At 33.4% G+C, this 142,646-nt stretch overlaps 15 protein-coding genes and 2 long non-coding RNA genes across 25 annotated transcripts in view; 9 read left to right on the forward strand and 8 right to left on the reverse strand.

Moving 5' to 3' along the window:
- The first annotated feature begins 4,328 nt into the window (after positions 1-4,328).
- LOC123899322 lies at positions 4,329-15,131 on the forward strand. Of its 3 annotated transcripts, XR_006805564.1 has the most exons (8): positions 4,375-4,817; positions 4,982-5,141; positions 5,757-5,885; positions 8,321-9,019; positions 10,097-10,201; positions 10,336-10,491; positions 12,767-12,983; positions 14,575-15,116. It is a non-coding gene; the product is annotated as an uncharacterized LOC123899322 (long non-coding RNA). The 3 variants fall into 3 exon arrangements; XR_006805565.1 differs by having other exon boundaries at positions 4,329-4,817; positions 8,321-8,591; positions 8,915-10,491; positions 14,575-15,131; XR_006805563.1 differs by having other exon boundaries at positions 4,373-4,817; positions 10,097-10,491; positions 14,575-15,118.
- A 5,406-nt stretch (positions 15,132-20,537) lies between these two features.
- Positions 20,538-21,373, forward strand: LOC123898911 (kunitz type trypsin inhibitor 106-like). The gene has a single exon (XM_045949948.1). It carries the CDS (start codon positions 20,608-20,610, stop codon positions 21,229-21,231), a length of 624 nt encoding a protein of 207 aa, XP_045805904.1. The 5' UTR covers positions 20,538-20,607; the 3' UTR covers positions 21,232-21,373.
- Positions 21,374-22,791: 1,418 nt separating this feature from the next.
- Positions 22,792-29,956, forward strand: LOC123897792 (protein kinase and PP2C-like domain-containing protein). Its single transcript, XM_045948575.1, has 12 exons — positions 22,792-23,119; positions 23,204-23,321; positions 24,021-24,187; positions 24,844-24,911; positions 25,014-25,237; positions 25,930-25,981; positions 26,313-26,844; positions 27,805-27,874; positions 27,967-28,186; positions 28,308-28,412; positions 29,222-29,317; positions 29,546-29,956. Exons 1-12 carry the CDS (start codon positions 23,005-23,007, stop codon positions 29,738-29,740), a joined length of 1,962 nt encoding a protein of 653 aa, XP_045804531.1. The 5' UTR covers positions 22,792-23,004; the 3' UTR covers positions 29,741-29,956.
- Positions 29,957-30,288: 332 nt separating this feature from the next.
- On the reverse strand, positions 30,289-32,434 carry LOC123898792 ((+)-neomenthol dehydrogenase-like). The gene is made up of 5 exons (XM_045949803.1): positions 32,201-32,434; positions 31,846-32,095; positions 31,298-31,357; positions 30,991-31,170; positions 30,289-30,842 (listed from the first exon to the last, which is right to left on the reverse strand). Exons 1-5 carry the CDS (start codon positions 32,218-32,220, stop codon positions 30,465-30,467), a joined length of 888 nt encoding a protein of 295 aa, XP_045805759.1. The 5' UTR covers positions 32,221-32,434; the 3' UTR covers positions 30,289-30,464.
- A 2,383-nt stretch (positions 32,435-34,817) lies between these two features.
- Positions 34,818-35,601, forward strand: LOC123897267 (kunitz type trypsin inhibitor 104-like). The gene has a single exon (XM_045947836.1). The coding sequence runs from the start codon at positions 34,879-34,881 to the stop codon at positions 35,485-35,487; it is 609 nt and encodes a 202-aa protein (XP_045803792.1). The 5' UTR covers positions 34,818-34,878; the 3' UTR covers positions 35,488-35,601.
- A 1,711-nt stretch (positions 35,602-37,312) lies between these two features.
- On the reverse strand, positions 37,313-43,413 carry LOC123897266 (mitogen-activated protein kinase 19). Its single transcript, XM_045947835.1, has 10 exons — positions 43,075-43,413; positions 42,095-42,503; positions 41,834-41,961; positions 41,686-41,745; positions 40,540-40,689; positions 40,252-40,407; positions 39,645-39,856; positions 39,413-39,514; positions 39,102-39,262; positions 37,313-37,907 (listed from the first exon to the last, which is right to left on the reverse strand). Exons 1-10 carry the CDS (start codon positions 43,099-43,101, stop codon positions 37,498-37,500), a joined length of 1,815 nt encoding a protein of 604 aa, XP_045803791.1. The 5' UTR covers positions 43,102-43,413; the 3' UTR covers positions 37,313-37,497.
- A 3,680-nt stretch (positions 43,414-47,093) lies between these two features.
- Positions 47,094-50,372, forward strand: LOC123898932 (peptide methionine sulfoxide reductase MsrB). Its single transcript, XM_045949973.1, has 5 exons — positions 47,094-47,502; positions 47,748-47,859; positions 49,316-49,381; positions 49,812-50,009; positions 50,101-50,372. Exons 1-5 carry the CDS (start codon positions 47,289-47,291, stop codon positions 50,129-50,131), a joined length of 621 nt encoding a protein of 206 aa, XP_045805929.1. The 5' UTR covers positions 47,094-47,288; the 3' UTR covers positions 50,132-50,372.
- Positions 50,373-50,601: 229 nt separating this feature from the next.
- LOC123898933 (transcription factor IIIB 90 kDa subunit-like) lies at positions 50,602-53,775 on the reverse strand. Of its 3 annotated transcripts, none has more exons than XM_045949974.1 (7): positions 53,647-53,775; positions 53,083-53,193; positions 52,794-52,874; positions 52,520-52,645; positions 51,651-51,692; positions 51,190-51,237; positions 50,607-50,976 (listed from the first exon to the last, which is right to left on the reverse strand). In XM_045949974.1, exons 1-7 carry the CDS (start codon positions 53,647-53,649, stop codon positions 50,932-50,934), a joined length of 456 nt encoding a protein of 151 aa, XP_045805930.1. In that variant the 5' UTR covers positions 53,650-53,775; the 3' UTR covers positions 50,607-50,931. The 3 variants fall into 3 exon arrangements, with proteins under 3 accessions (XP_045805932.1, XP_045805930.1, XP_045805931.1); XM_045949975.1 differs by having other exon boundaries at positions 50,610-50,976; positions 51,190-51,234; XM_045949976.1 differs by lacking the exon at positions 51,651-51,692 and having other exon boundaries at positions 50,602-50,976; positions 51,190-51,234.
- Positions 53,776-57,551: 3,776 nt separating this feature from the next.
- LOC123898562 (SH2 domain-containing protein A-like) lies at positions 57,552-73,452 on the forward strand. 2 transcript variants are annotated; one of them, XM_045949547.1, is made up of 12 exons: positions 57,553-57,888; positions 59,743-59,931; positions 60,938-61,132; positions 61,280-61,369; positions 61,655-61,732; positions 61,832-61,996; positions 62,952-63,320; positions 64,207-64,490; positions 65,974-66,136; positions 71,527-71,876; positions 73,050-73,127; positions 73,212-73,452. In XM_045949547.1, the coding sequence occupies exons 1-12, from the start codon at positions 57,742-57,744 to the stop codon at positions 73,228-73,230; spliced, it is 2,127 nt and encodes a 708-aa protein (XP_045805503.1). In that variant the 5' UTR covers positions 57,553-57,741; the 3' UTR covers positions 73,231-73,452. The 2 variants fall into 2 exon arrangements, with proteins under 2 accessions (XP_045805504.1, XP_045805503.1); XM_045949548.1 differs by lacking the exons at positions 73,050-73,127; positions 73,212-73,452 and adding an exon at positions 71,986-73,004 and having other exon boundaries at positions 57,552-57,888.
- Positions 73,453-78,176: 4,724 nt separating this feature from the next.
- Positions 78,177-78,935, forward strand: LOC123897468 (17.9 kDa class II heat shock protein-like). The gene has a single exon (XM_045948121.1). It carries the CDS (start codon positions 78,238-78,240, stop codon positions 78,715-78,717), a length of 480 nt encoding a protein of 159 aa, XP_045804077.1. The 5' UTR covers positions 78,177-78,237; the 3' UTR covers positions 78,718-78,935.
- A 481-nt stretch (positions 78,936-79,416) lies between these two features.
- Positions 79,417-83,761, reverse strand: LOC123897467 (PHD finger protein ALFIN-LIKE 4-like). Of its 2 annotated transcripts, none has more exons than XM_045948120.1 (5): positions 83,144-83,761; positions 83,021-83,053; positions 81,466-81,694; positions 81,106-81,235; positions 79,417-80,199 (listed from the first exon to the last, which is right to left on the reverse strand). In XM_045948120.1, the coding sequence occupies exons 1-5, from the start codon at positions 83,241-83,243 to the stop codon at positions 79,912-79,914; spliced, it is 780 nt and encodes a 259-aa protein (XP_045804076.1). In that variant the 5' UTR covers positions 83,244-83,761; the 3' UTR covers positions 79,417-79,911. The 2 variants fall into 2 exon arrangements, with proteins under 2 accessions (XP_045804076.1, XP_045804075.1); XM_045948119.1 differs by having other exon boundaries at positions 79,425-80,199; positions 80,992-81,235; positions 83,144-83,751.
- A 1,126-nt stretch (positions 83,762-84,887) lies between these two features.
- On the reverse strand, positions 84,888-87,011 carry LOC123897469 (heme-binding protein 2-like). The gene is made up of 2 exons (XM_045948123.1): positions 86,647-87,011; positions 84,888-85,588 (listed from the first exon to the last, which is right to left on the reverse strand). The coding sequence occupies exons 1-2, from the start codon at positions 86,880-86,882 to the stop codon at positions 85,141-85,143; spliced, it is 684 nt and encodes a 227-aa protein (XP_045804079.1). The 5' UTR covers positions 86,883-87,011; the 3' UTR covers positions 84,888-85,140.
- Positions 87,012-92,183: 5,172 nt separating this feature from the next.
- Positions 92,184-94,275, forward strand: LOC123898670 (cationic amino acid transporter 8, vacuolar). The gene has a single exon (XM_045949683.1). It carries the CDS (start codon positions 92,296-92,298, stop codon positions 94,063-94,065), a length of 1,770 nt encoding a protein of 589 aa, XP_045805639.1. The 5' UTR covers positions 92,184-92,295; the 3' UTR covers positions 94,066-94,275.
- A 9,443-nt stretch (positions 94,276-103,718) lies between these two features.
- LOC123898304 (gibberellin 2-beta-dioxygenase 1-like) lies at positions 103,719-107,699 on the reverse strand. The gene is made up of 3 exons (XM_045949227.1): positions 107,191-107,699; positions 106,534-106,891; positions 103,719-104,318 (listed from the first exon to the last, which is right to left on the reverse strand). Exons 1-3 carry the CDS (start codon positions 107,589-107,591, stop codon positions 104,067-104,069), a joined length of 1,011 nt encoding a protein of 336 aa, XP_045805183.1. The 5' UTR covers positions 107,592-107,699; the 3' UTR covers positions 103,719-104,066.
- A 2,538-nt stretch (positions 107,700-110,237) lies between these two features.
- Positions 110,238-113,776, reverse strand: LOC123900089. 2 transcript variants are annotated; one of them, XR_006805798.1, is made up of 4 exons: positions 113,516-113,776; positions 112,011-112,089; positions 111,575-111,814; positions 110,238-110,513 (listed from the first exon to the last, which is right to left on the reverse strand). It is a non-coding gene; the product is annotated as an uncharacterized LOC123900089 (long non-coding RNA). The 2 variants fall into 2 exon arrangements; XR_006805797.1 differs by having other exon boundaries at positions 110,238-111,814.
- A 3,512-nt stretch (positions 113,777-117,288) lies between these two features.
- On the reverse strand, positions 117,289-120,928 carry LOC123898288 (cold-responsive protein kinase 1-like). 2 transcript variants are annotated; one of them, XM_045949204.1, is made up of 7 exons: positions 120,733-120,928; positions 120,106-120,251; positions 119,861-119,973; positions 119,534-119,744; positions 119,162-119,399; positions 118,540-118,690; positions 117,289-117,883 (listed from the first exon to the last, which is right to left on the reverse strand). In XM_045949204.1, the coding sequence occupies exons 2-7, from the start codon at positions 120,176-120,178 to the stop codon at positions 117,500-117,502; spliced, it is 1,170 nt and encodes a 389-aa protein (XP_045805160.1). In that variant the 5' UTR covers positions 120,179-120,251; positions 120,733-120,928; the 3' UTR covers positions 117,289-117,499. The 2 variants fall into 2 exon arrangements, with proteins under 2 accessions (XP_045805160.1, XP_045805159.1); XM_045949203.1 differs by having other exon boundaries at positions 120,106-120,255.
- Positions 120,929-127,996: 7,068 nt separating this feature from the next.
- Positions 127,997-142,646, forward strand: part of LOC123898293 (DNA repair protein recA homolog 1, chloroplastic) — a 16,242-nt gene continuing 1,592 nt past the window's right edge. The window contains exons 1-12 of the mRNA XM_045949211.1: positions 127,997-128,419; positions 131,109-131,200; positions 131,356-131,431; positions 131,725-131,787; positions 131,895-132,024; positions 132,143-132,228; positions 132,322-132,447; positions 132,611-132,715; positions 132,907-132,963; positions 133,978-134,040; positions 134,115-134,191; positions 134,506-134,578. Of these exons, the coding sequence (XP_045805167.1) occupies positions 128,228-128,419; positions 131,109-131,200; positions 131,356-131,431; positions 131,725-131,787; positions 131,895-132,024; positions 132,143-132,228; positions 132,322-132,447; positions 132,611-132,715; positions 132,907-132,963; positions 133,978-134,040; positions 134,115-134,191; positions 134,506-134,578 (1,140 nt within the window). The 5' untranslated portion in view covers positions 127,997-128,227. The remainder of the gene's footprint in view (positions 128,420-131,108; positions 131,201-131,355; positions 131,432-131,724; positions 131,788-131,894; positions 132,025-132,142; positions 132,229-132,321; positions 132,448-132,610; positions 132,716-132,906; positions 132,964-133,977; positions 134,041-134,114; positions 134,192-134,505; positions 134,579-142,646) is intronic.

Raw genomic sequence — 142,646 nt, forward strand, 5'->3', positions numbered from 1 at the left:
AAGCTGGGAAGATTCTCCAAGGGTTTCATTCTATAACTGCTCCATTTAACACCTCTGTGTTTTCACCACTTATGTCATCATCTCATGGAAGCTTGCAATCCATGTTTAGCACTGATTTTGTAAGGAACTTGATGACATCCAATATTCCTGATCCATCTCAGATACCAGTTCCCATTTTCACTGCTGGAACACTACCATCTCTACCAAGTTCTTTTGCAACTTTAGACTCTTTCTGCTCTTCTGCAACTGCTGCTGCTGCTGCTACTGCAAATTGGTCTATGCCTGCTGGCTTTGAGGGAAATTTTCAACATGAGGCTGGTACCTCCACTGATCCCAGGCCTCCCAAACGTACCAAGCTTGAAAAGAGAATGTCTCAGATGAGAAAGGATCTAACTCAGCTGATGAGAGGCATGTCAATGCAAAATGACATGTTAATGTATATTATGCTTGAGTTTCAGATCATGAGAAACTGGTTGAATGAATGTGTTTGTACTCCTCTTCAGATTGTTCCACCTCCTCCAAATCCACCACCACCTGTTGAGCCATTCCCACAACCTGAAAACTCCACATCCTCTGATGATTCCAGCCCCACCATTCCTGAATAAACTTCTGCTACAACCCTCTTTTTTCTACCCTTTTCAATGATGACAAAGGGGGAGATTGAACTTGTCTTTTAGAATGCTTAATCATGTTTTAATTTACCTGTTTAGAGGATTAGATATTTTGGGAAGTTCCTTTTGCTGCTATAAGAACTTCTCATACTATGTTGTTATTTTCTAAACTAGGATTTGTGTTTTAACTTTTGCTTGAATCATTATGTGTTAATCATGAACTAGAAATCATGTTGGATTCTCACTTTGTGAGCTTGATGATTAATGAAATCTATTTTGATTCATATTGTGTGTTTTTTGCTCAATTCTTTATGCTTAAACAATTATGAAAATTGGATGCTTGAATTGAGGGGGAGCTTGAAAATTAAAACACTAAACAATTTATTTGTGTTTACTAAATTGATTAAATCAGAATCCCATTTTTAAAACATAATTTAAGAAGTTTGTCATCATCAAAAAGGGGGAGATTGTTGAGGCAAAATGCAAAATCCCAATTTGATGTTTTAAAGATAACAAACATCTTAATTATATTTTAAATGTAATTCTGATCTCATTGTTATCTAACAAGTGCTCTTGAGTGTTTTAATTAGTCAGGAACAATTAAGCTTCTAATCTCAATGATATTCATTATGTTTTGGCAAAAAGAGAAGCTTCAGGATCAGTCTGAGAATGATCTCTGGTTTAAGTGCAACATTCTCCTCATGAACAAGAATAAATGCAAAAGCACTTATATCATTAAGTCAACCATATATAAGACAAAGAAGCACTTTATTTTGGTTTTAACTCACAAGATCACAACAGTTCATGAATAATTAAGGCAAGGAATAAGTTGGAAAGAAAGTGACTTTCCTCTTTGGACAAAGTTAATGATCAAGCATGTGCAACATGATAATTTCTCAAGGCATCATCTAATCAGGTGTATCAAGAATATTTGGACAAGAATTACATAGACCAATAAGGATGAGACAACACACATTTAACTCATAGTTGTCATGTACCTTCAATGTCATTATTTAATGAACATTCTCCAAGAGATTAATTCTTAATCAAGAAAAGGAAGTACATGGAAAGGACAAGTGAATAGTTATGCAAGGACATCACAGCTGCATTCCCTTCATACTACAGCTGGCCACAGGTCTGCATCATTCTCCATTTGAAGATCAAGTGCAAAATTCGCCCAGATTGGAGAACGATCTCAGAATGATGCTGAGAATGACTGTCCTTTGCTTTTGAAGTTGCAAGCTCATCTACAGCTGGCCAAAACGTGCCTAAATGGTCTATAACGGATATACTTGGTGAGGAAGCAATGAACAACTATCTACAGCCCATTGCAAGCTGTCATTTTGGCCCTTTTAAGTGAAAATATGAAGAACAGCAGGGAGAACGTTCTGAGAAAGATCAGTTTGAGCTTATCCACTCAACAATTCAGCATGAGCTGTCTATTTTGAATCAACTAGCCGTTGGAGAACTTCCTTTGGGACCAAGGAACTGAAGACTCAAGGTTCAACTATAAAAGGAAGGCTTTGGCAACATTGAAGAGCAAGAGTTTTAGCTACAACAATCAATCTACTTGTCTTTGTGATACAAGTTTTCAAAGCTCTTCTTTGAAGATCTCTTTCACTCCATATATTGTAATATCATACTAGGATCAGTATCCATTTTGAGTGAACAAAGAGAGATTTTATTGTAACTAGCTTTTCAACTTAGTTTGAGTGAGAAAGCTTTAAGATCCAAACCATTATCAAAATTGTAAAGATTGGCTCAAGTCAATACGTAACTATTGATTGAGTGACACCTCATAAAGTCTAGGATAGACTTAGGTAGATCAAGCAAGTGAAGCTTGGAAGATTGTGATCTTGGATTAGATCAAAGAAGAAGTGTATCTTGAGATCGGTAGAATCTCTTAGTGGACAATCTCACAGAAGCGTGGGGACTGGAGTAGCCCATACTATTAAGGGGTGAACCAGGATAAAATTATTGTGCCTCTTCTCTCCCTTAAACTCATATTAATTTTATGCAAACACAAACACACACAAATCACTTATTGTTTTGTTTGCAGCTCAGAGATTGTTCTAAGATCATTCTCTTAACTTATACTATTTATTCTGAGATCATTCTAACATATGTTTTGATATCTAATTTTTAAAAGGACAATTTTTAAAGGTTCACAAATTTTATTGTGCCTCTTCTCTCCCTTAAACTCATATTAATTTTATGCAAACACAAACACACACAAATCACTTATTGTTTTGTTTGCAGCTCAGAGATTGTTCTAAGATCATTCTCTTAACTTATACTATTTATTCTGAGATCATTCTAACATATGTTTTGATATCTAATTTTTAAAAGGACAATTTTTAAAGGTTCACAATTTTTAAAGGTTCACAATTTTAAGGGGTGAACCAGGATAAAATTATTGTGCCTCTTCTCTCCCTTAAACTCATATTAATTTTATGCAAACACAAACACACACAAATCACTTATTGTTTTGTTTGCAGCTCAGAGATTGTTCTAAGATCATTCTCTTAACTTATACTATTTATTCTGAGATCATTCTAACATATGTTTTGATATCTAATTTTTAAAAGGACAATTTTTAAAGGTTCACAATTCAAACCCCCCTTTCTTGTGAAAAACTTTGCTACTTCAGACATGTGGCAAAAATTGATCAAAAGGTTGAGATTTAAAGTTTGTTTTAGTAAAAAATAAAAATAGGAAGCAACGAAACATCTTCTTCCTCAATCAGTGGAGTCATGGTTGCATTTCTTCTTCCTCCGCCGCAGTCCCTCTCTGGCCATCTCGATGGCGACTTTCTTCATCCCTCCCCAAACCATCCTCCATCTTCTCCTCGTCCGCCGTTTCCTTCGCCACCTCCTCTTCATCCCTCACTTCAAGAAGTTGAAGGATCCTTCTGCAAATCCTTGGCAGATCCGTTTTAAAAATCTAACAAAAATCAGATCGAAATCCATATTCAACTAAAAATCAAAACGCAAAACATGAATTGACAAAAAAAAAGCATGAGGGGGAGGGCATTCGACAATTGCCGGCGGCAGTGGAGGTGGTGGTGACGGCGGCGGTGGTGGAGGTAGTGATGGAGGTGGTGGACACTCTATCACTTGTGGAGGTGGAGGTGGTAGAGGTTGACATGGATTTTCACACTCAGCACACATTGTGCATGGAACTTGGTCTTTTGCTACTAATGAAGAAGCTTTGGTGTTAGTTGAAAATGCAAGTATGAAAGTAAGCAAGAAAGGCAAAAAATTAGCCTTTCTTTGTGAATCGAAAATCAGATCGAGATCATCCTTTGTGAAATTTGAAGAAGGAAAATGGAGTTGTCGTATATAAATTGTTTTGGCGGAGAGGGACGGTGGCAGAGGATGCAGTGGAGGAGGAGATGGTTGCAGCTCCATGGACCATGAGTGATTGAGGAAGAAGGTGATGTTCTGCAAATATTTATTTTTACACTTTAAATCTCAGCCATTTGATATACTTTTGCCACATGTCATCCATCAATGAAGCGAAAAGGAATAAAAGGAACTCGCCAAAATGGAGCATAGCTGCGCTCCAAAATAATTATTTAAAAATACACATTAGCTTAACAATAAAAACTTAAATAGAAATACACTTTGACAAAAATACATAAATTTTATTTTGAAAAGACTATAAAAATTTATTATTTGAAAAAATTTAAAAAAAACAAATTCAAACTTTAAGGTTAGAGAACCGTGTATGCATTTTTGAAAAGAATTTCAGTTCATTCCTTCTTTTCCTCCACGAGAGCCTTCAAGTTTCTCACCGTAACCTCGTCGTCACCGTTTCTCACCGTAACCTCGTCGTCGTTTCTCACCGTAACCTCGTCGTCGTTTCTCACCGTAACCTCGTCGTCGTCGTCGTTTCTCACCGTAACCTTGTCACCGTTTCTATGATCTTCTCATTCTCTAATCGTCACCGTTTATCACAAACCCTTCGCCATTACCGTTTCTCATCGTCGTCACTGTTTCTCACAATCTCTTCACCGTCACCGTTTCTCATCGTCGTCACCGTTTCTCAGAACCCTCTAATCTTCTTTCACGAACCCTTCAAAGTTCAAACCCTTTCCCGTTTAGAAATTTGAATGTCACCGAAACCCTAACTTTCTCATTAGTCCCTTTTCCCCCAAATTGCACGAGCACTGAATCTCACATCTTGTTCAATTAATCTATGAAGGTAAAATGGTAGTCCACAATATTTTTTCTTCTCGCCTCTTAACTAATTAGATTTATTTGTTTATGACACAATTTTGCAATATGCTTACTATTTCATTATCACTTTGTTTGATTTTTTCATTATTGTGGAATTATGTTTTGAAAATTTTAGTCATTTTGTTTCAGGGAGCTATCATTTGCACTTCCATAAGAAAGACCCTCATTTTACCAACTGTGTGAGGGTTCTATTTATTCCTTCGATTTTATGAGTGTTGCTTCTGCTAGAGAGGTTGTTACAGGACTGCCAAGTACAATTGTGAACTTAATTTTCAGTTTGCAACTAAGGGTGAGCCTCTAAATGATGCCACTGTGCCTGAATCTCTGCTCTAAGATTTGATTATTTGTTTTACAATCTCAAAATGCAAAGTAAAGTTTTGATAAAAAAGATGCAGAGTATTAGCAAATCGTCTCTACTCTCTCCTAAGATTGATTATTATTTTACAATTTATTTGTTGTTTGAGGTATTAGTTTTCCTCTGATAGGATGGATACTTGCTTTTGTTGATTTAAGAGTTGTAGTAGCAGTGATTGTGTTATTTATCTGATTTAGCAAATTGGAAATCAAGTTTTTTGTTAGATCAGACACATTCTGCTAATTTCCTCTTTGCATTGTCACTTATATTGAATGCTTGATAGTTGATACGTTGTCCTCTATTTATATATACTGATATTGGTTGTGTGTTAGTGCATTTTTTATTATCAGGGTCTTCTTTGTGGATCTTTTATTGCTCATTATTATAATCATTGGCCAATGAAGTTCCCAAATTTTGGTGTCAAAACTGTTTGTGATGAGGCACTAATTAGTTTAAAATTAAGAGCTAAGACGTAGCATTTAGTCCTTAGTTACCAAATTAGCCTTATCTTTATTGACTTACCTTTTCTTCAAATGTTTTAAATTAAAGCAAGAGGAAATTAGGAGGAAGAGGCATAGTAAGCTGTTAGCAAGACTTATGTCCCATGTACGACGGTTCCGTCACTCCTGCACGAAGGCTCTGTTGTTCCTGCACGATTGCTACTTCCCCGTATGATTTGTAAGTTTCTCATCTCTTTCATTTTTCCTCACCACTTGTACTGGACTTTAAACAAATATAAACAAATTGATTTATTTTCATGCATTGCTTAATTTTGTAGTTTGATTTGCATTGTGATTTGTTTGAAGTTTAGTGGTTTTTTTGTACTGTGGTGTACTAGCATGATGATTTGCATTGTGATTGGTTAGAAGGTATACAGTGATTATTGATTGGTTAGAAAGTAAAATATAATAATTTATAAAGACAAAAAATACAGTTAATTGTATAAATTTTTTTTTTTTAAAATATCAAAACAAATGGCCCATTAAGGCGAGAATGGATTACACGATCTAAGATATTTGCACCATCTGGTTTATAATGGATACATGTTGGGAACGATGTTGGGCGATGTTGGCTTTCCATTTTAAAGGTATAAAAACCCTATACAAGATTGTGTGAAGGAATCTTTTTTCATTATCTGAAAAAAGGGGTGGGGAGTATATTGCCCGTGACCTTAAATTTGACCATAGAGTAAAATGTTGGATGAAGTTAATGACCCGAGTCCCTAAATATGACCCTAGTCCCTAAATGTGAAAGCTTGTTGTTGCCTTTATTGCTACTCAAGCAATTGTCTCTATCGGTGTCTGCTTTTCTATTAAAAAAAGTTATGAATTTTTATTCATAATAATGCATGAATCGATATATGTTCTGCTTTGATGATCCGTAGTCCCTAAATTCAATCATCTGCTTGAAAAAAGGTACAACTTATGCTTAAGGGAAGAAAAAAAACCTTAATTGTGCAAAGTTACAACTTTACCCATTTTTCTCATTCTTGATCATTCAAGAACATTCAATCTTCTGCTTGAGAAAAACAAAAGAACCTTAATTTGCAAAAGGTGTTCTGTTCTGTCCCAAAAGAACCTTAAAAGACAGTTTTTTGTTTGTCACGATAAGGGAGTTTCACTCGTTTTTGGAATTTTCACTTTAAGATATTTGCACCAACTGGTTTATAATCAATACATGTTGGGAGCGATGTTGGCTTTCCAATTTTAAAGGGTATAAAACCCTATATAGGACTGAATGATTGTGTGACGGAATCTTTTTTCATTATTTGAAAAAGGGGTGGGGAGTATACTGCCCTAGTAACCTTAAATTTGGTGGTTGGAATCGATGAATATACTTTGTTTTATAAATTTTGTAACGGATGGATCATAGATGCCTCAATGACCATAGAGTAAAATGTTGGATGAACTTAATGACCCTAGTCCCTAAATGTGAAAGCTTTGTTGTTGCCTTAATTGCTACTCCAGCAATTGTCTCTATCTGTGTCCGCTTTTTTATTAAAAAAAAGTTATGAATTTTTATTCATAATAATGAATGAATGGATATATGTTCTGCTTTGATGATCCGTAGTCCCTAAATTCAATCATCTGCTTGAAAAAAGGTACAACTTCTGCTTAAGGGAAGAAAAAAAACCTTAATTGTGCAAAGGTACAACTTTACCCATTTTTCTCATTCTTGATCATTCAAGAACATTCAATCTTCTGCTTGAGAAAAACTAAAGAACCTTAATTGTGCAAAAGGTGTTCTGGTCCATCCCAAAAGAACCTTAAAAGACAGTTTTTTTTGTCATGATAAAGGAGTTTCACTCGTGTTTGGAATTTTCATTCTAACATATTTGCCCCATCTGGTTTTTAATCGATACATGTTGGGAACTATGGCGGGTTTCCAATTTAAACGGGTATAGAAACCCACAAGACTGTGAATCATTGCGTGACGGAATCCCTTTTCATTATCTGAAAAAGTGACGGAGTATATTGCCCTAGTAATCCTAAATTTGACTGTTGGAATCGATGAATATACTTTGTTTTATAAATTTTGTAACGGATGGATCATAGAGTAAAATGTTGGATGAACTTAATGACCGTAGTCCATATATGTGAAAGCTAGTGTTGCCTTAATTGCTACTCAAGCAATTGTCTCTATCGGTGTCCTTTTAAAAAAAATTATGAAATTTTATTTATAATAATGCATGAATGAATATATATTCTGCTTTGATGACCCTTAGTCCCTAAATTCAATTCTGCAACTGCAATTAGAAGTGATTTTGCATTATGAAGGAAGAAATGGTAACCATAGACAGCTTAGGCATTTAAGTCCTTTGATCAAAACCTCTAGTTTCCATAGCCTTTATGTAATCCGCAGAAGCAAGTTGTGATGACATAGTGTTGTAAAGCTGACATGGTTTCTGACTCATAGGGAAGTATAATTCAATAAGCTTGATACATGGCTCTAGTTACTATGTTAATATGGTTATATCCTAGAATGTTGTTCTTATTTGCTAATGTTGCGTGCAAGTTTTATAGCAATAGAACCATTTGGATATTTTTGCTGGTACTTGCTCATGACAAGTGAAATGCCAAGATTTCTTTAATTAAGTTGTATTGTTGGTGCAGGTCATTGATGGAAACAAAATTGAAAAGTGGAATAACACTCTCATTGTTGACCGTTATTCTTATTCTGGGTGGCCTTCTCATCTGCTAAGGGACAAATTTCCAGGAAGTCTTATTCTAGCTCAGTCTAGAATTCACATAATTTCTTATGTTCTCTTTCTGTTAGTAAATGGTGGATTGCTTGCTCCAGATCTTCTATGTGGCCAATAAATAGTGGTTTCTTGCGTTAGGTTGAGACATGATTTCAATGTTGCTTATTTTTATGCCGGAAAAGGTTTTTATTCTGTAAAACGATGCTTATTTTCTATAATGTTTATCTGCTCCCTTTTCTATGTTCCATGTTGTTGGGTTGCGATATAAAATTTTGAATTAAATAGGGAGTGCGGCATTGGTTTACAAACGTTAGATGTGTTACTTTTCTTTAGGAGGGTGGTTCAAGTCCTAATACATAAATGATTTTAGCTCTCTTGCTTCTAGAGTTCATCTATCTTGAACTTCTGTCTTTTTTTCACTATATTGATGGGTTACATTGTTTGAGCCTGGTTCATGCATGTTTCCCTGTTTTGCTTATTTATATTCTTTGCACATTCATATCAGAAAGCTATAGAAAGATGAGGGTTTATTGATGAAAGATATGAAAAGCTTGAGTTTCAGAAGAAAGTTACCGAACATTACAAGATCCTTCAGAATGCCTCCTGGAAGGTAATGAACTGTTTTTCTGGCCTCAAGAACATTACAAAGACCCATTTCTTCATTTATTATTTATTCAAGAACATTCAATCTTCAGCTTGAAAAAGAGGTACAATTTTACCCACTTTTCTCGTTCTTGATCATTGAAGAACAAAAAGAACCTTAATTGTGCAAAAAATGTCATGTCCCAAGATCATGTTTGGTACCAATATTTTAAAACAACAGTTTTTGGAATTTTCATTCCAACATATTTGCCCTATCTAGTTTATAATCAATACTTGTTGGGAACGATGATGGGCTTCGATAAAACTTTTAATCTTATGTTTCGATAAAAAGTGATTCGATGTCTTGATGCCCAAAACATACTGGATAAATTACTTAATGACCCTGGTCCCTGAATGTGAAAGCTAGTGGTTGCCTTAATTGCTACTGAAGCAATTGTCTATATCGGTGTCCGCTTTTCTATTAAAAAAATATGAATTTTTATTCATAATAATGCATGCATGGGTATATAGTTTGCTTTGATGACCCTTAGTCCCTAACTTCAATTCTACAACTGCAATTAGAAGTGATTTTGCATTATGAACATAATGACCCTTGTCCCAAATGTTTCATAAGTTTTGTAAGGGATGGATGCCTCAATGACCTTTGAGAAAAATGCATTATGAATTCTTTATTCATAATGAAAAAGTTGGATGGTGGCTTTCAAAGGAAAGAAATTTAATATGAAAATTTTATTCAAAACGTGATGGTGTCTATTGCCTTTTTATGACCCTAATTGTGAAATTGTCACTAGTGGTATTGTATATAAAGTTGGATATACTTTGTTCCATGATTTTTATAAGGAATTGTCTTGGTGGCCCAAAAATGCTGGATGATGCCATATTGTGAAAGCATTGTTGCCTTAAATGCAATTTTAATGTAAAATTTCATTCATATTATAATGCAAGGATAATATCTATTGTGCTTTGATGACCTTACTGATAAGGGTTTCAAAGGAATTCTCTTGAACAAAGTACAAAGAAACCAACTCTTTGGAGTATAAACTATTACTTATAATATCGACTTGGTATGTCTGGCATTATGCAGACAACCTATGGCATATAAGGATGCTTGCATTGTGATCAATGGAGGAAACCATAATGAGGTTGTATCTGAAAAAATTCAGTAGGTGTTGGCATAATAGTACTAGATGTATGTGTTATCATTCTTGATCATTCAATAAGATTCAATCTTTTGCTTGATAAATACAAAAGCTTTTGTTGCTGAGCATAGCAGTGTTTAGGTTCAGCATGCTAATAAGGTGGTTAATTGCCAAGGTTCAACAGTGATTTGGAAATCGAAATCTCATGGAACTGTTCTTGGAGGACTGTAACTGAAGTTGAAATCATGTTGTTGGGTGGTAAAGGGAAGGTTCATCATTCAGATGCGGCTTCATGCACGAATCAGAACAACCTTTTGAAAATGAAAAGTCAGATCAACAGGTATATGATTCCCATCTCAGTTTCTTATGTTTTGATTTCATGAGTGGATGTATCAATTTTCCTAGTTTATATATTTTGGAACTTTCAATCCAATATATTTTCATCGATACAAGTTGAGATACATATTTTAAATTTAGTCAAGAACATTCATTGTGTGACGAAATCATTTTTCATTATCTAAAAAAGGGTGGAGTATATTGCTCTAGTAACCCTAAATTTGACCATTGGAATCGATGAATATACTATGTTTTATAAATTTTGTAACTGATGGATCATAGATGCCTCAATGACTATAGAGTAAAATTTTGGATGAACTTAATGACCCTAGTCCCTAAATGTGAAAACTAGTTGTTGTCTTAATTGCTACTCAAGTAATTGTCCCTATCAGTGTCCGCTTTTCTATAAAAAAAAATTATGAATTTTTATTCATAATATTGCATGAATGAGTATATATTCTGCTTTGATGATCCGTAGTCCCTAAATTCAATCGTCTGCTTGAAAAAAGGTACAACTTCTGCTTAAGGGAAGAAAAAAAAACCTTAATTGTGCAAAGGTATAACTTTACCCATTTTTCTCATTCTTGATCATTCATAATAATGCATGAATGGGTATACATTTTGCTTTGATGACTCTTAGTCCCTAAATTCAATTCTATAACTGCTTATGAACAACATTCAATCTTCTGCTTCATAAAAACAAAACAAAAGATATTGAGCAAAGGTGTTCTTTCTGTCCTATGACCCTTTTGTTTGTTTCGTATCAATAACTTTTTCGTTTGGTACGGTAAATTTTGGAATTTTCATTTCACTATATTTGCATTCATGAATCATACATATTGAGATACCCATTTTTTCATTTTCTTTGTCAAGAACATTCAATCTGCTGCTTGAAAAATGGTACAACTTTACCCCATTTTTCTCATCCTCGATCATTCAAAAACATTCAATCTTCTGCTTGAGAAAAACAAAAAGAACCTTAATTGTGCAAAACGTGTTCTATCCCAAGATCATGTTTGGTAGCAATATTTAAAAAAAGAACAGTTTTTTGTTACAATAATGCAGTTTCGTCCATTTTTGGAATTTTCATTCCAACATATTTGCCCCATCTGCTTTATAATCAATAACTGTTGGGAACGATGATGGACGTCGATAAAAACTTTTAATCTTCTGTTTCGATAAAAAGTGATGTGATGTCTTGATGCCCAAAAAATGTTGGATAAATAACTTAATGACCCTAGGCCTGAATGTTTAATCTAGTTGTTGCCTTAATTGCTACTTAAGCAATTGTTGCTATCGGTGTCTGCTATTCTATTAAAAAAATTTATGAATTTTTATTCATAATAATGCATGAATGACTATATATTCTGCTTTGATGACCCTTAGTCCCTAAATTCAATTTTGCAACTGCAATTAGCAGTGATTTTGCAATATGAACTTAATGACCCTTGTCCCTAATGTTTCATAAGTTTTGTAAGGGATGAATGCCTCAAATTGAGGCAAATGCATTATGAATTCATTATTCATAATGGAAAAGCTGGATGGTAGATTTCAAAGGAAATAAATGTTAATATGAAATTTTATTCAAAATGTTGATTGTGCCTGTTGTCTTTTTATGACCCTAATTGTAAAACTGTCACTAGTGGTATGGTATACTTTGTCTTGGTGGCCCAAAAATGTTGGATGACGCCTTAATGTGAAAGCTAGTAGTTGTCTGAAATGCAATTTTGATATAAAGCATGGATATTATCTATTGTGCTTTGATGACCCTAGTCCCTAATCGCAATTTTGCAACTACAATATGAAGTTATTTTGCAAATGCAAAAGGAAGTGCGCCCTTGTGTTTGATTAGCCTGCTGATAAGGGTTTCAAAGGAATTCTCTAATGAGAAACGAATCAACTGAAGCAAAGTACAAAGAAACCAACTCTTTGGAGTCTAAACTATTTCTTATGATATCTATCTGGTATATATGGAATTTTGCAGACAACGTATGCCATATAAGGATGCTTGCATTGTCATCAATAAGGGAAACCATAATGAGGTTGTATTTGTTAGTCTTTTTTTTCTTTCTGCAGACCAATTGTGAAATCTGATAAAATTCGGTGGATGTTGGTATAAAAATCAGATTCACTAGCTTTGTGTTGATAATTATAAATGTAAGTCTTGGATTTAGTTACTTAAAAAAGACAGAACCTTACCCATTTTTATCATTCTTGATCATTCGATAAGATTCAATCTCCTGCTTGATAAATACAAAACGTTTTATTGCTGAATGTAGTGGTGTCCAGGTTCAACATGCTAATAAGGTGGTAAATTCCCAAAGGTTCAACGGTGAAATCGAAATCTCATGGAACTATTAGCGGAGGACTGTAACTGAAGTTGAAAGCATGCTGGTGAGCAAAGGGATTGTTGATGGTTCAGATTCAGGTGTTAGTTTTGATGTGGCTTCATCCACGAATCAGAGCAACTTTGAAAATGAAGAGTCAGATCCAGAGGTATATGATTCCACTCTCAATTTTTGTATGTTTTGATTTCATGAGTGGTGGTTATAAACCCACTTGGGTTGGCCTAGTGGCGTTGGTTTGGGACCTTGTAGTGTGCTCCTCTCAAGGTCTCAAGTTCGTTTCCCTCTGGTGTCAAAAAATTGAACCTCCAATTTTGTAAATCAAAATTTAAAAGGGTATAAAAACTCTATAGGGGCTGGAGTTATATGGCCTCTGTAACCCCAAATTTGACCGTTGGAATTGATGAATATACTTTGTTTTTAAAATTTTGTAATGAATGGATCATAGATGCTTCAATGACCATAGAGTAAAATGCTGGACGAACTTAATCACCCTAGTCCCTGAATGTGAAAGCTAGTTGTTGCCTTAATTGCCACTCAAGCAATTGTCTCTATCTGTGTCCTCTTTTTTGTCAAAAAATATATATGAATTTTTTATTCAAAATGCATGAATGGATATATATGAACTTAATGACTCTAGTTCCTAATGTTTTGTAAGGGATGGATACCTCAATGACCTTAGAGTAAAATGCATTACGAACTCTTTATTCATAAAGGAAAAGTTGGCTGGTGGCCTTCAAAGAAATTTTAATATGAACTTTTATTCAAAATATGTATGGTTTATATTAGCTTATTATGACCCTGATTGGTTTATTTTTTTATTCAACCTCTAAGTCTAACCATGTTTAGTCTTATTGTTTTGTATTGATAAGCTTGTCCTTTTGATATTTTTATGGGAACTCGTCTATCTGGAATTTGGACTGTAATTTAATGAGAGCTTTCTTATAGTTGCCAATGTAGACTAATTTGGGTAAATATTTACTTATCGGCATAACATGTTATTTTTTGGCTATCTTAGGAAACTGGTGCATGACAGGTATGCAAATAGCATTTTTCAAATGAAAAATAGAGCAGCTATGTTTTGCGTATATTTTGTGATTTACTGAATAAGTATATCTATGCGTCACTCGGGTTCAATTTCCTACAATAATATGGGGACCCTGGTTGAAAAGCAGAGTTTGTTGCTGCTAAAGATAGCAATTGCTTATATGCTCTAGACAATCTAACACCAAGTCACCAATTGAAGTGACATCTATTGAGAATGTCCCTTGAGGTTACTGAGAGTGCCTTTTTAATTCTTTTACTTTTTAGGGTGTGGAAAGATTACTTAACTTATTTTGCGTGGACTGTTGGAGTTTAACAAATGAAAGTGAAATTATTTGGTGCATGGTAATCGAAAGTGAGATGGTTAGCTGAGTTGAGAGAATAGTTGTCAATAATTCGTTGGTTGGTTTGAAATCCATGGTGGCTAATCTTGCTGGTAGGAAGGTTGAAATAGACATTGGTGACACTTCCATTACATCATAGCCAAGTTAGCATCAAGTAATACGAAAAATTGGTTTCTGTGGCAAGATCTATGGATACAAGTCTCTTAATAGTTGGTTCAATCCATTTTTTACTAGAGCAATTCCAGTTTTTCCAAAACTAAAATTGAACACGAGTTTAGTGAATATGTATATTTTGTGGTATAATTCTTTTATTTGTTTGATCTAAATGTTTGTTTCCTATTTTTTTCATAACAGCATCACAGTATTTTTCTTTGCAAAAGAAGGTAACGGTTGTGTCCTTAACTCGACTAGGGAAAATATTTTTGCACCTGTTACTATCAATTTCCAGCATGTTCTAGTTGATGATCATATCAAGGTAAAATTTTCTCTCCTCATTCTTTGCTACAAAATAGAAGGTATGGAGGCACATGGCCTTTTACTGGTTTTGGGCTTTGGCACTACTTATGCTATTATAATTGCTTTTATTAATGAATTTTCACTTACCAAAAAAATAATCTTGATGCTGGAATGTTTCAACTGGTGGTTTCAATGAATAATCACGACTATTCAGGGCTTTGCTCCTTTGATTGTATTGATAATATCTTAGGTACATGATCACAATATTTGAGACTATCTTTCCTTCAGAGGACATCTATCTATGTTTTACTTTTTGACTTTTGAGATCATGCATTGCAAAACTAGTGTGTGTGTATTTCACTCAGTCATTACGGGCCTTGCATACACTCTCTTCTTATTTGATGACATTCACTAGGAAGTTATTGCTTTTACTCCCTCTTCCTAACAAATGTTTAGATACACATATATATGTAGGCACCTGCTTTGCTTGAGCTCCTGTTTCATAAAGGTACATTCTTCTCCCCATGGATATTAATTTATCTTTTGCGTTCCTATGTTCTTTTAGCTGACTTTTAGCCTCCACATTCCTAACAAAACTTGTAAATGATAATTATACGGTACTTCCCTCTTTTTTTCCGGTACTTCCCTCTTTCTTCACTCACAAAACCATTGTTCACCTTCACCTTTGTGATTAACTTCAACGAGAATCAACGATGGTTCCGTGATAAACTTCAACGAGTGTTGATTCGTTTTCACCTTCACCTTCATTCGTTCTAATTCAGGTTCATTTTCACCTTCGTTGGTGCCTTGCACTAGAATGATTCTACAATCTCTTAGGATATCACCAAGGTCTGAGTTGTAGGTTTTGCTACTGTAAAGACAATCCACTACTCTTTTGCAATCCATCTCGAAATTCACATCTCTTAATTGCAACTCACCCACCCACTTTAGTGCAGTTAACAACCCTGTAGCTTCTCCAATCTCCACATCAAGAATAGGTTCTAGCCATTCAGTTTTTGTAGCCACGTATCTTCCTTGATCGTCCCTTATACACATACCTATGCCCACTTTGTTATGAGTAGAAGAGAAAGAAGCGTCAATGTTACATTTGTACCTTCGTCGACTCGGTTTTTCCCAATTTGTATGCTGCTGTATTGGCTCTGGGGTATTAGCGTAAGAGTCGGTCTGTTGTGCTTGCGTCCAGCTTGTAATTAAGTGTCGAGCTCGTTCACACACAGTTATGTTAGACTCGGTAATGTTATTCCACACTTTGCCATTCCTGCGCTTCCAAATGCTCCCCAACAAAACACTGAAACTTGTTGTTCCTTATTCAAATTCTGCATTATGAATAACAAGATGTCTGCTATATTATTACTAATATTCAGACCTGGATTAATGTGATTCCACAACCCTGCTTATTGCCAACATTTCATGTTGCGTGGACACAGAAACAACACATGAATACTGTTTTCTATACCGTCATTGCAGACAGCACAATGCTCCGGGCACTGTACACCGCGGCTGTTCAGTCTTGCTCGTGTGGGCAATGCATTACGGCCTATCCTCCACAATAAATTCTTCACTTTTGGTGGAATTTTGGCTCGCCAAATCTGGTGCCAATTGCCTGCAAGTTGTACAATTTTGAGTTATTAGAATACAAGTTGTACAATTTAACCAAGTAACTTTAAAAAGAAAAAAGTAGCAACTTTTTTTCCTTTTTTTTGTGCTTCCAAAGGGCACTGAAAGTTGTAATAAAAAAAATAAAAAAATAAATATTAAGAGTTAATCGACCGAAAAAGGAAAAATTGGGTAGACGTTCGACGCTTCCCTGAATGCGGAACGCAAGATCTCTGTCTAGATCACGTTCAAAGTATTCGTCTTTCGATTAAATTCTCAATAAAACAAAAATATAATAAAACTTTTTGCGAGTGAGAAAGGAAAATTATATAGACACCTGACGCTTCCCCGAATTTTCGGAGACGAAGTAGACACTTCGCTTTCAGTCGAATATCATCCTCCGTTTAAAATCAATCTCAGCCTATCAAACTTTATTTTCTTTGCGCCCATTGTGCACTTAATTCTTTTTTCTCAAACGGATACCATCGCCCAGACGCGAGTTCAATCAAACAAACTTTTTCGCCCAAATACGACCAAAACATTTTCATAAATAAATAAAATCAACCAACCCACAAGTATTTTTACCGAGAACTACGTAGCTTTGAATTTTTCCATTGCACCAGAAGATATGTAGGAGCAAGATATCACACTTGTCAAACACACTGATAAAAAACCCATTTTTGGTTTTTAAATTATCTCTCTTTCTTTTGTCAAAAAAGTTGACTCTCTCTCTTTTTTTTTTTTTTTTTTACTCTTTGCAGCACTTTTCATAATAATAAGGGAAACAAACATAAAACTAATACATAACTACGCGCTAATACCTTCCCTTGCATAACCGACTCTCGAACTCGGAATTTGGTCGCGATGACCTTGTTCCTGTGCTCTAAGGGGTTTATCGACGTTATCCTTTCCAAAATTAAAACTTCGGTGACGACTTTACTGTCTGGCGAGCGCATTGCGCCATTGCATTTTTCCATCCGCTTCAAACTCAACGACAGTGGATTCCAGTGCAACAATGCGACCGGAAAGAAGAAGCTCTTGCTTGTTCATCTGTCTTTGTAACTTTCGTAGGATATAGCAACATCTCCGAACCCTAGTAGCTTCAGAGAAATTTCGTACAAGAAAATGGAAGCGTTCTTTTAATCCCATTTCTTCTGAAACCATAAAAAAACAAAAATCATCAATTAATTAAGGCATCATCAAACAACAAAAAAATAGATGGGGATTGAGCCATCAAACAAAAACCAAAACACACAAAGAAGATGGGGATTGGGCTATCATCAAACGAAAAACATACTGTTGGATCTACTATACCTTTGGCAGCTAATCCGAGAGAACAGTGGTTGGAGTGAAACTAAAATTTGTGAAAAAATGGAAAAGAAAGATAGTTGGAGAGACCGTCTTAGTTGGAAAAATAGTTTGAGAAGGAAACATAGAGTACTAATAAGCCGGTCATATATCAAAATCACCCGCGGGCCATTTGGATCGATGTTTGTGCGGGTTACTTTTGTTCAGCCCACGGTTTCATTGTTAATTTTATCAATTCATCATTTGTCTAATCTCTCTATTTATTTTCAATCAACTTTATCTTCACATATCCATTCATCATCTCTTAACAACAAAAGATAGTTTATTGTTTAAAAGAAAATAAGAGATGACGTAGGATATGTGAGGATGAAGTTGAGTGAAAATAGGGAAAGAAGATAAATGATGAATTGATAAAATTAACAATGAAACCGATATGGGCTGGACAAAAGTAACCCGACCAAACACCGATCCAAATGGTCTGCGGGTGGCTTTGATATATAACCGGCTTATGATTAATACTCTATGTTTCCTCAAAGTCTCAAACTATCTTTCCAACTAAAACTGTCCCTCCAATAATCTTTCTTTTTTCCACTTTTCCTCAAATTCCAGTTTCACTCCAAACTACTATACTCTCTAGCTGTCAAAGGTATAGTAGATCCAGCAGTATTGTTGTTGTTTAATGATGGCTCAATCACCATCTTCTCTGTGTGTTTTGCTTTTTGTTTGATCCCCATCTTCTCTATTTTTTGTTGCTTGATGATGGCTTAATTAATCAATGTTTTTTTTTTATGGTTTCAAAACAAATGAGACCAAAAGAACTATTCCAGTTTCTCGTTGGAAATTTCTTTGATGCTACTAGGGCTCGGGGATGTCGCTATATCCTACAGAAGTTACAATGACAGATGGACAAGTAAGAGCTTCTTCTTTTTGGCCACATTGTTGCACTGAATTCCACCGTCGTTGAGTTTCTGATGGCAAACAAGAATCCTGAAGCGCGAATTAAGGTATTTTTTTTCTTATTAATGATCTATTTTAATTGCTTCAAAAAAATGATCTATTTTAAAATATAATTTATTAATAATATATATATATATATAGGGGAGGGATCAAATTATACCGGTGTAACATTTGAGTAATGTTATGTTACACCGCTCAATAACACTTTAACGAATACAAATTTTACAAAATCCATCGTTGGATTGAAAGCTTATATCGTATAGATCATCCATATTAATTTTTACAAAAATCTAAAATCATTTGATATGTTATTGAGATCGATCAAGATGAACAATATTCAATAAATCCGGGTTGACTAAGTTTGAGTTCGGTTTTGGGTTTTCCCCGATTTCAAAATATGGGTTTGAGGTGGGTAATGGGTACATTGATACTTACCCCGAACCCGCCCCGCTTATAATAAAAATTAGATTTCACCTTTTTTAAATTAGAAACGCTTAAACAATATTTTAAATTATATTCATATATTTATTTTTAATTTGAGTATTAAACAAACCATTTTCTTTATTTTTTTTCTTTATTTAAAAAAATATTGTTGAGAGAAAATAATTTTGGACATTTTACCCTTTTTTTTTAATAAAAAAATACTAAAATACAATATAAATTCATGTGGAAAGATGCGTAATGGGGATACCCGAAACCCGATGGGGATACCCGATCCCCGTTGGATATGAGTTTAGAGTTATCATTTTTATCCTCGTTCAAATTTGGGATGAATTTTGGGAAACCCAAACGTTATGGGTTTGAGTTTGGGGAGGGGAAAATTCGTCCCCGCCCCATTGCCATTCATACATAATAAGTAAACGAAACAATGAAAAGTATGAAACAATACTCCTATACCAAGGAGTGAATAAAAATACAAGTTGTTTCACAAAAAAAAAATACAAATAGAAGATGATAAACAATACTAGCAATACTAGCAAAAACACGTAAATAATTAGTACCAGGTAAAAAAATCAAAAGGTTCTAGCAAACAGATTTCCAAAAAATTCACCCAGGACGAAAGCAATTTGTAGGGAAACAATAATAGAGATAACCTAATTTTAATCATCTTTAAAAAGGATAATTTTGGAATTTTAAAATAAAATTGAGGATAATTTAGGAATTGTAATAAAATTGTAAACATCAAATCTTTCATTCCCTCCCCTCCCCTCCAAATTTCCCCAATTTGAGAGGAAACAAAAAGTGGTATTTGGAGGGATTTTGCTCCTCTCCCTTCTTAAAAATTGAGCCAAACACAATTTTTTTTAAATATTCTCTCACCTCCCCTCCTCTCCAAAACTCCCGAACCAAACAGACCCTAAATTTTATTCATCCCCCTTATATTAAAACCTATATTTTTCTCCTTTGATACATATGTTTTCATATTTTTATATTCACATCATTAAGCTGTAATTCTAAACGATGACATAAACTATAAAACTATAAAAAAAAATTGGATAAATTACTAAAGTCAATTTTAAAAAACACTTTAAATTAAATTTTATATTCCAAAATAATATAATTAATAATAAAATTTCCAAAAAATTGAAAATGAATTTCTTAAATGATGACTCAAAATTATTTTGGTATAAAATAGTGATTTAAAGTTAATTGTTATAAAAAAATATTTATTTTTGCTAAAATAGACTAAATTGTACTCCATCCGATCCTTATTATAAGAAATTTATTTTTTAGATTCATGGAATGTTGTATTTGGTCCATTTTTTCCCATGATTAATCATATGTCGTGGGTGTACCAGAAAATGGATATCCATGTGGAATTTTTGTAAGAACAATTTTATAAAATATAAAAAATACTTACAAAAAAACAGAAACTACAATCAAAGTTGCATAAAAAACAAACAGAAACTACAAAGAAAGCAATGACAAATTTAATGTCCTGTTTGAACTTTTCTACATCACCAGAGGAATCAAAATTCTATATATAGCTTGCATAGTAACATGAAACAAACACATCAACTGTTACAAAATAAGAAATAATAATCAACCATGTCAATGAGATTGTCTATCGGATCTCTCAGTATTCTTGTTCATGTGTGTCTCTTTATGACCACAACATCAATAGCTCAATTTGTCCTCGACACAAACCGCGAACCCATTGAAGGCGACGAAGAATACTTCATCAGGCCTGTTATCACAAACAATGGAGTAGGACGTTTCACTTTAGTCAACAGAAATGGATCATGCCCTTTACACCTTGGTCTTGAGAACACTCACTTTCCACAACATAGTTTGTCTGTGAAATTCATTCCTTTTGCTCCCCATCATGACGATGACAATGTGCGGCTTAACAGAGACTTGAGAGTGATATTCCAAGCTTCTTCAAGTTGTGTGAAGTCATCAACTGAATGGAGGTTGGATGAGAAAGACATAAGGAGTGGAAGAAGGTTGATTACCACTGGGAGAGATGATGGTACAATTGGATCATATGGTAACTTTTTTAGGATTGTAGAGACACAAATTGCAGGTAGGTATAATATTCAGTGGTGTCCTACAGAGGTATGCCCCAATTGTAGATTTGAATGTGGCACAGTTGGTTTTCTTCTTGAGAATGAAAAGTTTTTGTTGGCCCTGGATGGTAGTGCCCTCCCAGTTGTGTTTGAGAAAGAATAATTATTAATTAGTAGTGTTGTGAGTTTATGTATCCTTGAGGTAAAGTTTGTTAGGCGTGTACGTCAAGCAAATATAGTCGCTCATACTCTGCTAGGGTGGCTTATTCTAGGACTAGTTGCTGTATTTTCGAATCGGTTCCTCGTTGTATTGAAAGTTATTTGATTAATGAAATGAGTTGAATTTGCTATTGTAAAAAAAAAAAATTGAATTGAACCACTAAATCAACATTTGGAGATTTTGGAATGAGATGATTGAGTTTGCATTGTAAAGAATAAAGGCCAGACCTGGGCTTGATCAAATAGAAGAACACACACACACACACACACACACACACACACACACACACAGATATATATATATATATATATATATATATATATATATATATATATATATATATATATATATATCCATTGATGATTGCATATATAGCCATATCCAACCTCTTCCAAGTGAATCTAGAACCTCTCGTACCAATAGATCATGTGAATTGAGTCCCTCTGGTTGGTAAATGAATCAAATTGTTAGCCTCCTCACTACTCCAATCTAAAAAACAAGCATAGGAGGTTGCCTTGCTGGTTGATGAGTTCCATTGTGCTCTTGACCACCTATGATATGATAAAGTATTAAAGTTCCCAATAAGGCACCAAGGTAAGTTGGATCTGTGGTAGAGCGAGCATGCCAAAGAAGTCTTGTAGTAATAATGTAGTTGGTTGATGCATAGATTGCAGAAAAACCAAAAGAGCAATTGTCTACATTAACCAGAAATGAAACTTGTTGATTATCTATCTATACAGAAACCATAATAGGATCAATTTTTTGAGAGCATATGCAGCATCAGCATAGATTAGTGTTAAGACCACTATTCTATCATCAATTGAGGGAAAGCGTCATAATTCATCCATGGTTCAACAAGAAGATTGTTTCATGTATTTGGTACACACATAAGAAATATATATTATATTATTTTTAAATTGGAATTTAATATTTTAAAATTTAATAAATTAACAAAAAAACTAAAAAAAATTAAATAATTCCAGGTAATTTTTTTAGAAAAAATTCATTGATACTATTAAATAAATAATTTCAATGTTTAATATATATAATATATATGATCAAACTACCATTGAAAGAAAATTAATTTTTAAAAATTTATATTAATATTCATATTTTAATTTTTTTATAACTTTTCTAAAGATAAATTTCTAATTTCTATTAATTATTTAAATAATAAAATTCATTTTTTTTATTTATATTTTATCAAATTTCGGTTTTATATAAACTAAAATAACTCTATAAATGTTTTTTTTTTCAAGAATTACATAAATGTTTTATTTGAGATAAAAGTAAATGAATTATTTACCAATGTTAGTTGGTTCAGTGGTGATTGGTGCTGAACTTGGTAGGAAGGACCGCGGTTCGATCCCCGCAATTACATTTGGTTTGGGAGAGGACTGAAACCACTTAATGTCAGAACTCGCCCCGAACTCTGGACTACTAGGGCCCCCTTCCCCTAGGAACCAGAGGATAAAAACCAAAAAAAAGTAAATGAATTATTTTGACAAAAATATATATATAAAAAAAAAATGAATAAGTCGGTTCATTTGGTTTTATAGATTCTAACTGGGTGGAACATCCGTATTATACGGAGCAGGACACCAACCAACACGAAATTTCCAGGCAAAACAAAACAGACGAGATACATTACATACATAGAGATAGTTATATATTATATCGAGCTCAACTCAAAGAAGAAGAAGAAGAAGAAGAAGAATGGGGATGAAGATTGTGGAACCTAACACGTGCATCAGAGGTTGCTGCAGCAGTTCCTCTATTCCTCTCCATCTCCCTCCTTCCTCTTATTCTCTTCTCTCCCCTATTGCCCGAGGTTTTTTTATTTATTTTTATTTATTAATCTTTCACTTCCCAATTTCTTGGACTCTAACCAATAATTGAGAGTGTTGTTTCACAGGTGCTGAGAGTGTTGTTTATGAAGGCACTTTGAATGGAGACAAGGTTGCTGTCAAAAAACCTATTTTGTCACTTTCTCAACACATCAATGACTTCCATAAACAGTTGCAATTGTTGTGGTTTGTCTCTTTCTCCTCTAAATCACATCTTTTCATATACTTTAAATGCTTCATTTACTCTATTTATTTTTAGGGACTAAATTTCTTAGAAAATTACAAAATATCATATAGAGTAATAGTATTTCTTAAGATTAGATTTTATATTGTTTGTTTTTATTATAATTTGTTCTTGATTTTTTATTCTGTCTAGTAGTACAAACGGTATGTTTGGATTGACATATTTGAGCTTATCTACTGGTATAAATTTTGTGACATTGTTTGGGAGAACTTATGAAAACAACTTATGACAATTTTCACAAGTTTATTTTAGCTTATTTTCATAAGTTCTTCAATATACCTTACGAAAACAGCTTGTAGCATATGTAAAAACAATTTATCTTTATTTTAACTTATGATATAAAAAAAAAAGAAGCTTATGCAAGCTTATACAGCGCTTATCTTGATAAGCGTTTATGCTATAAGCTGCATAATGAGATGTTTATCAAAACAGACCCTTAGTCTTTTGTATCAAGTAAGTATTCAGTAATTTGCATTCTATTGGAACTCTATACTTCTTTTCTTGTGAATTCATATTGTTAACACACTTCAACTAATGAAATTTGCTATTTTCCTGCATTTTTTTTATATGCTAAAGAAACAATGCATTTTATTTGCATTGTTTCAGGTTGACTTTTTTTCTTTTTTCTTAAATAAATGTAGCAAGCTAAATCACCCTGGAATAGCAACACTAATTGCCGCCCATGCAAAACCACCCAATTATATGTTTTTCTTCAAGTTATATGAATCTTCCAATCTCGGCCACAAGTTACACGTGGAAGAATGGGCCCCCACTGTCAATGACGCGCTTATGATAACAATGCAGTTAGGTATATTTGTGATTTCAACTTGTATAGAGTAGTTGCATTATTGAAATATCATGTCATAATTACTTTACCTAGTTAAACTTTTACCTACATATTAGCTAAACTGTAGTGTTCTCTGGTCAAATCAAGGTATATATGATTTTGATTTTAACAGATATCATCATCTTTGTCGGATAGCCGCCTTAATTTTGGTCCTTTCCTAGTCACATTAATTATTACAACATTAGTTAGTAGTTCTTATACTGCTTTGGTAGTTTCCGGTCCTCACCTTAGAAGCCAATTTTGTAGGGATTAGTAAGGCCCCTAAGCCCAGATTCTAAGAATCTTGATAAATGAGTACATCTTTCACCAATATAGCAAGAATTTTGTATTTTTTGGACTAAACAAATGTTCATTTACATATAGAAGGATTTGGAATATTAGTTAACCAAGATGGTCATAAAAGTTCAACTGCCCAAATAAAAAATTTGCAAATTTTCGAAATATTATATCGACTAGGAATTTTTGTTTTCAACATTTTTAACCATTGTGTTTTACAACTTCAATCATGTAGCGAAACTATGGAAATTAAGCATGTAACGTGATTGAAAGCTTATCAGAGTAAAAGAAAATACAGTGATTGACAGTTTTTCCTGTTTCCTTGTACTTTATTTTTCCAGCAAAGGCCTTGCAATATCTGCATAACCTCGGGATTCTGCATAGAGATGTGAAACCAGAAAATATTCTTGTAAATGTCTCCCATATCTTTTGTTTCTCTTGTTATTTAATACTTTCTTCAACATTGATGTAGCATACATTACCTTACTAATTTAATGTATCTCCGATGCAGCTTGACATCAATCTCTGTCCACACCTCACAGATTTTGGTTTGGCAGAATACAAGAGTGATATTAAGGGAGTTTCTCTTGAGAATTGGAAATCTTCTGGAAAACCTACCGGTGGTTTTCACAAAAAGAACATGGTTGGAACACTTGTTTACATGGCACCTGAAATATTACGAAAGGAGTTACACACAGAAAAGTCAGATGTATATAGTTTTGGGATATCAATCAAGTAAGAATGAGATTTTTTTCTTCCATTCATATTTCTTGTAGGTTCAAGGAAAATTGAGTGAGGATAATGTCATTGAATGTCTGACGTTGTTAATGGTATGCCATAAGAGGAACTAGTTGCAACAGTTTTATGCATCAGTAGATTTGGAATTTACGAAGATATTTCCTCCATCTTTCTTTTGAAAGCAGAGATAAGTCTAGCAAAACAGTGGATGGACTATCATCCGCATCTTTTGTTTCTTCATTTTTCAAATAGAGAATATTCATCATTGTTGTGAAGGGTAGAAGACGGTTTATGGTGGACAGCCAAAATTCTGTCATATAAATGTGGGAGTGCAAGGCGCTTCAGAAATTGCTTACGGTGGATGGCATAAAATACGCCATTTGCCGCCTTGGCTGCTATTTAACAACAATGATATTCGTGCACAGAGAAACTTAATCAAGACAACTTTTTATGGAAATTATTATTGCAAGGCTACCTAGTTATTCCAGAAGGCGTGCTCTATGTATTTGTTTCCATGAACAATTCAACCATTATATCATGGTTCCGTTTTTATAAACATATTAGTCTTTTCTGTTGTAATAAAGTACCATAACAAAATTGTTCTTCTCTTCTCTATCAAGTCTCCTCTTGGAAATATTTAATTTATGTTCTGTTTTGTGAATTAAAAACCTTTGTTGGATACATTGCAGTGAACTCCTTACTGGTGTTGTGCCATATACTGATCTTCGTGCAGAAGCACAGGTCAGCCTATCCTTTTTGTTTGTTGGGTAATTTGAACTTATTGCTTGACTGCAAAACATTATTAACTGCTTCTATACATGAGATGAAGTATGATTTTTATTTTAATGGCATGTAGAGTCTTAGAGACTGAAAAACCTTTTCTAAAATTTTTAATATTTCACCTTCCTTAAAGGGACCCTGGCTTGCCAATCTGAATATTCAATTTTGCATAAAGTCAAACTATTGTCGCATATACAACTAAACGAGCTTTAGGAAAATATTGTTTGGCCATATCAAAATTTCTTTTTCAAAATTTGTAGAAGTGATATCGATCAATGTTTCCTCATGACAGGCTCACACAGTACTTGAGATGAACTATACTGAGCAACAACTAACAGCAGCTGTTGTTTCTGATGGATTACGACCGGTCCTTGCTAGCGAGGAGTTGGGTATACCATCAAGATTAATATCGATGATACAGAAATGCTGGGATGCTAATCCTAAAAGCAGACCTTCCTTTGATGATATTGTCAAGGAACTTGATTTTATTATGGAACAAAGGAAAGTAATGAAGGTGGAAGATATGCATATTAGAGCTTGTAACTTGCCTGTCGACCAACTTGTCGACAAGAGTTATCAAGAGAGTATTAGCTGGTCTACTCAAGGTGAACTTTTGGCCAGGAATACCTCTAGTTCAACTGATTCTGGTTCAAGAACATGGTGTGAGTCTTATGATGAGCTTTCAGCATACCGTCCAACATTGTCTTGGGGATCTTATGCTACTTGCGGGAGAAGGGAGACTATGGAGGACACACATTTTATTCTACCCCATGTTTGCAACGAAAAGGATGTCTATGCTTTTGGTATCTTTGATGGCCACAGAGGTACATATTGTTGATATATTAAGTATCTAAATTTTTTGTTCATTCAAAGTTAAGAAGTAATATATCTGAAGTAGTACTACAATGTGGAAATAATTATCTTGTACATTGTAATGCTTTCGTTTTGTTATGCATTGCTGAGCCATTAATTTATCAGAAAAATGCAGTTCCCAGCATGTTGAAAAGTTGTGGATAATAAAAAATAATTTGAAATAGTATTCATGTACTACAAAACTCTTTCAATTTAGTTACATGCACCTGTGTATCCTACTTCTTAGGATATGAAGGAACTTAATTATTTGTGATAGTATAGGCAACTCAAGTGGTCCAATTCACCTCTCTTTGTTTCAAAAAATTGGTCAGTTTGATTTAGATGAATGTATTTCTCCTAGTGAGCTTTGGTGTTGTTATTCTCTCCGTGTAAGTGTAATATCTATGGACATGTCTCATTGTCTCTCAATAGGATACATTACTAGGAGATTTATAGCCTTATTTTTGGGGGAACATCAAAAGCAATTTTTAAGTTATGTTTGTCCTCAAATATCATAATAATGTGCTAGAAAGTGATGGAAAGAAAAATGAGAGAAACTGGATATGTTGTTGTTTCTGAGAAAACTAATTACACTGTTATATATCCTGATATTTATATCAGGACTAACCAACTCTAATGGTTAACCAATAACCAACAAATTGACAAAGTACAAACTAGAAATGACAGGTCAGTATTCAGTTGTAATTTAATTGAAAGATAGGGACAATTAAGCAAGCTAAACCAAACACTGCGAAAACATACTCTAACACCAGATCATTTCTAATATGACATTTTTTTGGTTTACAATGGAGTAGAGGATCGAACCCAGGACCTCATACATACTACCCAAACCCCTCATCACTAGACCAAACCCTAGTGGCTTTTAATGTGACATTTATATAGCTTACTAAGTATGATTGTTACTTATGCAGGCGCAGCAGCTGCTGAGTTTTCTTCTAGAGCCGTACCAGCAGTTTTGCAAACTTTAGGTTTTACAGGAAGGTATATTGCACTCTCGGTGCCCCCTTCCTTGGCCTTACTATTCTTTTCCTCTTATCTCAAAAGTTAATTAGTTATTTAATATTTAAGTGCAGTCCTGCTAATGTGCTAGTGGAAGCATTCCTTAGAACAGATACTGCCTTCAGAAAAGAGCTTGATTCCTATCGCAAATCCAACAGATGTATCCAGAAGGACTGGCATCCTGGTTGTACAGCAATTGCTGCTATTGTAAGTGGGAACAAGCTATTTGTTGCTAACAGTGGCGATTGTCGGGCAATCTTATGTCGTGCTGGTAATCCCATTGCTCTGAGTAAGGTGAGCTGCTGCAAATTTCTATAAACTGTTCGCTAATTATTAATAATGCAACAGTGTCTTTAATTTAGTCCTTTTGTTTGATTTGTTTTTTCAACTACTGAAATCTTATTATTATTATTAGGATCATGTTGCAAGCTGTCTTCAAGAGAGAGAGCGTGTTATTCGTCACGGGGGCCAAGTACACTGGCAAGTTGATACCTGGAGAGTTGGTCTTCCAGCACTTCAGGTTTGTTCATACTGGTTTATTTCACATCTTTTCAAACTCTGGGATATGTTTCTTCTACATGCATTTATGAAATTGGAACCCGATCGGCTTGATTTTCTCGAGAGAGAATTTCAGAGTGTTTGATATATGTGATTTGTTATTTAAGAATATGATTCACTTAGTGGTGTACAACATTTTATAGTAATGTGATCTAACCACTACTCCAGTTGCAACTAACAAATACAAGAACACAAAAACAGTTACAAAATATTCTAGCAATATTAAACACTCTAATTCACTAGATAATACAAACACTATATTCTAGAAGTTTAGAATGCGTGAAGCTGAAAGCCAACATTATAATATATTACAGATATGAGATGTGCTAGGAACACGAACACTCTCTTTTCAACACTCTCTATAACACTCACTTTCTAATTGATTGAAATCAATGCGAGTCCCTCACTTTGGAAATAGGTCGCACATAAAGTTGTGAGACCCACATGAGTTTCACACAATTAGAGAGTGAGTGTTAGAGAGTGTTCAAAAGAAAGTGTTGCTAGCACTCTTCTTACAGGTACATATATTATAAATAAGGTACTCGTGTATTCACTCTCATTCACACGATAATACAATCACTATATTTATTTTTCTGAAAGAATCCATATTTTCCTCCCTAAGTCTTAATTGTCCCTTTTGATTTAACCTCACTCTCAAATGATCGTGGCTTAATATAATATATTGAGCAGGTGCTGACAGTGATACTAATGATGATTCGAGCTTTTTACCATTTATTTCGTTCAAGTAAAATTGACTGTTACTTTACACAGGTAACTCGTTCTATTGGAGACGATGATCTGAAGCCTGCTGTAACTGCAGAACCCGAGATAACCGAAAACACCTTATGTGCAGAGGATGAATTTCTGGTGAGGATTTTTAAGCTACATACATACCGTTGTTTGCATGAAGTTTGTTATATACATTGAATCTTTAGATAAGTTGTATTCTCAAAATTTCCAATGGCACTTATTAGGTTTACTAGCCTACCTCTTGTTTATATGCACCATTCTCATATCACTATGGAGCTTGTTATTGTCCAACTTTTTCCAGTTTATATCATGTTGATTCGGTTATTAATAAAATGGTTGATTCAGGTGATGGCTAGCGATGGTCTGTGGGATGTGATGAGCAGTTTGGATGTGATAAATATAATAAAAGACACTGTTAAAGAGGCTGGCATGTGCTCTAAGAGGTTGGCTACTGAAGCTGGGGAACGTGGCAGCAAAGATAACATTACAGTTATTGTCGTTTTTTTACGACCTGTATCTACGGCAGAGAGAATTTATTAGCAGAATGCAAGTTCATGTTCTTGTCACATATGGTATATTAGTTATGTACTTCAACATTTTTTATTATTGATTAAGCTATATTGTATAAGTTTTATGTTGTATCTTGTACCAAGTGGCCTACTGTGCCACTTCATACTTCTTCCGGTACATTACAAATTCTCAATTGTTTGGGAACTCAGACCGATAGTTTATAAACAATATTCACATTCGTCAATACAACGAGATCCCTTTTTACAGTGTACAAAATTAAGAGGGCTCACACAAGATTTAAAGCAGAGAATGTTTCAAACACAAATTGATTTGGACTTGAGATTAGAACAAGACATTGGATCTTGGGCCCCTTAAAAGGTGGTCACGGGTTCAAATCCTGACTACTTATGTGTATGAAAAAAAAAAACTGTAGAGTTATGGTATTAATATCAACGTGGGACTTGGTACTAATATAAATATCACTCTGATTATAAAAAAAAAAATATATAAATATCACTCAAAACACAGATTTCTCAAATTAATAATGTTCACTATAGGTAGTCACCAATCACCACTACTATTACAAACAAATTGAAGCATTTTTTTGTTGTTGAAAGTTCAAACTTGATATCCTAACATGAATATGACCATATTCAATATTTATTCTCTTCAATACATAACATATTTCTTATCAAAAGGGTGCACAACTTCATTCCTAGAAAATAATAACACTATTTGGATAATTAATTAATGATTAAAAGGGTATAACTTCACCCTTGGTAAAGAAACAGCCAGAAGGACCATCATTTGGCAAAAGTGCTAACATGACAGGAGTTTCAACACCTTCATCAATGCTTAAGTTTCCAGTATTATGATTCATATCAGTCTTTACAAAGCCAGGGCAAACAGAGTTTATGTGAAAATGTGGATATTTCTTGGCCATTATCCTTGTGTAAGCATTTAAAGCTGCTTTTGACATTGTATAAGCAGAAGCAAAAGTTGGCCAACCTTTGATATCTAGTGATCCTTCTTTGTAATCTTTCTCATAGTCTTTAAGCACATCATCTATTTTTTCCTTTGTTAGGTTGTCAATGTCACTAAACACTGTTCTAGCCCACTCATTTGATATATTCTGAAATAATCATATAAAAAAAAAAAATAATAACACATTTATTAGAGCGAAATAATGAATCAGATTTGAGATTTGGATCGTCTCGTGTCTCTACAAAAAAAACTAATATATTTTCTAAAAATTATAGTTTTTTGCAAAAGAGATGTACCTTCAAGAGTCCTGCTCTGGAGGAAATGTTGACAATTGTTGGAGAACTAGATAGCCTGAGAAGGGGAACAAGAGCTTCAGTTCCTCTTTCTACACCATAGAAGTTTGTTTTCAAACATTTTTCACCTAAATCATATGTTTCATACCCTACTTCTTTCCAATCATTTTCTTCTCCATTTCTCTACAATAAATTAATATTGTATTATTCACATATTAGTCCTCCATCATATATAGAGCTAACAAATACTACAATTTAGACAAAGTAATTATATTATTTTTTGTAATAATTGGAAGGGAAGCAAAGAAACCTTTCTAAGTAGAGCATCACCATTTAATAATTTGCCCCCAGTAACAGCTGCATTATTCACCTACATAAATATGAAAATGGTGATAATTTATATATTTTTTGTTCTTTAGTTTGGATGACTCTTTCCTTCATACCCAATTCAAGGTGCATAAGTCATTAAATAATGTCACAATAATCATCATTAAAGATTAAACAACAATTTTTTTTTTCTTTTCCGAATATCAATAAACAATAATTTAAAAATATATAGGACTGACACTTCAAATTAAAAACATATTTGACACCAACACGATAATGACACATGTGGTTATATTCAATAATTTAATTTTCTAAAGATATTATTGGTTTCTATGTTTCAGTGTGAGTGTCGTGTTTGGTGTCCATAATTGTGTCGATGCTTCAAAAACATCATTTTTTTAACTAAAAATACATCATTTTTTTTTCCACCACTAGTATTCGGCCCACTGAACCGTGTAATCTGGACCAATTTGATAAAATACATCAAATTTTGTTTGTTAATAAAAGTTAGAAACTATGAAGAATTCATACCAAGATATCAAGTTTCCCAAACATGGTTTTAATGAAAGAAACTAAGGTTGCAACACTAGCAGGGTCATCCACATCAAGCTGATGAAAAATCACAAAGTCAGAGAGATCAAACTCTTTTTTCAGTCTTTCTATAGCTTTCAATCCCCTCTCTTCATTTCTAGCTGTTAATAAAACCATAACACCACTTGAAGCCAATTTCTTACATATCCCATAACCAATTCCCTTATTTGCTCCTGTCACAACAGCATACCTGAACAAATTTCATTAAAGTAAAAATCAACTATATGTTGTTATAAAGTTTCTTTTTTTAAAAAAAATTATACAAACACTTCAATTAAATAAAAAAAAAATGTACCTTTTTGCTTCTTCCTGCATTATGCACCAATTAGACGAAGTGATTAAAATGTATGTGATTGATGAATTTAAATCTGTTGTATTAGCACCTATTTAATACAAGCTTTGTCGATCCCTTATATAGTTCCATCAAAATGAAGAACACTTCTTTCAAAATATAATTTTGTGTTAGTTGGTTACAATGTCATATATTATTATGGTTTTAAAATTGATATAACTGGAATCATTTGCCGTTTACATAAATATTTGGTTACGGAAAGATTGAAATCTTATAAAGAAAATCACTATTGAGAATAGCTTAAGCAAATTAGAGTAAGAAATGACTATAATAATTATATTATATTAGTGCCATGTACTCATTATTCCTAGGTCATATTTGGCCTAATTGCTTGAAAATTGATGTTAAGAGTATTTTATAAATGACACACACTATTCAATCATGGTGGAGTTGAGCTACGCATGTTGAAGGTGGAGTACATGGTTAAGCTGAGTTGGATATGTTTAAGGTGGAGCTCATGGTCGAGTTGAGTTTGGCTTGCTGAAGGAGGAGCTCATGGTCGAGTTGAGTTGTGCATGCTAAAGGTGAAGTTCAAGGCCGAGCTGAAGATGAAACTTATGGTTAGCTGAGCTGGGCATGTTAAAGGTTGGGTTGAGATGGGCATGCAGAAGGAAGAACTTTTGCTTGAGCTGAGCTGAGTATGCTGACGGTGGAGCTCATGGTCGAGCTGAGTTGGGAATGCTGAAGGTTGGACTGAGCTGAACAAGCAAAAGAAAGAGCTCCTGCTCGAGCTGAGTATGCTGAAGGTGAAACTCATGGTTGAGCTGAGCATACGGTGACAAGGATGGTCAAAGTGTAATAGAGTTCACATGGTATGGTCATCCATACTAGTCCAAGTTGCAGAAAATATAACGTAACATTGAAGGGACCATTTATTAGTTCTACATGAAACTCAACATAGGTTATATGAGAAAAACCGTTGGAGATGCTCTAAGGCACTAGTTAGGAAAATAAAATAAAAAATATATTGAAAATATTTTTTTTTATATTTTTAAGCATTTGACCACAAAAATTTCATGATGTTTTTATTATATTTGTTTTCTTAATTAACTAGTTTCGTTTTTCCAATATTTTTATTTTTCAGCCAAAAAAAAAACAATATTTTTAAGAATTTAAAGGACACGTTCTATCGATGTAAATTAATTTTACACTGACCACTAATAAGAATGGTTCAACCTTCCATGTCATATTAAAAAATGGAGTTATGTGAAATGACATGGCAGAAAATATAATTATGATTATGCAATTTTTTTTCTTCACATTTTTTCATTTATATTCCCAAACCTATATAATAATGGAGGAAATGGAAATAATGGGAAATGGAGAGGATCCTACCTCATATGCAACAAACATTTGTTTATATAATTATGGCAAAATTACACTGCAGGTCCTTTATCTTATTTTTTTGTAACACTTTGGTCCTTTATCTTTTTTTTGTAACATTTTGGTCATTTATCGTTTCTTTTTGTAACACTTTGGTCCTTTATCTTTTCTTTTGTAACACTTTGGTAATTTTTTCTTTTTTAAGACTTGGTATTTGGTCCTAGGACCGACTAATCCAAAGGACCAATCTCACCATCCACTTTGGTGCTTTATTTTTTTATAAATAAATAAGATAAAGGACAAAATGTTACCAAAAAAAAGGACTAAAGTGTTACAAATAAAAAAAATAAAGGACCAAAGTGTTACAAAAAAAAGATAAAGGATCAAAGTGTTACAAAAAAAAGATAAAGGACCAAAGTGTTACAAAAAAATAAAATAAAGGACCTTTGATGTAATTTTGCCTATAATTATTTATTAATTTAGTGAAAGAGACAAAAGTAATTTAGCCTGCTTGTGTAATTTGGTCTCAGTACGCAACTACATATAATATTATTCATTAATTGGACGATTTAAACTAGGAAAAAAAATTCAACACTTCCACCCAATCAAGATCGTACGATTAAAACAAAGTATTAGCCTATAATATTATTTTTTTTAGGAAAAGCCAAATAAAATAAAATTAATTAAAGGAGGCACAAGAGATGCCAAAGTCACAACAATATAAAGGGGACACTCTTTAAAAAATTATTTACTTACAAATTAAACATTTCAATTTACATTATAAGAACTTTATAAATAAATTGAATTTAATGGAAATGCACTACTCACATTGTAAAATAGTTTTACACAATCATTCAATATGAAGAAAGTGATATAAAAAATTACTTCAAAAAAGAAAGTGATATAAAATAGGATGATGTAATAGAAAAACATAGATGTTATTGGTTGACAGTGCAACTTTATCCTAGAGTACATGACAATTAAACTCTATTATCTGAAGACATTTGTTAGCATTTTCCTACTTTTATTTATCCATTCTCGCGGAGGATTGATTCGTTAATTTGTCCTCGTAGAAGTTACAAAGCAAGCAAGCTAGTAATTAGAAAATTCATGTAATTAATTAATTGGACTTTTTATCATTCATCAATCATTCTGTACATTGCATGGTAACATGATCAGTCCTATATATATACACCTTATCTGCCAACCAACAGCAAAAACACAAAACCTCTTAGTACACTTATATAGCCTTTCAGTTTGAGAAAGCAAGTTATTACATAATCGATAATTAATTAACCATGTCAACTATATCCTTCACCATATTCATCCTTGCTCACGTGTGGCTTTTGATGGCAACAACGTCAATAGCTCAGTTTGTCATCGACACAAGTGGTGAACCCGTTGAGGATGATGAGGATTACTTCATCAGGCCTGCTATCACAGGCAATGGAGGAGGTGCTACTTTCGTCACCGGAAATGCACCATGCCCTCTAAATGTTGGTCTTGGCAATGCTGAGGTTGCACATGGTTTGCCTGTGACATTCATTCCTTTTGCTCCCCATCATGATGATGACGAAGTGAGGCTTAATAGAGACTTGAGAGTAACATTTGATGCTTCTTCAAGTTGTGCGCAATCAACACAATGGAGATTGGGTGAGAAGGACGCTACGAGTGGAAGGAGGCTGATTATCACCGGAAGAGATGATAGTACAGTTGGATCATATGGTAACTTCTTTAGAATTGTGCAAACACAAACAGTTGGTGTGTATAACATCCAATGGTGCCCTACAAAGGTGTGCTCAACTTGTAAGTTTGAATGTGGGACTGTCGGTGTTATTCGTGAGAATGGGAAGATTCTATTGGCCCTCGATGGTGGTGCCCTTCCAATTGTATTCCAGAAAGAATAATTTGGATGGTGAAAGTTTATATTTATGTGGTTTGTTAATGTACTTTTGTTGTTTTCTTGTTTACCAATAAATATGGAGCTATCGTTCATTTTAGTTATCATGACAAAAAGAGAGAATTACATGTATGTCATAGGAATAAAACTTCAATCGTTAATGTGTTTTTTTTTTACACTAAGGAGAAGTTGTTGCCATTTTATTTAATTTATGTAGATTCTTTGGTAGGGGTTGATTTTGTGGATAGGGTTGTGGACATACGAAAGTAAAGTGATAAGGATGTCAAGTGTTCGATCTCCACTCTCAGCATAATACTTACTAACAATCTTTAGTACCTCATTAATTTTGTTGGGTACGCGTACTTAAGCGAGGGACATCAATCAAAATTAGCAATGTGTCATATTAATCTAAAGTATCTACTTCATCCCAAAACACAACACAAACCACCTAATATCTTCATTTTTGGCAACCTTCGGCATTCCCATACAAAAACCAGTCCATCGATCTTCTGCTATATATATCTCCTCAAACAAGTTAGATATTTGAGCTACTATTTTCTCTCCTATTTTCGTGCCAATATGGACTATATATTTGGCCACAAAACTATCATCAAAGAACTCTTCCTCTACAAAACCCCCCAAATTTAATTCTAGATTTGTGCAACTCAAATTTTTGGACTGCTACTCTTAGAGGATGCTTCGAGTCACCATTTCCCCAGACTGTGGAGATCAACGTGGGACTGGGATTCATACTCCCTACATTAAGATCTCTAAACCAAAAAAATAAAATGAAAGAATCGTCCAAAGATAAAATAGTAGACAGCAGAAAAGGGTGGTGAAAGTCGCATCCTTAGTCATTCAAGTGGCAACAGAGTTTCCTAAAATGTGACGAAACAATGAATGAAAGGTGGACAATGACACTAGCCATTTAAAATAGATCAATGTGAAAACAACCCAAACCAAATATGGAAAAGAAGGCTGAATAAGAAAATTTAGGAATTTAGATCATGCAACAAATATATTTGGGGACAACTTATTCCCTGAATAAAAATTTAAAATCCCTAAATAAGAAAATTTCATCTTCTTCCTTTTCCCTTTCTTATTCATCTATTGAAAGATCAAACACATAATTTGTTCATACTTATCTGTAACCTTTTTTCTTAACATACAAAACTAATAGATTAAACAAGAGTACCAGTAACCAGTCTAATCATATTTAAAACAGACAATAAAGGAGCACAATCGATCTAATACAATCAATCTATGGGATACTATTCAATGCAACTTAAAATTAAAGAGAAAAGTAAAACAGAAAAATGGACAAGGAAAAAAATTTACATTTTACCTGTGATATTTTGCTTGGGATTCCTCGATGTAAAACAGTGAGATGAGATCTATATTCTCTGCCATCAAAGAATCTAGCAGGCAGCCACAAAGTTAGCAAGTCAAGCCTATTCGAACAGAGTTTGATCTCATCAAATCAAATTTGAGCTAATTAAAAACCCACACTCAAAGTCTAAGTCATATCATCAGTAATTTTCTCACAGCAGGAAACTGATATATGCTAAGTTACCAATGTTATCTCTTGCAGATGTTACAAGTCTTAGCCTGTACAACAAAAATTTATGAATCAAATCTAGGCAAAGAAGTATAATATAGTCTTGTGGGAGATAAAACTTAGACAGTTTGACTCGGCAACTAGTCTCTTTGAGGAGACCTGAAGCCACTTAACAACCTAGGCTCATGAGATTCAAGGTTTCTTTTATGGATGAAAGGAATCACAAGTCTTTTCATTCCCCCGTTGTTCTTAGTAATAATCCTTGAAACAAGAATCAGAGAGAGACAATGAATTTTCTTTATTAATCAATTGAATATTGTACATATAATTACAAGGATGGTGATCATTCAAAAGTAAAAAAAGTGAAAACCTAAACCCATCTAAAGTTACTAAACCTCCATCCCTCCAATCCGGGGCTATAAAGCATAGTAGCTTTCACACTCATGATGGTCTCCAAGCCTAGGACAAACTGTACTGAATACTCCTTGAATACCTGTGACTGTGAGCGGCAACCGCTACTGCTGCAGCATCAACTACACCAAGGTGAGATTGTGCCCGCATCAATTTGGCATCATAAGCTGTTACAATACCATTTAGGTTACTGTTATTGCTTTGCCGGCAGTATGGGTTATTGTTCAAATAGGTGGTTGGTTTGGCTTGTAAGTCGGATTGTTGGGATGGGAATTCATTTTTGCCTTGTGAAAAGTCCTTGTGTATATCTGATGTAGTCTTATGGTTTAGGGGATGGGTTCTAAAGACATCGTGACTCGAGACTGCTTGAGTAGTATTTTGGCAAACTACCCTTGGTTCGTTAAAGATTCTTGCATATTCATAGTGTAGAACTGGGCCAACAACTCTGCCTGGCTTAGCTGTGGCAACAAAAGAAAAACAGTTTAGCAATGTTAAATATAGACAGAAAACAACACTATAAATAACATCGAAGTGGTATCATATTGAACTTCATCTTGCACAACCAATAAATGGATCTGTCTACACTAAAGCGAGCAATTCAGTAACTTCATGTCTATAATCTAGTTTACTGTTCTAGTTTAACAGTCTTAGGATTTTGGGACTCTTAGTCTTAACACTCCCCCTGACCGCCCAACACTATTGGGCTGCTTGCGTGGATATAAATTGTGGGTGGCCCAATAGCGTAAACATCATAGCATGTGGCCCAACGGATCTTACAGGAGGCTCTAATACCATATTAAAATATGGGTTGGGCCTAACTCAACATTACAAAACTAACTTGTAAAGTGAAGATATGTTTATAAGTGGGGGCAATCTTCACCTTAGAAGTCGGTTTTGTTGGGTTGAGTTAGACCCAACTTATAAACATATCTTCAGGCCATCTTTAATCCAAACACTAAAGTGAGTAATTTCATCTGTTGATGAATAAACATTTGTTGTTAAGTGAAGATTCATAACAAGTCATGTTAAGAACATGACTTGTTAAGAATTTGCCATCTTGGAAGAATTTGCCTCGTGGTGTTTCTTATTAGTTAGTTTTTTGATCATATTAAGAACATGATCTATCTTTCCAACCACTTGTTTTTTGAAAGGAAAAAGGATTGTTAAGACCTTTCAAAGTGTAGTTTTTTCCCACAGAAGTGTGGTGTCTATGGCTGGACTGTATAAGCGTACTCTTTCAAAAGATTTTTCTCTCATGGGACCATTATTCATTTAGTTCTATGAGAAAAACATATCTTGGAGTGGGGGTTGGATACTGTGAGTATAGTATGGTCCAAAAGAGTGTCGGATCATCAAAGACCATTGAAATATTATAAATAACATAATAATTATCATATTTGATAGGAAAAATATGTATAAACAGCCCTAAATCAATCTGCAAATGGGGAGGATAAAAGATTGCAGAGGGAATGATGAGCTTTTCTGAGCAAATGTTGTTCATTTTACTTTCTTTTTAGTCAAATTTCTTGGTTATTGGAGGAAGATTACATATCCTCCTTCTATGTAATTTTATTGCGTCAATTAAATTATTCATGCAGTCCTCCCTCCTCAATAGGCAGACAAATACCATATTTTAGCTTAAACTCGTATACCTGGCACTCGTGGTGGAGGTTGTACACCTATTATTTGATATCCAGAATTTTCAACTACTGCTCTCAAACCCTTAGACGTCTCTTCTACCATTTTCTTGTTCTCATGCAAAACAAAGGTTGGCTGATAACTTGGAAGAATTGAACTAGAGTGAACAGTGGACCTACAAAAGAGGAATGATTATATTAACATAACCACTTGGAATAGTTATCTACAACATTCTGACATAAAACCTGTAATCAAAATATCAATAACCAGCATGTTAAATACAACAAAGGGAAAGGCCTCCGAGTTTGATTCTGGTTGATCTTACCGTGGAAGCGAAACATGCTTTCTTTCGGTCGGAAGCACTGGTCCACTTTTACCATCATTTTCCTCAAGATGAGCAAATTGCTTTCTTAATTGATCAATTGCACTGCAAGGAGCATATATGCGTAAATAATATGCATTGCATATAAACATTCATTATACATACATGCATCGATAATAACATCAGCAAAAACGGAAACAGGGATAAAATACAATCAATAGAAGTGTATATTGACCTAGGATAGAGGAAATTGGCGCCTTCAATTCCATTCATGTATTCTTTGAGCAATTGAGGATGATATTCCAGTATTTCCCGATACATTAGCTCCCTAACATCTTCTTTTGTTATCCGTCTCCTCTCAAACTCAAATTCCAATTTTGAGATTGGCTTACATGAAGGTTCTCTCTCAACTTTTGCCAAGCCCTTGAAGTAAGGATCAGCTAGTGCCTGCCATAAAAACAGGAAGAATGGATTATGTCAGTGTCAGTTATATTAATAAATAAAGAGACAACTTTTCAAGGATGGTTCTTGTAAAACACTTAAATAGATACTCCCTCTGAACTTAAATGTAAACAGAAAACAAGTCATATTTGGTAGATTCAAATATAAAATAAAATAAAAAACTATAATTCACTTTACCACATTTAATATTTATTGTCATGAGAGATGTTCACATAGAAAATTAAATGAAGCCAAAGGGTAATCAGCAATTAGTTGTTTTTTGCTTATACGAGTCGAGAGGGAGTACTACATACTACATAGATAGGGCCTTGGGGTATGTACCAAGAAAAAGATAGGGCCTTGGGGTACCACATGACAATATAGATAAACATATAATATACCTGTTCGGCAGTCGGTCGATCCTTTGGATCAAATGTTAAAAGCCTTTGCAAAAGGCGAAGTGCCAATGGATCAGCATTTGGGAATTTTCGTTCAAATGGCACAGGAGATTTCTTCCGCATTCTCGACAAGTACTTCCTTGCATTATCATTTCTAACCTGCAAAATTTACAAAGAATGTATCGAATACTAGTTAAATAAGAATATAGTTTCATGGAATTAAAAAACATTAACAACTACATACAAATTAAATAAAATAAAAGAGATGAGTATGGTAAAAGAAGTCCTTACTCCTGCAATAGTTTCAGGCAATGGTGTCCCAAGAAGGTCAGTAATCAAATCTAACTGATGGACGACACTTTTACCAGGAAACAATGGCTTTCCCAACAGCACCTCAGCAAAAATGCATCCAATGCTCCATATATCAATTGCAGGTGTGTACTGCAGAGAAAATGCCAATAATATCAGAATTTTACAGGAAAATTACAAATTCTAACCATACTAGGAAACAGACATATCAACTGACAACCAGCACATTTACCTGTATAACAGTTATTATTGTAATCTAGGTGTTACTGGACAACCAGCAACTTTTATTATCAACATTCCCGGGAAATCAATAGTCTTCCCTGAACAATTATTATTATAATCTAGGTATTACTGTTTATTATAGAGCACACAAAGGCATTTCATACACAAATAAATGCAATAGCAAAGAACATTTCCACGATTGATCTTTCAACATTCTTTGATTGCCTCTTTGAATAAAAATATATTTCAAATTTCAATTATAATTTCTTGTTCAAATCTAGTTTCCTCCATGTTTAAACTGCGATTGTGGTCGCGGATGCGATTGCGGTCATTGCGGCTACTACGACGCACAATGCATCTATTGCAGCGTGAAATCATTTTAAATTTTCACAAGCTATATAAAATGACACCACTATGTCACTGCACTATTTACCCACCATTGTAGAGTCACGGTTTAATTCATAAGTACCGATTCGAAGGTGCTTGAAATACACGGTTGATATATTATTAAAAGTAAGCTTTTTCATTATATATGACGCAAATTAGGATTTGAGATTCATAAATTTTATTTTTTGGTGAGAAAATTTGAACAAACAATGACTGAAATCGTCTGAAGAGGCTCCTAATGCGGTTACGTTGCGGTCATACACGTGAATGAAAATCACACCGCAATTGCGGCGCGACACGGTTGCAGAGGCTACAACATCAGCAACACTACGGCCGCAATTGCGAATGCGGACTGCAATTTAAAACCATGGTATTACATATCTTGATAATATTATCAATAAAATTGATTGTTTCTCTATTATAAATGTTGATGGATCCATACCAAATAGGTCGAGACAAGCAATACTCGTATCATGTCACAGAAGAACTAGATATATACACACCTAGCTAGGTCAATACCTTAGAAGAGAATGATCCACAAAGCTCCGGGGCTCTATACCATCTTGTAGCAACATAATCCTGCAAGAAGCAACAAAATAAAGATGATAAAACCACCTTACAACTGATTGCATATCATTCTCTTGCAAGTATAAATGAAACTACATACCGTCCAAAATATCGATGTTGGGGCATCATTAAATGCAACTCTTGCAAGTCCAAAATCACAGATTTTGAGTTTGCAGTTTGCATTTGCCAAAATATTCTTGGGCTTGAGATCTCTGTGGTACACATTAGCTGCAACCAAACATAAACTTATTTAGAAGTAATTTAAAGCCAAATTTTACAGTAATAAAAAAAAAAAAAAAAGCAAAAATCATTCATATCCACTGTCCAGTCGAAACAACGAAAAGGAAAGATCGACATATACCCGAATGCATATACTTTAACGCACGTAGCATCTGATAAAGAAAAAACTGATGGTGATCACGGGTTAAATCATCATTAGCTTTGATGACTTGATGGAGATCAGACTCCATGAGCTCAAAGACCACATAAATATCTTTAAACTCTCTCTTTGAAGGCGGCAACATAATCCTCTTAATATCAACAATATCAGGGTGTCTTAAAAGTCTTAGCAACTTAACTTCACGGAGGATTCTAACCGCATCAGAGATATGCTCAAAGGCATCATGAATCTTCTTTATTGCGACCTTTTCCCCGGTGTGCGTGTCAATTGCCGCACAAACAACTCCATAACTACCCTTTCCAACAATCTCAATAATCTTGTATCTGTTGGCTTCCCCATACTCGGTGAAAAACTCCAACTCTTTTGAATCCTGCAAGTTATTAACTCTAAAATTTCATGTTCTGTACAATTCAGTCAGCTCATAGACAATGTTCTAAGAGGAAAACACATCAAAATTTACTAAACAAAAACTATCTAGAAACTTATCATAATTGACTACAATGTATATTTCAATTCTAAATCATGAAAACTAGGAAATTATTATTACAAAATAACATGAATAGCCTCCATATCATGTAAACATTCTAATGATAAAGTTTCATGTGTGAGTCAATTGGATATAACTAAATTTTTGTCAGATAGCCTAGTGGCTAAAAATTTCACATGTCATGCTCCTGCCAACTAAGCTATGCTCAAGGGACACCAACTGAGCTATGCTCAAGGGACAATATAACGAAATTTTTATTGGATATAATTTATATGATATATAATTATGACAAAATAGAGTTTAATGATTGATAAAACCTAATTAAAAAAATAGGAAAAAAAACAAAAAACTGAAAAATTCCATAATAATAAAAAGTTCTTCATTTCCTTCCATTCCATGTCCCAATTTTAATTATATATCATAACCATTTCTTGAATTAGAAAGAGAATAAAACCTTATTGAGATGAATTTTCTGAGTCATTGTTCTCCGTTTTTATTTTGTCTTTTTTCGGTTTCTAAAATGTAGGAATTGGGAAATAGATTGATGATGTTTCTCGAAGCTTCGAATGGGGAAAGAAATTCGAAGCTCCGAGAATGAGATGATGATAATGATGATGGAAAACCCTAGAGGTTGCAGCACAAACCCTCTTTCTAGTTGAGAGGATCTGAGCGGAAAAAGGAAGGAAAGAAAGAAAAAAAGAAATACCAGAACCAAGAGAGAGAAATGAAATGAAATCAAATGAAAACGAAAGAGATTTGTTGCATTGATTATTATTTTACTTATTTAGTGTTTAATTTAATATTAAAATTCAAAAAGTTGTTAATTTGTGTGGCTTTGGATTTTTCTAAATAAATAATGTTAGTTATTTTAATACCTATATATTTTGTGATATTTCCGTTGGAAAGTTACTTGGTACCCTCCGTTAAAGTGATTGACATTAATTAACTGATTGGATAATATCAACTAACTATGAAGAAGAAAAACTATCAATGTGTTGTGTAGAGTAAAAAAGTGTTAATTGTGGTTGTTTTATTATACATTTATCAAAAAGAAAAAGTCTAATTTTAGGTTATGGTTTTGATTCATATTTGTTGAAAGTTAATATGTTTTGGGTTTTGATTTGGAGGTGAAAATAAAGTGGTTTAGGAGTAGCTGGATATGGAATGAAGATGAAAAAAATCTGGTGAAGGTAAAAGGTTAAAGCATTTTGGGTTTTCAACAAATTCTGTTTTTTTTTTCTTCTCATTCCAACCTTTCTTTTGAGTACAAAGTATATAATATGGGTTCTAAAAGAATCATAGAGAGATAAGGAACCTCGAAAAGAAAGTCAGCTCGGCAAAATAAAAAATAAGAAAGGGTAAATTTGGGTAACCGGTCTAAAATTGCACAATTGAGAGTCAATATGCAATTAAGTCAAAGAAAAACTACTAATGTCATACAACCTTTATTTTATTTTATAATAGTAACGAGCGGTCGTTAATTCAAATTCAAATTGGTATGATACATCAAACAATACACCGTCTCTCCTAAAGCCCAACATGTTTTGGTGAGTGCGTTGTTTAGTAAAATTGTGAAGGATATGGAAGTTAACTTTCAATTGACCATCAGACAAAAAGCAATTTTTTAATGTTTGCAAGCCGCACATGCTCATGATTTTCTTCTAGCTATTCCTATTGATGGATTAGGTCAACATATGTCTCTGATAGAGTATCGCACTATTCTCAAATATCACATGATTATTCCAATATTTCCTGTTGATGAGGTGTGCCCTATTTGTCGTAAGTCGTGTCTAGATAGATTTAGGGAGTATGCAGTTCATTGTCGAGAGCTTTCAGGCTATAAATACAGACACGACCATGTTCGAGATGTCATTTTTTATGTTTTCAAGCACACATGAGTATCTGTGAAGAAAAAGACGCCTGTGAATTTCTTGACTGACCCACTAGAGGGGAGATCTACATTGAGGCTAGTCAATGTTCTGGTGTACTGTTGGGTAGGAGCGAAACATGCATGGGTGGACTTGATTGGAGTTTCTCCACTTGTGGGATTGACGACTAGAGATTTTACTTTAGGACAAACGACCTTTAAAGCTACTTCAAGTAAAGTGGTCAAACATGAGAGAGCATGTCCTGACAATCAGCATGTGTTTATACCTTTTGCATTTATACCAGAGGCTATGACTATTTTGAAAAGAATTCAAAGAGTCATACATAGCAATGTGGTATCTCCTAAGTCTCAGGATGTAGTGTTTAACAGGGTTGGTTTTGTCATCCAAAAAGGGGTAGCGGCACAGCTTGTTGCCTGTTTACCTTTCATTCAAGTGTAATTATCTTACGTATATATAAAATTACTTTATCAATGGTGTGAAATTGTAGATGATTCGGGAATAATAGATACACATTTAAAATCACTAAAAAGAGTGAATTTACGAACATACTCACAACACTAACGTTTATAGCATAGAATGGAAAAATGTCTACAAATATGACAAAACCCGCACAATGTGAGTATGTTTGGTAGGATAAAACATTGAGCAGGTTTGAAGATCCTCAAAACATCTAACACAAACTCAATGTTAGTTTTGTCACATAACATAAAATATATTCTTGTGTAGCTTGTGATGCAAGTTTTTCTATGATTTTTCAACTATGATCCTCATATTCTTCCTTGAACCTTCAATATTAATTGTGAACCTTATGGTGATGATGAAGACTATTAACCATGAAACTCACTTTCTTGCTTGAACCTTTTGATGAAACCTCTTATGATTCAAACAACATCCTTTAAAAATCTTCATGAAGCTTGTGATAGTATTGTTATAATCATCTAATGCTACTCTCATTCTTTTATTGTTTAAGTATATAAAATGCACTTGTTGATGTGAGTGGCCTCAAGCTTGTTCACTTCTGGATTCTTTATCTTTCAGCGAAAACTCAAGTGCAAACATCAGTAGATCAACATGCATAAAACTTAAAATTTATTTCATAAGGTTTGTTGTCATTAAAACATACATCAAAATGGTTTTGACCTCAACAGTCGTCACCTGTCACATATAGTTATAACTGTTTCCCCTACATATATAAAGGTAATCTTTGGCGCCAAAGTACGCGATTTAATCACTTTTCACCTTCACTCCTTTTTTATCATGTATTGGCTTTAGTGTTGCAATGCTAACTTGTTTTGCATATACCTTCTCCCACCGTACCTGAAACCTATCTCCACCATAACTGTCTCAAGTCTCACCATCAGAGTTATCTAGTTTTTCTCTGAGCAAATTAGTACCTAAGATGTGAAATATATTTTGAGTTGAATAACCGGACATAGTTTATAAGCTAAATTTAGCATCAGAGTGAGGTAGAGGTGTCAGATAAGGAACTTCCAAAATTGGGGGTGGGAGTTCTTCTGCTAATGGCAGCTCTTGTTCAGTGTCCTCCTTATAAACGAGCATGAAAAAGCGTCATTTACAATCATGTTGATGGTTGAAAGTTTCGTCGTAGTTGTAACACAAATTGCACTCACAATGGCTGGCAATTTCTTCTTGGATAATTTGTGAAATTGGACTTTCGGAGTGGTTGTATTAAGATTTGATGTGGTGGGATTTGGGTAATTTAGGTGTGAACGGTAGGTTGGTATGAGATTGTTTGTTTTATTGTTTGAAAAGTATTTTCGAGGATCTTTAAGCTTATGTTCCTATATTTTAGCTAGTTTAGTAGCTTAAGGAACAAACAAGGGTTGAAACGCTTGTACTTCACGGTGTATTTTCAGTGACTGACCGAAGGCAAGCAACTAAGCAGAAATTGGTGATGCAGACCCACGACGTGATTGGCTAGTTGTTCAAACACGTTGAGGTACTAGTTCATTGGATCGTGTTAAGATAGCTTAAATAGAACACCACGAGGATTGTCGTAGAACGGTAGAGCAAAATAAGTCTCAAGCTCCATGAGGAACTCGAGTCAAACATGAATGAGTCTACTATGCATCATCCATTCAAGATTACCCCATGTAATATGAAGATTATGTCATTTATCCCCCTCATTGAATACGTGGGTTTAAGATTTCGTCATTTCATGTAGAATTTTAAGTCAACATTCCCTCCTCATTGACCATGTCACGTCATCATTTATGTAGAATTTTAAGTTAACATATTCCATGAGGTGAGTAAACGAGAAACCCTTTACATTACAAGGCTAAACCAAGAAAAAATTATTACAAGGGTTAAACCAAAATTTGCCCACATTGCACAAGTAAAGTAGGGGCCAATGTACGACAAAAATTGAAATTTGTATCCCCATTGAACCACATGACAACTTTTTATCCTCTACGTTTATTTAAAATACCAAAATAACATTTTGTCCATCAAACTTGTACAAAACAAAATTTGTTAGATATCTTAAATTTTATTTTATTTTGTGTTGGTCTATCCTCTATGATTTTATTCAGTAATTACATTTTGTAGATTAAACATACATATTGTGTTCCATTTTTTGTTACGTGGCATGAAATCAAACCGCAAACATTCCAACAATACTTTTGGTAAGGAAATGTTCCAACATTATCAAAAAAACAAATAAATATGATTCTTATTCATTCCGTCCAAAAAACAATTAAAAATCACTTGATTTTATTTTTTATTTATTTTATAAAAGTCCTTGGTTAAGAATTAGAGAATGGCATCTCATAGTTTGATCCTACCAGTAACACAAATTCGTCCCAACAGCCAAATTCAGAAGCTTCATTCTGTTTTATATTCCAAACTTTTGTTGTCTCCTTCACGTGTTCATAGTACCAAACCCACAACAAGACTTTCATCCTCAATCAGGGTAATGGGGTCTTCAGCTTCTTCCCAATCCAACCAGCCAAACACCACAGAATTTGAATCAGGTATTCATTATTCATTTCGGTTTTCCTCAGTTTATTTTTCTTTGTTAAAATCAATTTTTAGTTTAGAAAAATAATAGCTATTTATTTTTTTGACAAAGGGGTTTTCATGTGGGCTATTGGTTGGATGTTATGGTTAATCTTTGGGTGTTACTTTAACTTTTCAGAATATTGTTTATATGTGTGTGCGCGCGTGCACAACTGGTAACTGGTCCTTCAATCCAACAGTTTCTTTATGTGCTTTGCAGGATCTAATACGGTTGATTATAAGTCTTTAAGTGACGTAGAATGGAAGAAGCGGCTAACAGATGAACAGTTTTATGTTACTCGTAAAAAGGGAACTGAGAGAGCTTTCACTGGGTGAGTTTAACATTAGGCTTCCTAGTCCTACTTGTCATTTGAATTTTCTTATGCAAGATTCATTCCATGCTATGTAGCAGCGATAGTTCTTTGAGTTTCTAACACTTATTGTCTGACGCTCATAAGATACAGACACATGTGGTTACTTTCAATCATTTTCATTTTCTCAAATTATTAGTGGTGTTGATGTATGTCCGGTGTGTGTTGCGTTTGTGCTTCAGAGTCAATGTTGCAGTAACCTTTTGACTTGTTGCTCTCAGCTACTAATTTCCCTTGATTTTTGTCCCTATATTAATTTTGATTTATTGATTATGTTAATTTGGTTCACCAATTTTATTTTACATTAAAGATCACGTTGCTGCATAGTTTTTTTTTTTTTTTTTATGGTAAAAAGCTTATCTCATTTCATTCATAATAATATCGTAAATACATGTTGGGATATTGATAAAGTTATGGAAACGAGCTAATGATGTAGCCACCCGAGCAAGATTATGGGCAACTTCATTTGCTTGTCTCTTGATGAACTTAAGGTGTCATCATGCACATAAGCAAAGAGTGGTGTTTGCAAGATAGAATTGACAGTATTGCTGTCAAATATGGTACTGATCTTATCATAATTCCAAACCTTAGCATTATCCAACATCAGGTCCTTGACTTTAGTAATATCACCATAATTAAGCCAATTTTGCTCCCAGACTTTTATATACTCTCCAGTTCCTATACTCCATTTGTAACCATCATGGACAATGAATTTTGAGTTTCATATACTCCTCCAGACATAACTTGGATTATGCCCAGTTCTTGACTCAAAAAAATCACTTCTTGGATAGTATTTAGCTTTGAGTAATTTAGTGATTAAAGAATTTTATGAATTTGTTAGCTTTGAGTAATTTAGTGATTAAAGAATTTTATGAATGATGCCACATTTAAAAAATGGAAGTTTTAATGCACCTTGTTGATTGCAGTTGTTTATAAATGTTGCATACTTATTAAAGTAGGTACTTTTTGGTTTAAACTGCATTCTATTTCTCACCATTCACCAATTGGCATCATGAACAGTGCATATATCATATTGTTTCATAATTAGTTGGACATCTCACATACAAAATTTGTTCATTGTATTTCACTTGTGGCTAATGCCTCAATTGAAAGATACAATCATGATTGCAGCTGGATTTAAGTATCACATAAGAATCTCGCGATGTTCTGAATGTTGCACAATACTAGGTCATTTCTTGTTGAGAAGTGTCATTTAAATTTAATCTAACCGGATGCTCAATCATTTTTGCTTTAGTCAGTTTAGTGTGCATTTGGCAATTGGCATTAATTAAGGTAATCAATCATGCTAATTATTCTTGTGTCGGAAGTACCATTGCTTGTTAGATATTGTGATGCGATTTCATTACTGTTGACGCTAATATGTATTCTATTGATCTATTTTCTTAATTCATTTTAGGGAGTACTGGAATACCAAAACGGAAGGGACTTACCATTGCATATGCTGTGACACGCCCTTATTTGAGTAAGTACTCTGGGTCTGTTTGGATAAACAACTTATTTGTAGCTTATAACACAAGCACTTATGTATAACTTTACATAAGCTATTTTTATAGCAAAAGATAAAATAAAGATAAATAGTTTATATACATGCTACAAGCTGTTTTCATAAGCTATATTGGAGAACTTATGAAAATAAGTTGAAAAAAACTTATGAATATTGTCATAAGTTGGGTCTGTTTGGATAAACAACTTATGAATATTGTCACAAGTTGTTTTCGTAAGTTCTCCCAAACAGTCTCACAAAGCTTATGTCAGTAGATAAACTCAAATAAGTCAATCCAAATAGGCCTTTATTGTATGTATAATAAACATGCGTGCATGTGCATACATGTTAGAATTTATTAACAAAATATATCATCTTGAAGCAGTTAACTTCATTTGTTTATTTTCAGATCATCTACGAAGTTTAACAGTGGAACTGGTTGGCCATCCTATTACCAACCAATTGGTAAAAATGTGAAATCAAAGCTAGATTTGTCAATAATATTCATGCCCCGCCAGGAAGTACTCTGTACTGTTTGTGATGCTCATCTCGGACACATTTTTGATGATGGTCCTCCACCCACAGGACAGCGTTACTGTATCAACAGGTAAACAATTACTTGTTGAATCAAGTTTCTTTTTCACTTGTACAATCTCACCTTTGTCTAAAAATTTATGTTTTTTGTCGAATTTCCGCAGTGCTTCCCTTAAGTTCAAACCAAGGCAGTAAGATAGTGAAATGTTTGTCACTCAGATGCAGAAGGTTTAATATTGAACTGGTATAACCGGCAAGCTTGTAAATGGATCAGTATATCGAATACGTTTTTCTGTTTTTCTTTACTTGAAGAGTGAAATTGTCCTGCGCTGATAGTGTATCCAAGTACTTACAAAATGTGAAAAAGTAGCTGATTACTGTACAATTTCTTATATAATGAAGTTTCGAGTGTTAGGCTCCTACACTTTTTTTAAAATTGTCTAGACCGATTATCCATTTAATCGGTGGATCAATTCAAAATATTACTATTAACTTGTTTGTTTTGAACTTATTCTAGTTTTGTTTTCTTTCAAATGGGGTACAGATGGTTAAGCCACTAGATTTGGTCTAGTGGTGAGGAGTTTGTATAGTATATTATAGGTTCTGGGTTCGATCCTCAGCTCATTGTAAATAAAACAAAAATAAGATGGTCCGATGGTGAGCCAACTTTAGAACCCAAAATATATATATATATATCAAAACCTTCTCAAGCAAAAACGTACGAAATAAAAACATAACAAAATACAGGACAAGAAAAACAAAAGAAAATCAAAGAAGCTACTCGAATTACAATAGATTTTGAGCGGGTATTTTATGAACAAGAACTCCCTTCTGCAGGTTCTTATTCTTAGCCTTAGATTAGACACCGCCTCAATAAAAGGCTTCTCCAAAGTACTATAGCGGTTCTTCGTATAATTAATAGTTTGAAGTAAAAATATTTGTCTTGTTTGCAAAACTCAAGTGTAATAGATATACACATTTGAAAGGAAAAAAGTTCAAGAAAGAATTGCTGGGTTATCTTCAAACAATCTTTGCAGACTCTGCAAAGAATACAAGTAAAAAAAAAATTATTAGTAAGTAATATATAGTGAACAATTTCAGACAAAATAAAAAAATTTCACAAGCCAACAGTCCAGTAAACAAATAATAATTAGACAAGAAGTCTAGAAGCTATATAATAAGGTTAATAAAAAAAAAATTCGCAAGAAAATTCATAGATAAGTCTACTATTGAAAAAATGCATCTGCTCTAACCATTTCGTAAGCGGCCTCTTGAGCTTCTCTCTGTTGAGCTTCTCTCTGCTTCAATTAACAAACCAAAATATTATATACTTGAAATCTTGCAGTACATTATGTTTAAAATACAACATTAATGATACTACCTAAACAAAATAATTTGTGTAATTACTCTACACATGTAATCCAATGATGTGTTGCCACATCATTTTGTGATAGAAAATACTTGACTTGTCATATCCAATGATGTGACAACCCATCATTGGATGCAGTAATATTATCAATGTAAAAAAAAATACATAAAGGGAATGCAATGCAATAACTTCAAATTCACAAATACAAGTGTTTATTGTGTGTGAGCACGCGAGCATCACTTAGTTTGCATATATCTAGACAAGTCAAGAAGCTATAAAAATAAGTTCCATAAATAAAATTTCTCAAGAAAATTCATACACAAGTGTCTGCTATTGAACAAATACCTCTCTTCTAACCATTTGGTAAGTGGCCTGTTGAGGTCGTCTCTGCATTTAACAAACCAAAAGATTATATCCTTGAAGTCTTGCAATACTTTATGCAACATTAATGATACTATGTAGACAAAATAAAATTAAACATTAACAATATTACCAAGGGCCCGTTTGGAATAGCTTATTTTTTAAGCCAATCCAAACAGGCCCCAAAGCATTCCAGTTGGCCTGCAAGAATAATGTCACATTTGATACTAATATTAATGAAAGATGAGTATTAATTTGATCAGAATATATATTCAGTTCACTTGCCAAATATGTTACTGGGAAATAAACAAAATTATGAATAAGGTTCTATACATAGACAAACACAAATATTTAGTGTTCTGTTAAATGTAGGAGCTAATCTTGAGTTGAGAGATAATCTAAGATGCTCAGTGTTTGGTTAAAATTGTGTTTGGTTGGAGAGGAGGGGAGGGATTTTAAAAAAGTGAACCAAACACATTTAATGTAAAATATCCCTCGACTCCCCTCCACTTCCCTCCAAAAACCTCGAACCAAACGGACCCTTAAGCTCTGGTCATTGATTTATAACATGAGACAGAAACCCCAGTACCAGAGACAATATAACTTCCTACATGACGAGATTTTATGAGAAACGCTGTCACATTGTTTGCGTTTACCAAATACCAAATTTTAATAAAATTGATTATTGATTATGCTAATTTAATGGTGCACTGAGAAAGCATAGATTAAGTCAATGACCTGATACACTTTTAACACGATTTATATAATCAGCGCTATAAAACTAATGGCGGATTTGGCAGGAAACTTTTATTTTACAGGTGACAATCTCACTAAAACTTGATTCAAAAAAGTACCTCTCTGTATCTTGCCAGAACTTCAAGAGCAGATTCATAACGCTCCATTGATTCTGGTAGATCTTCTCGAGTGTTTATCCAAATTGCTTCATACAATTTCTTCTCAGCTTCCTTGGCTGCTTCCTCCTGAAAGAAAATAAAAAGGCAACAAAATACTAATCATGAAATAGAAAACCAGGGTTAAACACAAGTATAAGCTACAAGTACCTAGTTCGAATTTGAACAATCATGAATGATACATAGTGAAATAGCTAACAGACTACTTTATCTGTACCTCAAGATACTCGCGGTTCTGATATTCCCAAAATATCTTCATGATGCGCTTCTCTTCATCATTGAAAAGGTACTGATCAATCTATGCAGCATTTTGGCAGCAGAATAATAATCAGTGTTTATGCATGGTACAATAATGCGGACACAAATATGCATTTGTGCATGTAAAACAAAGCAACAAATTGCATGTTCAAAATCTGAAAATAGTATTGACAAAACAATGTAACAGTAATTTGCAGGCCTAAAAGCAGAAGGGTAATAACAGATAAAACATTATAATTATTAGTCACCTCTTGATCATCGATATCGGAGAAACTTTCTGATTCATCTTCACACTCACACAGCATATCATTTGAAGTAGATGCTTTGAATTCACTTGCCATTGTATTCAACACCTCAACCTGTAAGTAACCATAATAGATTGATGAAAATTTTCAAATCCAAACCAAAAAATACTCAGTAAACTAAATAGTCGGTCATGGGATCGAATACAGAGGTTAAAAAGAAAAAAAATATATAGTCTTAATTGCACTTTTCATCCTTATTTTATTAAATTCACGAAAATAGTCCCTCTGTTTTGACAAAAACATTAATTATGATAAAAATTGCAACATATGTGAAAATAGAGACAAAAAAGTTCAATTTTAAAATAGAGGGACTATCATAGTGAGTTTAATAAAATTAGGGAACAAAATTACAATTAAGCAAAATATATAAATATAAAAAGCTACCACAAAACAACAATTAAACATGGTGAAATATGGACATAACAGTGAGTGAATAAACAATAACATGAAATTGAATTAAAAAAGAATGAGAATTGCTCAGAATAGTGTGATCAGAAGGAAACATACCATAAGAGTGAGATCGCGAGATGATTAAACTTGTAGTTGTAGTAAGTAACAAACCCTAATATTAGTAATATATACTGGTGTAGTATTTAAATATATGATGAAAAAAAGCCCAACCGTTTTCTACTTCAAATAATAATTTTTTTTGGCTACCCTTCTAATAATCTTTTACAAGTAAAATGAATGTTGAGTTGTTCACAATCAAGTATTTTGATGATGTGGCACTCTACAAGAAAAATTTACAATCTCTATTAAAAAACCTTTTCATCATCTCCTTTAATTAAATCATTTTAATTTTAATTATCAATATATCAAATTATCAAGTTTACAATCTCTATTAAAAAAACATTTTCATCATCTCCTTTGATTAAATCATTTTAATTTTAATTAAATCATTTTAATTTTAATTATCAATATATCAAATTATCACTATATAACTTCTTAAAAGGGACCAACTAACTAAAATGAAAAATTATTAAATTAAAATGGACCAACTAATATATAAGATTTATATAACCACAAAATAATCATGACTATTGGAATTCTTTCAATACTAATACTAATAAAAAAAGGAATCATTATATTTCAAGCAAGTGAGTCACTTTGATATTCCAAACCTCTTTGATCAATCTCTTAAAGAGCTGAATTTAATAAAAAAAAAAGCGTGTGTCTCTCTTCATTGCAAGTTAATTGGTTCCTAAATGAATTAAAAGGGACCAATATAACCGCAAAATATATTCTTTCAATACTAAGAAGAAAAAAAAGTGGTATGTGCTATGTATTATGATAGGTTTTTCTTTCAAATTCTAGAGCTAGAAAGTGGTATGAGCTAGAAAAACACTTTACTATAAAATGAGAAAGTTTAGTGACTAATAGGTTCACTCTCACTCTTTATAACCACCACCCCACATTCTTTTTCTACTTATTATTTCTAAATCTTAATAATTGATATTTTCACTCAATCTTTGAGCGTATTTCTACCATGGTGCTATGTATTGATATCCAACAATATTCATTTGTACTAATGTTTAGTTTTTGTTCTTCATGTGTAGGTTGAAAGAAATAATTTTTCACTACAATAGAATGTTAATGGATGAAAAGGCCGGTATACTCAATTACTCTTATCAAATTATATTGTTCATTTAAAAGTTATCTTTAAAATATATTTTTTATCATAACAATGATTGTAAGTAAACAATCTTATTTTTCTCATTTATTTATTGATATTGGTTGTTCATTTGTTATCGAGAACATAGAACGTTACATTATTTTAGTCTACTTACTCCAGATCCATGTGATAGAACCAGAGGAAGAAAAAGGTATTTACTAATTTATAAATTTTTTGTTTGAGTCATCATTTACTTTCTCCAAAATAACTCTTAGGTACGTATTCTTCAACTTTTAATAATGTCTTATGTTCTTTTCTTACTTTTCATGTATGCCTTCACTAATTTATTGATTTCTATGGCAGAATATTGACTAAAGTATCTATTGATTTTCATGCATCCTTACGAGAAATTTGTAAAACAAATAGTCACTCATATAAGAATATTTTATCATCTATTGTATATTCAGTTTCACCCTTTTATTATTTATCCATTTTGTATTTCATATTCTTCATATATGTTAATCCATATTTTTTATGGTTGGATATCTATTATATTGATCGGCCAAATTATATCTTGAAAATTGACATAACATCTTTTACTATTAAAAGGAAGCTTGAATTGTTTTTAGGTCTTCTTTGTGATGATGTGGCGCCTCTAAGAGAATTTCTTACAAAAGAATATATCAATAATGAAAAATGAAAAATTTAATTAAAAGTGACCAACTAATATTATAAGACCTACAAATTTATATCTCGGTTATGGTTTAGAGAGTGACATAAATGATACTATATATGACCATCAAATTCTCATGATTGTTGGAATTCTAAAATGAAATTCTCACAAGAAGATATATCAACAAACAATGATGTATTCTTATATTATTTATCTCAGCTTTCTACTAAATTTGGACTTATAATGATAAATGATAGTATATAATGTAATTGAAAAAAACTTAATTGCGCCATATTGACATTTTTGCGTCCAACTTTACTAAAAAATTTTCTGATAAAAAAAAAAATAAAAAAATCTTCCTTAGAGATTTTTTTTAATAATATGCAATTTTACTAAAGTTATTGTATAACTATGAATATAATTTTATATTTGATACCGGACTTTTTAGAAAAGAGAATTGATAAATATGAGAACAATAACATGTTTATTATTGGTCCATAGAAGAAAAAATAATTGAAATCAGTTATGAGATTTATTTTATGCTTAATTGCAAATAATTTGAAACACCAATTAATAGTGTGACTTTTGATTATCTGCAAAAGAAACAGCACACTAAAATGAAAAGAATTAAACTTCATGTGTAATTGTGGTTTTTGCATAAAGAGATCTAATTTCTTATGCTATAAATTAACATTTGCATAGTTAATTTGTAAAAATATAATGCAATGATAACTAAACACTCATTACAATTAAATCTTATGACTGTTGGAATGCTTTTCAATGTAACCATGATCCTTATATAACTAATATCTATTCACATGTATCACATACTTTTTGTTTAGTCATGCTCTCTCATTTTTTGTATTTAAATTATTTTGTATGTTTTCTATGTATAGATATTTTAGCAAATTATTATGTCTATATATATGAATGTTATTCTATTTTCAATATCCATTTTTCATCTTTTTAAGGACTGAAGTTTAAAGATTGCTTTATGCAATAAATGTGGTCATTGCAATGTGATGATTGTGGAGCACGTCCATTTGATCGGAAGTTTTCCTTCTATTTAAACCATGGATTTGGTATGTTTTGTAAAAAAAAAAATGTATGTCTCAACTACGTTAGAAATAATTTGAATGTATATGACCTATGCAAAAGTTTAGAAGTTAAAGGTTATAATTTATTTTACGACATATCTATAAGCGAACTTTAAATTGCTCTTATGTCTCATATTTTCTTATTCTTTTTTGACCAATAATACATCGAAGATGAGTTAAATATGTTATTTTAATATCTATCATTTAACTATATAATATTATTATATTTATAACAATTAGTATTATTTTTCATTTATAAAAATATTTTAATTATATAGTTAATCGAACCCGTGCAACGCACGGGTTTACCCCTAGTAATAATCTAATCATTATGTCAAAAAATAAACATGTAAATCAATTACGTAACAAACTCAACGCAACACAATTTTTTTTACATAAATTTGCATAATAAATACAGGCAGACGCGAAACGCATCTTGTCTGGCCGCTAGTATATTACTACCTCCGTTTTAAATTACTTGACGTTTTAGAAAATTTTATTTTTTTCAAATTACTTATCGTTTTGATAACTTAAAGTTATATTTTGTCTATTATATTTATACCCTCTTCTTATTTTAAATATTTTTATTGTATTTTTTTATTTACTAAACTTCTTCGTAAAAAAGTTTGTTTTTTTTTTAAAAAAAAATTGGTACATAACATATTAAATTTATTAGAAAGAGAAAGTGTGTGCAAAAATAAAAATATTGGTGAATTAAAATAAGAGTATAATAAAAAAATAAGATGCAAAAATACATTTTTTTTAATTTCTTATTTTTTTTTTCTAAAACATTAAGTAATTTCAAACAGAAAAAGTCTAATTTTTGTTAAAATATACAAGATATTTTATTTCTTATTAAAACTCTTAAAAATTGTTGTTTGGCTCATCTTCTTACTTCTAAGTTCTAAGTAAAAAAAGTTAATCTACTTAAATTTTTTTTTTTTCATTGTAATTTACCAACTATCTGATTAAAAAAAAAATTAATAATTTTTTTTGGAGAGGATACAATCCCGTATGCCCCCAACCCAACTACTTTTGAGTTTTCCGGTTTCAGCGCAAACATGGACTCTAAACCAAACCGTTACTCTTAACAGCCGCGTCAACACAAAGTCGCTAAATTTTTCCTTTTTTTTATTTTTATTTTTATATTTTCTTTTCACAAAAAACGCGAACGAAACCTCTTTTGGTTTGAAAACTTGTTCTTGTTAACATAGAGAGAGATGGGTAGTGATGCAATGAGAAGCAAAGAGTACTGTGCGCTGAAGGATTTTGAATTGAATTTTAATCAATATGATGAAAATTTCTCTTTCTGCTTTTGGATTTATTTGATGAATTCTACTACATTTCCTGCTATCATTCTTCATCAGGTTCATTTTTCTCATTTTTTCCTTCGATTCTTTGCTTTTTAGTTTATATCGTTTTGTTTTCTTTATTTTTTTCACTTCTTTTTAGAATAACGGTTTCTCTTCACAGGGTTCAAGATTTTGATTATAGCTATGTAATTTCAATTTTATAATGATCAATTTGTACTCCTTTTTCTCACTTGTACTACTACCCAACATTTATTTATTTTATGTTATGGGTGTGGCATTTTAATGGAATGCGTGAATCTGATCGACTGTTATGGTTTAAGTTCATATTTTAAGGGTTTTCAACAATGATGGATTCAACACGCCGACACCGGTAATAATCTGAGAAAATGACACAATTTAATGTAATTATAAGTGTTCGTGTTGTGTCGGTGTCTGACACCGACGCGTGTCCAACACCGGGGCATGCCTAATCTGAGGAGTTTCCGTGCTTCAGAGATTAGTGGTATGTGTTGAGTCCCTGAAGGAGTATTGTGTTGGAGGTCTAGGGCTCGATCCTCTCTACTTGGGAGTTCGGATTGGAGTAGAGAAAATAAAATCATAGTTTTCTCGGCTTGGGAGTAGAGAAAAAGGACACTACTGATACCGTTTTTTTGAGGCGGTTTTTGTGGTAACGGAACTTTTTTTTAAAACCTTGGAGAAAATAATACAAATCTTTCCATATTTTGAGAGCGTTTTTGTAGAAATGATAAATGAATACATATGATCGATATATTTTCATATTGAGAGTATTATAACAAGGTAGATTGAATTTGGAGAATTTATTCAAACCCCTGAATGTCCTCCCCTCACAAAGACCTTCATTCCTTCCTTTTTTTCAAAGCTCTCCCCTCCCCTCCTAAACTACCAAACAGACCCTTAACAAATATCCCGCTCCACATAAACCACAAATTATTTGCCTATAACAAATATATTTTTACTAAGGAAAATTGTTATAAGCTTTTATAAAATACATAATTGTGTGATAGAAGATACCAAAAACCTCGAATTTTGATGTGTTTCATGTCTCTGTCACTGTGTGTGTTTAGTGTTAGAAGAGCAGTACATATTAGAAGGTAGAACAATAAAATTTGTATCAATTTATTCTCTCTTTTCTCTCTAATAGCTTTCTACACTACTATTTTTTTAAATCATCTAATTATGCGTAAAAATGCTTTTTGGGACGGCTCTCCCCATTCAAGGTTCCCATGTTTTCTTAATCTGATTGAGACTTGGTATTATGGGGTTCACAACTCCAAGTCTCACATCAAGTAGTATGAGATGCTCAGTAAAGTATTTAAGTGGCTTCATTCTTCTCCATTGATAGCTAGCTTTTAAGGGAGCGTTTCCGAAGTGTAGAGATACTTATCAATTGGTATTAAACTTGGTTGCTGGTGACTCGAAAAGGGCTATCTACGGAGGGGATGACCGGAAAGGCTGAGTAAAGCATTGTAGACTGGGGACATCGACTCAGGATATTGTTATGATAGAGATTTGGGTATTATACGGTGCCCAAGTCCCACATCGAGTAGTATGGGATGTTCAGCAGAGTATTTAAGTGGCTTCTTCCCCTTTATAGCTGGATTTTAAGGGATTGTTCTTCAAGTGCTTGATTGCTTACCATAATCATAGTTTAGTGTGTCGGTTACGTATAGTTTGTAATCATACTATTATGTGCCTAAATCTTCTGAGTTATTAAGAATTAACTCTATCTTCAGAGCTTTAGCATCGTGATTTGGAATTCTATGGTTGAAAATTTGTACATCCAATTTTTCACCTGCAATACTTTATCATTATGTTCCCTTTTTGTGCTATTATTCTTTATTTATTATTCAACGTTCAGGTAGCTAAACAAATTACTTGGGTTTGCAGATTCACTCTGACATTTCTGAAAGTGGTCCTTTTCTCGTTATTAACGATAATAAGAGAATCAATGTTTTACCAATTCTTTACTTACACCAAGAAGCTCCGGTTACTTGGACCGGTCCTTGGACAGAAGTTCCGCATGTTACTGTTGATTTTGAATTTCCTTTGGAAAAATGGGTTCATGTTGGATGTGAGGTATTGTATGTGACCACTTGAGGATTAGCTTGTGCTATTTTGTATATGTTTCTTTGTTTATGGCTTAAAGTTAACTGAAATGTCATTTGCACTCTACTCCTATATATTGTTAATTACTATCTCTGTCCTTAATTATAAGCCCCATTTGAAAAAAACTACAAGGCCTTCTATTAGATACATTTATTAGTATTGTTTTTTTTTTCTTTCAAAAAATACCCATGATTAGTACTACTAAGTGTCTAAAGTTTAAGTTAAACACATTCATATACAAAAGAGTATTTTAGGAACATTAAATAGACACATTATGTATGCTACCTACTTTTATTAATATATTTGAAAATTTCAAAAAGCGCTTAAATAGGGATGGAGGTAGTGTATGTTAAGAAGTCCTACATCGGTTGCGAGATGGCCGGAATATGTGTTTATAAGTAAGAGGCAATCCTCACTTTACAAGCCGGTTTTGTAGGGTTGAGTTAGGCCCAACTCTCAATTCTAAGATGGTATCAGAGCCTCTCCACGATCGGTTGGGCCACCTGTTATCAGGTTTCCGCGATCGGGCCACCCACCGTTTATATCCACGCACCAAGCCCAATAGTGCTGGGCGTGAGGGGGCGTGTTAAGAAGTCCCACATCGGTTGTGAGATGGCCTGAATATGTGTTTATAAGTAAGAGGCAATCCTCACTTTACAAGCCTGTTTTGTACGGTTGAGTTAGGCCTAACTCTCAATTCTAAGAGTGTATTATAAGACATTGACCGTAATGCATGTTTATTCTTTTGTGTTGTGGATCTTCATATTTCCTTTCTAGATTTGAAATATGTACGAGTAAATAGAATATAATGAGAAAAAAATTGGCTTGCAATTTATCTTAGTATGACCTTTAAGCATTTTGGTAAACACATGAAGCACATTCCTTGCTGCTAGATGTTGATATTAGTCCATTCCTTTTTTCATTTCGAATTTTTTATGGGAATATATGACATGGCTATATTCTCTTGTAATTACAGGTTTGTCCAGATTATATTCGGCTTCAAATTAATGGGGACATTGTCGGTGAAAAGTCACTGTCGGAATCCAATTCAAGAAATTTGAAGGAATTACATTTGGCGAATCGTTGTGGAGACATAAGTGGTGTGCAGGGTTATGTCCACAATTATGAAGGATTCCATACTGTTTCTTCTATCAAAGATCATCATTTAAAGGTGATTCTGTGCACGTGACTGTAATTTTGGTTCTTGAATTTCTAATATGTTAGTTTCTCAAATGATTGTTTGTATGTTCTCTTGGATTATTAGAATTATAACAATACTTCATTCCTGTGTTGATAACTATATTTTATCTTATGTCAGGACCCGCCTTTGAAGTTATCAATAGATGAATCATCTGTCTCTGAGGTTGAGGTGGAAAGTGATGGTGTTTGGGGCATTGTTGGTGGCAAAGTAAGCAAGATATTCTGTACACAACACCTGTTAGTCTATTTTTGCCTTTATTTTTATTGTTATGAACCATAATGAAAAAGCTCTATGGAGCATTCCATTTTTTTTAATGGAGTTTAATTTTGGAAAAGATTGCACTTCTAGGAATGCAATTGTTAACATTCATTCTTTTCTTTTCTTTTCTTTCCTATGCATATACTTCTAAGAACTTGACTAATTATGTGCTGATAACTTTTCCATCTGGTTTAAACTTTATTTACAACTTTGCCTTTGCATAATTTGGCACAGGCATCTTGTCGCAGGAATTTCTCATTAGACGTTGTTTTATCAGATGCATTTGGACAACCTGTAGATAAGGGGGATGAGGTTTATGTTCCTGGCTTTAACACTTCTCAAGTTAATGCTATCTACTTGAAAGGAAGTTGGAATTTTTAATATTCGCATTACCTTATCTGATCATGGCAGGTTTTTGCTTCTCTTGTGTATGCTGACACGGGGGCTCCAGTGGAGAAGACAAGTTATGACGAAGCACCCCTATTGTGTAGCTGTGATGGAATTGAATTTTCTTCTTCGGAAAGACCTAGCAAGTTTTTGTTGGGTCGTGCATCATTTAAGCTCAGGATATCTCAGGTAAAAATACCATGCACAAAACATTGTTTCTATTTATAATACCACAATATCTGATATTATTCACTGATCAAGTGGAGATACGGTACCCGTCAAAAAAGAAATGGAGATACAGTACAATTATATATACACAGTTTACTGAATAAAAAAATCCTGAAGACTTAGAGATAGGAAACAATGGAAACTATAATATCAAAGATTAAAAAAGCAGGAAAGAATCATAGAAATACAATTGCAAAACAATTCCCCTCTAGTTGTAGCATATGTATGATTTGTATGCAGCTTATGACATATGTAAGTTATCCTAGGACCCCATAATGATTTAGTGACATTGTTTGCTGGGTTGACCCTTGGAACTTGCTAAAAACGTCCTACTCATGCCAGAGGAGATCTTTTCTAGAATACAATGACAATCTACTTGTGTGTTTAACTCTCATGAAAGATTATATTTGAATAGAGGTACAATGCTGATTGATTATCACAATTAATTTCCATGGGACCTATATCTCAAAAAAATTTCGATTCTTGAAGCAAGTGTTTCAGCTACAAAAGTTTACATATAGTATGAGCTGCCCAAAGCATGATAATCAACCTATGTGACCTAGCAACAACCAGTTTCTTCTTACTCTTCCTCGAGATGGGTTTCATGTATCAAGTACACAATACCCTAAACTGGATTTGCTTTCACTAGCATCTTTACCAGCCTTGTTGGCATTAGAATATTAAAAATGTTAATGTTTCACCTGTCCACACAAATGAACCTTTTTTTGGGTGACCCTTGATATATGCTACATCTGAATAATTGTATTACGGTGATTAATACTAGACAAGTTGAGGACTTGACTTACAATGACCTGGTTTATTTTATTTTATTTCAAATTCAGTCTTAATTTTTTGTAAATGAAATTTATTTTCATTATTCTCTGGCTCCATCAGTAACTATTGTTCCATTTGCCAGCTTTCATCCAAGTGTGATAACAGGTTGTTCCTCATCAGATTTTGTGTTCCAAAACTTGGCAATTATCCTTTCCTTCAGACAAACACCCGTCCAATTCGATGCATCTCCAGGAGCCGTAACACAAAATTATCCACTTTGGTGTGGAAAAAGTCAACCTATGCTCTCCAAAGACTAAATTTGTCACAATCTTCAGCAATTGGTGATGTGTCATTGGAACATGTGAATTCTGGTCATGTAGAAAAAACCAATCCACTGATGAAGCGGTTTAGAGTTGGATTTGACAAGATATCTGTATCAGTTAAGGCTGACACCCCCACCTCAAAGCAATCTGGTGTCGAATGTAATTCTCATGTATGGCCTGCTAATCAGGTAGTTTTCTGTTTCTTTTTCATTCTTACTTCATCTCAACTACAAAGAAACATACATAATTATATTTTAAAAAACAAAATGAAACGTAGCACGTGCATGGTCTACCCAGTAGCTTTTATGTCTATTATTCCCTACATGGTACTATGCTCACTACAGGGTAGTGTGATCATCACACAGACAACCAGAATATCTTTTTTATCCATAACCTTTTACATACATTTTTTACTTGGATTTTAATTGGCATGTTTGGACTTTTTAGAATATTGATTGTAGCTAGAGCTCTCCAGATAATGGAGGACCCCACTGAATGGAGTCCGGGGAGTAGTAAAATACAACAAATTATGAAACAACTGCTTTATTTTTGAAATTTCTTATCACAAATCATACTATAAGCTTAAGGCTATTGGAAGGCCCATGAATGGTTTTGCTTTACTACCCACCGCTCATGCATGCCAAGTTATGGATCACAGGCTAATGGAATCCCTGTGTAAAGATTTACTGATTAGGAGAGTAAGGCTATGTTTGGATTGGTGGTAAATGATGGAAAGGAATGGAACCTCGGTCAAACACACTTTGATATGGTATTAGGTGGCTAACTAGCTAGAAAGCATAAGCCTGTAGGAAGATGCCTTGGGATGCTTTTGTTTTATATCTTGCACTAAACATGTTTAAAATATCAATCTGATATCAATCTGATATTTAAAGCAAATATTTAAATATTTGATATTTAAAATGTCTCTAAAATATTTGTCAAGCATTCTTACATGCTTTATAAACCTTTCCACATGTTTCCTTTAACTATTTCTTTAGGATATTTGTCTTATATAAATAATAATCCGTGTAGTCATTCTCATCTAACTGTAACTGGAAACTTCAATAAAATTAGGTTGATAAGGGGTTTCCGACAAGCTTGGATGGAAGATCTCTTAATGTTGAATCAGATGACGCTCCATCTGAATCATCAGAGAGTATAGGGGAGAGAAGTCCACCTTCAAACAGTATGGAATGTAGAAGATATCCAATATCTGATATGACCATTTTCAAATACTGCCTGGCAGGCTTGGCTGAGAGATCTCAGATGCTTAAAGAAATTGCCACATCTGCTTCTGACAAGGAAATTTCAGAGTTGGCTCATCATGTTTCACACTATTCGGGATGTTCCCACCTTGGGTAGGTGATTTTTCTTTATGCAGCTATGTATAATTGTGTTAATGCCACAAGAAGGATGATAGTCGAACAAAATTGCTATTATCTAGAAAGGTTGCTCTGAAAATCATATGTTAATCAACAACGATTCTTTAAGTCTTATAATATCTTATTCTTATCTAGAATGTCTCTTCAGATTAGTTTCTTATCTGTATGTATGTTAGGTTATCCCTTAGAGTCGTTTCCTATCCTAAACTATTTTTAGATTATCTCTTATGATTAGTTTCCATATATTTTATTTGTTATTGTGATTAGCTTCCCTATTTGATTAGTTTCAAGAGTCTAGTTTTAGTATAAATAAGTTTTAGTGCTTCATATATGCATCATCATCAATTATCAATTCAAACCATAATCATTCTTGAAATTTGGGTTAGCCTAACTCAACCCTACAAGTTTGGTTTTTAAGGTGACAGATGTATTTAACTTAAACACATTTTTAGGTCATATCTCATCCAAAATGACTCTGTATTATTTTACACTTAGCTAAGCCCTACGGATGCCAAAAAAAAAAGGATTGAGAAAATCATCCTGGCCCCTTGGCTATTCCAGCGGCAGACTGGTCCAAGCTTATCCCAGTTGCAGGCTGGTCTACGGCTAGATCAACAAAAACCTCGTATTGCTTTGATGAGTCCAAGTCAATAAGAAGCTATAGGTTTCATGATTAACACAGCACGGGAGTAAATGGGTTTTAGCCATTTGAAGAGTCTCCCACCAATGATTGCGATTTCTCTTAATACTGGCCACAATAGCAAATACAACTGCTATTATTGTAAAATATGCAACACTGTAGACCTCAACGTGAATGCTATAATTCACTGAACCTAAATTCAAGTTGTGAATGTTCTCGTAAATTCTTATAAACATTTTTTCAAGCCATATCACATCCAATGAGTCACTATTATCACCTTGCCTGACATCCAAGACTGAGCATTTGGAGCGTGATTTGAGTGACCATATAATGGGTGGCACAAGATATCTCGAATAAGCCCTGATACAGTATTAGAATTTGAGTATGATTTAATTCAACTCTATAAAACCAACTTGTAAGGTGATAGATGCCTCCCTCTTATAAACACTTTTTAGGCCATATCAAATCCAATGTGGCACTCTTAAGACCATGCCCCCGTCCAGGTCTGAACATTTGGAGCATGACCTGAGTGGCCCTATAATGGGTGACACAGCATATCTTAGATAGGTACTGATACCATCTTTGAATTTGAACCCCCACAAAACCAACTTGTAAGGTGAGGTATGCCTTCCACTAGTGGACGCTTTTTCAGAGTTCAGACCACAAGTAAATTTGCTTCCACACCATTATGTCTTTATTATTTGAGTAGTTAACAAGAAGCACTAATTTCTTGTGTTTTATTCAATATGATTAACTGCATTTACTGCAACTGCCCAGTATGTTTCCTCTTTTTAATTACTGGTTTTGTTTTTAAATCAGAAACCAAATATTAATTGCAAAGAGATTGATAGAGGATGGAACTAATCTTTGGTTGGCAATGTCTCCAAGCAATCACCCTGTTCCTTGGGAGAGTGCAGCGTATGAGATTGAAGAACAATTCATGAAGATTGCTTCTTGTGGGTCAAGATCTCTCTCTCATCAGGTGCAATTTCTTTGTTTCTTAAAAGAAAATTACTATTCCCTCCATCTCTTATTATGTGTCTCATTTGGAATATTTGTTTTGTCTCATTATTTGTCATTTAATATCAATACAACATTTATTACATTTTTCCAATGTTAGCCTTATATTATTTTTTTGGTCAAGTAGCCTAGTGGCTAAAAATTCCACCCTTAAGGTGGATAAGTGGGATGACCGGGGTTCGAACCCCGGCCCCCTGCATATATAATGCAATGTCCCTGCCAACTGAGCTAAACTAACAGGTCCAATGTTACCTGATAGTTATGACAGACTTTATAAAAGGAAACGTGGGAAGAAGGACACAACTAATCATACCATTATAGGAATGTTTCCTTATTCGGTGAGGGAAGGGAAAATAGATCTGGATCTGATTGATTAAATAGGAGAAGGTTCCTGCCATTGTTTTGAGGCAATTATTTTAGTAGTCACTCTACTTGGGAGATTCTAGGTGTCTCGAACTACCTAGCCTATCTTTACATTTTCTGCATTTTATCATTCTATTTCTACTGTAATTTCAGCCATAGAATCACCTTCATTCTATGAGATATTCAATATAACATTTTATTCTGTTCTATATTTTACTACTTGATCAATGTTTAATCGTAATCGAGATCGAGTCCTATCAATTGGTATCCAGAGCTTTGGTTACAACCCAAAATCCAATCACCGAATGGAGAAACGTGTTGATGCGTTAGAACAAAGGATGAGCAAAGCTGAAGTTGCAGTTGAGCAGCTTCGTCAATTGGTTCTGGAACAACAATCACGACCGCCACCAGTCACGGTGGAGCAGATTCGCGAGCTCATTCTAGAACAACGGGATCGTTGTAAACGTCGTCGGGGGCGACCACGGGAAAGGGTGCACCACTATGACGAAGAAGAGGAATGGAGCGATAATAGCACGTGGTCGTGGGACTCACGATCTCAACCACCGCAAACTGATGGTGGTAACGATATATTCTACGACCGCAAAGAAGAAATTCACCTCAACAAATCTGAGTTTCAGCCGAAAACAGAAGTGAATGTATCTGAAACTGGTGTGAAGGTTGCGACAGAAAAGATGAGTGTGATGCAGAAAACAGAGCAAGTGGTTGCTCTGGAACCACCGACCAAGCCACCACCAAAACTGTCGGGACTGCTATCAGAACAACCATCGGACACGTTAGAGCCGCCATACTGCGACTCAGTTGCTACAGTTCCACCGCAAGCAAAATCACCGGATCCGAATCTGCTCATCGTGGTTGGAGTAATTCATAAAACGTGGAACCCAGGGATTTCGGTACATCCACGATCAGAGGAATCACTGTGGAAGGAGATAATGGACGAATCACCATGGAAACAACCATTGAGAAACCCGACTCAGCTGAAGGAGAGTTTACGAAGGAGGCATGTGGATTGTTCTCATATCACAATCATACCACCACCCAAGCCACCGGACGACGAATTGCCACCAACCGCCGTCGGGACGCCGTTAGTTGAGACCGCCATCGTCGAAGACATTCCTTGGTTGAAGGAATTTGCGAATCTGAGGAGAGGCCAAGGGGCAAAGTCGGAAATATGCAAGTTGGGCATATTCCTAAAATCAAGGGGCCAAATGTACAAATCTTTGCAGTCCATTTTGCACAGTAGTAGCATCTTGTTACACGTGTTCTCAGCAGGTCAGCACACATCCCATCTTCTCTCCCATGTGCCACTTAGTGGACACCCTTTATCATCTGTTATGTGTCATGGTTACAAATTGCAAGGAGACTTTGGTCAATTTTTTAACCTTGTGGGTCAGACCCAAGATAATTTTTGTTTGAATTTGAAGAAAGTAGTAATATGGGTTGGCATAAAGTTATTGGGCTTTAAAAACAATCGGGCCATAAGGAAGGATGATGAGAATTTGAAGCTTAGAAGGAAGGATTACTTTTCAACTCCACATCCTGGAAAAAAATTGTTTTCTTCTAGAGAACAATTATCTAAAATAAATGCAGAGGAAACTAATTTATTATTCAAGTTCATGGCAAAGGTTTGTAACCTTGATCATTTTTCAAAACCTCAATTAGCAGCTACTAAGAAAAATTACAATTTTATGATAAATCCCACCAATGGTCCATGTGAACCATCAACTAATGCTTTGATGAGTCATGGTGCTCTCATAATTTTTGAGGAATTAGTGGAAAGGTCCCCGAACACTGAAACATTACTGAGAGGTGAGAAAGTACTTATGTTCATTAATAAGGAGAGTAGAGAAAGGATCATGAATAGGAGAAATTTTTTCCATGTAGCTCTTGCATCAAAAAATAGAAGAATGGAAATTATGAAGCTTGACTTAGACTGGCCTGTGGTTATTATGTTAAGTTTTGTAACTGGTTTGGCTTACTGTGAAGATAAAAATATTGAGATGGAGGCAAACCTAGCAACAGATGCACTTTTCAGCGTACCTTCATATATTCAAGACATTGCAGCAAGGGTTCTAACATCTCTTGGCTTTAACTTTGATAATTCTTATTTGATTCGTGAAGGGGAATGTAGTTTTCTTTCCACCAGTATGGAATCAACAGAGCAACTATATGTGACAACAAGCTTGAGAGATGAATTGGATGTTTCCTTCTCTTATTTACCTAAAATTATATCAAGTTACAATAACATGATTTTTTGTGAGGAGGATACAGTAAATGACTATGGGGTTGTCAAGTTCTGGGGAAATGCAGACAAAGCAATATTTGATGTTTTAAATGAGTTTTCTCTCGTTACTATATTCAATATATTTGATATATTGGAAGATGTTTTTGTGAGTGCTTTGATTGAGATGAATTGGAAGTGTGGGCATGATTCATGGATACACAAGGTCTTGGTTCCATTTATGACAGTTTCGTATAACCTTCACTTTATGAAGGAAATGATAGCAGTGTACAAAAGGAATGGAGACTATAAGTTTGGTTTTGAAATGGTGTCCAACTACACAATAGTTTTGATCAGACCATGGGACCCAGGGAAAGTCAATGTTTTTATGGCTAAAGTTACTTGTTTGAATGAAGTTTGTCGACTGGATGATGAGCCTGAAGAAGCCATGGTAATTAGAAGGAATGAACAAGGGGAGGTTGTGGTTTTAGTAAAAGGGAGGAGACTACATACCTTTCAGAATTCATGGGAACCGGTAGTTGAAGAGCACAAAGAGTTCTCAGGATTCCTCCTTGAGGACAAGGAGAATTTTGAAGGGGGAGGTATTGATAGTTATGACAGATTTTATAAAAGGAAACGTGGGAAGAAGGATACAACTAATCATACCATTATAGGAATGTTTCCTTATTCGGTGAGGGAAGGGAAAATAGATCTGGATCTGATTGATTAAATAGGAGAAGGTTCCTGCCATTGTTTTGAGGCAATTATTTTAGTAGTCACTCTACTTGGGAGATTCTAGGTGTCTCGAACTACCTAGCCTATCTTTACATTTTCTGCATTTTATCATTCTATTTCTACTGTAATTTCAGCCATAGAATCACCTTCATTCTATGAGATATTCAATATAACATTTTATTCTGTTCTATATTTTACTACTTGATCAATGTTTAATCGTAATCGAGATCGAGTCCTATCATTACCCTTATTTATTAAATTAGTTGCAAGTATATGGTGGACAAATAATAAATTGAGTACAATGATATTTTACTCACATTGTTTTGCACTGAAAATTTATATAAGTAATAATCATTTTATTAATAAATGTGCACATTCCAAATGAGACACATAATACGAGACAAAGGGAGTTTCATAAATTTATATAATTTAGTTCACCTTTATCTGTTTATAACACGGGTGTTGTGTAATTGGTAGTACATTAATGAGATACTAGTACATTTAGGGTCCGTTTGGTGCGCAGGATAGAGAGACAGGATATGATAACACAATCCTATCCTATTCAAATCTCTTGTTTGGTGCATTAATTGGAAAGGATAAAATAAACCTATTACTTATCCTATCCTACTTAGCCTTTGTTATTTTAATCCTTATTTTAAGCTAGGTTAGCAACATGATAGGATATACTAATACTGTTCCTCACTTCGATTCCTGTTGAAACCATTTTCGTGATTTTATTTATTCTTTTCTTTTTGGGTGCTGCGTATATAATTATTAATATACTAGTATCTTTCTAATATTTCTTTTGAAGCAATATCTTACTAATATATTACTCCTATTGATCTGGAAAATTGGAAAGTTCTTCTTTCTGCGTTTAATATATCATAATATTGATCTGAATTTTTATTTGCTCACCACATACTAATCTTTATCTAACTATTTTATTTTAATTGATAATGAATATTCATTATTATTGCTGGATTTTTTTATTATTTGTACCCAAAAAATTGATATTATAGTTACAACAATTTTAAGTAATTTTATTGTTGTCGACAAAATATTATCAGTGCCGATAAAATATTATTTGTGTCATATTGTTTGCAGTTTGCACATACTTATAGGTTGTCATGATGCTACTCATCTTAAATTTGTTAAGTCTTTATAATGTAATTTAAATACGGTTCGATAAAATTATTTGACAATATATTGTTGCTTTATCGTTGTTTTGTTGTTTCGTTGATTCCTTGCTACTTATGTGTGTGACAGTTTTAATTTGATACAATTTAAATTTTGACAATATATTTATTTATGTTGTTTTTACTATGTTATTTTAGTGTTACTTGTGTGTATGACAATTTTAATTTTATCAATGTATTTTTTACAATTATATGAAATTATGTCACAATGATAATTTTGTCATTAATTATTTTATTTTATGATAATTGAAAATATAAAATTGTTTTTTTTATAAAAAAAATGAATTGTTTAACAAGAATAATATTTTCATTTAAATAACATGTATCTTATCATGTCAATATCAAGTGTGCACCAAACACATGATACAATAAAATAATGATATCATCTTTCTTATCCTTTGTGCACCAAACACATGATAGGAAACATGCTTATCCTGTCACTATCCTATTCTATCCTTATCCAGCTTCTTATCCTATCCTATCTCAATCCTATCATGCGCACCAAACGGGCCCTTATGGTTACTAACATGGTAAAGTGCTTTAAACACAACAATAGTTTGAATCTTATGTGATCGGGCCTTAACTTATATATTTTTCGTATTGCCAAATTCTACTCAAACTCATGTGGTGGAGTTTGATCTCTACTGTTTGTATTTGTGATAGAGTAACTAATCATGATTAAATCAATGTTTTCCCTAATCAGAAGACTATACAAAGTAAACCGAAAGAGATAAAATACAAGTTAGATTGATATTTGGGGGTATCAGAATCATAGAAAATTAGAATGCAAAAAATTCATTGCTTTTGTAATGGTTGCAGGACTTTGAGATTCTAAGAAGGATTGCTGGATGTCAAGAGTATTTAACACAAGAAAACTTTGAGAAGTTGTGGTGCTGGTTGTACCCTGTAGCTTGTGTAATATCCAGGGACTGGATAAATCCTATCTGGGATTCCATTTCACCTAAATGGATTGAAGGATTCATCACCAAGGAGGAAGCAGAAGCCTCACTTCAAGGTCCGACAGGATTTCAAGAACCTGGTACTTTTATACTTCGGTTCCCCACCTCAAGAAGCTGGCCCCACCCAGATGCTGGTAGCCTAATTGTTACTTATGTTGGTAATGACTACAAACTGCGCCACAGACTAATTTCAACGGATCATTTATATGGGTAAGGTTTATATCATTTTGGCCGAATCTGTTGTGTATTTTCTTCTTAGATGTTCAAAGTCATTTATGAGGAAGAGTTGATGATATGTGCTTCCAATTTAATTATGTAGGTAATCAAGTGTTTAGGTAACGACGAACAATATGTAGGTAATCAAGTGTTTAGGTCGAGATGTTCTTTAGGTGAAAAATTGTTATTGTCCCGTTTTTGGTCTAGATAGAACATCAAAATGATGGTGATCAACATCAATAATAACAACCAAATCCCTTTTCCACTAGGTAGTGTAGCTACATTTGATCAAATGATCCCATAATGTCTTGCTATATACATATGATTTAAGTTCGTTGATAAACATTCAACTCCAAATCTTTCTTAAGAGTTTGGCCTATAGATTTTAGTCTTCTGTTTCTAATACTGGACTGTTCATTCTACTTTTGTTCAATGTTTTTATGGGTCTTCTGCATACAAACAACCTAGGACCAAACTATTGGCAATAAAGAATGGGAGGGATCGTAAGGATAAAGTTCTTTAACACTTGGTTGTAAATGTATTGACTATATCTGAAGCTGTGAAAAAAAGTAAATGACTACGGATTGGATTGGATCAATGCTCCTTACAGGAGTGGTGAAATTGACAGAGGAATGGAAAAAGAAGACAACCAAAGGGAAGGATCAACTCCTACACTCTACCTCACCCAAAGTCCCGTTAACTAATTTTCTGATCTATTTTCTGTTCTCCGACCCGTTCTTTTTTATTCAGTCTTCTGACTTTCATTTCTTAATATTAGAATCTTCTCTGCTACTCACTCTTTGATTTTGTAAAGTTGAATTAGATTTAAAGTGTACTGAATGTAAAATAACTTGTTTGGGTACTTTCACATAAAATGGAGTTGAACAATAGTTTTTAAACCGAAAAATTATGTTTGGAGCCAAAAACTCTAAACCTTAACTTCTAATTAGAATTAGAATTGATTAGAGGTAAAAACTTTGTACTTGTTAACACTTAAACACACTTAAATTTTATTGACACTATTGGCATCTATTTGCGATGCATTGAACAAAATGTAAACATTTAGTTCTATAAATTATTTTTTCAGCAGACTCATACTGCATTTATGTATTGACACAATTCATTTTCATCTTAACTAAAATTTCGTTCACGGTTGTTCATATATAGCTCTGATAATCAAAGAATTGATGTAAAGCCTTTGCAAGATATGCTACTGGCAGAACCTGAGCTATCTCGGTTGGGAAGGTAAGATATATAGCAGCTTTATTATATTGAATTGTTAAAATTTCATAATATTAACTGTTTTTTATATCATTGGCAATTTTTCAGGATAATGAGAATTTATTAAGCACACTTGCATTTGCATTATGGCTGAATGTCCCTCAATTTCCAGTTGAAATTGTCTTTCAATGTTGTATTTGTCATTATAGATTCACAAAGGACGATAGGGTTATAGGTTGAATTATAATAGGTTATTTTCTATTTAATTTGTATATTATATATATTGTAATACCCTCTAATTTTTTTTTATTAATTAATTTTATTAAATTAACAAAGATAATTTTAATTTTATTCCTCTCTCGGTACAACCGACCAATTCCCCTTCCGTTCAAATTCTCTTCCTATTTGATTGATAACATGTGTTATATGATAAGTTGTGTTTCTTTTTTCTTCAATTGCTTAAAATTCACCTCTTAAGGTAAATAAATGGGAGTTTGCGGGTTCAAACCTCGGCACTATATATAAAATGCCATATTTCAACCAATTGAACTATGTTCACGGATATATATATATATATATATATATATATATATATATATATATATATATATATATATATATGGGGGCTGCTAACTTAGACCCAGTTGGGTCTAAGTTAGCAAGGTGCACCTTTTCAGTTGGACAAAAATACCCATTTTTTAATTTTTTGGAAGAATAGAGCAACAGGGGCATTTCTGTAATTTTACGCAACAGTACACGCGCCCCCCACTTCTTTTTCCCCCCCCAGGACACGTGGCAGCGTGTGATTGCACAAAATCAGCGCGCGTGCATCACACGCGCCGACAAACGCGCGTCTTGCTTGCTGGATGACGCGGAGAGAGAAAATTCTGAAAAAGCAGGCCACGTGTCATGATATGATTGGCTGCGTTAATTTTTTTCCATTTTATACTTTAAACTCGATTATTTCGTCGTAAATTAATTTTTTATTTTTTATTTTTTATACCAAAATTCACAATTTTTTTTTCTCTACAAATAGAGACTTGGTTCGTTTGATTTGTACACCGAAAAAAAAACGCAATTTTTCACTACTTTAAACTCGATTATTTCGTCGTAAATTAATTTTTTATTTTTTATACCAAAATTCATAATTTTTTTTTCTCTACAAATAGAGACTTGGTTCGTTTGATTTGGACACAGAAAAAAAAACCCAATTTTTCACTACCTTAATCTCATTTTTCACTACCTTACATCAACTCACTGAAACCATTCTACCAGAAAAATGGTTTCGGAGTACAAATCTCTGAAACCATTCTACAAGCTAAATGGTTTCAGAAGCAAATAACTAATAATCAACTTACTGAAACCATTTTACCAGCAAAATGGTTTCAGATTACAACTCTCTGAAACCATTCTACCAGATAAATGGTTTCAGAAGCAAACACAATTAATAAATTACTCACTGAAACCATTCTACCAGTAAAATGGTTTCAGAATACAACTATGTGCAACCATTCTACAAGCTAAATGGTTTCAGAAGCAAATAACTAATAATCAACTTACTGAAACCATTTTACCAGCAAAATGGTTTCAGATTACAACTCTCTGAAACCATTGTACCAGATAAATGGTTTCAGAAGCAAACACAATTAATAAATTACTCACTGAAACCATTCTACCAGTAAAATGGTTTCAGAGTACAACTATGTGCAACCATTCTACAAGCTAAATGGTTTCAGAAGCAAATAACTAATAATCAACTTACTGAAACCATTCTACCAGCAAAATGGTTTCAGATTACAACTCTCTGAAACCATTGTACCAGATAAATGGTTTCAGAAGCAAACACAATTAATAAATTACTCACTGAAACCATTCTACCAGTAAAATGGTTTCAGAATACAACTATGTGCAACCATTCTACAAGCTAAATGGTTTCAGAAGCAAATAACTAATAATCAACTTACTGAAACCATTCTACCAGCAAAATGGTTTCATATTACAACTCTCTGAAACCATTGTACCAGATAAATGGTTTCAGAAGCAAACACAATTAATAAATTACCCATTGAAACCATTCTACCAGTAAAATGGTTTCAGAATACAACTATGTGCAACCATTCTACCAATTAAATGGTTTCAGAAGCAAACATTAGTTTTTAATTACCGTTTTATCTCATTTAATTAACTAAAAATAGTTTCAGGTCTCCAAAAATTTCATAAAATATACCAAAAGTTCCAGAATATTATCTACTATTTTCCTGGTATAATGGTTTCAGTGAGTTGGTTGAGTTTACAACACACAAGTAACGTATTTAGTAAACAATAAAATGAGATTAAGGTAGTGAAAAATTGCGTTTTTTTTTCGGTGTCCAAATCAAACGAACCAAGTCTCTATTTGTAGGGAAAAAAAAATTATGAATTTTGGTATAAAAAATAAAAAATTAATTTACGACGAAATAATCGAGTTTAAAGTAGTGAAAAATTGCGTTTTTTTTTTTCGGTGTCCAAATCAAACGAACCAAGTCTCTATTTGTAGAGAAAAAAAAATTATGAATTTTGGTATAAAAAATAAAAAATAAAAAATTAATTTACGACGAAATAATCGAGTTTAAAGTATAAAATGGAAAAAATCACGCAGACCCATTCATATGCTGACACGTGGCTGCCTTTTCAAAAGCAAAATTTTCTCTCTCCAGCTTATAATCTAGTGTGGCGCAGACAGGATGATCTGATAGATCAGGATGATCTGGGCTGTCTGATTGATCAGACAGTCTTAATGAGATCACATCTTGGCTGTCTGATGGAAATCAACGGTCTGTAACCATGCCCCTGTTGCTCTATTCTTTCAAAAATTAAAAGAATGGGTATTTTGGTCCAATTGAAAAGGTGCACCTTGCTAACTTAGACCTAACTAGGGTCTAAGTTAGAAAACCCCTATATATATATATATATATAAGTGGCTTAATTAGTAAAATGGTCCCTTAAAGACATTTTTGGTTTCAGATTGGTCCCTTAAAGAAAAAAAGGTCCAAATAGGTCCCTTAAAGAAAAAAAAGTCTGAATAGGTCCCTTAAAGACATCTCCGTTAATCAGTTTGGTCCTATTTAAACCTCTTTTTAGGGACCAAACTGATTAACGGAGATGTCTTTAAGGGACCTATTCGGACTTTTTTTTCTTTAAGGGACCTATTTGGACCTTTTTTTCTTTAAGGGACCAATTTGAAACCAAAAATGTCTTTAAGGGACCATTTTACTAATTAAGCCTTATAAAAGTTGTATTTTAATGATGTAGTTGTGAAATTTTGATAACTGCTAAAACAATAGTGATTTTACCTATACATTTAAGCACTTATTGACTTGTTTTATAAAGTTATTTGAAGTAAAAATCTCAATTAATTGTAAATACTAGCAAATTAGTATTTTAGCTATTTTCACCTACTCCACTTTGGTAAGTTTTTACGAGATTAAGATTAATGATAATTGTCAATTTTCCTTATAAATGATTTAAATTAAAGACTCTTGTTAACTTAATTTTGTTATAAATATGTTGGTATATATTAGTTATATTTATATTTATTATATTTACATCATATAACAGGGTTGTAAAAAAAAAAAAAAGAGAAGAAATTAGAAGCAAGAGGCGGTCAAGTGGCTTAGGGAATAAAGGAAAGTCGAGTGGCAACATCCACCATCTTAAGAAAAGCATGATCACTGCCCAATGTCTAGAGTGGGCATGATTCGGTTTTGGAAGAAAACTAAATCGAACTGAACCAAATTATTTTCAAAATTCATAGTAATCGAACCGAACTAAACTGTGTCTTTCGAACTAAACCGAATCGAATTGTTAAAGTGATTCGGTTTTATGGTTTTGAACTAAACCATAATTAATTTTTCACTAAAAATAACTGAACCATTAAACCAAACCGAACCGAACTAAACTGATAACTATGAACCAAACTGTTTCAATTCAGTTTTAGAACCATTAGTTATGGTTCAATTTTTTTGGTTTGGTTCGGTTTAGTTTGGCGGTTCGGTTTGGTTTTTGAGTTTTGTTGTCATAGCTTAAGGGTGAAGTCTTGTAAGCCTTGTTGTGTTTGAAAGAATTCATTATGATATCGAGAGAACTGAAGAGAGAGGGGCGGAACGCAGAAACAAAGAATGAGAGCAGAAGGAGACGAGAGGAAAATTAAGCTAGATGCACACCAACTATTTGAGGAATCAATCGGTGTTGCTATTTCATTTTTTTTTTCTTCTCACTTGTGTAAAGCTGTCATGGTAACGAGCAGCTAAAAACACTTTTGTTGGGATTAAATGTAAATTACTCGGTGTTTCTTGTTGATAGTGATATACATTTAATTAATTAGATGGGAGTACAATTGAAGAGAAAAAGCAATCAATTAAAATTATATTTAAAGTTACAAATTTTTTTACAAGTAGCTTAGTGGCTAGAAAATTCACCTTAAAATAAATAAGTGAAGTATCTGAACTTCGAACCCTAGTTCATGCACATATAGTGTGATGCCCTCGTCAACCGAGCTAAGCTCACGAGAACATTTGCACTCATTTTTATCATAGGTTTTAAGAAAATAAATTTCTTATATTTATTTATTTGGATAAAGAAAGAAAAATAAGAACACTTATTAAAAAACTAATATATTTTTTTTCGAAAACTTTGTATTCGGCACTAGACCGATTAATCCAAGGGAACCAATACCACCGCCCATTTGTGGGGCCTCATTTAAAGCCAAATTTTTTCCTTTGTATGAACTTAGCCCACCAAAATTGGCATCAAGGGGAATCAAACCTGAGACCTTGAAAGGAGCGTACTCCAAGGACTCAAGTCAACACCCCTAAACCAATCCCAAGTGGGTTAAAAAAAAAAAGAGATTAAAGAGAAAAAATGGAGCAAAAGGTTCGGGAAGCTACTAGAAAAAGAAAGAGCTCGAAATAAAAAGGAATATTAAGAAAACATGAACACTCGAAACTACTAGAAGTTTCAAACCACACGACCGTGTAAATTTTGTTTCATCTCTCTTGAACTTTCTAGTTTCTCTTCCTTCCTTCTTCTCACCGTTTAAATACTACTCACATTCACCACCTCTCTCTTCACACAAAACAAATCAACGCATTTCACAATGGATTTCAGATTGATGGGTTTGGATGCTCCTGTTCTTCATGCTCTCCACCAAATGATGGACCTTTCAGACGACACTTCGTCTGACAAGGCATCACACAATGCTCCGACAAGGTCCTATGTTAGAGATGCGAAGGCAATGGCTGCTACTCCGGCAGATGTGAAGGAATATCAGAATTCGTACTTGTTTGTGATCGACATGCCGGGATTGAAATCTGGGGATATAAAGGTTCAGGTTGAAGATGACAATGTGCTTGTGATAAGTGGTGAGAGGAAGAGGGAAGAAGAGAAAGAAGGTGTTAAGTATTTGAGAATGGAGCGAAGGGTTGGGAAGTTTATGAGGAAATTTGTTCTTCCTGAGAATGCTAATACTGATGCTGTTTCTGCTGTGTGTCAAGATGGGGTGCTCACCGTTTCTGTTGAGAAATTGCCTCCTCCTCAGCCTAAGAAGCCTAGAACTATTGAGGTTAAGATCGCTTGAGTTTGTGTTTTTATTCGAATAATGATGTAGTAATGTGTTTGAATCAATGTGATGGTCTTTTGGGAAGAGGTTGTCTTTTTTAGGTTGTTCTTGTTATGTTATGTTTTGTTTTGTTTTGTTTTGGAGAGTTATTGTTAGTGTATTTTGATTTGCTCAAGCACAAGAATGCAATGAAGTGATTTTGTTTCAATAACAATTTATTGACCTTTATATATCAATTGAAAAGCTTCAAATTTATGTAGTTAATTTTATTGTCATTAACCTTCGAGGTTGGTCAATATTGTATACACGGAGTGTTAATTGATATGTCCAAGAAATATGTAATGTGTGTCAAACAAAGGACATATATTGTATGGGTGTAGTACACTGATTTAAAGAGTGTCGAAGCAAAATAAAATAAAATTAGGTAACTTGTCTGAGTTGTTTGACTATATCCTACATGCGGTGCATATTGTGGCATGTCTAATTTTTAGGTATTTGTGTTTCATAGGTTGTCATAGAAAAGAAAGGGTTAATATATCTGAAAATCGACATGTTGAAAACAAAAGTCATTTAAAAATATGTTATGTGAACTTTTGTAAAAGAAACAGGATTAAAATTGGAACCAGAAAGTTTAGGACTAAGGTCGATTGAAATTTTTGGATGGAATAAAAGTGAAAGTTGATATATTTAGAGGCATCAAAAATATATTTAACCGTACAAAATATGTGTCAATGTTGCTAGCTAAATATAACCATTTATTGTATACTGTCGTCGCTGAGTGTTACCGTTGAGAAATTGCCTTTTCCTCTACCTAAGAAACCCAGAACCATTGAGGTTAAGATTGCTCGAAAGTTTAGAACAGAGGTAATGTTCTGTGAGAGGCAGAGGTAATGGTCGGTCATTACTAAAACGCACACACAACACAACTGCAAAGTTCCAAGTTCAAATACGGAAAAAGGTATCATAATAAAAATATCAGCATTGCCAATTAGGATTTATTGACTCTGCCTATTTAACTAACTGCATAACCAACATTAGTCCTAGATCTTTCTCTAAACAGTTAACAATTGATAATGACCGTAATCCATATGATGCTTAACAAAACCAGCCCCTAGCACAAAGTTCTTGTATGCACAACTCAACATCAGGGATAACATGAAATTTACTAAAACATAAACACCAATCTATACAAACTCCTATATCCACTGATTGTCAACTGCAAGCTCTCTTGCTGCAACCTGAACATTTGTATTGTTTGATATGCTTAGCCTTCGCCGGAGTAATCTTCACGCATTTTCCATGAAACCACTTCTCACATATGTCGCAGCAAATCCAAAACTCGTCAGTTGAATAGCTTTCTCCACATGCCCCACACGATGAATCTTCATGTTCTTCCTCAAAATCTTCCTCGTCTGCACTGAGACCATCCTCATCATCTTCATTTGATTGCGTTTGCATTGCCATTGGTTTTGAATCCTTTTTCCGAGGTTCAGAACCTCGCTGCATTTGTCAAACCAAAAATAATAACAACTTTAAATTGCTAAATATAAAACCAATCAGAAACAAAAACTCTAGCTCTAAAAAGAGGGATATATGGTTATATAACAATCAGGAACTGGATAATGTCAAAAGACTTTCTCGCTTCAAAGAGAGGGATTTAGATGCCCTGCGGTCAGGGTTTCATCGATATGCCACAGTCATGCAAACTAGACCATCGGATAACCAACTTTAGGTAAGGTCGAACCGTACGAAAGTACCCAGGTTCAATCCTTAGTTGAAACAATCATTGGTTAGGCTTACTTATGTTTCGGCCGAACTCTAGATTACTACAGCCCTTTCACCTCGAGAAACTGAAGAGTTAAAGACAAAAAAAACATCAAATCAAAATTGGACGACTCACTTTTTGACTTTGTACCGAAGTCAAAATACCAGGTGAGAACATGATCAATAGACTCACTTTCTGACTTTGTAAATCAGAGTCAAAATACCGAGTCAATATCGGTCATTTAATCTTGATTGAGAGGTGATTGACAGTCCAGATTGCTTGACTGTAGATTCCTCGACTGCAAGGAACTCAAATCCCTCAATTCTTTTTCACTTTTGATTCAAATGCTAGCAACATATTACACTACTGTAAAAAGCAATTGATTTCATTGCTAAAATACAGGAAGTTTATTATATAAGAAGCGATTGATCTCATTGCCAAAGGCTATAAAACTAGCAAATTATTACTGTTAGTGGGCAGCGGTTACTGGTTGGTTAGTGGTTAGTTTGATTTTGAAGCTTGCTTACCTTAGAGTTTGATTTGGCTTTGGTACTGCTATTATTAGAAACTGACTTTTTCTTTCCTTGTGTCTTGGCCAACCCTGTAACATCTTCAAAGATTGTTGGAAGATCATTTATCACCTTAGAGTTTGATTTGGCTTTGGTACTGCTATTATTAGAAACTGACTTTCTCTTTCGTTGTGTCTTGGCCAACCCTGTAACATCTTCAAAGATTGTTGGAAGATCATTTATCATATCAAATAGTTGCTTCCTGCAAAAAGATGATAAATACATATTACTAAATGATGACAACTCAAATTAAGTCCCATTGCACATGTGTACACGACATTCACATTCTCTCCGTCATTTTTCCTTCGACTTTTGTTCAATGTTATCAATAATAGACTGGAAAATTCTACAATGTAAAATAGCACATAGCGTTGCAGTTTTCATAGCAGAGAAAAACCGCAACTTTGTAAAAGGGGCAAGGAAAAAATATACCTGTCAGATTTGTCGAATCCGAACCTAGCACCAAAATAAAAAGCCACAGAAAGTAACCAAGCATCGCTGTGTACAGCAACCAAAGAGAGCCAATCCTTTTCTTGCATCCCATCTCTAGCAAAGTTAATACCCAATGCAGGCTCTGGAAGATCAGGTGGCACTTCCTCATTTGGCAGATCGACCGCCCACTGCTCACTCGGAAATCCATAAAGGCAAAGGTTTTCCTTGTCTGTATCAAAAAATTCATGTAAACTGACTAATATATATCAACCAAAAATACAAAATACAATCAGAAATTTCGACAATGGAACTAAGTAAATCAACTTCAATTCATCTTATACATCTATTTCTGAAGCTGTAAATGAACATTTCAATTTTTAAATTCTCAAGCAACCTAGATCATTCCCTTTGCCTGTTTCCTGAGAGGTCACTTGGTTGAGGACTTGTTCTTCAACCTAGAGGTAGTTAGTTCGAGACCCGGCACCAAGAGACAAAGATCATTCCCTTCTATTGGGATTTTTTCACGCTCGCTGGAATTCAGCAAGCATATCAGAATATAAAATTAAGGAATATAATGGAGTTGTAGGATACATTTTAGCTCACACTATTAACACTGAGACAAGCACGCATATGACATATGCAACAACAGCAACAAAATTATTTTCTCATAAAGTGAGGTGGCAAGCACTGTTATTGACTATGGACATAAATCCGCCATAAAACGCCATGGCGCTGTCATTCTCTCAAATTGCGCATGGCAGTGGTAAAAAAATCGGCCATGGCAGATATTTGACAAAATCGGTGGCAAACAGAAGCAACAACAAGTACTAATTGAACCTAAATATGATGTGACATAACCTTCGGATCCAATTGAATGAGTTTCAGCTTAATACTTCCCACATGTAATGCAACAACATATTGTACGCTAACAATGTAGCACTCTATAACTTTTTAGCACTCAAAATATATACTCATTCAGTGTATTGTCATAACTACAAAAGATAATAATTTAGCTTTTTTCATGTGAAAAGTAGCCATCAGCATTTTGGATCCATATACAATTACAAATATAAAAAAACATGTAATTAAAAGCTATAAACATCGTAGAAGAATATTGCAACTGAGATGTTTCCCATAAATGGTAGCATCTAGATTTTATTATCACTCTAATTCACTCTAAATACAACATTAGAAATTAGATTAAATGCAAATATAAACTAAAAAGAAACAATAATACAAGCTCTGAAATTGCCAAGTAACCGTAAATAATACTAGTGTTTTTTGTCAGTAAACGAAACGGTAAACACCACTAAAACTCACACAACAGCGAGGTCATATCATATCAATTAGGGCATTATTAGTCATATCACATTAGAAAAACTGAAAAACAATTTACAAAAAGGTGTAACAGTGAAAACCCGTGAAAGAAACAAACATATTAAAAAAATAAACAATAAAAAAAAAGAAACTTCTATGACGTTTTTTTTAAGTTAAAAGAACACAAAAACTACAAACATAGAGAAGACAAATAATAATATGCGAAATAAAATGTTACCTGGATCACACTGCTGGTAGAATTCTTCGATATCTGGAGAAGAACACAATAAAAAAATTTACACACAAAAAATAAAGAGAAAAATTATAAAAAAAAATTTCATGAAAAAGGAAAAGGGCTGACCAATGGTGAGGGCTTTGATTAAGGCAGCTCTGCGACCTTTGAAATCACGAAAGACTTCTTCGACAGTACGAGGATCGTAAGGAAGATCTAGTCCGTCCATGGTTGTTTGGAAGTGAAAGTGAATTTTTGTGGAGGGAAAAACTATTTGACCCTTTTTTCTTTCTGCGTCTCTCTGTGTGAACTGTGCATTAAAGTAATGGGAGTAAGAACAAGAAAATACAATTGTTTGAAACAGGACTGAATTTTAGGACATCATTATTGACTCAGAGGATGCATTCTAACCATTTAACAACATATATAGGAGTACACAAGGGCACACAAATTCAACAATATAATTATATAACATAAGAATTCAAATTAGACATAACATAAACAACAACAACAACAACAACAACAACTCACATAGCAGGAAAGAAAAAGACCACTAAAACTCAGAAACTTAGATGACACGTTAAACCCCTTACTTGATTAGCAATGAATCCCTAAATTTTTGAATTTTCCTTCTCCCTTGCTCTTTCACGATCTCTCCCTCTCTTCAAGCTTTGTTTTCTAATTTTCAGTTTTGGTAAATAGCGGGCAATCCTAATTTGTCATTAATTTAGTCTTTTTATGGAAAACAACCTAGGTCACTTTCTCCTCAAATTATACAAATTCTGTTTTTATTTCTATTTATTTTCCTCTTATTATAACTAAATTAGTGTGTGTTTGGATATTTAGTTGACTGCAACATGAACATTTCATGTCAATCCATAAGTGGAAGGAGCATGATATTTGACAAACATAGTCGGCTAAACAAACCTATAAATAAGTGCAAGCGCGCTGTAACTTAGGGTTATCAAGTTTTTGAATATTGTGTGCTTATCAAAAAAAAAAAAAGTTTTTGAATATTGTGCTATTTTTTTTTAAACTTATTAAATGAATAAATTTGATTATAGTTATCGATGATAAATTATCCAATTTTTTATGTATTCGTCCCAAATAATAGTCTGTGTATATTTTTTTTAATAAAAAACTAGTTTAAAACCCGTGTGTTCCCACGAGTCTATTGACTTTTATTCTTGAAAATTAAATATTTAAAAATTGAGGAGTGATCCATTGACTTACTCCGCTTAATAACTCGATGTCGACAATATATTTCTTCAATCCAACCGTTGAATTCAAAGGTCTCATTGAGTAGATCAACTCCACAAATTTTTATATAAATTCAAAATCGTTTAATACTTTTCTTAATAACTTCAATTGAACGTACGACAAACTTTTTAAAAAACCGTTGAATTTCAATAGTTCGAATACATAACTACATTTTTTGAATTTCAATAGATAGGGTATGATGACCTGTAGTAGAAAATTCAAGAAACAATGAAGACTCTTGGTAGTAGAAAATTCGAATCTCAAAGAAGAATTCAAGAATTAACGAACACATCATGATGAATAATTGTAAAAATCTTGATCATTCAATGGGAGGGAGATTTGTTTTATAACATTAATAATGGTAGTGGCAATGGCGACAAACGCAGAACCTAGATGAATTGAAGTATGTAAGCCATATTATTTTTGCACTAGGAGTAGGCAGCTGAATCAAAGAAACTCGAGACAATGATGAATTTGTACGAAGAGACCATATATAAATGTTTGATGGGTTCTAAATTATACTCCTATGAAGCCGACATAGAAACATCAGAATAGAGTTCGAAACATCGAAACATGATTTCAATTATTAAGAGACCAAGTGAGCAAAGGTAGATTGGAGCAATCTAAACATCAGAGTGTCTTTTTTTTTTCCTCGTCATTACTCGTTCTTCAATAGTCATATCAATTCCTAATGATTTTATTTTGCAAGTGTAGCCAACTAAAAGAAGTTTAACATTACATGAACCAAAAACTCAAGCTGAAAGCATTGTGAAATACTTCAAGCTTGCACTTTATTTATATATTCAACAACATGTCTTAAGTAACACATAAGACTGCACTAGACATATTGCTTTCACATTGAAAACTTACATAACGGAAGGGGCACGATGCACTCCATTTTCCAAATCGAACAAGAACCATATCTCATTTACCCGATTATCAAATTCAAAAGGGGAATTGTACTGAGCAACAGAGTAAATCGAAGCATGACCAGCTCTATGGCTTTGATCAATAGCAGAAGACCACTTAGTACCGGCAATACTTTCCTTCAAAGCTGCAGCTTGCTCACCAACGTCTGTATCTTTGACAAATCCACCAAACTGTCTAACCGCTGCATACACAGGTTTCCATCTTTGAACGTGGAGATCCTTTGCAGGAGGCGGATTTGCTTGGTTCTTTTTAGGTACATAAAAGCTTACAATAAATGAGGACTCACAAAAGGGTCCATCACTGGGTAAGACTTCAGAGATCACAGGTGCTGTCATCTCAATTGTTTCCTTGTAGTTGTTCTTCCCCTGGATGTAATCAAATAGCCTGAGAAAAAAGAAAAATATTACTCTCAAGTTTTAGTTAATTAACAATTTGCTTTGAAGATCAACTTAATGATCATAGGTTTAGTTTGGGATGGAACAATCTCCCGGTTAAATTTTCACCGAGGAATCCAGTGAAAATCCTCACAATTCAATCTTCTATCAATAACTTTGACCACATGCGGTCGAGATAAATGACTCTGGTTTGAGATTCTACTACAGAGGATCCTTTCCCGTTTTAGTTTATTGAATCAACCATGCAAGTTAAAAGTTTAAATAAATCAAATTTCATTTCTGCAATGAGATGTGTGCTTGGGTGAAATAGCTTGATAAACATGGTTAAATTTGCCTTTTGTAAAATTGAAATGAAGGGATTTTATATTTGAATTTCTGTTATAATCTAGGTTCAGAAGCAAAATCAATTTTCATTTCAAGAATCCAAACATGTACATTTTTACTTTATTCTTTATAAACAAATGTTAGTATATCAATTGTTACGATAATATTTTCTCCTTCATCAGAATACCAAGCCGGTATTTTTACTTCTTTAACCTTTAACTCAAACCAAACCAGTTGAGGTTCCCAACCGACAAATTTTTGCTAATAACAGTTTTGACAGTAGATAGATAACTAATTTAGTTTAGTTGGTCCAGTGCTGATTGACGCTGGACTTAGTAAGAAGGACTACGGTTCGATTCGCCACAACTGCAATCGGTAAGGGGCTGGAACCACTTGATGACAGAACTGACCCTCGAACCAAATTAGGCGGTCCGGCAGTGAAAACCAAAAAAAAAAAAAAACTAATTTAAATATTTCTGCTAAGAATTCAAGCACACACCCCATAATTTAGTATCATAATAAATTTATCGATAGAAAATTCATCCAAATATACTAATCAATCAAATGCACCCACACCAAATAATTCATGAAACCTAAAATTTATTTTCCGCGTTATTTCAGTAAAGAATACATAAAACATTGAGAGATTATAACTGTATTACACTAAAAAGTAGAGTAGAAAAATAATTTACAATTGAAATACATTAACAGAAAGAAATTTACCTCCTGAAACCAGTTCTTGTAGCTTCAACAAGAGAAATGTCTTGAATGGGAGAATTGGAAATCCAAACAGATGAATTATAGCGGCGGATTTCATAGCCATTTCCCGCTTGTATGACTTCATAGGTGGGACACTCTATTCGCTCGCATGTTGGGGGAAAGACTGACAGGATACCCGACAGTGAAACTGAGATAATAGTTAAGAACAGTGTGAGCTTCAATGTAGTGGTGGTAGCCATGGATTTTCCAGAGTTAGTGAATGAATGTTAGGGAAGGGATACTTAAGCTGATAGAGGGTATTTTTCTATGGCTACGATGAAATTGAGATTATTATCCGCATATTATTAACACGTCTCTCATTTTCATATCTACTATGTAGACACACTTTTTTTTTTGTTTGTTTAATGCCAAATATTCATTAAAATTGCAAAATTCGTTGAGTATTTTTTGAAATGTTAAATATCCTCTTGTTCTGGATTGGGTCTAAGGCTGGCTCAGCGTCGAGCACAGTCCAATCCATTGTGATGTCGAGGACGGCCCAAAAGAGCATGATTTGGTTTGTTTGGGGTCAAAAAGCGAGCATTTATCACGTGCTCCTCCAATAAGGACACGTTGTCATCCAAACCTATCCACTAATCAGCGAAACAGTTTGGCCCAAGACCGCAGGATTATGAGCACGAACAGCTCATCCCTACTTTCAAGTAGAAATCCCGGCAGTCATCCTTTACTGGCATATAAACTCGACCCATAATAGAGACTTTTAGCCCAACGATAGGGCAGTATATAAACCCTCCTTCATTGGAGGGTCGGGTATTCAATTTTTATTCCTACTTTCTAACTTGTACCTCTAACTATGAACTAACATCTTATATGCTAATAGTTGTCTTTATCTATAACAATAATAAAGGGAAAACTTCAAATTTTGTGTAGCCTATTTTTCTTCCAAAAATACCCTTCACAACAATTACATCTATACCATGACAAAAATAATTATAACTTCCCTTCAATTTCTTTTTTTATCTTCCAAGCGTCACTTAACAATTTTTTGTAGTTTTTTTTATCTTTTCACAGTTTATGCAAGATGATACAATGATCATCGATTCAAGTTTTTTCTTTCTTAATACCCATCTCTCACATTCATTCTTAATTTTTTTATGTTTCTGTTTTTTCTTAAAGGCATGGGTTAAAATTGAAAGAGAGATGTGGTGATGGGTAAAGATTTAATTAATAAGTATAATTGGCAAGGATAATTGATGAACATTGATGGATTCTCATGTTAATTCATATAATTTCTTTTTTTTTTAACGGTCATATAGTTTCATTAATAATGTTTATTCTTTATTTTTTTTCTCTTATTGTTTGTTAATCAATTTCATTATTAATCTCTATTCTTGATTTTAATTCATAGATACCCCAATGGAGTAAACATTAGGAGAAATAAATGGTTGTGTCTCTAAGAAAAATAAATTGAAGAAGAAGAAGAGATACAATAGGAGAAAATATGAAATAATAGGTGCAGATCGATGAAGATATATTGTTGGTTCAACAATGGTCAATTTAAGTTTAGTTTTTATATATCTATCTATAGGTTTGATAGTTTAGTACATGTTATAGAACACTTTCTTTATTAATTTAAATAAAGAAAGTATGGTTTCTCAGGTTCTATATATTCTTTCCTTATTAATGAGTTTGTTTTCAATTATTATTCTATCGAACACTTCAATCAGTTTTTCGTTTCTATCTCTTTTAAAGAAAATGTGTATATTTGGGATGCTTCATTTAATTTGTATCAGTGTTATTCCATAATATTGCATTTTTGTACATTTGGTATGGTGGTGATATCATGACCTGTGATATATGCATGGTGCATTATTAGAGGGAGTTCTCATATATGTTTCAATTTAGATCGTGTACGGAACTGTGATTTTTTGGAGGAAAGATGTTGGCATTTTCTATTTGAATTGTTTGGGTAATTCTCAAGTTTAAAAATAGGTAATTAGGTTAATTACATGATCAATATGGATGATAAGGTTAAAATAATCTTTTCCTTTATTTTACTTTTACTTTTACTTTATATTCATTTTTTTCTTCTTTGATCATGCATTACAATAGCAATACATTTGGTGTGAGAATAAAAAACTATCATCATTTTATCTTTTCCTTTCTTTCTGCCGGTTTTCATCATTCTTCTAAATTGTTTCAAGTTTTCATTTTGAAGACTCTCTTTTTAAAAGTTAATTTCATTTTGCATATTTACCTATTTGTGATTACAGGTGGACCAAAACTCCGTAATATGGACACTAATTTTGTTCAATTGTGTCAAATATACTATGGTATTTTGAACACCTAAACTCTAAGGATACGTCGTCGGAGTAGCATATGTCGAGAGTGCAGCAAAAGAAAATTCAAATATATTCCGGTATTTTAATTATCATTACTAATTTGTTCAATTGTTTTTTAATTGAAATCAATTGTGTTTGAATTTGTTCATTCATGTCCTCTTGAAGATATGTGAAAGGCAACTCAAAATGTTGGAGGCTACACATGTACTACTAAGGAGAATGCAAATCGGTTGTAATTAATGATTGCTAATGGTCAAAGTGCAAATACAATTTTATTTGAAACTTCATGTATCTATTAATTTATTTTTTTTTTGAAGCAATAATGTATCTATTAATTTTAAAAGTTCAACTTTAATTATTCTACTATTTTTCCTAAAATCTTAAAGGGTCATGTTAACATGTACCCTTAGGTTATTTTAAATAGTAATTTTTTTACAGTAGTAATTTTAAATAGTAATTATATCTTGAACAAAATAATTTTTGACTTCTAATGGGATAAAATACACATTTTTAACATAAAATTACTATCTATCTATAGTACATTAACAAGTGTATTAATGACACATATTAAATTTAACCAATATTAAATATTATATGCAGTTTCAAAGGAACATGATATCATCACATAGTGAAAGTTAACGTGGTCATCATGATAAATAAGAGTTTCAGACTAAATGTGACAAAGAAAATACTACAATATAAACATAAAATTGTAAAAATAACACATTAAAACAAAATAGAAATAGTGTTTTGCTTTTTGTGTACTTTGCTACTTTTATTTTTCTTCTGTATTTATTTATTTTTTTGTTTTTTCAAGATTGATTCATAAATTAAGAATATAAATTTTTTTTTTCTTCTTTTCTGGTGGCTTTGTTTAAGTTCTTCATTGAAGTCAAGAACAAATACAACAAGGGGAATATAAAAAGGATGGTCAAACTGTGATCTTTTTTCTTTTTAGTTTTTCAGTTTTAATTATAGGTAATGTGCTTACAATTTTTAAGAATATAGGATAAAGTGTTTCATTGTTTCAAGAAACGTGGAATAGAAAAGAATATTTGGGAGTTCATATGGCTTGAATGATAAGCTTCTTGATGCGGTACGATGTGGTGGTACACATAATTGAAAATGCATACCACAATTTAAAACCATATATAGTTTATGTTATCAACAATGTTTACTTTGTACTCCTTCTTTAAATAAGAAAAATTGCATGAAGTCATTCTTAAATATAGTAAAATTTATTATTAAATTATTTTTCTTTCATTACAACATTTTCATTCTATAGCAACGCCTAAAAGTCATTGTGTAATGCACCCTCATCGGTATAAAAAAAATGTAAAAAAAACGTTGTCATAGGCTATGAGAACGGTTTCAGGACGTGGTGTACTGACGCGTTCTCTTAGCCTATCTCAATCGTTTTTAAGACAGAGAGTACTTCTAAATCCATCAAGGTGTTTCTTTACCTATTATGTCGATCAATGCACATAAAATACATTTTTTATTTAAATGGAAACTAAAAGTACACAAAAATTGAATTGAATAAGAATCAAATTTTTAGTAAAATCATTGTTTACGGTTTATATATACGTTAGCAAAATAGAAAATATGGACCACACAAACTGGCACAGAACGTGCCCGTTTGGCCACTAGTATTAATAAATGTAATTAAAATAGTTTACTCCTTTCGTCCTACAATGAGTGAATGCATAACTTTGACGATTAATATTTTTAATTGTATAATAGTAAAAATTATAAAAATATGATATTTTGAAAATACTCATCGAGATAAATTCAACATCTTATATGCTCATATTTGTTTTTATTTACTAGTAAGAAAATAAGGTCAAAATAAAATATCTGAATAGTACATATAATCAAAGTGACTCACTCATTTTGGGAGATATGAATATATGAATAATGTGACACGATAGATGGAGTATTGAAATTGATTAGTTGACAAATATGAGGTGGAACTGTGGAATCATGGTTACTTGACAAACTTTGTCCAGGTTCACACCGTATCCACGCAACACACGGTTCAGTACATTATGTTTATGTTTTTTTGGTTACAGTACATTATGTTTATGTATTTGGAAATAAAAACATAAATAGTATTAACTGCTCCATATTTCCTAAACATAACAGTAATTACATAATAATAAAAAATCACGATTCAATCTCGGCTAGTCAGCTACAAAGACTAATATTAATTAAGATTACATATATATATATATTTATTAATAATTATTTCTCCATCCCAAAATATAAAAATTTGTTGACAATTGCATGAATGCTAATACATAATTTTGATACGAATATCTTTAATTTTCTATTAATAAAATTATAAAATTATATTATTTACATTTATATACTTTTAGAAAAATATTGTCAAAACAAGACATATAAATAATACACTTAGTCAAAATATGTCTTATAAAATGGGACGGATAAAGTACTAGTTTAAAGACCTATGCACATGTCATTGACTTTTATTTGATATTTAAGTTTATCATTATATTATGGTAGAAATTAGAAAATTTATTTAGAATAAAATATTTGAAAATGTGCTATTTTCTGCAAAACTTATTAAATTAATAATTTTGATTATAATTATCAATGATAAATTATCCAATTTTTTATGTATTTGTCACAAATAATAGTCTCATGTATATTTTTTAATAAAAAATTAGAAATTTGATTAGCAATATTTAGGATAATTTAGTAAATTTGATATTAATTAACTTTATTTTATTGTATTATTATTACTTTTTATTGTTTTTTGTATTATTATATTATTATTATTATTATTATTATTATTAATAGTTAATAGTATTTTTTTTGTGAAAAATATTGTTTATGTTTCTATTTCTATATTCCTAATTTTATGGATATTCATCTTATTTTTTCTATAATTTTTTGTTAATTATTATATTCTCTTTTTTCTTTTAATAGATTATTGAGTATAGATTGTTCCGTTTTGTTTCAACCTATAATTTGTTTTTTTCTATTTTTAAGCACATCATTTTTTTTGTATAAGATAAATAAAATAAAAAGATAATACACTTAAAAATAAAAATAAAACAAATTATAGTTAAAAACAAAACAATTTATAGCATATTTATAGCATAAAAATAGCAACAAAACCTATTAACAGTGGTATATATATATATATATATATATATATATATATAGTATATCAGTGTGAGATTCAGTATCACTATCACCAACCAACCAACAGTGTTTTAAACTGTTAATTATCCAATTCCATCTGGTAGCGGGACTTTCAGTTCCTCACAAAGTTCAGTTACCGATGGAACAACCACCGACATCCTCTTCCATCGCCACCACATCTTCAAAGCCACGAAGCTACTGGCGATGGAGCAAACAAGATTTCTTCCCTGAACCATCTTTCCAAACCGGAAAAACTTACCGAGACGCTTTAGCAAATACTTGTCCACGCCTCAAGGACCGCCTTCTCAACCGATCAACAGACTCTCACGAACTCCTCGTTCTTCCAAAAGCCAGCGAGAATCGCATGGCTCGTTGCCTCACATGGTGGGACTTAACCTGGCTCGCTTTCGGCGCCGTCGTCGGTTCTGGCATCTTCGTCGTCACCGGTCAAGAAGCTCGTTTACATGCTGGTCCCGCCATTGTTCTCTCCTACGCTGCATCTGGCTTCTCTGCTCTTCTCTCCGCTTTCATCTATGCCGAATTCGCTGTCGAAGTTCCTGTTGCTGGTGGTTCGTTTTCCTTCCTAAGAATCGAACTCGGCGACTTCCTTGCTTTCATCGCCGCCGGTAACATCCTCCTTGAAGCTCTCGTTGGCGCTGCTGGTCTCGGTCGTTCGTGGTCTTCCTACTTCGCTACAATGATAAAAAACGATTCGGATTATTTCCGGATCCGAATTGACTCTTTCAAAACCGGTTTCAACTTACTCGATCCGTTAGCGGTTGCGGTTCTGTTAATCGCTAACGGAATCGCGGCTAGTGGAACTCGAAAAACCTCTATCTTAACATGGATAAGTTCAATTGTCACAACTTTTATAATCGGTTTTATCATAATAATCGGTTTTGTTCACGGAAATTCGTCAAACTTAACGAATTTTTTCCCGTACGGTGCTAAAGGTGTTTTTAACGCCGCTGCTGTTGTGTATTGGTCTTACACAGGTTTTGATATGGTTGCAACTATGGCTGAAGAAACCAAAAACCCTTCTAGAGATATACCAATTGGTTTAATTGGTTCAATGTCAATGATTACAGTTATTTATTGTTTAATGGCTTTGGCACTTGTGTCAATGGTTAATTACACTCAGATTGATCCTGAAGCTGCATATTCAGTTGCTTTTGTTCAAATTGGTATGAAATGGGGTAAATATTTAGTGAGTATTTGTGCTTTGAAAGGAATGACAACAAGTTTGCTTGTTGGGTCAATGGGACAAGCTAGGTACACAACTCAAATTGCAAGATCACATATGATTCCACCTTTTTTTGCACTTGTTCATCCCAAGACTGGAACACCAATTAATGCTACACTTTTGACAACTTTATCAAGTTGTGTTGTTGCTCTATTTACTAGTTTGGATGTTTTGTCTAGTGTTTTTTCTGTAAGTACTCTTTTCATATTTATGCTTATGGCTGTTGCATTGCTTGTGAGGAGATATTATGTGAGGGAAGCAACTGATAAGAGTGATTTATGGAAGCTTCTTTCATGTTTGTTTGTTGTTATTGGTTCTTGTGTTGTTGGGGCTGTGCTATGGAACTCGGGTTTGTTTGGTTGGATTGGGTATACGGTCGCTGCTTGTGTTTGGTTTTTGGCGACTCTGGTGATGAGTTTGCTTCCGATGAAGAGGCAACCGAAGGTTTGGGGTGTTCCGTTGGTTCCGTGGGTGCCTTCTTTGTCGATTGCGACGAACCTTTTTCTGATGGGATCATTAGGTTCTGAGGCTTTCTTTAGGTTCTTGATTTGTACTGGTGTGATGCTTTTGTATTATTTATTTGTGGGTGTTCATGCTACTTATGATGTGGATCATGGAATTGGTCAACAATCAAATCAAGATGAGAGAATGGAAGCTGCCAATTGAAGATTCTTTTATGTTGTGTTAGGAATATTTTAGCCTTATTTGTTGTGGAATCAAGCTTTAAAGTATTTCTGGTAATTGGAAAATATCTCTATGAAGTGATGGCCAAATGTGAATCACAACTTAACATTTGTGTAGTTTTTTCTTTTTTTTACGTTACCATTTGTGTAGTTATTAGATTTGATGTGATGAAAGAAATATTTCTTTGAGGCCGTTTTATGATCTTTTGAAGTCCAATGATCACGTTATGCATTTGTAACTTGTAAGTGTGCATACATCATGTATCCACTTCACAACACAGAATTTGGATTTACAAGTTTATATTAAGTGAAATAAAACACAAACTAAGTTAAGTTGTTGAAATTGTAATCACTCCTGCAAACTGAAATGTCAGAGCAAATTGTAGTGATCAGCTTATGATTAACCTTCAAGTCATGATCAAAACCTACCAAAGCCCTCTTGATCTTTGCAATGACATGTAAATGTACATTTCAGCATGATTAAGTTATTCCATGCGACCATGCCTTATTCATCAAAAAAAAAAAAAGTTATTCCAGCCTTTAGAAATTTGTCTATCTTCGCTCCCAGATAACGTTCTGGTCGTTGAAATTGAAATAAGGCCATTGAAGTATCGACATATTACTTCCGTCTCAAAATGAGTGATACAGTTATTGTTTCACTTATGTCGATGCATAACTTTAACGATTAATATTTTTAATTGTATAGTAAAAATTACTCTCTCCGTTTCAAATAACTTGTCGTTTTAGAAAAAAAATTGTTTTAAATTACTGGTCGTATTGATGATTTAAGGTTATAATTTGTCTATTATACCCTCATGTAAATTCCAAATATTTAGGAGGAGTTGTTGAAACGTAAAAGATTTAATATATATTTTGAAAACTAAAGTCTTTTTTTTTTTAATTTGTTTTTGTACATAACATTAATTTTTTATTTATTTTTGGTACATAATATATTAAATTTATTGGAAAGAGAAAGTGTGTGCAAAAAAAAAATATTGGTGAATTAAAATAAGGGTATAACAGGAAGATAAAGTACAAAAAAACACTTTCTTAATTTCTTGTTTTTTTTTTCTAAAACGACAAGTAATTTCAAATGGATGGAGTATAATAATTTGATATTTTAAAAATAATCATCGTGTCGAATCCAACAATATTTTATATTCTACTCCATTTGTTTCAAATTACTTGTCGTATTAGAATAAAAACAAGAAATTAAGTGTATTTTTGCACCTTATTTTTCTTCTTTTTTTTTGAAGCATGCACCTTATTTTCCTATTATACATTATTTTAATTCACCAATAAATTTAATATATTATGTACCCAAAAAAAAAATTACTCTCTCCATTTCAAATTACTTGACTTTTTAGAAAAAAAACAAGAAATTAAGAAATTGTATTTTTGCACCTTATTTTCCTATTATACCCTTATTTTAATTCACCAATTTTTTTTTCAGACACTTTCTCTTTCCAATAAATTTAATATGCTATGTATCAATTTTTTTTTTAAACAAATTATACAAAGAAGTTTAGTAAAAAACAAAAAGTTACAATAAAAAGATTTAAAATAAGGTGGGTATAATAGACAAAATATAACATAAATTATAAAAAAGACGAGTAATTTGAAAAAAAATAAAATTTTCTAAAAAGTCGAGTAATTTGAAACGGAAGAAGTATGTACCAAAAAAAATTTAGAAAAAAAAAACTTTAGTTTTTCAAATATATATTAAATCTTTTACGGTTTCAACAACTACTCCTAAAAATTTGGAATTTAGATGAGGGTATAATAGACAAAATATAATCTTAAATTATCAAAAAGACAAGTAATTTGAAACAAATTTTTTTCTTCTAAAACGACAAGTTATTTGAAACAGAAGGAGTAATATTTATTTTTATTTACTAGTTTAATGACATGTGCATTCGCACGTGTATATTCATTTTTTATTTTTTATTTGATTTTGCCACTATATTAATGTAAAACATTTATTTAAAATTAAATATTTAAAATTTTCTTATATAATATTGTTAAAATATAAGTGGAATTATTGTGTTAATTATTTATTGTAAACTTATTTATTCAATTTTTTATGTTTTAGTGACAAATAATGGTCTCGTGTATATTTTTAATAAAAAATTAGAAATTTTATTATGAATATTTAGGGTAATTTAGTAAGTTTGATACTAATTAACTTTATTATATTATTATTAAGAGTCAGGATCCGTTGACACCAACTAGTTTGACACCAAATGTTACACCTCTCAATAACGTTTTAACCGATATAAATTTTATAAAATCCACCGTTGGATTGAAAGTTTACATCATATAGATCATTTGTGTAAAATTTCAGACAAATCCAAAATCATTTGATATGCTATTGAGACACATAAAGATTAACGGCATTTAAAAAAATACAAAAACCGTTAATTTTGATGTATCTCAATAACATATCAAATGATTTTGGATTTATTTGAAATTTTACACAAATGATCTATATGATGTAAACTTTCAATCCAACGGTGGATTTTATAAAATTTATATCGGTTAAAACGTTATTGAGAGGTGTAACATTTGGTGTCAAACTAGTTGGTGTCAACGGATCCTGACTCTATTATTAATGGTTAGTAGTAAACTGTATAGTAATATTGTTTATGTTTCGTTCATCATAAAAAAAATTGTTTATATTTTTTTTATGAAAAATATTGTTTATGTTTCTTTTTTTATAGAGTATTTTTATAAACCAAAAAGAGTATTTTTTTATTTCTATTTTTATGCAGTTTCTTCTTTTTTTCATATTCTTTCTATAATTTTTTTATTGACTAAACTTTCTATAACTTTTTTATTGTTTTTTTTCTTCCTATTTTTATGTATAGATTGTTATGTTTTGTTCCTATCTATAATATGTTTTGTTCCTATTTTTAAGCATATCATCTTTCTATGTATTTTTTTTCTGTGAAATTATAATGAAGGATGTAAAATTTGCAACATGGTTAAAAGTAATAAGGATAAATTATGAACTTTTTTGGTAATCGATTTTAATATATTATTAATAGATTAGTAGAAAACTATGGTCAAAACAAGTTATATGAATAGTGCATATAGTCAAAATGAGTCACTCATTTTGAAACGGGGGAGTAATAATTGTCATTTTTTTTTTTTAGTTTTATTATTTTCATAAATTCACGACAGTAGAGAATGTCCGGTCTAACAATCAGGGTATTGTAATTAAATTGAGTTAGCCATTACTCAACTAATTGTTTGTCATTTTATATACATTGTTTAAGTTGATTCTTATATTTTGAATATTTTAAGTTGGTCTTTTATGTTTACAATGTTTCAAGTTTATCTTTCAAGTTTCTAATGTTTGAATTAGTTAGTCCTATCAACCTAACATTCTTTGAAATCAACACATGGTTAATAGATGCATATTGTATGGCCTAGTGGTGGAGCTAGCCGAAAAAATTAGGGAGGGCCCCTATAAATATAAAGTGAATATGCAAAAAACAAATTACTAAAAAAAAATCATATTGAGGGTGTGTCTAATATGGATATCTCAAAATAAATAATGAAAAGATGGACTATTTCCATTTTTAATAAATAATTTTTTAAAATATATCATGAAATATATTTTATGTCAATTCATGTGTAAACTTCATACTTTTTGATTAGTTCTTGTATTTATGTTTATAATATTATAAGAATCTCTCCAACGAAAATTTAAAAAAATTTAACAAAAGATTGATCAAACATGAATTTTTATACACTACAACTCTATTTTAAATAAAAAAATTGGATGAAGAAGACATTGATAGTTCTGATTTTCAAGAAGAATGAATCTGCCACTACAAGAAAACAAAGGATTATTGAGGGCCAAAATCCCTCAATAATGCACAAATTTCGTCACAAATGCAAGCATTATTGGCGACCTAGGGCACTCACAAAAATGCTCGCCAGTAAGCATTATTGGCGGCCCAAGACCCTAAATAACGTTACTGACAGCCTGGGACCGCCAAGAATGCACAGCTGAGTGCACAACACACCAGGACATTACTGGCGGCCTGCAGCCTCAAATACATTACTGAAGGCTTTTAGCCCTCAATAAGTTTGGTCAAGAAATGAAGGTTTTATTGTGCCTCTTCAAAAACAAAAGAAGAATGAATCTGGGTTACTAAAAATAATTGTTTTCCATTTTTTTTTAAATACTAGTATAAGTTACCTGCGGCTTGGGCCGCCTATACATGGGTTGACGCGTAGCATTCATTTTGTGGCGGTCTGGCCGCCAGTAAATTTACCAACGAGTTATTTATTAGTGTTTTTTTGCCGCGAGTAAATATTTATTTTGTGACGGTTTTGGCCATTTTTAGAGGGCTTTTGACCGCAAGTAAATTATTGTTTTCTTGTAGTGTACATAGTTGTGAGTTTATAACACTTGGAGGGCTTCCTTGTTGAGGAACAACTAATGACAAAGTCATTGTCTAAGATTCTAACTCACATAGAGAGGATATACAATGAGAAATCATATACTCCCTCCGTCCCAAATTATAAGGGAAAATTGGTCAAATAAAGTTGATGTATTTGGTTAAGAATTTGGACTAAATACATCAATTTTGGTTGACCAATTTTCCCTTATATTTTGGGACGGAGGGAGTACAATCTAAGCTTGTATTGATGACACATATAGACATAGTTGATGTACAATGATCTAAATAACTCTCTACAGAGACAATGTAACTAAAGCTTATAGATCAGTTTTGTTCTTGACTTCTTAAGATTCTCCTTGAGAATCAGGAATTTACGTTTTGCATGAAATGGCCATCGAAGGAAAACAATTTTTGTATGATTGTTCATTTGATCAACAAATATTTTCATTCGTTCTTTGAATTAGCACAGATGGTGGGGAAGAAAGTCTTCAACACATATCCAGAGGATGAGATACGTTAACTTTGACTTTCTGATCTTCTACGTCGTCCAGAGGATGAGATGATCATCTGGGTTCCAGATGATTTGTTAAATAGTTCTAGCCAGACATTGTCTTCTTTTGTAGTCTTCAATAGTTTGTTCAGATGATGAACACTGCATTGGATCTAACAGAAAAGTGGGAGGGTCTCAAATGTTTTGTTTTAAACAAAAGTACCACTAAAGTTGAAGGTACAATTTATCGTATAATTGTAAAATTGATGATGTTATATGAGACATAATTAATGTTGGGTGATAAAGAACCATGAGAATAATATAAAAGTAACGAAGATGAGGATGTTGCGTTAGATGTGTGAGAAGATATGATAAATTAGGAATGACAATATTAGAGAGAAATAAAAAAGACTTGTTATAAAAAAAATTGGTGGATATTTCACTCAAGTAATTTCGATCTGGAGATCTATAAATTATACTAGTCCTCCGCCCCATTTTAAATAATTTAGTTTTTTTTTTTGTTGATAATAATCTAGTTTAATCAGATATATCATTCACATATCACAGTTTGACCGTATTAATTATTAAAGTTATTAGTTATGCATTGTAGAAACTCAGGAAGATATATAAAATATTTGTATGTTTATTGTGTGTTTCAAGTACAAGTAAAAACTCCTATTTATATTATAGGATTAGAGACAAAGAAACAAAGAAAATAAATACACATAAAGTGCGTGGAGCTGTAAACAACTTGAGTTTGGACAATAAAGTGCGGAAGCGACTTGGAGAATGAGGTTTTGTGAGCAAATCAGCAGGTTGATCTAGAGTGCCGATAGATATAAGATGAAGTTCACCACGGAGAAGATGTTGGCGGATGAAGTGACAATCAATTTCAATATGTTTTGTTCGCTCATGGAAAACATCATTGTGAGCAATTTGAATGGCACTTCGATTATCACAATAAAGATCTGTCGGTGAAGGTTGAAATGTCTCTAAATCAACAAGAAGCCAACGAAGCCATAATATCTCAGAAGTAGTATCAGCAAGAGCACGATATTCAGCTTCAGTGCTAGAGCGGGCTGTCAAAGTTTGTTTCTTGCTACGCCAAGATATAAGAGAATCTCCAAGAAAAATACAAAAACCAGTGGTGGAACGACAATCACTAGGATCACCTGCCCAATCAGCATCAGAGTAGGCTCCAAGAATCAATGGGGATGTAGCTGAGTAATGAAGACCATAAAATAAGGTACCTTTGATATATCGAATGATCCGCAGGACAGCAGCATAATGTGTGGTACGTGGAGCAGACATAAATTGGCTCACAAGATGAACAGCATATGAAATATCTGGCCGAGTAACTGTGATGGTATATCAGACTACCTACAAGTTGTCGATAAAGAGTAGCATCATTAAGTAAAGTACCATCTTGAGGAGTAAATCAAACATTGGGTTCAAGAGGAGTCTGTTCAATTTTACAATCAGTGAGACCTGCTCGAGAGATAAGATCGGAAGCATACTTGGCTTGTGAGAGAAACAAGCCATCACTAGAAGTTAATACTTAAATCCCCAAAAAGTAACTTAATGGTCCAAGATCCTTCATCTCAAAATGTTGACATAAGAATTGCTTGAGCTCTTCAATTCCAACAGAGTCATCGCTGGTGATAATCATGTCATCGACATAAAGAAGCAAGACAACCGTACCATTGTCAGTTTTTCGAGTAAAAAGAGCAGAGTCATGAGCACTTGAGGAGAAATTCAACTTGGTGATAGTCTTGTGAAATTTAGAGAACCAAGCTCTAGGTGCTTGTTTGAGACCATAGAGAGCCTTACGAAGGCGACACACTTTGTTTTCCTGACAAGTATAACCTGGAGGAGGACGCATGTAAACCTCTTCTTCTAACTCACCGTTGAGAAAAGCATTTTTGACATCCATTTGAGTGAGCCTCCATTTGCGAGTAGCAGCAATGGCAAGAAGAGTTTGAACTGATGTGATGCGTGCAACAGGGCAAATGTTTCTTCATAATCAATACCATACTCTTGAGTGAACCCTTTTGCCATAAGACGAGCTTTATAACGCTCGATAGATCCATCAGAGAGAGTCTTTATTTTATAAACCCACTTAAATCCTACAAGAGTCTTATTAGAAGGAGGATCAACAAGGTCCCACATTTGAGTTTTCTCCAATGCCTGTAATTCTTCCTGCATAGCTTGCTGCCAATGAGGATCTGCAGATGCTTCCTTATAGGACCGTGGTTCATGATGTTGAAGAATAGCAGAATAACAATGGTAATTATCACGAAGGTAGGGAGGTGGATTTCTTACCCGTGGAGGAAGCTCAATAGTTGGCGGTGCAGGATCAACAGATGAAACATCATCACTAGAAGTGGATGGAATATCGGAAGGCGTCGGAAGCTCACTAGATGAACCTACATGCGTCTCAGAACCTGCAATTGTGTCACTAGGAAAATAATCGACACCGGGGTTAGTAAAGAGAGGAGTTGAAGTAGAAGGGGGATTGACTTAAACTTTGACATGGAAGAGAACATTATATGTTCCCAAAAGACAACATGACGAGAGGTACGAATGCGTTGGGAGATTGGGTCCCAACATCGATAACCTTTGTGTTCAGTCTCATAACCAAGAAAACAACATAGACGAGCACGAGACTCAAGTTTAGTATATTCATAGGGCTGGAGGAGGACAAAACAAGCACAATCAAACACCTTTAGTGATTTATAATTTGGCGTAGTGAGATAAAGACGCTCAAAAGGAGAGACATTGCCAATGACAGAGGAAGGGAGACGATTGATTATATGGACAGTTGTAAGAGCAGCTTCACCCCAAGCACGTTCTGGACAAGAGGCTGAGATAAGCATAGGACGAACTGGGTCAAGAATGTGACGATGCTTTCTCTCAGCACGACCATTTTGTTGAGATGTATATGGACATGAAAATTCAGACAATGTTCCCTGCTCGTGAAGAAAAGACAAGAGTTTAGAATCACGATATTTCATGGCATTATCTCGTCGAAAAACTTTAATGACTTTTGAAAATTGGGTTTGAATCATTTTGGCAAAATTGATGTAAATTTGAGAAAGTTCATGCCTATTTTTCATCATATATATCCATGTAAAACGAGAATAATCATCAATAAATATAACAAAATACCGGGAACCTCCCATAGTAGGTGTGGGAGCAAGACCCCAAATATCAGAGTGCACGAGATCAAATGTTGAAGCTGAAATCGAAGTACTTTTATTAAAAGATAAAGCTGATTGTTTAGCAGTTTGACAAGCAGAACAATCAAAAGACTCATTAATGACAGATCCTAAATAACCTTGAGACACTAGAGGACGCAATTTACCAATGGAACTATGGGCAAGACGACGATGCCAAAGTTGAATGGAAGAGTCTGTGGAAGCCGCACAAATGCTAGACTCCAGAGGAACATGTAGTTCAATGAGCTCAGATAACCTTCCGATCTTACGTCCAGTCCCTATGAGTTGTCCAGTCCGTGGATCCTGCACACGACATCCAGAGGAAGAGAAGGTAATTTCATAACCAAGATCACATAATTGACCAATAGATATAAGATTAAAATTTAGTTTAGGGATAAGGTATATATTAGGTAAGCTTAGATTAGATAGGGATATAGAACATATGTGGCTTACATGCATAAGAGATCCATCAGCAGTGTGAATAGAACGGGAAATGTCATTTTTAGATAAGGAAGCAAATAAATGAGATGCAGATGTCATGTGGTTACAACAGGCAGAATCAAAATACCATTTGGAATTACCCGGTGTGGTGGAAAGAGCGGCGAGAGTATTACCAGAAGGAAGAAGTTGTCTAAGAAGAGACTGAATATTTGTGATAGACAAAGCAGATTGAGAAGATTCTAGAAATCCATTGGCAGCAGCAGTTGTAATTACAGACCTGGAAGAGTTGTGACGAGGTTGATTTTTATTCTGATTAGATCGTGGAGGACGAGTGGGACAATTTTGAATCAAGTGTCCGGCTGTCTTGCAATATCGACAACAATTTGAAGCAATATGACCTTTTTTCATGCAGTTATGACATTCAACCATAGGACAATCAAAAAATGAATGTCCATAATTACGGTAACAACCACGGTATCTCTCCATTATATATATAACAAAAACAACACTTAAGCAAATATGAGTGTAGCCCGTGTAGGTGTAGCAACGGCAAAAAAATGGAATACTCGGAAATAATAAAAGGGATGAGCCAAAAAGAAACCTAAACTCTCGATACCATGTAGAAACTCATGAAGATATATAAAATATTTGTATGTTCATTGTGTGTTTCAAGTACAAGTAAAAACTCCTATTTATATTATAGGATTAGAGACAAAGAAACAAAGAAAATAAATACACATCAAGACTAATGATCCTAACTCAATTACAATATAAATTATTATAATGAGAGAATCATAACATATCGTAACATGCATTAATAAACATAAACTGGTTAATCGTATTTTATTTATTTTTGGAACCGACGGAATATTATAAGAAGAGAGCAGTGGATAATCAAACTCGATAGGAGGGAGATATGTATTTCAGATTTGTAGTACACAATATAATTCCTAACTCAATTACAATATTATTTCAGATTTAATCGTACACAGGCTGTTTTGGACGCAATATATTATCTATGCCTTATCACTTCGCTGCAGCCTGGAGCTGACTTTAAAATCATCAAGAACCATTTTGATAAGAACAACGATGATAAGTCACCATCGTTAAAAAGTTACATTTATTTATTTATATAAAGTAGACGTATACACCTACAAGGAAGGCATAGCATTACAAAAGCGGGTTAATACGATTCAGATTCATAGTTATAGATAACCTTATACAATGTGTACCCAAAAAAAATAACCTTAAAGAAAAACCATACTATAAAAAAAGAAAATCAAAAAGCAAAATCCAATCCTAAAGCACATCATAAAGATATAGATATAACATAAATATCCTATAATAATAATATTGACATGTGGGTGTAACATTCCTATCTATCTATAAATTAAAGTAGTATTTATTTATTTATTAGTATTCATGAATCTTTGATTCTCTCAAAGTGACCAAGTCTATTGTCCGATAATCTTGTAGCATAAGCTGATTTCTTGTACTCAAACCATGTAAATTCTCTATATAATAAGCTTTCATTTCCTTTTATGAGAAAAGGCAAAGGTGCAATTTTCTCGCTCAAATTTGGACCACAAAAATAAATCATGGAGAGTCTAGATTTGAACCCATTTGCCAAAACTCTGTGCCTTACACTCTTGAATCGTCCATTAGTCATAACCTGTGTATTGTTTTGTGGATAAAAAATGTGTCAGAATCACAAGCCATAAAAAGTGGCATACCCCATTTCAATAAACAACAATAATATTCAAACCTTGTTGACACGACAGGACTATAAAAGTTTTCATTTTTTAGTTGATTCCCATTACATGGGGATTTGGGATGCAAGAGAGTTGAATTGGAAAGAATTATTTTTAGTGATAAACATGTGAACCAGAATTTATTTATGGAGAATGTTAACATGTGCACCAAAAGCACATGTTAAGGAAGTAAAAATAAAAAGTATTAAATTTTAACTTTTTAAGTATTAAATTTTTGTGTTAAATTTCTATATTAAGATACCTTAACATGTGCCCTATATACACATGTTAACAACACCCTTTATTTTGTAAAAAAAAAAAAAAACAACACCCTTTATTTATTCATTTCACACACATGATGATTCAAAAAGATACTGCTTGCTAACTACTGAAAAGTAGGAGTCATGTCAAAACCATTTCTCATCTTATCTAAAGGAACAGTGAAAATAGGACTGGAGTTTATCAAAACCATTTCTCATGCTTGATAAAGAATGGTTTAATAGGACTCGATTTCATGAGGTCGTTTTTTCGGTGCAGTCGTGCTATTTAAAAACTATATTTATTGATTATATTTGTTTAAATCGTTCAATTGTGATCTAACTGTTCTAAAATGATTGTATCAAAAAATCAACTGCACCTAATTCATTTAGGTTTAATAGGGTTTGGGTATACTTTATTAATACTATCATTTATTTGTCTATTTAAAAGAGAGATAGAGAAGTAACATTGAGTTCAACTTATCCTCACTTGTATTTATTTTTCTTTTAAATAAACAAAAAATAAATAGTAATCAAAGTAAATCCAAATTTGGTCTAATATGTACTCCCAGTTGTTATATAATACTCTCTCCGTCCCAAAATATAAGTAAAACGTGATCAACAAAAGTTGATGAATTTGGTTTAAAATTTAGTCCAGTTACATTCACTTTTATTGACTCATTTTTGCTTATATTTTGGGACGGAGGGAGTATAGACTAAGATGCTTTTAGCAAAGTGGTAAAACACAAAAAATCGTGTTTTGACAATCAATATATTTTTATCCTATTTGGATTCGACACTTTTGACTTTCTAGCATTAGAGGCCGTGAATTTTTTTTTGAGAGATCAAAAAGTTATGCATAGTAATATTGTGTCTCCCAAATCAATAAATGTGCTTTTTAGGATTATCGGTTTGTCATCCAAAAAATTTTAACGGCGCAGCTTGTTGTTGACCTACTTTTCATCCGTGTGTAATTATGATTTTAATTGAAATTCAAAATAATATATTTTTTAATGTCAAATTTTCATTTTTAAAATTTTTCACATATGTAATGTGCCCTTTAAATGCAAGACCCTTTTAAAAATTGTGCAAGTTTTTTTTTTATAAATCATTTAGACATAAATAATTTAAATAGTATTTTTTCGAGATTTTTGAAGAAAAGTAAACTATATTTTTAAAGATGATGTTTTATAATTTTATTTAAAGAAATTCTTATTTTTAACATAAAAATAATATTTTAATATTACACAGAACATAAATAAAGTATCAAAAATAATTTCTTAAGAATTCTAAACAAATTTTGAAAAATAAAAGAAAGAATCTTAAAAAGACAAACCCTAATACTACCTCAGCCTCATTTATAATATTTTTATTTTTATTTGTCAAACTATTATTAATTTAGAATGCTAAAATAAATATCTATTACAACATTCTTCCATTTAAGAATGATTGTTTCTTTTCTAGAATTTCATTTTTTTAAAAATTGTAACAAACAAATAAAATTTAAAAATGTGATTTAATAAAAACATCACAAAATAATTTATCCATGTATCTCTTAATCTATGGAATAAATCAGTGATTGCTATTTATACTTGCTTCGGTACGGTTACTATTATAAGCAAAACATATATTTTTTAGGTTAATTGAAAAATAGATGTATATGGTCTATATATTATAAACGAAAAATCATTTTTTTAAGTTCATCAAAAAATAAATGTATCTAGTCTATATTATAGACCAAATATATCCGTTTTTCAATGTAACTAATAATTACTCCCAAAAGGAGTATATTTTCAGTCTAGCATGCCTTGATTTTATTACTTCTACTAGTAGTTAGTTCTATTGTACAGAAAATAGAGGTTGGTGGGAGTGTCTCTACCTGGAGTGAATCACCAACATTAACAAAGAAGGAATTATGATCAGATGGCACTGAAATCCAACTCTTATCTTTGAGACAAATTTGAAGACCAGAAGTATTGTTAGACCTCAACAAGGAAATGATTTGTGGATCCGTGTGCTCACCAAAACCAATAACATTTTCACCATCATCATCATTATTCAAAATTGACTCAGGACATGGAGGGTAATGGTTGACCCTAAAAATGCAATCACTGTCCTTATCCATTAGAAGCTTGCTCAACACATTCTTTTCTTCAATGTTTAATCCTTCAGCCATCAATTCAAGAATCTCACATGCCATCTTTTTGACAGATGACATATAATCACTCAATAAACAGCTGCAACAACAAAATAAACACTTTAGAGTTAGGCCACTAATTATAGTAATTGCGGCTACATAAGTAGTTGAATTTTTTTTTCGTCAAAAAAAAAAAAAAAACTAGTTTAATTTTAGGCAAACGTTAAAACTCTTCTTAATTAAGATTAATTTTTTTTTCAATCAGTTTAATAGTTAGAATTTCACTTTTTAAGATGAAATAGTTGAAGTATACAATTTTCGGTCCTTACATTTTACGTATAATATACTTATCATCTGAGAACAAAATAGATAAGATAGTGTTAAAATTGAAAAACATACCGAAGCTTATCTGAGTCTTTACCAAAAGCAGGGGAGAGTCTGATAGAGTTAAAATCTTGATTATTTGTAAGAAGAAGATATTCAACCCAACCAACATCACCGTTTTGACCAATATTCTTGTTTCCATACCCAAATGGATTAGCTGGTCCAGCTTTTTCCTTTTGATTAAAAGGCATGGAAAAGAACTTAACAGCTTCAGATTCCAACAAAGTGATAGATTCCATAGAAACACCATGGTTGATAACCTTAAAGAATCCAAACTCTTCACAAGCTTTCACTATGAGGTTCTTTGCATCAGGTTTGGATAAATCAACCAAAGGGATTTCAGTTGAGAATGTAGTTTGTTTGATGTTCCTTATACATGGATATTGCTCTGTTGTTGTTTTTGACAATACAACCATTTTGTTTTTTTAAGATTTGAGAGAGAAAAATAAGATTTTTTTTTTTGTAAGAGTGAAAGAGAAGAGAGGTTTTTGAGTTATGAACTGAGGATGAATGAAGAAAGAGGTTTGGGTTATTGCTGTATTTTTATACTTGAAAAAGTGGTGTTGTGTGTGGGGATCATATTAATTAATTAATTAATGTTATTATAGAGGAAGAAAGAAGCTTGGATTGCTCAATGTCTACTATAGGAATAAACTTATTTTACAAGCAAGCAATAGTTTTCTAATATTATGAGTTTTTATCATGCGTATAATCTGAATCAAAAAATGTATATATATAGATTTTGGTAGTAATTTTATCGATGCAAAATATTTATCAATTTTGTTGAAAAAATATAAGTGATCACTTTAATGGGATTTTTCCTTTCAAGTATATTTTTTCATCCACAAAATTTAAATGTGAAATGTTAATTAAGAAATTTAAGTTCAATTTCAATTTCAGGTAGAGCAATGTAATGTTAACATATATTAAAGAGTCTTTAGAAGTATTAGTAAGGGTACTTTTAAATACTTTATCGTCTATCGTATTTTCATAATAATATATAATAAAAGAAAGAAAAAAAGTAATTATAAAGAGATAAAATTTGGGGACATAGAATCCGACTCAATAAAATCTCACAAAAGTGTAGGTTGATCCAAACGGTGATACAAATATAAAATCAACACAAATAAAATCCATGTGATTAATCCTAACAAACTATCACGATCTTCAATCACCAACCCAGGTTTGAAAAATAGTGAATGAAATGACTGTCAACACAAACCAAATCACTTACCTACAGCTCCTTATGATAAATCACAACAAACATTCAAGACTCGTTCGAGCCAAACAATCTCATGTCAAATCGAGAATGTGACATGGATATTAATAAGCATCACCTTTAATATTGAGACAAATCCACTCCTTCAATCTTGAGACAAATTTTGAAACAAGAACAATGTAACCGGATTTAGATAACTGCGAATGGACTCATCCGCTCGCATGAAACAGTTCCACGAATCGACAACTCACTGCACAAACGATAGCAAGCAGCTACAGCCATTTCTAGCCAAACAATATGAAGTCAGCCATAACTCATCAGCGAAGTGACGAAACTAACAACTGAAACAATATCCATGCCACATTCTCGATTTGACGTGAGACTGTTTGGCTCGAACGAGTCTTGAATGTTTGTTGTGATTTATCGTAAGGGGCTGTAGGTAAGTGATTTGGTTTGTGTTGACAGTCATTTCATTCACTATTTTTCAAACCTGGGTTGGTGATTGAAGATCGTGATAGTTTGTTAGGATTAATCACATGGATTTTATTTGTGTTGATTTTATATTTGTATCACCGTTTGGATCAACCTACACTTTTGTGACTGTCATTGGGATGAAGATGGTCGATATATATATAGGAACAAGATCAAATGACACTGATGACAGTCAATTATATGATATTTTTAGTATCATTTTAGGGTTGTTTTAATAGCAATTGAAGACCAAAAGCAAGCAAATACCTAGAAAAATGAAGTTACTTGGCCAAGAAGCAAGAAAAGTGGAAAAGTGGAAAAAACATAAAAAAGGGCAAAAACGGAAAAAAATAGCGTGAGCCATCGTACTCACAATGAGATTCAGCGTGGTACAATGAAAGGATTTTGAACGTCATCGTAGCCACGATGGGTACGATGGAGCGCGGGAAAAAGCTCAAATTCAGCTGAAAAACTATAAATAGAGCTCTCCTCCTTCACAATTATTCATTCTAAAATATTGAGAGTTATTCTAGAATATTCAGAGATCGCTCAACAATAGTGATACTCAAGTAGAGTTAGGAGAACTCTAAGGAGAAGGCAATGAGGGCCAAGGAACTTCGAGGCAATAAGGTTCTTTCCTTTTATTGTCTTTGTAATTTTATTTTCTTAGGTGAGGTCGAGTAGATGAACTCTCTTATGAATGTTTGAGACATGTAATTTTGGTTTGAAAAAATTTATATTCGATTATTATTCAGTTATTTTCTACAATTGTCTTGCTTTAATTCTTCATTCTTAATCTTGATCACGTTATAGAATGAACCCATGGAAATTAGCTGATCACGTGACAACAGACTAATAGGCCCGAAACTAAAGACAATTCAACCGACCAAACATGAGACAATTAAATTCAGTATATGAGGAAGGGGCTAGGATTAAGAATCACACACATAGTTAAATTCTGTATTGTCTAGGTAAATCAATCAAGTAGAGAGAACTTGTCAAACATTGAACTTCTAAAGGTAAGGACACCCTTTTAAAGGCAGAACCCGTTAAAGTTGATGATATTATAAATCCAGAGGAACCCTAGCAACCATTGATTAGACTTTATACAAATTGCAATAGAAATAAGATTAGTGAAACCAAACTTATTTTAATAGAAATTAATCCAATAGATTATAACTTCGTAATGAAGAAAAGTATGATGCTAGTTACCAAACAGGAATAAGGGAGGGATTCGAAACATTTAACCATCTGGTGTGTCTACTCGCACCCTTATTTATTTTATTTGTTATTTATTTCTATGCCTTTTACTTTAATTATTATTTACTTTTGATTGCAAAACTCTATCAAACAAACAAAGCAAATGCAAAACTGTAACATCCAATGTCAAATGTCTAGAATATTGACCAAGATATACATATTTGAGATTCAGATACATTAAAATTTATAGAATAGCTTGTTCAAAAGAACAAGTACCCAAATTTTATATCAGGTACAAGGAAATGAAAGTTCCATTACACAATGGTAAATAATCATCAGACATATCTATCAGACTAATCTAACAAAACAAGGAAGAAACTAATGTAATAAAATCTTCCATCTTCAATCCTTAGTTTCTTCTTACCCCTGACTCGTTTAATCTGCTTATCTGAAAAAAATAAAAAGGAGTGGGATGAGACATAAAGCCTCAGTGAGTCCCGCCTATCTTAGGGTGATACTAATATCCTTTGTCCTGACAGTTGATTAATTACATAAACATATACATATTCATTTCACGATTATTTTCGGTATAATGCAAATAAAGTGTGACACAAAATTATTTGTCTGAGTTGATTTTACGGAATAATTCGAGATGAGTAGTCTCGAACCATTCCCTTACATACCCGGCTAAATTCCCTATCATTTCAGGGCTAAAGCGTACGGTCATACCTCATCTTATCGTTGTGTGAAATTCTATATAGAATTTCAATCCAGCTCCAACTCCTACATAAGGAAGCCTTTCTGGTGCCTTATAGACCACAACTTAACATATTATTCATCATAGACATTTAGCATTAGAAATCTAACACTTGTGGCCCAAAGTCCACTACATTTCAAGATCAACCGTCAATATTCTTACCTGTCCTGAATTAACTTATAATGCATCTAGTCCATAGTTTTCTGTTTGTTTCCCTACCCAACCTATGCAATTTATTAAGCTAACTACTATATTTTTCATTCCCATATGATCTTATTCCATTAGGGACATTACGGTGTCCCAAAAGCATCCGAAAATGCAAAACAGTGCAAACGGGGCTGCTGGATGTAGCTCCAGGCGCAGGAACAGTCTGGGAAACACTGTTATTTGCGCTTCCAGCGCAGTGGTCCGCGCCCCAGGCGCAGAGGGCAGAATGCCCAGGTGGCCAGTTTCCTGCAAAAAAATTCAGTTTGTACCATTATCCTCACACAGTCCTAGCCTTACTCTAGATGCATTTTAGTGACAATTTAGGCCAACAGTTAGTAGCACAACAAGGGCAAGGGAAGTCACCAAGATTCATAAACAACATGCATTAAATCTATACAATTTGAGAGAACTAATCTAAAGGGGCAATCTCATCAAAGTGCAATTTCTCATGAAATAATTTCTAGTTCTAACTACCCGAAAACCCAATTCTCCATGAGAATAGTGGGGAGACTATATTGGTAAGGATTTCTATCTATGGAACTCACCTCTGTAATTGTAGCTCTCTCAACACTTGATTATTACAACCACAACATAGTCTACATCAAAAAAGCTTGTTCTCCAATCTAGTCTAGTGCTCCAATTGAATCTCGTCTTATAATTCTTTTCAATCCAAACTTCCAACCTCATGTGTCAAGGGAACTTCTGGAACTAAAAAGGAAAACGAAACTTCAAGCTTCAGGTACCCGTTTGTGCGGCTTGAGCGAGTAAAACCCGTCGGGAAAATCCTGCAATTTTCACAGCATCAGAGACCCAACTTCAAACGAGTTTTCAAAGCTCGTTACTAAACCAAATGCTATGAAACGAGTGACTAAACTGAAGGAAATTTCGTCTAGATTCTGAAAATTCAGCAATCGTTCAAATCTGGATTACAGAGTGAAAGTTATGACAGAAATACTAGTCATAGGTCCATCCGAATTTTACCTAGATTACCTCCAATACTTGAAATGCTCCAACCCATAGTAAAACTCATGAATACAAGCCTCAAGAGTGAAAAAGGATTCTGAATTTGGGAAAAATAAGGCATCAAATATGATAACGGATCGTCACACTCTCTAATCCATGCCTATTTTAGCAACATTAAATGCATTTTAGTAGGTTTTAAGCAATAAATGTAAGAGAAATCTATTCATAAGCTTGATTACTTGTTTTGCAAGAAAACAGGAAAAATTGCAGGAAATTGCTGATTTTCACTACGTTGGGGGCGTAGCCCATCACGAGCCGCGTGATGGAGATCACAGGGAGCCAAGTTTTTCACTTTGATCACGTGCGGCGTGATGCCTACCACGCGCGGCGTGAAGCTTTGATCAGAATTGGATTGCTCTCTGACTTGGTCACGCGCGGCGTAGCACTGACCACGCGCGGCGTGAAGAAAGGAAGGACAACTGCGCCGGGGCGTGGAGCTATCACGCGCGGCGTGAAGATGGCAGAGTTTAAGATCAGAGACCTCAGATTTGATCACGCGCCGCGTGATACCGTTACACGCGCGGCGTGATAGATCTGGCGCGCGGCGTGGTTGCGATTATTGTATAAGGATTCTGCATTTTCTGTGAAAGGGGTTGGAAAATCTGCTACATTCATCTACTTTTCTGGTTTGGAAGCTTTTAGAGTCGGATCCAGACCTTCATAGGATAGCTTCAAGCTCCTCAATAGCATGGATTCTCAAGCCATGAAGTTGAAGCTAGGACGCGATCGAAGCAACATGAGGAGCTAAACTCCTTGTGGAGGTAGGATCTAGGATAGCTTAGGATGTAGATGAATCTCATGTAATCTGCTTAATTGTAAGGATTTACTCTGTTAACAGTGTTTACTTAATGCAATTCGTCTCTTAATGCTTTATGATCCTTCATTAGTGTTGTAATGATTTTGAGTTAAGTCACGTATGAGAATATTGATTTAATGTCTGAACTGAATTGCATTGAGCACTCGAGTGTTTCCGGTCGAGATTGAAACATAGAGTGTAGCGAACGATCGACGCGCTTTCATATCATTCGTTGTAGGTAGCTTCTGCCCGAGAGATCAGGGGAGTATCGACAATGAATAGAGTGGATTTTGACAAGAGATTGCGATTCACTAATTTGTTGATCCAGTTGTGAACACTTGAGTAAATTCGTATGATACGGTAGATTGCATGTGATTTAGCTATAGACTAGGTGATTCCGATGATTCTACCTCGCTTTTCCATTTATCTCAAAGCACGTTTTCTAACAATTCATCACTCAACATACCCCCAATTTATGTGTATTTCTTGCATAATGTTTATGAACACTATTAGACTAGTTTAATCACACAATCCATGTGGATCGATATTTTTATTACTACGTGGTATTTCGTTCACTTGCGAAAATTATCCATCAAAATACAAAGAGAATTTTGGGGTTCAATGGTGAAAGAACAAGAGGAAAACAAGAATCAAATTTTATTCATACCTTAACTTTCCTTTTGGTATGAAATGAGAGTTTGAAGCCTTAATTCGTACATGCATGAACTAATAATGGAGGAATTGGGAAAATTTCGGAATTGGGGTTTAGGTTTGTGGAGATTCTTTGCCAAATAGAGAAAAGATGAATGAAACTAAAATTGAGACTTGATTCTTGGTTATGGAGGTGGATGTTAGAAAAGCATACTCATGGAAAGCTTCAATGTAGAAGAAAGATGGGAATGGTGGAATTTGAGCTAGTTGGTAGTGTTAAGAAGTCTCACATCGGTTGAGAGATGGTCTGACTAAGTGTTTATAAACTAGAGACAATCCTCACCTTACAAGTCGGTTTTGTAAGGATGAGTTAGACTCAATACTCATTTCTAAGATGGTATCGGAGCCTCTCCAAGATCCGTTGGGCCACCCGATATCGGGTCACCTACCATTTATATCCGCGTACCAAGCCCAATAGCACTGGACGCGAGGGGGGTGTGTTAAGAAGTCTCACATCGGTTGAGAGATGGCCTGACTAAGTGTTTATAAACTAGAGGCAATCCTCACCTTACAAGCCGGTTTTGTAAGGATGAGTTAAGGCCAATACTCATTTCTAAGAGGTAGTGTCGTTGTTGTTGTTCGTAAGTGAGAGGGAGAGGAGTGGGTGACCTTGCTGAAGTTGATTTAAGGGAACAAGAAAGATGGAATTGAGTTTAGTATTTCACACATGCATGCTTGGTTGAGAGCTAATTGAAGGGATTTTCTTGAACTCAAGACTATGGTGAAGGTGAAGATGAAGACTTTTGCGTGATGAAGAGTTTTGCGTGAGAGAGATGTAAATAAGTCTGGTTACTGCTTTTGGATGTTTAGGAAGTGAAGAGTTAAAGGAATGCTCGGTTCATTCTTGTTTTGTCATAGTGGATTGTGGGTCCCACTTGGCACTTGTTTCTCTTCTATTGGCTAGAGTTAACTCATCCTTGTGTTTGTTTCTCAATTCCAGCTTAAATCCTTATTTCACACCTCTAATGAATAATTTTCCCCTTAGTTATAGTCGGGTCGTTACAAAAACACTTTTATTTTTCTACATTTTAAGCGAAACTAGTAATTTTGGCACAATCTCTGTAAAGACGATAAACTTATTACTTTATTACTTGATAACGATTATGTGCACTTGCAGAAAAGTCCCATCAGACACCAAGGTTTCAAACTTAAAAATATGACATCTCCGATAATTCTTTACCGAATAATCATATTACAAAATTGACCGTTTGATTGAAAGATACTACAACATAGAAAATTATTTGATAGGTCAATGAGATACATCAAAATTAACTTATTTTTTGAATGTTCGTAAGATGTATCTCATTGACGTATCAAATGATTTTCGATTAATGTTATATTTTATATATATGATCTATACTATAGTATCTTTCAATCCAACGATTGATTTTGTAATATGATTAACCGGTAAAGAATTATCGAATGTGTCGTATAAAAAGTTTGACACTTTGGTGTCATTTGATCCTTATATATATATATATATATATATATATATATATATATATATATATATATATATATATATATATATATATATAATTTGCTAATTTAGACCCACCTAAAAACATGAAGATCTAAATTAGTAAGGTGCACCTTTTCACTTTGGACAAAAAAACTTTGACATTTAGTTATTTTATTTTACACTAGAAAATTGAGGGTTAGTTGGATAGATTTTATTTAAATATTGTACACTCATTTACTAATTTATACCCACTTAATTATAAATATAAACAACTTAATTAAACAACCTAGAGAAAAAAAAAAAAGACAATTTGATACGATCCAAACACAACTAAAATTTATGTTCGTCGTAGAGTTATTGAGAAATGATGCACCATGCACCACTTAATGAACTTTGTTCATGATAGAAGTGACCTCCAAACATAATAAATTTTTTGGTGATCATCCATCTTTGCTTGTATTTTTTTAATCAAATCTCTGCTCTTTGAACAAACTATAAAAAAGGAGTTTTAATTAAGGATTAATACATGTTTCAAAAAAACAATTAAGGATTAATACAAGTTTTTTTTGTTTGGTCGAACAAAATTTGTTTTTCTATAAACCAAAATGTTGATACGGTAAAAAAAAAACATGAATAAACCCCTGCGAGTTGGAAAAATTGATTTTTTTTTTTAACCAAACAAACTTACTGCATTTCATTACTATCAAAAGTTCAATACATGAAGAAATAATCTCAAATCTATGGAAACTAGTCCAAAAATTAGCCGCCCTAGCTAAAGTGTGAGCAACCGAATTCATTTGTCTCCTAATAAACTTAACTTCAAAGTTCACACATGATAGCATAACAAGAATAATTTCATTAACGATTGAAATAAATTCTGAGTTCCCTCGCCGTTTGGTACGAATAACATCAACCAACACTTGAGAGTTACTTTCAAATTGGACGTTTTCAAAACCTCTACTCTTAGCTTCATTCATAGCTTGCAATAATGTCCATGCTCCACCCTCCTCTGTTGATAAAGTCATTGCGCTTCCACTGCGTAATTCCAGCCATAAACTCACCAGAATTATTACGAAAACAAGCACTCATCGTGGTCCTACCTGCATTGACAAAAAATGTGGCATCTACATTGCACTTTAATCATCCTATACGAGGCTTGGAAAAACTGATTTATATATGAACAACAACTATTTTCATTTTTGTCGAAAAACAGCAACTAATTTAATTAGGCCACACTTGCACGCCGATCAAATACTGCACCTAGATTTACAAAACTGACCTTCTAGTTAAAATTGATTAGAATATAGGCAAAGGGGGTATTATTGTCCAAAGTGAAAAAAGTGCACCCTGCTAATTTAGACCTACATGCTTTTAAGTGGGTCTAAATTTGCAAACCCCTATAATTTAGACCTTCCTCTAGATTCGAATTGTGAGAGGATTAACTTAAATGAGAAATTTAAGAGTTGCTAGTTTCAGGATGCACGTGTGCAAGCCAGATTAAGTTGAATAGATGCAAGATCAGTTGCACAGGTGCAAGATAAGTTGAACGGCCGGACCTTCATCGGCTGTTCGGACCTTTATCAGTCCACATCAGTTGAACCCTCTCGGTTTCTAACTCATGCATACCGAGAAAATTCGGTTGGGAGGTGAAAATTCACTTTGTGTGCCCCACAGGTTCTCCGCAGAAATTAGTCATCGTTAACGACGGTGAAAACTTCGTATAAATATCATGGCAACAAAAAAAAACTTGAAGAAAGAGAAACAAAACAGTAATGACAACCTTGACATTCCACCCTATAACTTGCATGTCTAGTAATCAATTTGAAAGGTCAAATATATTGTCAAAGTTTTTGCAAAGGCGTTCAAAGTTCAAACTAGACTTTTTTTTTTTACAGAAGTTCAAACTAGACTTTTACTACTAGTACATTGCAAATTTCAAAGGAAAGTCCCATTGGATACTTAAGACAAGATCATCTCTAATGTGAGGTTCATTCATAAGTTTAGAAACCAAACTCTAAAGCTCGCCACCATTGGACTTTTCCACAGTAGAAACGAGTTCTTCCACGGTCATCAGAGTTCATCAACTTAAAATATTGATGTGTGACTGAGGTATATTGTGAGACTAATTTTAAGAAATATAACATAAATTGTAAGACCCATTTTGATTTTTTATGGAGTTCATCCTTCATTTGCATTATTAGAGAAGCTCTAAGCCTCTAAGCATGTGACACGTGTCGGCCCTTTTTCCACATATACACTATTATGGATATAAAAAAGATGAAAACATCTTCATCTTTACTATTTAATTAATTTGAGGCCTTTGCTCAAAACTTTTACAACAAAACTTCCTACTGGCACCTTACCAAATAAATTTAACATAAGATTATAGAAAAGTCAACAAATTTACATGAGATAACACGCCTCAAGAAAAATAAATAAAAATGGAAAATCCCTGATGACTAGTCATGTTTACACGCTTTAATCATATTTCACAGTAAAGCTTGAAGTTGTTGCAGCACTTGAAGCAGCCAATGACATGGTAGTATTACCCTGGCTATCTGAGCTAGAGGAAGCATTGTATGAATATGTAGTCTCCGTTTCTTTAAGTTTTTTAGGTTGTCTAATTTTAAGGTCCATAACATCTGAAATCAAGCCTGGTTTTGTTATCTTACTTTCATCAACATTCATTTCTCCAGTGAGCATTTTGACGACAGTAGACATGGTGGGCCGTAGCTTAGGAGTATCCTGAGTACAAAGAAGTGCAATCTTCAGAATTTTACATGCCTCCTCAACATCAAATCCCCCGTTTAGTGATATGTCTACCAACTGTACCAATTCCTTTCGCTCATAAAGGTCCCATGTCTGTAAGAACAGAAGCTTAAATAAGAGTTGGTCTAAAGATAATCAGTGCAAGCTTACAAGTCTAGCAGATGCTTCACTATCTACTACAACATATAAATGCTTTTAAATGGGGAACCGTTTGGCCGTTGATAACAAACAATGGCAGCAGTTAGAGGGTCTGATTACGACCTACGGCCAAAAGGCCCTAATTCCTAGCTTGCTATCTAAGGCTCCCCTCTGATTTATAGCCAACATGCCTTATTTTCGAATTACAAAACTATCTAACTCTTATTAGGCTATGACAGAACATACTCCCTCAGGCCTGTACCTATCACACATATATGCAGGAAACAATGTTTTGCTTTTGAGTATTGGACAGAAATTTAAACGCACTAGAACTGGGTTTGCTAAAGACACAAAACACTGTTGTATGTTTAAATAAAGAAGAGGAAACACACACTAATATTGAGACCGACAACAACACCAACATTTGACTCCGATTTTTCATAGTAATTCGATGCAACTTCACGGATAGAAAGGAAGTTATGTTTTGCAGGATTTTGCTTATTAATAGGGAGATTTGAGCACATAAAAGTGTAACATAATTCCCCTCATACTGTCCATTTTAAAATAGTGAAAGATGCTTGAACAGAAAAGAGAAAATAGGACACACATACCGTTTCTAGAATATATTGATCTGCAATTGGTAATCTTGTATTTGTGTTGGATCTCCCACTGACTATCTCTACAAGGAGGACCCCAAAACTGTAAATATCTGCTTTACGTGTCAACTGCCCCCTTATTGCATACTCTGGTGCCAAATAACCTCTGAAATAAAACACAGCATATTGAGTTGCGGATATAAATAATTGGTGAGAAATGGGATATAACAACACAAATAGTAAAAGAGACGATTTCCTTATTCTCACTTGAGAAGCAATAACATGATGAATGAATGGACATAATATACAATAACATCCTGAAGAATTGATGTGTTTCCATCAACAAATAAATGCAGTTTAGCAGCACAGCAGTGTCAATGAGATCATGATCATGATTATAGATGATACATGAATACTACGAGCCAGAACAATAAGGAGAGTTGATCAAATGTAGGGTTGTCAAACAGTTTGTTACCAAAAATGATTCATGATAGGACATCACGACACCATTTGTTCAATGTAGCTAGCTCGCACAATGTGAAAGCACCCAAGTCTTACTTTTGGGAAGGGTTCCCTCCTCTTTCAACAAAATAAATGCTTCCAAAAATTTTACTGACTGGAAATCTAAAACACTTACATTGTTCCTGCTACACGTGTGCTGACATGAGTCATGTATGATGGAATAAGTTTTGCAAGACCAAAATCTGAAATCTTAGGCATGAGATCTTTGTCAAGGAGAATATTGCTTGCTTTTATATCCCTGTGAACAATATGGGGTTGCACTTCCTCGTGAAGAAACGCAAGTCCACGTGCAACTCCAATGCATATCCTACACCGTGTTTGCCAATCGAAGTAGATATTACTGTGACCTCCAGCTGCAAGTGCCGAAAATTTTATTTATTCAGAATATTAATATAAGAAGTCCAAGAAATTCTAATGAAATACAGGAACAGGACCTTGTTCTTAAATTCTCCCGGAAAACTTTACCAAAATATTATAATGCATTTACCTAGAAGGGTTTGTGCAAGGCTATTGTTCTCAAGGTAATTGTAGACTAATATTCGGTGATCTCCTTCCACACAACATCCATATAGTATAACCAAATTTTCATGCTGTATTTCTGAAATCACATTAATCTCGGTCAAGAATTCCTGCACCCCCTGTTTTGATTCAGTTGAAAGCACTTTTATAGCGGCTAACTTCCCACCTTTTAGCACTCCCTGATCATCCACCAAAATATTGTTAAGGTTACAGTGCTAAAGCATGGAAAGGAAAAAATAATGATCAAAACCAATGGTACAGTGATGAAGGAAATACTTGAAAGTTGTTTGGTTACCTTATATACAGAACCGAAACCACCCTCCCCGATTTTATTAGCCGGGCTGAAATTGTCAGAGGCAACTTTTAGTTCTTTGTAAGTATAAACTTTTATTCGAATGCCAGAAAGTCCTGTTAACAAGTATATTCGATTAAAATCAAGCAATGTAAATAGGTATTTCTTTACTAATATATCATAAATAGTATCTCAATAAATGAATGAAACCGCTTTTCTAAAAATTTATCAAAATGTAGATAAGTTACCTTCATCGATTACAGGATCTCGTCTTACATCAGAAGACACTTTCTTACCAAATAAGAAAGCAAAACAAGTCATGACAGTATGATGTAATTCAAATGCGGCTTCGAGTGGAATCAATATCTTCTAAAGAAAGCAGTTCCAAAGTCACCTGGCTGATCCACATATAACACTATCAATGTCTTGAAGGATAATAAAATTGAAAACCAATAAAAAAACATTAATAATGCAAAAATTGGAGCCTTACACACATTCATGGTATGTCTAAACAACATTAGAATTATGTCTAAACAAAAGTACAATCAGGAACATGTATGAGCATCAAATTGCTGCTTAAGTGACAAATTAAACTAATTACATCAATATTTTCAGTATTAATTTAATCCATTTAAATTAGTCAACGGTATCTAAACTCTAAATTTGTATCCTAGACTATGCTACAATTCATGTAATTAGAAATCATCTTTTGTATGAATCAGGTAGCAACAAGTAAGAAAGTAAAAAAGAAAAGCGAGAGAGAGAGAGAGAGAGAGAGAGAGATGAAATTGGAAGACACGTCTATAATTGAACGGTGGATTTGAAGAAAAACAAAATAATAATAATAAAAAAACGGTGAATATTGTGAAACAAACCTAAGAAATTGAGAAACAGGAAGAAATGAAGCGTAGGAGGAGGAAGCAGGTTGAGAAGAGGAAATGGAGAAGAAGAAGAAGAATTGAGAGAGAAGGGTAAATAAAAAAAAAAGTCAAGAGAGATGACTTTGTTGTGTGTAAGAAGAGAATAGGTTGGTGGGGGTGACCCGATACTTCTCTTCAATTCATATACTATATACTATTTAGTACTCCCTCCGGTCCTTTTTATAAGAAACACTTTAAAAATTTTATTTGATCTTTTTTATAAGAAACATTTGACACAGTTCCATTTGTACCCTTATTAAATACAATCAAATAATTCATTTTAATGTTAGTGGATTAATTAGATAGGCATATTTTCCATGCTAGTCAAATGTTAGTTTTGGAATATAACATAAAATATTAGAATCATTAATGAGAAAATTTACCTTCTTGGTCTGTGTAATTTTGTCAAAATGTTTCTTATAAAAAGGACCGGAGGAGTATTATTTATTACTAGTTCAAGTGTGAATCTCTATCAGACGCTTCCCTCTTCATTGACTGGACTACTCCAAATCCAAATGCTTGAATAAATAAATTAATTAATTAATTAATTAACAATAATTATAGTACTTCAGAAACTTCATCCATCACTTTTTGGATACCCTAAATTTACGCATAAATAAATTGACATGATTTGTCTAAAATTAGAAGTTTTTTTTTTTTTTTAATTTACGAAATTCATGCATATTATCAAAATATCTCACCACTAGACCAAATATAATAGTTTAAAGGGTCATGCTAAACAGTGTCCGGGGTGAGAGGAAGGCATGGAGAGGGTGGGTGAGACTGGATATGTCTCCAAGAGCATAATTAGAACACAGTGTTTAAAATAATCCCAGAATTAATGTTTCTATACTTGAATAAATGAATGATAATGAAATCCAATTAACCTAAAATAGATCTAATATATAAATTGACATCTTCGCTGAGAATGCCGTGAGGGAAGTTAGGAATGAGAGAAGAGAGAGTGTAATGGTAAAACTTGTTTCCGTCATGAGGGAAATGAAGGAAAATTGAATTGACAAGCAGTGGTAGGTACAACAACGGTGAAGAAGATGATGATGAAGACTAGTTCAGCAGGCTTCTATCTCTCCTTTTTTTTTATTTTAATTATTAGATGAAAAAAAAAAAAAACTGACGTGACATATGTGTCACTCAAGTGACTTGCGACATCAGTATTGACTTGGTCAAAATTGACCTTGTGCAAAAGGAGTAAATATAAGGAGCCAAAAGTCATATTTTGAAATATAGGTAGTCAAAATCACAACTTTCTAAAATTTAAGGGGCCAAAAATATAATTTAACCTAAATTTTAAAATACTCATATCTGCAACATTTTATTATTTTTTTGATAATCATATCTATAATATTTTTGTTTTGATAATTCATATTTGTACTACTATTAGGTATAGGTAACAAATTTGGATTTTTTTTTTATTTGTGTGTGGCGTTCTTGCTTGTTACTATCGTTTTAATTTAATATTAATATGAATATGATACTCCTATATGAGTATGTCTCTAAGAACATAAAACTTTACAATATAAAATCTTAGACAGTTATGGAAATTGATGTGGAAGCAGGAAATCAAAGAATGGTTGCCATCGGAATAACGAGTACGTAGTCGAGTAAGTAAATTCCACGTGGTTAGAATACTTTTTGTTTTGCAAAACGTGGTTTAATTGAATTTAAAATCCAAATCTTTCCTTTGACAATATTCAGTGATTCAAAACAACGTAAAGGAGAAGTTATTTATGGGGCCGTTTGTTTTAACTTTAAAAAAATGGACTTTTTTTTTATATTTTTGAAAATAGATTTTTTAAATATTATAAATTTTTTTATATTTATTTTTTAAAAATTTAAATACTAATTTTGATATCATATAACATAAACACGTATTATTAAATATCAAAACATAGTCAAAATTACAATTTTTTTAAAAAGTTGTATTTCAAAATTGATTTTTATGAAAACCAAATTTTCATTTGAAACTTTTGTAAAAAGTTTTTTTGTAAAATTTTTTTACACAAAATTATGTAACACTACAAGAATCTATATTAAAAAAATCTATAACAAACAAGCCCTATATGTCTATATAAAGCATGGACTCTCACAAAGAAATAATAATAGAATCATGATAAATTTTTTTGGTAATTTCAATCAACAAAAATATAAGAGAAATGATCAAGAGAACATGTTATGGACTACTCTCAATTACCCTAATATGGAGGTGAACTGCTCACACGACAAACTAAATAAAAATAGAAAATAAAGTAAGAACACAAGAAATAAACAAAATCTTTTACTATTACCTGGCCTTTGTTTACTAAGGAATTGTTGGCTTACAATAGGGCAGTCAGGTGGATCATCCATATTAGGCTTAAAAATAACTTCATAAGTGAGTTGAACGCCACACTTTAACCTAAAACCTTAAGGTGTTAGGTTTGTGGATCTTCTCACTTATAAAGTGGTCAACCTCCACTTTTCTAAGCAATGTGGGACTTAACTCACACTTGCCACAACACTCTCTCCCTCAAGTGTGAGTCCTTCAATTCGTTATGCTCCCCCCTCAAGCGGAAGCTTTTTTCAGCTACACTACACTTGCACCGCCGTTGTGGTAGCTCAACGGGACACGCCGTCTGATCACCTTTGTCAATAAGACTTTCATACAAGGAGCCGGTCTAACCCTTCATCGAGTCATCGACTCTGATACCACTATTGGGTCACGAAAGGGCAGCTAAGGGGATCATCCACATTGGCTTAAGAACAACTTCACAAGTGAGTTTGAAACCACACTTTAACCCAAAACCTTAAGGTGTTATGTTTATGGGTTTTCTCGCTTATAAAGTGTTCAACCTCCACTTTTCTAAGCAATGTGAGATTTAACTCACACTTGCCACAATATGAATAACGTACCTATCCTTTATTCATTATTTGTTTTTACAAATGATGGACATTAATAAGAGAAATGAAACTTCTGTTGGGTATGCCACGACCGTATATGGGTTCACATGGGTTGTAACAGTGTTTTGGACCGAATTCTTTAGCTTTTGACTTCCTTGGCTATGCAGTGGTGAGATCCCAAATGACAAAGCTTGACTTTTCGCTTTTTTTAGCATTTAGTGACGGTTTTCTCCGGCTTTTAGCTACGACCAACACATGATTGCATTGAAAATATATTTTATTATCAATAAGGATTAAGGAAGGGCTTCGACTAGCATTATTGGATTTTTCGTCACTAATGCTCTATCTAATGGAAATCTACTATATTAGCAATTTTTGTTAAAAATAAGAAAGAAGATAATCATAGCAAAATAAAAAAATGCAGGGAAGAAAAAAAACACGTATTGATGGACTACATGATGGTGATGAGGCAAGAGGATTGATATGAAGAAACACACTGGAGCGATGAATGAAGAATTATTCACATGATGAAACACAATAGGGGTATACTAGTAATAATGTAATTATAAAGTTCCATCGCATACACTCCAAATTGAAGAAAAAAGAAAATAGAAGTATCGAATGGTATGAGATGGAATGAGTTCCATTCCACTCCATTCATTTTTTCTAAATTCAAACAATGAAATTTAATTACTTACCATTCTATTCTATTTCATTTAATCCCTTACCATGAATCCAAACATATCTCAAGACACCTTAAAATGCATCAAATACACTTCCTGCTTCATACTTCAAGCATTAAGTCCAAAAAATATAAAATAAACAAAAGTAAATAGTCCTAATAAACTTATTTAAAAGCATAATTTGTTTAAATAAAATACTAGTAAATAATAGACATATTTTAGTGCTACCATGTACTTTGTACTGTGAATATTCGATTATGTATTTTTTTTTAGATCGTAACCCTTATGCCGCAGGTTCTTAGAAACTTGAGTTGTGCTAGACTGACAACATGTTGAAGACATAAAATAACGATGTCTTAGTTTGACTATCAAGAGTGGCGATGTTTTCTCTCTAGGCCTCCCATGTATTTTTTATACCTTCAAATATTTCAATTTTTTTATTGCTAAAAACTTCGGTTCGCAGAAACCGAAGTTTTTTCTAGTTCAAATTCAGGAAAAATTCGATTATCAGAAACCGAATTTTTTTTCAAGGCAAAAAAAAATTCGGTTCGTAGCAACCGGGTTTTTTTATTGAAGGGCAAAAAAATAAATTTTAGGGGAAAAAAGAACCATGAGGGCCTAAAGAAAAAACATCAAGAGTGGTGGGGCTTGATGCCATCAAAGAGTCTTCACTTAGACCATGTGTAATGGGAAAAAAAATTGTGTTGAATGAGTGTTTAATGTGTTGAATGATTGGAGGAAGAGTGTTGAAGATGATGTGGAGGAGGGAAGAGTTGGAAATTTTCAACTGTGTAGAAGACTGACGGAGGGGACGCGTGGCGCTGCATCATTTGCCCAAACGGGCGCGTGCGTTACATGCGGGAACAGGGCGCGTGACGCACAGAAACGCGGAGAGAGAAGATGCAGATAGGGACATGTGGGTGATGCTGATTGGTTGTCCGGATTTTTATCCATTAATACTTTGAACTCAATTATTTCATCGCATAATAATTTTTTATTTTTTACCAAAATTCATGATTTTTTTTTGTCTATAAATAGAGAGTTGGTTCATTTGATTTGGACACAGAAAAATGAATTTTTTCACTATAATAATCTTATTATTATCTTCCTATTAGTGTTAATCTTGAAGTATTAGTTTTTTTTTTTAGTGAAATGGATCCCAATAATCTCTTCAACAACACCCAAAATTCTTCTAATCATCCCAACAATTATCAAAATCCCAACAATTATCAAAATCCAAATCAATTTTTCAACCAACATCCTCTCAAAACATACCTAATTTTGGTTTAGCACCAAATTTCAACCAATCATCATTTGTTCCAAACTTTCATCCATATTATGGATCTATGCTGAGAAATCCATCTCAAACACCCCCGTTTAATGGTTATTACATTGCTTGTGTGTTGCATTGCATTTTAAATTATTATGTTGCTTGTGTGTTGCATTGCATTTTAAATTATTTGTATCGTACTAATTACGTTGCTTGTGTGTTGCATTGCATTTTAAATTATTTATATCATACTAATTACGTTGCTTGTGTATTGTATTTTAAATTAAGTTAAGATGATTTGTTTCGTATAAATTATTTAAATAATTTTGTTTTTATTAAAAAAAACTAAAAAATAAATTGTTAAGTGTTTATTATTTTAATTTAATTTTAATCGATAATTGTAATTTTATCTAATCATAAAAACAAAAATATAAATTTAAATAAAAATATGAAATAAAAATGGTGGGGGTAGAGAAAATGGTGGGGTAGAGTGTTGAATGAAAAAACCATTAGAGAGGGTAAAAGTTGAATGAATGTTGAATGATTAAGTGGAAGAAAGAGAAAATGATATAGAATGTTGGGAAGTAAAAAAGTGGTGTTGAATGTTTTTGACCATTGTACATGGTCTTAGAGCTCAAGATTATAACCTACAGTGCATCCAAAAAAATTAATTAAATTTTTTAAAAATCCAAAATACAAAGATTAATTAAGAAAGAATATAATTGATAAATTATACTTTTAAAATACTAAAACAAGAGTTAAATAGAACTGCTAAAATCCGCAGTTCTTTATCATTTTGATGAATTTAATTTAAGGGGAAACAGTTATTTTAGTCCTTTAATGTGCAACTCGCTGTCATTCTGATCCCCGACTGAAGAAAAAAATACAAAATAGTCTCTGACTCTACAATCTGTTAGTCACTTTAGTCCCTGGCGTTAAAAATGATTGTTAACTTTACAAAAAAACTGATGTGACATTTTTTGGGGACACGTGGCACATTGACTATGCATTAGTTGAACAAGTGGTCTGATGATATGACGAGGGACGAAAATGACAATACGAGGGACCAAAATGACAATATTTTTTCTTTTTTTTTCTTTTCATTTCTTCATCTTCTTCCTCTCACTCCTTGTTCATACATTCATCAATAAAATCCAGAATTTTAAACCCAAATTTTTAAAAATATCCTCGATAAAAAATTTGCAAAATTTTAACCAAATTTTCAAACAAAATCGCTAAAACCTCAAAATCTTAAAATTTTAAAATAAGTTGAGTAATGATCGACATTTATACCTCCACTTTGTAGACAAAATGCTTGTTCTAACAACACCCCATTGAAAAAAGTTAACAATATCAATGTGTAAATTTGTTTTCGTTTTTAGAGTGACACAAGGCAAATGAAAATATTTTTGACACAATTTGGTTGTTCCAATTTTTCCAGAAGTTATGGTAAAGAGCAATCGATTGATGGTTGGGATTTAGGGGAAGATGAAAGTGCAAAAATAATTGGGCGTAGTTGAGAGCGGTGAAGTGAATTCATTTTATTTATTTTTTCAAAACAAAAACATAGATATATATATGATCCTTGCAAAATCTCATACAAAACCTAAATAATAATTCAACCCGTGATATCAAAACAATAGTAAGTACTACGAATCAACTTAAAAAGTTTTCCACAACATAAAACATGAACCGAAAACAGAAATAAAAAATCAAAAACACCTCTTTTTTCTTCCCCAACAAAACGATTTTCAACGGTAAGATTTCTGGAACCTAGCACGAAGTGAATTCATTTGAGAAAAGAGGAAAAATCAAAGAGAAGAATGAAAGTTGGAAAAGAGGAACAATGTTATGATGATCTATTGTTATGTGTTTTGGGTTGGGTGAGATTTAGATGACGATTGATGAGAGAAAAGACAAAGTTGCTTTAAAATTTTTGTGATTTAGGGATTTTGTTAAAAGATTTTGTAATTTTTTTATTGATGATTTTTTTAATAAAGTTGGATTTAAAATTCTGTGTCTTATTGATGAATGTATAAAGATGAAAAGGTGAAGAAGATGAAGAAGGATGAAAGGAAGAAAAGATGAAAAAATGAAGAAGAAAAAAATATTGTCATTTTCGTCCCTCGTATTGTCGGTTTGGTCCCTTGCCATATCATCATGCCACATGTCCAACTAATGCCTAGTCAACGTGCCATGTGTTCCTAAAAAATGCCACATCAGCTTTTTTTTTGTAAGGTTAACTGTCATTTTAAACGTCAGGGACTAAAGTGACTAACGAATTGTAGAGTCAGAGACTATTTTGTATTTTTTCTTCGACCAGGAAGCAGAATAACAGTGAGTTTACATTCAGGACTAAAATAACTATAGCCGACTCAAACATAGATTTTTGTCAAACAGCATATCCTTTCCTTTGTCTTGACCTGTTTCTTTCTTTCACCCACAAATACTCTCTTCTTCCGAAACCATAACACAAAAAGAATACTACATTATAGTAGTTTTTTTCTACTAATTTTAACTTATTTATTTATATCATAATCAAAAGAACAAACAAGAGTGTTTGTTTATTCTTGTTATTTTAATTAATTAATTTTCAACAATGGATTTGGTGTTCGCTCCAAAACCCCACAATTTGATTCTGAAAGCACCTTCTTCATTTCACTTTCTTCCAACCAAGTTCCACTCTTTGCGTCCTCTCTCTGCTTCTAAACATGTCAAGATTCAATGCGAACTTGAAGGCAAAATCAATGGTTCTCTTTCTGCTGATTTTGACGCTCGCTTTGTTGATAGGGTATTATTATTATTACGCTTTTTTGTTTTCTTCGTTTATTATTTAGGTTCAAATTTACTTCACAATGGTTCCACATTTTTTCCCTTTTTTATTCAACTGAATTTTTGCAATTGAATTTCTTGTTGCAACTCTAGTGTTTGATTCAATTACTATAACAATGTTTGCATTTTGTGGCTGTTTTACTAGTTTGGAATTTGGATTGTGCAATTAGCATTAAAAGTGTTGAGATAATTTTATGTTTGCATTTTGTGGATTTCTGTATTGAAATAACCTAACAGCTTTCACTAGGTTGGATTTGGATTGGGGAATTAGAATTTTGCAGCATAAGAAAATGGCATGGTTTTATGTTTCGCTTTCTCGAAAGAAAGATAGGAGTAGCGTGCGTATTTCAGTTCCTTGTAAAGATAGTATTTTGACTTATGAAATGTGAAACATGTAGTTAAATCTTATCTTTTGGGAATGTAGTATGAATGCAGTACTTCAATTAGTAGCAGATACTAGGATCTTAATTGGACTGAAGAAAAAGTGTTAGGACACTTTTTAACCTTTTTAAAAATAATAGAATAAATAGGCAATGTTCATTATCTCTAAACATTATATGAGTTGGTAAGTATTCTGTAATGATAGTAATATTGGAAAATAGAAAAAGAAAGCTGAGTATGCAGAGTGGACACCACTGGTTGGTTATAACAGATAGAAAACGTGGAAAAGGATGGGGTGAGGTGAAGTGCACAAGTACTTATGAGTAAGTTAGTTATGAAATGTGAGAAGTTAGTTATGAAAATCGTGTAATCTCGAGTTCTCTTTCTTTTCTTCTTCCTTCTGAATCTTTCTTTCTTTGATAATTTCTCTCTTCTATTCGATCTTGTATTTCATTCCCTTTCTATATTGTAATTCAGAATTGTTTGTTGATGACGAATTCCATTTATATAGTTTGAGTTACAGTTTCCTATTGAGATTGTTACATATTCACTAATTGATTAATGATATAAAGTGATCCTTATCTTTTTGGAAGGATGTGAGTTCCACTAAATTGCTATGTGGAAGTAGGAGCTGTTAAGTGTTAAACCGTTGAGTGTTCTGATATGTGGTACTTATGAGTAAAACTAAAACAATGCTTGATTGTATTAAAGGAAGGGGCAGAGACATGTTCTGATCAAGCGAGTTCGATTTTTGTATATTGAATAGGGTATATTATACTTAAGAGGTTGCATCACTTATGCAATATTCCTTCTCTAGTATTCCTTTATACCTTTCTCCCATGTTTTGTGTTAGCATTCCGTGTAGACTTCTGAGTGTTCTGTTGGTAAGGGAATGGGGAAGTGAAATTGATAGAGATCAATTGTCAATCTGAATGTTTGTCTATTGTTCACATTTCACCAACAAGGAAGGAAATTCCCTCTTGCAAACATAGCATTGAAGCATATTGCTTAGCTGTTTTTCACCCATATTGAAGCATAGTGCATGCATTTATAGACTATACAATTTAAGTTGGGGAGTCGAGACAAGAAATTAATAGAAAGTTAGAAACACAAGACTTTTGTCTAGGAAGGAGTAAAATAGTGTATATGAAATGTAAATTTATTACTAGGCTCACAAATCATATCTTAAAGGTTAAAGTTGAAGGGCATAAATACGACAAATCACACATGTTAAGTATCTTGAGTCAATCATACAAAATGATGAGACAGTTAAGAAAAATGTTAAAAATAGGATCTAATCAGAATGGGTGAAATTAAGAAATGAAGTCATTAGAGAGAAAGTCGGTTGTTCCCATTATAAAGAAAATGTTAGAGTCTTGTCTTAGGTGATTTGACCATTATGATGAAACATCATGTAAGTGCCAATATGGAGGATAGACTAAATAAAGGACAGTCAAATAGTTTGCAAAAGAGGAAGATTGAAGAAAACTACGTCAACCTGACTCAACCATTAAGAGAGATCTTGAATTAAAATGTTGACCTATTGACATAGTCCATGAGAGAACACGGTGCCGTTTGTTCCATGTAGTCGACTTTATCTAGCAGAAACAATCTTTGCCAGTTGTTTTATGTTCTTGATTTTGTTTTGGGAGTTTCTTATTTCTGATTACTACATCCCACTATATAATTGTTTTTCTAAGTCGGTACTTTTGGTCAATCAATATGGTCCTACCTTCATTATTTTTTTGTTTCTTACAATTTGGTGAATCAATATGGTCCTTCATCATGAATCATGATTACACATTTCCACTTAGAGAAAAAATAAAAATACTCTACAAGAATGATGCATGAGAAATATACTATATCTGCATATGATAATTGTTTTTTTTCTTTCTATATATGTATGCTATCATCTATTATATTTACCTTTTTAATAATCATAATAATATACAAATTTTAACCATATCATCTTTTATACTTTTCATCTGCATATTAGTGTTCACGGAAGTATATTGTTTTAACTTCTCATTTTAATTATTAATGTATTGGAGTCAGTTAACTTGTTAGCTTTTAGGATATATAAGTCCTTGCTTGTTATGAAATGTTTTTAGATAATTGTTTCAATCGAAAATATAATGTCATCATGCCAATAAAACTACTAGGTTATTTGTCTACTAGGGTTTCACTTTAATGATCATTACATTGTTCACGGGATATGGGACTAATGTAGACGTATATTTGATTTAACAATTATATTTCAATTCTAGCAAAAGGCACTGGAAGCAGCAATGAACGATATAAACAGCTCTTTCGGAAAAGGTAGTGTTACGAGATTGGGCAGTGCTGGTGGAGCTTTGGTGTATGTATCTTCTTCACATTCTCTATCATCTGTCTCACTTATGTATCGGCCCAACTGTTTTAAACAGATGGAAAAATATCAATTTATGCTTTCGTTATTTTCTGTTATTTAAATCACATAACATGACAGATTTTCTATCGTCTGGAATGTTGCAGTGAAACTTTTCCCAGTGGATGTTTGTCTTTAGACTTTGCATTAGGTGGTGGTCTTCCAAAAGGAAGAATTGTAGAGGTATTGACTTTATGCTTCATGCTGTCATTCATGTCCTTTGCTCGTCATATTTACACTCTCTGGGTTCTTGATGGAGTATATTATATATATTGTGCTAAGCTTTATTGGAGTATATAAAGAGTTTGTTAAGCTTTAAAAACAAACCATCTATGCAAAATGATTTAATCATTAAAGATGTCCCAATTTCATGCCTTAGTTTCTTTTTTTGAAAGAATTGTTGGTTCTATTTTTTTTCCTTTTACTAATTTATTCATTAATAGGAAGCTGACATTATCTGTTATATCTGTTTCCAGATATATGGACCAGAAAGCAGTGGGAAGACCACCCTAGCACTTCATGCAATTGCAGAAGTACAGGTAATTTATCTGGAATTTTCCCAATCATTAATTCCTGATGATGATTATCGATGTATCCTAAGTATGTATTTGGAATCAATGTGAAGTTTTGTTTATATGTTGTGCAGAAATTAGGAGGCAATGCAATGCTTGTTGATGCAGAACATGCTTTTGATCCAGCATATTCTAAAGCGTTAGGAGTTGATGTAGAAAATTTAATCGTGTGCCAACCAGATCATGGAGAGATGGCTCTTGAGAGTAATACCTTTGACTTGTGGTTATGTTGGAATGGATAAGATTATTTTGGCGGTGCCCATATTGCATTATCAGGGTGCTACATAGTGTCTGTTAATTGATTGAACTTTGCATATTGTAGTCGCAGATCGTATGTGTAGATCTGGTGCCATAGATCTCATTTGCGTGGACTCCGTCTCAGCTCTTACTCCCCGAGCAGAAGTTGAAGTAAAATCTGATTTTCTTTGTTATAGGTACGTTCATTATATAATTTAGGGAACCACTCTTTTCTAACCATTTTTTTCATATAAAAATGCATAGGGTGAGATTGGAATGCAGCAAATGGGATTGCAGGCTCGTCTTATGAGCCAAGCTTTGCGTAAGATGTCTGGAAATGCCTCTAAAGCCGGTTGTACTCTTATATTTTTGAACCAAATACGATATAAGGTACTTGTGTTTGATTAGTATAATTTCCTTACTAGAAGACTATGCATTTAATTATGAGTGCCATCTATTTGTAATTGCTTAATTATATGAGTTCAATGATATACGTCACTGATAAATATCTTGCTTTAGTTTATATGGTTTGTATTTCTCTTCACTTGTGTAGATTGGTGTCTATTATGGAAATCCTGAAGTAACAAGTGGTGGAATTGCATTGAAGTTTTTTGCATCGGTTCGGCTAGAAGTTCGTGGTATAGGGAAGATAAAGTCGGTAAGCACAATAGCTTTTTAAACACATTCTGTTATATATTATCTTAAACTTGGTGTTGCTATTTAGCCTTTATACTCCAAAATATCAACAATTTTTATTAATGTAAATATTTGTTCCTAATATAATTTTTTTATCATAATATCAAGATTGTTTACTATGAAGAACTACTCTGCATTTTCATTTCCTTTTAGGCCAAAGGAGATGAAGAAATTGGCCTTAAAGTTCGTGTAAGAGTGCAAAAGAGCAAGGTAACTACAATATTCCTATATTTGAAATTTTTCCATGAGAAATTTCTCAGCGTGTTTGAATATAACTATCAAGTACAGTCCCAAACCTTTGGGAACTCGATAACAAAATAATGTGGAACATATCACGGTGGATGATACCTCTCTAATATCATGTTGAAGTTACAGGTTTTAGATAAAAGAAAAGGAAGAATAAAAAGAAATATAATTATGGTAAAAGATGATTGATAATAATATAGAAGTCTAAACACTAACTCCTATATATAGGGATACAAGACCTCTATTTTATACAAGCCCATGTCTTTTATCACATTCTCAAATGTTGAATTTTTAATAAATTGTTATTCTTGTACTTTTTTTTGGTGTTAACCCTCCGGTTCATAGGGGAAGGGGACCCTAGTAATTCGGAGTTCGGCCACAAGGTAAGTAAAGCCCGACCAAAAAATTGTTCCACCCACGAATCATACTTGGGTTCTCCTGAACATTCCGTCCTTTGGTGAAGCTCATTAACCACTTGAGTCCGATGACTTGGTTAAGTTAACCTCTATTTGTACTAGACAGTTTATGTTTATTAGTTATTACATAAGGGAAACAAAATAAGAAATATAATTATGCGCCCTATTTCCCTATTTTTCAGCTTTTTGTTGAAAAATAATCACTTTATGTAAATTTTTGACAAAGAAAAAAGAACTACAAGAATCTGATTTCTGATTATTTTGAAAAGATTTTAAGGTGCTTATATAATCTTAACCAGACCAAAAATAGCTTATGCCAGCTTTACATTAATAAATAATAACTTTTTACTCAACCTTGAAATCACTTTTCAAAAACTAAAACAAAAGTGCTCTAAATATTAAATCACTCTTCATGAGATTATCTACTACATACTCTACATTGTTCTGAAGATAAATAGATATTAATCTTTTTTATATTCATTCTATCAGAATCAGATATATTTATTTCTTCGTTGATTTTCTTTTTTATTGTGGAGGTAATTAATTTGAAAAGTTGTTTTAGGTTTCAAGGCCGTACAAAGTAGCTGAATTTGATATTTCATTTGGAGAGGGAGTCAATAAGCTGGTGAGTGTTGGAACATAAAATCATTTTTAACATTAAGTGAATACCATTATTTTGAATTTTCATTTTGAATGCAGGGTTGCATTTTAGATTGTGCAGAAATGATGAATATTGTCTTAAAGAAGGGCTCTTGGTACAGTTATGGGGAGCATCGGTATTGTCTAAACACTTTTGGATGCTTACTATTTGTTTCTAATATTTTTGATGATATCTTGTATTATTTTACTTTGTTGTGTTTTACATCCTCCAACTTAGGTACTTGAGAAGGAAAATTTAGTCCAGTTATTGTGAAATTGATGCGGAAGTAAATTTCATTATCACGACACCTCCTTCCTTCCGTGTTTCATTTTTATTCTGTTTATCTCTGTTGTTATCTTTTTTCACTTTCTTTGCCTTTCCCATTGTTTGTGTCCCAATGGCGGGTGGGATCTCTCTTAATGTTGATCATCCAAATCTGTCTTGAAACAGGTTAGGACAGGGAAGGGACAAAACATTGCAGTACTTGAAGGAGAACACACACCTTCTAGAAGAAGTTGAAAAGGTTGGATGATCTGATCCTGCTATATGCTATACTCTATACGTTTAATTAGATATGGTGCTGTATATTCTTCTGTCTTTTGTTTGCTTGCTTCATTGTCAACTCTATATGAACACAAATTACCAATTCATTTCATTGTCAAGTATAAAAATGGAATGCATAATTGTATATTTAATTAATGTTATGAAGACATAGCACTGAATAAAAGTAGAAACGTGTGTAATGTAACACTGATGAATAAAACGTGGCTGGAAAGCCCTGATTGGGGGAAGCAAACAAACCCTAAAAGTGAGATCCATGGTCGTCAAATTCGAGATCTTGCCTAAGATCGTTTGCGTATAGGAAAATCGTAAATCGTAACACTCATTGCAAGTTCCTACCAAAGATGAAATATATTTTACATAATTTATATTATAATATTTATTTTAAGTTGCATAAACAAATATTTATTTATTTATTTATTTTTTTGTATTCTGTTTAATATTTATTCTTAAATTATACTATATATATGTATATAAGTAATTTTCTATTCTGTTTCATATTTTTTATTAAAAATGTTGGTAATTTTTTAAGCATTTTATTTTAGTTTAGTTCGAATTATATTTTACAATTTGTTTGCATTGGGCAACACTCTATTTACAATTGCTTGATCCATTTTATTGGGTTAACGGCACAGCTTGTTGCCCGTTTGCCTTCTATTCATATGTAATTATTGGGTTTTTACACTTTTACGTTCTACCAACAAAAACTTTATTAGGAATTAGGAAATATAGTTGGCCAGGGTCTTTCCCTGCGTTCCTCCTTTGCATTCTGTTCCAGGGTCTGTAGCAGTCCCAACAATTCTTCAAAACCGCGTTATCACAAAACTTCAAGTCTTGCCTCCATAATTTTTTGGTAACCACTATTACCTGCTGCCCGGATCTTAGTACTATACCAGTGTTAGAACTGGTATCTAAATCAATGGAATTAGAATGAATTTACTAGGATATTATTGAGGAATTACTCTTGAAACAATGTTTCAGAGTGTAAGGATTACACACTAATCTTCACACAATGTGCCTTGGCCGATATTGCAGTAGACAGTTGTTTAGAGAAGTTACGCACTTTTATTACAGCACAACAGACAGGAAATTGAGAGCCTGTCATCTCCCTAACCAATTATTTATAGTTACACATTTGCAGTCCCATAGAACCCAATTATTAATGGGCTTTTTCCATGAATAGGTCTTCACAATAGGAGGTCTATATGTGATATAACATTAGACCATATCATATTTGAAAAATATCTTCTTTTTTTCATCTAAAACCCACAACTTCAACATGGGATCATAGTGGTACGATCCTCTGTGACCTGTCCTGTCTTTATTTTGAGCCACCCCTTCCAGTGTTGATTCTGCTGTCTCTCTTTGTTTACATTTGTTTATGTGGTCACTGATTCCCTTCAACCTCCTATTCATGCACTTGCAGTCAGCTCGCTTCTGTTTATCAATTGGTTGATGTTTTGCCTCTATTTGTTGTGCTGCTGCTCTCGTCAACTCCCACTAGTTCTATATCTGTTGTTGGCTGCAACATGGTGGTTTTGCTTTTGGTTTGTTACTCTCCAACAATGGTTCTAATTTTGTTCTTGTGTTTCGGTTCTCCCTGTAGTAGAATTTGATGTGCCTCTTATGTGCTCTTTAGCATTGTTTGGTTGCACCACAGTTATTTCCGAACCTCGACTTATCATTCTAATTTGGTTAAAAATCACAATGCCACCAACACCGCCATCTGTTTTAGTTTTCCTTAGGACTTAAGTTGTGGGTAGCACTGGTCCATTTATGTTTCAGTTTTGTATGAATTTGTTTCACCTTAATTAAAATTAGGGTTTGAGCTGATGTAAACACTAGCTCAATATTGTTTCAGTTTAATTTGAAGTCGTGACCAAGGTAATAAAACCGGACCGGCTGGTTGAACCGGACCAGTTTCCGGTCCGTTATGTGTGAATGCTGTAATGATTTATTCATCAGCTCAAGGCTGGTATTTATAATAAAAGTACAACTGGCTATCTCCTTGATTTTAGGAGAAATAAAAGGAAATAATGATATGTTTAGAATCTTCTAGAAATAACAAATTAGGAAACTAAATATATTCCAACACCCCCCCTCAAGTTGGTGCATAAATATCTGTCATGCCCAACTTGCCTATCAAATGCTCAAAGGTGGATCTTGCCAAACTTTTGGTTAAGATATCTGCAGTTTGTTGACTTGAAGTTACAAAAGGTAAACATATGATTCCAGCATCTAACTTCTCTTTTATGAAATGTCGATCAATCTCAATATGCTTGGTTCTGTCATGTTGAACAGGGTTATGAGCTATGCTAATAGCAACTTTACTGTCAGAGTACAACTTCAACGGAAGCTCAATTTTCATCTTAAGTTCTTCTAAGACTCTATGGATCCATAATCCTTCACATATACCTTGAGCCATAACTCTAAACTCAGCTTCTGCACTACTTCTTGCTACAACTCCTTGTTTCTTGCTCCTCCACGTCACAAGATTACCCCAAACATAGGCACAATATCTAGAGGTTGATCTTCTATCAGTAATCGAACCTGCCGGTCCCAAAGTTTTGCATTAGGATCCATGGGGGTATCTGCTGGTCGACATCCACTCATTCCCGTTTCTTTCAATAAATCTATGATGTATTTCTGCTGGGAAACAACAATACCATCTTTTGATCGAGCAACCTCCATACCAAGAAAATATCTCATGGATCCCAAGTCCTTGATTTCAAAGTCTGCTGCTAATTTCTCTTTTACTCTTCCCATTTCAACTGTATCATTTCCAGTAAGAACAATATCATCGACATAAACAATCAGGACAGCTACTTTCCCATCTTGGGAGAACTTTGTGAACAAGGTCTGGTCAGCCTGCCCTTGAACGTACCCTTGTTTCTTCATGGACTGAGTGAATTTTTCAAACCAAGCTCTAGGAGATTGCTTTAATCCATACAAAGACTTATTTAGTTTGCATACATTTGATCCAAACCTGTCTTCAAAACCAGGAGGAATGTCCATATATACTTCTTCTTCTTCTAAATCACCATTGAGAAAGGCATTCTTAACATCTAACTGATGTAGGGGCCAATCCAGGTTAGCTGCAACAGATAAGAGAATTCTAACAGTATTCAATTTAGCAACAGGAGCAAATGTCTCTGAGTAGTCTATACCATAGGTCTGAGTAAACCCCTTAGCTACCAATCGAGCCTTATACCTTTCAATTGACCCATCTGAATTATACTTCACAGTAAACACCCATTTGCATCCAACCGTCTTCTTCCCATCCGGTAGTGTCATAACACTCCAAGTTTTGTTCTTTTCAAGGGCTTTCATCTCCTCAAGTACAACTTCCCTCCACTTTGGAACTTCTAGAGCAACCTGTACATTTTTTGGAATTTCTACACTAGACAATTTTGAGGTGAAAGCAGAAAATGATGAAGACAATTTTGAATATGATATGAAATTAGACAAGGGATGTTTAGTGCAAGATCTAACAGGTTTTCTAACAGCAACTGAATCATCTATATCGGGATACAAGATACGACTCTCAGAAACAGAGATAGACTTACCTTTTCGGTTTTTAGGAGGCTGATCATTCCCCGGTTCAGATTCATGACACTGTTGAGATGTGGACTCATCACTTTCTTTGTGATTCTTTCTCACAAAAACCTTTCCTTTCCAAATGTTGTTTTCTGCTTCAAACCTATTCTCTTTAGATGACTCACTACTTTGTGGCATTTCAATTAGATCATCATTATTACTTTGAAAATTCTCATGGTTTTCTTCATGAGAAAATGTAGGCTCAGATTCACCAAGTTCCTTACTCATAACAGGAGTAGGCTTAAATAAAGAATCATGGCCATTTTCTGTTGGTGCAAAACTGTAAGTCTTAGAACTTTCTGATTCAGGCAAATATAAATTATTAAAAAAACTCATGTCCTCGGTTTGAAATGAGCCTTCCTTTAAATCCCCCCTGAAGATGAGTATCATCAAAAAAATATTTGTTTTCAAAGAATGTAACGTCCATAGTGACATACATTTTCTTGTTTTTTGGATCAAAACATTTATATCCCTTATGGGTTGGGGAGTATCCAACAAAAACACATTTTATAGCACGTGGTTCGAGTTTTCCAACATTCTTATGTTCATGTACAAAGGCCGTGCAACCAAAATTTTTTAATGTCAAATCATTTGAAACACGAGCACTAGGAAAACATTCTTTGAAAGTATCAATTGGAGTTTGAAAATTGAGAACTTTTGAAGGCATTCTGTTAATTAAATAGGCAGCAGTTAAAACCGCTTCACCCCACAAATAGTTTGGTACTTTACTTGAGAAAAATAAAGCTCTAGCTACCTCCAATAAATGTCTATTTTTTCTTTCTGCAACGCCATTTTGTTGGGGAGTATTAGGACATGAACTTTGATGTATAATTCCATTTTCAAGAAAAAAAATACTCAAATTAGTGTTAAAATATTCTTTGCCATTATCACTTATAAAGACTTGAATATTAGTTTGATATTGGTTTTGCACCATTGTACAAAAATCTTTTACAGCCCGACAATCATCAGATTTCCCCTTTAACAAGTACACCCAACATACCCTTGAATGGTCATCGATAAAGGTGATAAACCATTTCTTAAGAGATAGTGTACTTGTACGGTAAGGGCCCCAAACATCACTGTGAATAATAGAAAAAGGTTTTGATGGTTTGTAAGGCTGTATTGCAAAATGGGAACGATGATGTTTTGCAAATTCACATGCTTCACATTTAAACAAAGAAATATCCTTATTCCGAAATAACTTTGGAAACAAGTGTTTTAAATAGGGAAAACTAGGATGACCTAATCGTAAATGCCATAACATAATATTGTCATCATGATTATTCAAAACAGAAAAAGACTCAAAGCAGGAACTTATTGTTTTAGAAGGTAGTTGTGATGCAGATCCAATGTCAAAGTAGTAGAGTCCTCCACTCTCCTCAGTGCTGCCAATCATCTTTCCCGAGTTCAAATCCTGAAAGACACAATGAGATCGGAAAAAATTAGTTTGACAATTATATCTTGGGCTAACTTACTAACGGACATTAGACTACAGGACAAGTTTGGAACATGAAGGACATTTTTAAGAGTTAACATTGGAGACAACACAACTGACCCTTTGCCGGCAATGGCTGAAAAGGAGCCATCTGCGACTTTTATTTTTTGATTACCTGCACATGGACTATATGAAGAGAACAAAGTGGATTCACCTGTCATGTGATCAGAGGCACCTGAATCTACTATCCAAGTATGATTGGGACTGACACGAAGAAAAACAGAGTTACCTTTTGTTGCTACAGAGCAAGGAGTTTGAGACTCGAGGAGTTTGAACAGTTTCTCTAGTTGTTCCGTAGTGAATGGACCCTGAGTTGAAGTAGATTGTCGTCCTTGATCAGAATTACTAGCTTGGAATGCACGACCACCTTTCTTCTTCCAATTAGGAGTCCAGTTAGGAGGTTTGCCTTTGAGCTTCCAACAATCGTCACACATATGCCATTCGCGGTTGCAGTAATCACACCGAGGAACTTCGTCTAATTTTTTTTCTTCGTAGGGGTTTCTAGTTGCCAAAGCCGAGCCTTCAGATTCAGAGCTTCGAGGTGTCTTGCCCATCATAATTCCTTGTCGTGCCTCCTCCCTTTTTATTTCTACAAAAGTCTCACGAAGAGTTGGCAATGGAACCTTTCCTAAAACTCGACCTCTTACCACATCAAGATCTTTATTCAGCCCAACGAGAAACATGAACACACGATCATTCTCTTGCCTCTTTAGAAATAAAACACTATCTTCTGCGCATTTCCAATTGTCATCATAACAAAGATCTAACTCTTGCCACAAGGTCAGCAACTCATTGTAATAAGCAGTTACATTCCGGTCACCTTGCTTAGCATGCCATAACCGTGACTTTAAACCAAAGATTTGAGAGGCGTTTTGGATATCAGAGTATGTTTCCTTAACAGCTTCCCACACATCCTTTGCGGAAGGCAAAAACATGTACGGCTTGCCTATGCCAGTTTCCATAGTGCTTACTAACCAAGCAATAATCATGGAGTTTTCAGACTTCCATTGTTGGTGAAGTGGGTCTCCTTGTGCAGGTTCAGCGAATGCTCCCGTCAAAAATCCAAGTTTTCCTTTACCATCCAATACCAAGCGAACAGTTTGGGCCCATTGATTATAGTTATTCCCGTTCATCTTAGGAATATCGACCTTGAGGGAGGAACCCTCTTTGTCTTTGAAGCCTGTGTTGAAATCGCTGTCACCATAAACAATTTTGTTCCTGTTTCCGTTGTTTCCGCCATTACCGCTACTGTTAGCAATAAAGTCTGGTATCCCACCACCACGGCCACCACCGTCTCCGCGGCCAGCTCCGTCTACGCGGCCACCTCCTCCGTTTCCGCGGCCAGCACTTGGTGGTTGGCCATCGTTATTGACCGAGGATCCGGTATAGGCCTGACCGAGGGAAGGCCACTTGTTGTAGTCGGCCATGAGAGACTAAACGGGTATGAGAATGGGTCGGGTAAAAGAACGGGTCGAACAGAAATTTTTTACGGTGGAACTCTAACCCTAACCTAGGTCTCGTGATACCATGTTAAAAAATATGTGTGAATGCTGTAATGATTTATTCATCAGCTCAAGGCTGGTATTTATAATAAAAGTACAACTGGCTATCTCCTTGATTTTAGGAGAAATAAAAGGAAATAATGATATGTTTAGAATCTTCTAGAAATAACAAATTAGGAAACTAAATATATTCCAACAGAACCGGACCAGTTTCCGGTCCGTTACAGGCTGAAAACCGCTCTTGCATAAAACCAGTGAACAAACCGCTAAACCAGTAGGAAACCGGGAAAACCAGTCAAAGCTGGAAGTTCGGGTGGATTTGCAGGTTGGACTGCGATTTGGTCTTTTTTACTTAGTTTTCTCTCCCTTCGCAAGCACAGAGCATGAATTGAACTGAAACTATGATTCAAAGAAGAAACAGACAAAGCACGTGGGAGGGACGGAGACAGAGTCAAGATCTGGAAGAAAGACAAACAAAGAAGAAGAGAAGACATAGCAGATATTTTTGGCCAGGAAAAAAAAAACATTATAGGTGTAATAAATTCCAGGAATAAGGATTGGTGCACTTTTGCAATCAAAGAAAATGAAGGATGAAGTCAAATGAAATGAATTATTGAAATAAAAAAGAAAATAACATGAATAAAGAGGAGGGGGCGGCTCCTTGCTTCCATTGAGTAATTTTAGGGTTTAGGGTTACAACGAAGTAGTGGACTTGGGACAAAGTTTTTTTTTTTATTGCTTTAAAGTGAACCAAAAATATATAAAATCAAATTAAACAACTAAAAATATAAGGTTGGTCGATGATAGATTCAAACCTGTGACCAAAACAGGAAAACGTGCGCAAGCCAACCACTAGACCAAAGGTTTTTAATTGAAAATTTCTACCTCTGACCTAAATATAGATTAGAAATATAATATTTCAATTATTTCTTTAATACCGGTTCGACCGCAGTTCAACCCCAGTCAGACCAATGAATCGTGAACCGGTGCCTTTATCGGTTCAATCTCTGGTCCGGTTTTGATTACCTTGGTTTGGTTTGGGCTTTAGCTGCTATAAGCATCGGCCTAACATAATTTCAATTTGGTTTGCTTACTATTCAAGAGTATCAACTGTGGTATCTGTAGTTGGATTATTGTGGTTTGTTCTTGGATGCGAATCTTGTTGACTGACTGTTTAGGTTTTCTCTGTTTGTTTATTCAAGATATGTTTTTGGGTTTGATTATGTCGGGTCATATTTTCTCTGCAAAGGGTATATATATGTTAACAGCATTGAAGTTTGTAAGCTTTAGTTTCAACAGTAATGTTACAATATAAGAAAGTTGCTTGGAATTCTTGATATTGTGAGTATTCTAGATCATCTCCTAAGATTAGTTTCCACATTACTTAGTTTCCACATTTAGTCTTTTATATGATTTGAGATCTAAGTTAACAAACA

Source organism: Trifolium pratense, linkage group LG7 (assembly GCF_020283565.1).
Source record: "Trifolium pratense cultivar HEN17-A07 linkage group LG7, ARS_RC_1.1, whole genome shotgun sequence".
NCBI lineage: Eukaryota > Viridiplantae > Streptophyta > Magnoliopsida > Fabales > Fabaceae > Trifolium > Trifolium pratense.

Coding starts and splice junctions, on each gene's coding strand:
- LOC123898911 (XM_045949948.1), top strand. CDS start 20,608: ATGTCAATGAGATTGTCTATCGGATCTCTCAGTATTCTTGTTCATGTG.
- LOC123897792 (XM_045948575.1), top strand. CDS start 23,005: ATGGGGATGAAGATTGTGGAACCTAACACGTGCATCAGAGGTTGCTGC. Junction 23,120..23,203: donor TCTCTCCCCTATTGCCCGAG/GTTTTTTTATTT, acceptor GTTGTTTCACAG/GTGCTGAGAGTGTTGTTTAT. Junction 24,188..24,843: donor TATGATAACAATGCAGTTAG/GTATATTTGTGA, acceptor TTATTTTTCCAG/CAAAGGCCTTGCAATATCTG.
- LOC123898792 (XM_045949803.1), bottom strand. CDS start 32,220: ATGCAGGAAGAAGCAAAAAG. Junction 32,096..32,200: donor ATGCAGGAAGAAGCAAAAAG/GTACATTTTTTT, acceptor AAATTTGTTCAG/GTATGCTGTTGTGACAGGAG. Junction 31,171..31,297: donor GTGATGCTCTACTTAGAAAG/GTTTCTTTGCTT, acceptor AATTTATTGTAG/AGAAATGGAGAAGAAAATGA.
- LOC123897267 (XM_045947836.1), top strand. CDS start 34,879: ATGTCAACTATATCCTTCACCATATTCATCCTTGCTCACGTGTGGCTT.
- LOC123897266 (XM_045947835.1), bottom strand. CDS start 43,101: ATGACTCAGAAAATTCATCTCAATAAG. Junction 39,857..40,251: donor ATCGACCGACTGCCGAACAG/GTATATTATATG, acceptor TTTTTATGGCAG/GCACTAGCTGATCCTTACTT. Junction 39,515..39,644: donor GCCAATTTCCTCTATCCTAG/GTCAATATACAC, acceptor TGCTCCTTGCAG/TGCAATTGATCAATTAAGAA.
- LOC123898932 (XM_045949973.1), top strand. CDS start 47,289: ATGGCATCTCATAGTTTGATCCTACCAGTAACACAAATTCGTCCCAAC. Junction 47,860..49,315: donor ACTGAGAGAGCTTTCACTGG/GTGAGTTTAACA, acceptor AATTCATTTTAG/GGAGTACTGGAATACCAAAA. Junction 49,382..49,811: donor TGTGACACGCCCTTATTTGA/GTAAGTACTCTG, acceptor GTTTATTTTCAG/ATCATCTACGAAGTTTAACA.
- LOC123898933 (XM_045949974.1), bottom strand. Junction 52,875..53,082: donor CCGATATCGATGATCAAGAG/GTGACTAATAAT, acceptor AATGCTGCATAG/ATTGATCAGTACCTTTTCAA. Junction 51,238..51,650: donor ACCAAATGGTTAGAAGAGAG/GTATTTGTTCAA, acceptor TGTTAATTGAAG/CAGAGAGAAGCTCAACAGAG.
- LOC123898562 (XM_045949547.1), top strand. CDS start 57,742: ATGGGTAGTGATGCAATGAGAAGCAAAGAGTACTGTGCGCTGAAGGAT. Junction 59,932..60,937: donor GGGTTCATGTTGGATGTGAG/GTATTGTATGTG, acceptor TTGTAATTACAG/GTTTGTCCAGATTATATTCG. Junction 61,370..61,654: donor GGGGCATTGTTGGTGGCAAA/GTAAGCAAGATA, acceptor AATTTGGCACAG/GCATCTTGTCGCAGGAATTT.
- LOC123897468 (XM_045948121.1), top strand. CDS start 78,238: ATGGATTTCAGATTGATGGGTTTGGATGCTCCTGTTCTTCATGCTCTC.
- LOC123897467 (XM_045948119.1), bottom strand. CDS start 83,243: ATGGACGGACTAGATCTTCCTTACGATCCTCGTACTGTCGAAGAAGTC. Junction 83,054..83,143: donor AATCAAAGCCCTCACCATTG/GTCAGCCCTTTT, acceptor GTTCTTCTCCAG/ATATCGAAGAATTCTACCAG. Junction 81,236..81,465: donor GGATTCGACAAATCTGACAG/GTATATTTTTTC, acceptor ATCTTTTTGCAG/GAAGCAACTATTTGATATGA.
- LOC123897469 (XM_045948123.1), bottom strand. CDS start 86,882: ATGGCTACCACCACTACATTGAAGCTCACACTGTTCTTAACTATTATC. Junction 85,589..86,646: donor ACAAGAACTGGTTTCAGGAG/GTAAATTTCTTT, acceptor CTTTTTTCTCAG/GCTATTTGATTACATCCAGG.
- LOC123898670 (XM_045949683.1), top strand. CDS start 92,296: ATGGAACAACCACCGACATCCTCTTCCATCGCCACCACATCTTCAAAG.
- LOC123898304 (XM_045949227.1), bottom strand. CDS start 107,591: ATGGTTGTATTGTCAAAAACAACAACAGAGCAATATCCATGTATAAGG. Junction 106,892..107,190: donor AAAGACTCAGATAAGCTTCG/GTATGTTTTTCA, acceptor TTGTTGTTGCAG/CTGTTTATTGAGTGATTATA. Junction 104,319..106,533: donor ATGTTGGTGATTCACTCCAG/GTAGAGACACTC, acceptor AACAATACACAG/GTTATGACTAATGGACGATT.
- LOC123898288 (XM_045949204.1), bottom strand. CDS start 120,178: ATGACTTGTTTTGCTTTCTTATTTGGTAAGAAAGTGTCTTCTGATGTA. Junction 119,974..120,105: donor AGATCCTGTAATCGATGAAG/GTAACTTATCTA, acceptor ACTTGTTAACAG/GACTTTCTGGCATTCGAATA. Junction 119,745..119,860: donor GTTTCGGTTCTGTATATAAG/GTAACCAAACAA, acceptor GTGGATGATCAG/GGAGTGCTAAAAGGTGGGAA.